Raw genomic sequence first — 139,434 nt, forward strand, 5'->3', positions numbered from 1 at the left:
ACCTGTATCCTATTTTTCTGTAACTCAGCAGTTTTTCTTTCTTCCTCCATGTCCCCTTCATGAAGAAAAGCAGGATATTGAGAAGTTAGAATTAAAAAAGGTGACATGAGAATCCAGACCTCCCCAAAATTCCCACACTCATGAGCCTGGATGTTGCAGCCCATCAATAATAAGTAACAACTCCCCTCAAAACACACACACACACACCCAAGACATCCAAGCAAATATACCCTGCTCTTGTGGGAAAGTGGAACAACCTTATGTCCCCCTAGAGATACAAAACAGTGCTCTGGTCCTTGTTGATCATAAAAAAGAGGTTGAGAGTGCTATTTTGTAAGTTAACTGAAGACTAGAAAAGTCTGGCTGTCAATCTGCCCATGATAACAAAAAGTATAAAATGTATCAGGGAGTATCTTCCACAACATGAATAAACACTCCCCATCTCAAATTCAAGAAAGCACTGATTTATATGCCAGGCTTCTGGGAGTTCCACTCCCGATATTTCTTACTTCTGCACCCCTTAGCTGGCTAACAGGCTTTGCTGCTCAGCCCTAGACCACTGCCCCTGCCCCCATGAGCTGCAGGGTTCCCCAAAACCTGAGAAAGAGCATCAGCCTATTTTTTTTTTTTTTTTTTTTGAGACGGAGTCTTGCTCTGTCACCCAGGCTGGAGTGCAGTGGTGTGATCTCAGCTCACTGCAACCTCCACCTCCCGGGTTCATGCCATTCTCCTTCCTCAGCCTCCCCAGTAGCTGGGATTACAGGTGCACACCACCATGCCTGGTTAATTTTTTTGTTTTTAGTAGAGACGGGGTTTCACCGTGTTAGCCAGGATGGTATCGATCTCCTGACCTCGTGATCCACCTGCCTCGGCCTCCCAAAATGCTGGGATTACAGGCGTGAGCCACCGTGCCTGGCCAAGCATCAGCCTATTGAATTCCATATGCTGGAGGCAGAGAAGGCCGCTACGCTGTGATACACATGTTAAATTTGCCTGCATAGTACAGTAGTAGCAGAATAAGAATACTTGGCCAAGCACGGTGGCTCACGCCTGTAATCCCAGCGCTTTCGGAGGCCGAGGTGGGTGGATCATGAGGTCAGGAGTTCAAAAGCAGCCTAACCAATATGGTGAAACCCCTCCTTTACTAAAAATACAAAAAGTAGCCAGGCATGGTGGCCCACGCCTGTAATCCCAGCTACTCAGGAGGCTGAGGCAGAAGAATGGCTTGAACCCGGGAGGCGGAGGTTGCAGCAAGCCGAGATCGCGCCACTGTACTCCAGCCTGGGAGACAGAGTGAGACTCCATCTCAAAAAAAAAAAAAAACAAAACTTGACCTGTGTCAGCCCTGATGTGGTATCTGCAGTGCTTCACAAATTTCAAACAAGGACATGTTAACAGTTACTTCCACTGCAATGGAACAAGTAGCATTTTCAAAAGCCAATAAAAAACTGTAACATTCTTCGCTGTATTAGTAACAATATATGCCATCTGGACAACCCTGATGTGAGAATGACTTTGCAAAGAAATGGCCACATTTTAGAATATTTCTCACAGAAGCTCTGCAAATCCAATATTATTACAACCAGTTTAGAATTATCTTAGAATGAGTCAATTAACCACATGTTCAATATTACCCAATTAGCTGCTGAGGCAGGGTCTGAATGCAGGCCTATTTGTCTTCAAAACCCAAACACCCAGTGAGTACATTTTTGAACACATACCTTAAATTTTAATTGTTTTTAAGCCCCTTATTCCCTAGTTTTACCAGGATTTAGCCTAGAACCCTATTGGGCACTACAGAGAGTGGACAAATGAAGCATTCTAATCAAATATGCTGAGCATGGTAGCTCATGCTTGTAATCCCAGCACTTTGGGAGACCAAGGTCGGAGGATCACATGAGGTCAGGAGTTCAAGACCAGCCTGGCCAAAATGGCGAAACCCTGTCTCTACTAAAACTACAAAAATTAGCCACGCATGGTGGCGCACAGCTGTAGTCCCAGCTACTCAGGAGGCTGAGGCAGGAGAATTGTGTGAACTCAGGAGGCGGAGGTTGCAGTAAGCCGAAATCACACCACTGCACTCCAGCCTGGGTGACAGAGCCAGACTCTGTCTCAAAATAAATAAAATAAATAAATAATCAAATATGCTATCTTTGAGCTCCTTCTCCTAAGGCCTATGTCTTGGGCAATGATGCTTCCCTTATAGCCCTTACCTCCTTCATTTCATATTTATTTAGGTGACATTTATCCTGACCCTACTACATGAAGTCACAAGGAATAAGGCATAGAAAAATAAAAAAGAAAAATCCTGAAGCAAATGAATGTTATAATATTTTGGGGTAAGACACTAAGTAAACAAAATACATCAGGTAGAGATACATGCTATATAAAAAATGTAGCACATTATAGGGATAAGGAGACATGTAACATATTTATCTTTAGCAAGTCAGGACAGGTAATGTGGCAGGGTAGAAGCAGAAAATTAAAATAACTTTCAGATCATGTTGGAATTTCAGAGGGTTTAGTATATCTATTATATATTTATAAGCATTATCAACTCCCAGAGGAAAAAAAATCAGTACTGGCCAGGCACGGTGGCTCACACCTGTAATCCCAGCACTTTGGGAGGCCAACGTGGGTGGATCACAAGGTCAGGAGTTCAAGACCAGCCTGGCCAAGATGGTGAAACCCATCTCTACTGAAAATACAAAAAAATTAGCTGGGCATGGTGGCAGGTGCCTGTAATCCCCACTACTTGGGAGGCTGAGGCAGAGAATTGTTTGAACCCAGGAGGCAGAGGTTGCAGTGAGCCGAGATCGTGCCACTGCACTCCAGCCTGGGAGACACAGCGAGACTCTGTCTCAAAAAAAAAAAAAAAAAAAAAAAAAAATCGGTATGAATAGGCTAGACTATTGGTATATAAAGTTGAATAAAGACCAGCATGAAAGTTCAGAAAGAAAATAGAAAATAATATTTTTTAAAACATAGTAAACAGAATCAGAAAAGCTAAAAAAGCATCCTTTGCAAAAAGAAAAACTAATGAAACTGACAAACTCAGCTTTTTAAAAAATTTTTTTATTTAATTTATTGTTTAAGACAGACTCTTCATGTTCCCAGGTTGACCTCATTTCCTAGGCTCAAGCGATCCATCTGCCTTAGCTTCCCACCAGCTGGGACTACAGATGTGCACCACCGCAGCCGGCAACAAACTCAGCAATTTTAAGAGCAACAGGGCATAAACAACAACAACAACAAAAATTATGAACAAGAATGAATCATAATTACAGATATCATAAGGAGAATATAGAAAAAAATTTAAGTAATAAATATGAAGATGCACAGGTAATTAATGAATTTCTAGGAAGTAGTACAACTTTCCAGCAATGATCTAAAACCTGATTACACCCAGTAATCAAAGAAAAAAGAAATCAGCGGTTTAAAACACGGTCAGGCCGGGTGCAGTGGCTCATGCCTGTAATTCCAGCACTTTGGGAGGCAGAGAGCCCATGAGTTCGAGACCTGCCCAGGCAACAAAGCGAGACTCCTATTTTCTAAAAAGAAATAGAAATAAAGAAAGGGAAAAAACCTACAAACACCTACAGCAAACATCCTGTTTAATGGTGAAATGATAGAATAATTCCCTCTGGAATCAGAAACAAGACAAGGATGTAAATTACATGCTATTCTGTCGGACATTGTACTGGAGGTCCTGGCAAGTGCAGTAAAGAAATGAAAAGAAATGGAAACTGCAAGGAATAAAAAGGGAAAAGATTGAAACTGACAGATGACCAAATTTTCTGTGCGAAATTTAACCAATCTATAGATAAATGATTCAAATGCATCATTAATGACAAAATGCATCAGTTCACTTTCACTTGAATATAATGTATCAAACTGATGTCCATAGGCAGAGTATAATATCCAGAGACCAAACACTATCTTTTTGTTTTTTTGAGACAGGGTGTCGCTCTGTTGCCCAGGCTGGAGTGCAGTGATGCGATCTCAGCTCACTGCAACCTCTGCCTCCCGAGTAGCTGGGAACACAGGAGCGCACCTTTTATTTTACTTTTTTTTTTGTAGAGACGGGATCTTGCTATGTTGCCCAGGCTGGCCTCAAACTCCTGGGCTCAAGCGATCCGCCCGCCTCGGCCGCCCAAAGTGCTGGGATTACAGGCGTGAACCACCGCGCTTGGCCCAAACACTACCTAACGCATAAACAGTGCACAGGAGGGGACCGAACCGAGGCAAATGTCACTCCGTGCTCACCCGACACGCAGCGATCCACAGATCAGCTCACAGAGAACGAAGCTGAGGCGCCTGTCCTTGAGACCCGAATGGCAGAGATGCTCTTCCTTTCTGGAAAGAGAGCAAAGGATGCTTTCGGAGGCTGATGAACTACGACATTGGTTCTCCAACTCTCGCCTGCATCAGAATCACCCCGATTTCTGTACCCAGACCAGAGTTCCCGATTCGGTGAGTTTGGGACCAGCCGCGGCCGCAGGGGCAGCTGACCAGGGCTATCTGAGGAAGCGCCCCTGCGGCGGGAGGCCCCGGGCGCGGGGTCCGGGCAGGGAGTGGCGGGGAGGCACCCTTAGACCGCCGATCCCCAAACCGAGGCCTCTGTCTCCCGCGGACCCGACCCGGGGCAGGCGGGGCGGGGCGCGGCAGGGCAGGACAGGCAGCGGATGGAGGCAAAAATGTTCCTCAGATGCGGGCGGAGGCGTACGGTGACATGGCTGTCGACTCGCGCATGCGCAGAAGCACACTTCTGATTCCTTTTTCGGCGCTGCAAACGGCGTATGGGGCGGGGCCTGGGAAGTGGACTTGAGGTGAAGGGGGTGGAGCGGGGAGGAGCGGGATGCGAAGGAGCGCCAAGGCTGGTTCCAGGGCAAGTGGATGAGAAATCCTAATTTCTTCATGATTTGGAGTAAACAGGGAAGAAACAGAACCCTGGACTGGACTTGCATGACTCGGCCTGAGCGGCGGAACTGGGACTAGACCGGACCTAGGGGCGTGGCCTTTTAAATACTCAAAGGGGCGGGGCTAAAGGTGGAACCAGATTGGGAGCGAGGCTTGGTTGAAATTCCTAGGGGGCGGAGACGAGGGCTAGGGGAGGGGCTTAAGTGACTAGGCCTGGGGTGGGGCTAAGGCTAGGGCTTCCCATCCAGGTTCTCAGCCACCACGGATACAGGATGCTCATCGATCGGGTTTATACCCATCCTCCACGTTGCTACAGCCCTGTACACAGGACACATATATTTGCAGCTCTAATAGGAAACAGACTCTCCTTTCCACTCACTCAGTCCTTTTGGGCCTTTCAGTTTTCCCTTTCGTTGTTGTATTGATAACTTCTCCTGTAGAGGGAAGCCATTGATAACTATTTAAATAGAACCTTTTTCCTGGAAACTTGCTGAATTCTGATAGCTGTCAGTTTATTATTTGGAACATCAAATATAAATATTTTCTATGCATATTTTCATTGTTTTAATGTGTATAACTCATTTCTTTTTCTTTTTGTGAGGCAATGTCTCACTCTATCGCCTAGGCTGGAGTGCAGTGGCGCGACCATGGCTCATTGCAGCCTTGACTTCCCCAGCTCAAGTGATTGTCCCATCTCAGCCCCCCAAGTAGCGAGAATACAGACGCGTACCACCCCACCCAGCTATTTTTTTTATTTTTTGTAGAGATGGGATCGCACTATGTTGCTGAAGCTGGTCTCAAACTCCTGAGCTCAAGCTATCCTCTCACCTCAGCCTCCCAGACTGCTAGGAGTACAGGTGTAAGCCACCACACCCAGAGTCATTTCTTTTTCTTATTGTTTGTTTAGAGCTTCCTCAACTGTAAGTCGGAAAGAAATTAAGCATTCTTGTCTTGGTCGGTAATGATTACCAAAGTTCCTCAGTAAGCTGTTTACAACAGGTTGCACCTCTTATCAAGTTAATCTTTTTAAACCAGGTTTATGAAGATATTTTATCAACAATTTTTTATGAACACTATCAAATGTTTATGCAACAATTGGGTTGATAACATAATTTTGCTCCTCTGACCTAGTTTATAATATCATATCCATATAAAATATTTAATTTTAGGCAAGGCGCAGTGGCTCATGCCTGTAATCCCAGCACTTTGGGAGGCCGAGGCCGGTGGATTACCTGAGGTCACGTGTTCAAGACCAGCCTGGCTACCATGGTGAAACCCCATCTCTACTAAAAATACAAAAAATTAGCTGGGCATGGTGGCAGGTGCCTGTAATCCCAGCTACTCAGGAGGCTGAAGCAAGGAGAATCGCTTGAACCCAGGAGGCAGAGGTTGCAGTGAGCTGAGATGGCGCCATTGCACTCCAGCCTGGGCGACAATAGCAAGACTCCATCTCAAAAATATATATATTCAATTTTATATATCCCCCAATGAATCTATACTTTTAGTAAAATGGTTTCTGAGTTTCCTAGTTTGCTTTTCAATGTCTCCCCAAACTCTAAAATATAAAAATACTTTCCTAATTTACTTCCAAATTGTATTGCTTTTTAAAACGTATAATTCTTTATTCCTCAGGGAATGTATTTTGGTATAATATGAGGTGGAGATGTGTTATATAAATGAAGCACAGGTGGCCTTTCTGTATTGGTCCCTAGGTTGTTCATTACTTCTTCACTGCGGTTTGAAGGCACCTTCCCAATGCCTGTCCCTCGTGCCCTAGCCAGCTCCCTTTCATCATATATGTTTTTTAAGTGTAAATCTTTTTCTATTATGAAGCATTATGTTCTCATTGTAGAAGCTTTTTTATCTTAAAGGAAAAGTATAAGGAAAAAACCAACAACATTCAGAATCCCAGCAGTTTTTGCATTTTCTGTATTTCCTTTCTGCCTTCTTTGTATGTGTGGGCGGCAAGCCACCCAGGTGCAAAGGCAAGAGACCGAGGACACAAGCTGTTCCAGTATAATAAAAAAATATATAGAATAAGAATAGTTATACTAGAAAGAGATTATAGATATGATTGTATATGAATATCATTAATCATTTGTAGCATTACTCTTTATTCCAATATTATAATAATCTTTGTTCTACAATTATAAGCTAGGAAAAACCAGGCCATACAGAGATAGGAGCTGAAGGGACATGGTGAGAAGTGACCAGAAGACAAGGGTGAGCCCTCTGTTATGCCCGGACAGAGCCACTAGAGGGCTCCCTGGTCTAGCGGTAATGCCAGCCCCTGGGAAGGAGCCCCTTACCTAGCGGACCTTGGTCTAGCGGTAGCGTCAGTGCCTGGGGAAAACACCCATTACTTAGCAGACAGGGAAACGGAGTCTCCCTTTCCCCTGGGGAGTTAGAGAAGACTCTGTTCACTACCTCTTGTGGCCTGACATCAGTCAGGCCCGCCCACAGCCATCCAGAGGCCTGAACGTCTGCCTGTGATGCTGTGCTTCAGTGGTCACACTCCTGGTCCACTTTCATGTTCCACCCTGTACACCTGGTTCCACCTTCTAATTAGCAGTAGCAGAATTAGTGAAAGTACTAAAGTCTTTGAAATGCATAGAAGAAATAATGGCGTAAGCTGTCCTCTCTCTCTCTCTCTCCACCTAGGCTGGTGGACACGTGACTCACATGACCTTACCTATCATTGGAGATGGCTCACACTCCTTACCCTCCTCCCTTGTCTTGTATCCAATAAATAACAGCACAGCCAGGCATTTGGGGCCACTACCGGTCTCTGTACCTTGGTGGTAGTGGTCCCCTGGGCCCAGCTGTCTTTTTTGTCTATCTCTTTGTCTTGTGTCTTTATTTCTATGATCTCTCGTCTCCGCACACGAAGAGAAAAACCCACAGACCCAGTAGGGCTGGTCCCTACAGTATGCATAGCAGTGGGTTTTTTTATTGTTTGTTTGTTTGTTTTTGACTCAGTCTTGCTCTGTCACCCAGGCCGGAGTGCAGTGGCACAATCAATCCTCCTGCCTCAGCCTCCCGAGTAACTGGGATTACAGGCATTTGCCACAACGCCCGGCTAATTCTGTATTTTTAGTAGAGACGGAGTTTCTGCATGTTGGTCAGGCTGGTCTCGAACTCCCGACCTCAGGTGATCCACCCTTTTCGGCCTCCCAAAGTGCTGGGATTACAGGTGTGAGCCACTGCACCCGGCCCATAGCAGTGTTTTTAACATCACACAACCACTACCATGATGAAAGTAAACAGTTATTCTCATTCCTTCAAAAAACTCTCTAGTGCTGGCTCTTTTTAGTCAAACTTTTCCCTCATCATGAATTCCTGCAATTTTTCCTACAGTTTATTTTTTCCAACAGTTTATTTTTTCCAAAAATGTCTTATGCAGTATGTAGCATTCTGCTTTTCACAGAGCACAATGCATTTCATATTATTCATGTCATATTCTTGATTCACAGTGAAGAATGTCTATTGTTTGTTCCTTTCTGCTGCTGCATAGTATTCCATGGCTTACACTTACTACCAGTTGTAGGACATTTGGGTTGTTTCCACTTTTTGTGAATAAAAATGCTATATGAGGGGGGCTTTGGTGGCAAAATATGTATAACATAAATGACACCATTTTAACTCTTTTTTTTTCTTTTTTTTTGAGGCAGAGTCTCGCTCTGTCACCCAGACTGGAATGCAATGGCATGATCTCGGCTCACTGCAACCTCTGCCACCCGGGCTCAAGTGATTCTTCTGCCTCATCCTCCTGAGTAGCTGGGATTACAGGCGCCCACCACCATGCCCAGCTAATGTTTGTATTTTTAGTAGAGATGGGGTTTCACCAGGTTGGCCAGGCTGGTCTCAAACTCCTGACCTCAGGTGATCCACCCGCCTCAGCCTCCCAAAGTGCTGGGATTACAGGTGCTAGCCACCGCGCCCAGCCTTTTTCTTTTTTTTTTTTTTTGAGATAGAGTCTCACTGTCGCCCAGCCTGGAGTGCAATGGCGCGATCTCAGCTCACTGCAACCTCCGCCTCCTGGGTTCAAGTGATTCTCCAGCCTCAGCCTCCCAAGTAGCTGGGACTACAGGCACATGCCACCACACCCAGCTAATTTTTGTATTTTTAGTAGAGACAAGGTTTCACCATGTTGGCCAGGCTGGTCTCAAACTCCTGACCTCAAGCGATCCACCTGCCTTGATCTCCCAAAGTGCTGGGATTATAGGCGTGAGCCACTGTGCCCGGCCAATCAGAAGTAATTTCAATTTTTCATCTGCCATGCAAAAAAGGTGAAGGATTGCAAAGGCAATAGCCTCTGGTCCTTTTGTTACTTGGGCATGGAAAGTGGGGTTTCCTTTTGATCTAGTTCTAGAAAGTCAGCGTGAATTGGCCTTAGGTTCCCTGCCTCTAGACCCTATTCTACCTCAACACTGAAACTTGGAAAGGAAGCTTCTTCCTCCTTCCTTGTCTTCCAGCACCCTACACAGGTAACAGGTAAAAGAGAAATATTTATAAGGCACATCTCCATTATCACAAAGCAGAAACAAAGGACAAATTTGTAGCAGAAGTAATAAATCTATAACTAGGACAGCGGTCAAAGCATGTTTTGCCTTGGTTTTCCTTTAGTGACAGACCAGGTCCTAGCACACCAAAGATTGTTTCATGGTATCCAGACTGCTTTTCCTCCCAATTTGTGGCAGGTCAATTCTCCCTGACAATCACTCAGACAGGCCTGCATGACAGTCACACAGACAAACCTGCATAGCACTTCAGTTACACAGACAAATTTCCACAAAACTGCCTTAACATTGAGCAAATAGTTAAATCTAGGGAAATCAGTGCCCAGACATCAAAGCTAGAAATGAAACATATGGTCAGTTGAAGTTGCACAGGCTTCTCCCTAACCTGGAGCAATCCAAAATAATAGAGAAAGTCTTACATTCCTAGTACCAGGACATGTCTCAGGTGGACGAAATCTGAGATGAGTCAAGATAACAGAAGCAGCTGTTTGAATAGATTCATTGGACAGTCTAAGGCAGCTCTCTGGACCCAAGCTGTAAAGGAGATAATGTGTCCAGAGTTGGTTCCTGCGAGTGGGTTTGTGGTCTCACTGACTTCAAGAATGAAGCTGCAGACCTTTGCAGTGAGTGTTACAGCTCTTAAAGATGGCACAGACCCAAAGAGTGGGCAACGTTTATTGTGAAGAGCGAAAGGACAAAGCTTCCACAGTGTGGAAGGGGACCCTAGCAGGTTGCCTTGCTGGCTGGGGGGGTGGCCAGCTTTTATTCCCTTATCGGCCCCTCCCTTGTTCCGTTTCTGTCCTATCAGAGTGCCCTCTTTTCAATCCTCCCTGCGATGGGCTACTTTTAGAATCCTGCTGATTGGTGCATTTTACAGAGTGCTGATTGGTGCATTTTACAATCCTCTTGTAAGACAGGAAAGTTCCCCAAGTACCCACTCAACTCAGGAAGTCCAGCTGGCCTCACCTCTCAATTATCCCTCTAAACAGGTCACCCAATAGCTGTTGGGAACTGGGTGATGACCGCTCTGGACTACTTCCTGCTGGATGGGGTGAAGAAGGGGCCCTGCAGATGTAGTGTCCTCCAGAGGGGAACTCTCTAGGACAGTCACAGGGCCAGTGGGTCAGTCCAGGGGTCCTCAGTAGAAGTTTTGAGTTGACCTCATTTGGGGCTCCATTTGTAAGACCCTCTGTAGCTTGATGGCCTCGATCCTGGAGGAAATAAATTTGACAAGGATGTTAAAAATACAGGACCCGAAGGCAAATAATAGCAAGATGGCTGTCATGGGACCGAGAAAGGGGAGAAGCCATGTTGCCCAACTCCAGAGGTTGGTATAAGAGTTTGAAAGGCATTGTCTGATTTCAGAAGCCTTTTCCTGTAAATGCTGGGTGGCATCTCATACTATCCCTTACTGGTTAGTGTAAAAGCAACACTCTTCCCTTAAGAATGTACAGAGTCCTCCTTTCTCAGCAGTGAGGAGGTCTAGGCCTCAGTGATTTTGGACAGTCACTGCCACTAAAGAGTCTATTTGGGATTGTAGAGTAAGGATAGATTTTGTTATTTCTTGCAAACTGTTTGAAAAATCTTTTGAGAGTGTGTGGTAGTAGGATAACAAAGTAGATAAACTGGCTATTCCAGTTCCTGTAGCAGTGGCCATTCCTAACCCTATAAGTAGGAGTACTAGTTGTATGGCCCTGCACTGACAAACTTGAGCTTTGAAGGGCACTGATAGTGTCTGATTTCCTGGGGGAATGTCAATGTTGGGACATACGAAGACTAAGGTGCAGGTGCCTCTCCAGTTGGTGGGAAGGCAGATATAGGTTGAAGTTCCACATGAGAAGAATATGCCTTGGCTGGGTACACAGAAATGGTTGTGTATGTTAAAAAGGTGTGTGAGTTTGTTCTTTTCATTTTCCCATACTCCTGGAGTACTTGTCAAGGTAGCTCCAGTGAGCAGCTGGAAAGGGGTATTGGGAGCAAACTGAGTGGCTCCCTGTGTTCTATTTTCCCATTAGAGAAAAAACTGTTTTGTATCTACTAGGAACCATTCAAGAGAGTGATTGAAAGAGGGGATGAAAAGGCACTCATTAGTGATGGGGACGCTGCTGCAGGGGTTCCAGGGGTGAATGGTCATGCAGGGAGGATGTTTGCCATTACAAACTGTTTAAGCAGGGAGGAGGTGATGATTTTGGGGGGCCCTGAGAAGCAGACAAGCCATCTGAATGGAGCTGTTTGGGTGACCAGAAGTTACTATGATCATTTGGGGCTTGAAGTTGTAGGGTATAATTACACTGATAGGATAGCAGGTGTCTCAGGGGCAGGCCTGATAACAGGTTCCATTGGTTGCATAAAGGGGCTTGGAAAGTTAAGACGGTATTCATGGTTACAGAGCCATGTATGGGTTTTTCATTGCTCGTGTAATAGATGAAGTTGGAAATGTAAGAGCATAAAAGCTGGATTGCTCATCCTGTTAGGGTATTTTTGGTCCTATCGGAGATGGGGAAGTTGGCTAATGATTGCATATTTAGAAGTTGGAAAGGGTATTTTCCTTCATAACGAGGGTGTCCAAAGTTTAACTCGGGTGTGGTGAATCCAAGATTCCACTCCTGCCGCCTTAACTGTAGTGGGAGTAGAGAGGATTACAGAGTATGTTCCTTCCCACAAGCAATCCATAGATGGGGAGGTGGAGGAGAGGGACTTGACCAACACTAGATCTCCTGGTTGGAACAACTCTGTTCCCTTGTCTTTGTAACATCCTTTGGGTAGGTTTTTAAGATTTTATTGATATTTTGCCAAAGAAGTTATATCTTTGACCAAACTGGCTGTTTCCTGATCAAGTAGGAGGTCATTAGTGAGAAAAGGTCATCCATACAGCATCTCATATGGACTGAGCCCCATTTTGTGAGGAGAATTTTGGATTCTCAACAAGGCCATGGGCAAAAGAGTAGGCCATGGGAAATGAGTTTCTTGTGTTAGTTTCCTTAGGTGCCTCTTGAGTGTTTCATTTGCCTTCTAGACCTTCCCTGAGGATTGTGGCCTCCAGGTGCATTGAAGGTGATATTTTATCCCTGGCACCCTGGAAATTCCCTGAGTTACCGTGGCTTTAAAAGCCGGACCATTGTCACTTTGTAAGCTTTGGGGAAGCCCAAATCTAGGAATTATTTCATGAATTAGGACTTTAACCACTTCCTGAACCTTCTCTGTCTTGCAGGGGAAGGCTTCTATCCAATTTGTAAAAGCATCAACATGGACCAACAAGTATTGAAATCCACTTGACTTAGGCATATGGGTGAAGTCTAATTGCCAGTCCTCTCCGGGATAGTGCTTTATTCTTTGTTCCCCAAGAGGGGCCTTACAATGGACCAAGGGATTATTCCTTTGGCACACCTCACAGGCTTTGACTACTTGTTGGATGGTTTGGAGGAGATTTGACCCTGTAAATAGGGATTTAGCTATTTGATGAGTGCTCTCAATACCCATATGAAAAGTTTGGTGGAGGGTCTTAAGTATTTTCCACTGGCTGGCTTTGGGTATGAGTACGTTTCCCTCTTCTGTCGTTAACTACACCAAGGGGAGGAAACTAGGCCCCCATGAAAGTCCTCATTCTGTTTCAGTTGGAGAATACTGGGGCTTAATCTTCTGGAGAGGGTTGTTCCATAACAGGGGTCCTTACATAGGTATTTCTAATGGGAAGTTCTGCCTGGCAGCAATTTTAGCCTCAGCGTCTGCCTGACAGTCTCCTTCTGCCTTTTCTCCTTCACCTTTTTGATGGCTTCAGCAGTGTAAGACTGCCACCTCCTTGGGTTTTTGCACGGCATGCAAGAACTCCATGATTTTCTTGTGGTATTTAATGGGGGTTCCCCCAGAGGTTAGGAACTCCCTTTCTTTCCATATTGCAGCATGGCCATGTAAAATTAGATAAACATACTTGTTATCTGTGTACATGTTTATTCTTTTTTCCTTTCCCAGTTCTAAGGCTCAGGTAAGCGCCACTAGTTCTGCTAACTGGGCACTTGTCCCTGGGGGAAGAGGCTTACTTTCAAGTACTGTCACATCACCAGCTATGGCATAACCTGCCTTTCATATCCCATTCTCCACAAATGAACTTCCATTGGTATATAGGTTAAGGTCAGGATTAACTAAGGGGACTTCTAAGAGATCGTCTTGGACAGCATAAATCTGGGCTACAATTTGTTGGCAGTCATGCTCGATTGTTTCCCCATCCTCTGGGAGAAAAGTAACAGGGTTGAGGGCAGCACATGTGTGTACATGAAGCACCAGACCCTGAAGGAGTAGTGCCTGGTATCTAAGCAGATAGTTGTCTGATAGCTATAAATTTCCTTTGGCAACTAGTATGCCATTTACATCATGAGCAGTCCAGATGGTGAGATCCTTTCCTTGTATTATTTTGATAGCCTCTGATACTAAGATGGCCACTGCCACAACTACCCATAAACAGTGAGGCCAGCCTTTTGCTACTACATCAATTTCCTTACTTAGGTATGCCACTGGTTGTGGGGTTGTTCCATGAGTCTGAGTAAGGAATCCAAGAGCTATTCCCAATGTATAAAGAGAAGTTTTGTCCTGTGAGAAGGCTTAAGACTGGAGCTTGTACTACAGCCTGCTTTAAGGTTTTGAAGGCTGTTTCTGCCTCTGGTTCCCATTCTACTAGATGAATATTTGCCCTCTGGATGTCCTTGATTAGAGTATAGAGTGGTCTGGCCAACTCGCCATATCTGGGGATCCATAGTTGGCAAAAGCCGATGATCCCAAGGAACGCCCACAACTGTTTTAATGTCTTTGGGCAAGGAAAAGCCAGTATAGGCTGTATTTGTTCTTTGCTGAGGGCCCTGGTTCCTCTGGCTAAGATTAGGCCTACATATTTGACATGCTGTAGGCAGAGCTGGGTCTTTGATTTAGATGCCTTGTACCCTTGATTAGCTAGAAAGTTCAAGAGATCTAGAGTAGCCTGCTGGCATGAGGCTTCTGAACTGGTAGCCAAAAGTAAATCATCCACATACTGAAGGACCAGAGTGCCTGGACTTGACAAGTGGCCTAGATCTTGGGCCAATGCCTGACCAAAGAGATGAGGACTATCCCTAAACCCTTGAGGCAAGACCATACCATCCACGTGGGTTGGGAAGTGTGGTCTGTGGGATTCTCAAAGGCAAAGAGAAACTGGGAGTCAGAGTGCAGGAGAATGCAGAAGGTGGCATCTTTGAGGTCCAGAAAAGTGAACAATTCTGCTTCCTCTGGTATTTGAGACAGCAGGGTATATGGGTTGGGTACAGCTGGATATAGAGGAATTACTGCCTCATTGATGAGTCTAAGTCCTTGCACTAGTCTCCACTGACCATTTGGATTTTGTACTCCCAGAATTGGGGTGTTGCAGGGACTGCTGCATTTTCTTACTAAGCCTTGAACTTTTAAATGTCTAACAATATCCTGTAATCCTTTATGAGCTTCAGGTCTTAAGGGATATTGCCTTTGATAAGGAAAAGTAGTGGGGTCTTTTAACCTGATTTGGACTGGGTGGGCATTTTTTGCCCTTCCAAATTGTCCTTCCAGTGCCCAGACTTCAGAGTTGATTCCCTCTTCAAGCAGGGGATAACAAATGGGTAACTTGTTCCCCATATTCATGTAAATAATAGCTCCAGCTTTGGCTAATATATCTCTCCCTAATAAGGGTGTGGGACTTTCAGGCATAACAAGAAAGGCATGTGAAAAGAGCAGTCTCCCAATTACAAATAAGGAGGTGGGAGAAATACCTGGTTACAGTCTGTCCCAAGATTCCTTGGATGGTAACAGACCTTGAGGACAGCCATCCAGGGCAGGAGCTTAACACTGAGAAAGCTGTGCCAGTGTCCAGGAGGAAGTCAATTTCCTGGCCCTCAATGGTTAAACTTACCTGGGGCTCAATAAGGGTGATGACTTGAGCTGGCACTTGCCCCGGGCACCCTCAGTCCTGTTGTTGGATCATCTGGTTGGGGGCTTCTGGCCTAGAGAAACTTTGTCCTCTGGGGCAGTGTGCCTTCCAGTGATTGCCTTGGCATAGTGGACATGGGTGAGGGGGCGGCTTGTTTCTCATTGGACAATCTTTTTCAAAGTGTCCTTGCAGACAAAAAACCAAACACCACATGTTCTCACTCATAGGTGGGAATTGAACAATGAGAACACATGGACACAGGAAGGGGAACATAACACACTGGGACCTGTTGTGGGGTGGGGGGAGGGGGAGGGATAGCATTAGGAGATATACCTAATGTTAAATGATGAGTTAATGGGTGCAGCACACCAACATTGCACATGTATACATATGTAACAAACCTGCACGTTGTGCACATGTACCCTAAAACTTAAAGTATAATTTTAAAAAAAGTGTCCTTGCAAACCACACTGATAACAAGCCCTACCAGGTGATTGGCCTGCTCCATTTTCTGTCCTCTCTGAACCACCAAGGTTTGTTTGTCTGAGGGCCATGACTAAGGCTGCGGCCTTTCTCTGATCTCGCTTTCCCTTTTTGGCCTATTCCTCTTGGTCCCTATTATAGAACACCAAGGTTGCCAGGTTTAATAATGCCTCCAAATTTTGTTCAGGGCCCAGGGCTAGCTTTTGGAGCCTTCTCCTGATATCTGCAGCTGATTTGGTAATAAACTTATCTTTGAGGATCAATTGACCCTCGAGAGAGTCAGGTGACAGGAGAGTATATTTTCTTAAGGTCTCCCATAGTCGCTCAAGGAAGGTGGTAGGATTTTCTTCCTTTCCCTGAGTTATGGTGGACTTCACTGAATAACTCATGGGCTTTTTTTCTAATTCTCCATAGTCCTTCTAGAAGACAGGTCAACAGATGTTTGCAACTCCAATCCCCATGATCTGAGTCGAGGTCCCAGTGGGGATCCATACTGGGGATGGCTTGCTGACCCGTAGGGAATTTGTCCCTTTCTTCAGCTGTCACTCTATCATTTACTTGACTAAGATACCAGGTATCTGCAAACTCTCAGGCTGCAGCTAAAGCCGCATTCTTTTCATTAAAGGCCAGGGTTTGATCTAACAATAGCATGACATCTCTCCAAGTGAGGTTGAAGGTTTGCCCTAGACCCTGTAGGACATCTATATACCTATAAGGATCATCTGAAAACTTCCCCAGGTCTACCTTGATCTGCTTTAAATCAGAGAGGGAGAAGGGGACATGTACCCGGGTTGGGCCAAATTCCCCTCTCCCTACAGCTTGAAGGGGACATAACCTATAGCCAGTGGGGGGGTGGGGGTTGTGGTCCCTTGGAGATTTCTTTGCTTGTTTCTTTCTGGGTGGGGGAGATTAGAGGAGGCTTATCAGTTTCCATTGGCTGGAACAGGACCTCACATTCTGTATTGTCCTGATTGGCTAGCAACTTAGGCTCTTTAAAAGGGGCAAAGGCAGAGGAGAACAAAGGATGGAGGAAGTAACTTGTGGGATGCTGAGAAAGGTGAAAACACCTTCAGATAAGGAAGAGGAACAGACTATGACCTAATGCTTGCTTGGACCAGTATAAGCATGCCAGGGCAAATATTTAGGCTAAATTGTGGGAGCTAAGAACATAAAGTACATTGATTTCTTTATTATGGCTAGCAGATATTTAAGAATGTTAGTAAGAGGTGACAGCGTGCTGGCAGTCCTCACAGCCCTCACTCATTCTCGGCACCTCCTCTTCCTGGGCTCCCACTTTGGTGGCAGTTGAGGAGCCCTTTAGCCCACTATGGGAGCCCCTTTCTGGGCTGGCCAAGGCCAGAGTCGGCTCCCCCAGCTTGCAGGGAGGTGTGGAGGGAGAGGCACGAGCGGGAACCGGGGCTGTGCACAGTGCTTGCGGGCCAGCTGGAGTTCTGGGTGGGCGTGGGCTTGGCAGGCCCGCACTCGGAGCAGCCCGGCCCCAGGCAATGAGGGGCTTAGCATCTGGGCCAGCGGCTGCAGAAGGTGTGCTGGGTCCCCCAGCAGTGCCGGCCCACCAGTGCTGCGCTCAATTTCTCACCAGGCCTTAGCTTCCTTCCTGTGGGGCAGGGCTCAGGACCTGCAGCCCGCCATGCCTGAGCCTCCCCCCACCTCACTGGGCTCCTGTGCAGACCGAGCCTCCCCGACAAGTGCCACCCCCTGCTCCACAGTGCCCAGCCCCATCAACCACCCAAGGGCTGAGGAGTGTGGGCACACTGCGCGGGACTGGCAGGCAGCTCCACCTGCAGTGCCAGTGCAAGATCCACTGGGTGAAGCCAGCTGGGCTCCTGAGTCTAGTGGGAACTTGGAGAAATCTTTATGTCTAGCTAAAGGATTGTAAATACACCAATTGGCATTTTGTATCTAGCTCAAGGTTTGTAAACACACCAATCAGCACCCTGTGTCTAGCTCAGGGTTTCTGAATGCACCAATCCACACTCTGTATCTAGCTACTCTGGTGGGGACTTGGAGAACTTTTGTGTGGACACTTTGTATCTAGCTAATCTAGTGGGGACGTGGAGAACCTTTGTGTCTAGCTCAGGGATTGTAAACGCACCAATCAGCGCCCTGTCAAAACAGACCACTTGGCTCTACCAATCAGCAGGATGTGGGTGGGGCCAGATAAGAGAATAAAAGCAGGCTGTCCGAACCGGCAGTGGCAACCCGCTTGGGTTCCCTTCCGCACTGTGGAAGCTTTGTTCTTTTGCTCTTTGGGTCCACACTGCTTTTATGAGCTGTAACACCACCACAAAGGTCTGCAGTTTCACTCCTGAAAACAGCGAGACCATGAGCCCACCGGGAGGAACGAACAACTCCAGATGCGCCGCCTTAAGAGCTGTAACACTCACTGCGAAGGTCTGCAGCTTCACTCCTTTTTTTTTTTTTGAGATGGAGTCTCGCTCTGTCGCCCAGGCTGGAGTGCAGTGGCACGATCTCGGCTCACCGCAACCGCCGCCTCCTGGGTTCATGCTATTCTCCTGCCTCAGCCTCCCAAGTAGCTGGGACTACAAGTGCCTGCCACCACACAGGGCTAATTTTTTGTATTTTTAGTAGAGACGGGGTTTCACCGTGTTAGCCAGGATGGTCTCAATCTCCTTACCTCGTGATCTGCTCACCTCGGCCTCCCAGAGTGCTGGGATTACAAGCGTGAGCCACCGCGCCCGGCCACAGCTTCACTCCTGAGCCAGTGAGACCACGAACCCAGCAGAAGGAAGAAACTCCGAACACATCCGAACATCAGAAGGAACAAACTCCAGACACGCCACCTTAAGAGCTGTAACACTCACCGCGAGGGTCCGCAGCTTCATTCTTGAAATCAGTGAGACCAAGAACCCACCAATTCCAGACACATTAGCACAGGTCTTTGAATACATTTTGCTTTTAAGAGAAGTTACTATTTATCCCTAATTAGATGGGCAGGAAAGTCTTTGAAGAGGAACCTCTACTTTACTTTTTACAGTAGAGAGAGTAGTCTTTGATCTTGGGGAGATGGGTTTTTTCCTTTCGGTTTAGCTTCAGAAAGTTCGTGTTAATTGGCCTTAGGTTCCCTTCCCCCAGCCCCACGTGTTTTTCCTTTGATTTAACTTTAGGAAATTATCACGAATTGGCCTTAGATTCCCCGACCCCAGATCTTGGTGTTTTCACTTTTAGGAAGTCCGCATGAATCTTATCTATGCTCTTATCTACGTCCTAATTTTTGTGTTTTTTGTCTTTTTTATAGGAATAGGGTTTTGCCATGTTGCCCAGGCTGGTCTCCAACTCCTGATCTCAAGTGGTTTGCCTGCCTCAGCCTCCCAAAGTGCTGGGATCACTGGCGTGAGCCCTCAGGCCCAGCCTCTATGTGCTAATTTTTGAACAAATTCCAATAGGAGCATTCTAGTCTCTGGGTGTGAGATGACCAAAAATCAAGTCCTTGTGAGGCTGAATAGAGTCTGGAGGCAGGGAACTTAAGGCTGTTTCATGCCCACTTCTAGAACTAAATTGAAAACCCTCACTTTCCTCGCCTAAGTAACAAAAGGACCAGAGGCTACTCCCTTTGACCTTTTCTGCAGGCAGATAGGAAATTGGCTGTCTGCAACAAATCAGACTGATGGCCGGTTGAGTCTTCATTTGCATAGAAGTGTAATTTTGTAACTTCACCCTAGCCTTTGATTGGTTGCTTTTTGCAACCAATCAGATGTTTGCACAGGAGTGTGACCTTTGTAACTTCACTTCAGCCTCTGGTTGGCTGCTTTCTGCAACCAATCAGACTGAACGCGGGCTACCGCTTCATTTACAGGAGGTGAGCATGAAGTGGCCAATGAGAAACTTCTAGGAGGTATTTGGACTCATGAAGATTCTGTATCAGAGCCCTTGAGCTGCTGCTTGGCCAGTTCCCACACTGTGGAGTACGCTTTCATTTTCAACAAATCCCAGCTCTTGTTCTTTTGTTGCTTCATTCTTTCTTTGCCTTGCTGGGCATTTTGTCGAATTCTTTGTTCAAAACGCCAGTAACCTGGACAGCTTGCAGTCAAGATCCCCTACCTGTGATCCTTGCGCTCTCCGGGGAGGTAAACAGCATTTCCTCTCAGCTCTGGGTTGGAAAAAGCACCAGCAGCTGATGGGCCGGGAACCCGAGGCCCCGCCGACTATGTAGTCCTAGCCTCTGCGCCTGCGCGGCCTGTCTGCTTGTGCGCATGCGCATAACGGCCGCCATCTTAACCGCGCGTTTCGGAGGCGTTTGAGGTAGGTTTTCGTTTCTGGGCGGCGTCGGGTCCCCTGGTGCGGCCACGCGGGGGTCGAAAGGGGAGGCTACCAGTGAAATGGAGCCTGTCCCGTGCACTGTTGGGCAGTTCCAGCATCTTGTGGGCGCTCCCAAGTCGCGGCCCCTCCTCTGAGAGCCACAGTCAGGTCTGTCCTCAGGGGTCGAGGCGGCTGCACTGGGGCCTCGGCCTGGGAGGAGGCGGGGGGCACGGCCTTTCCATTCTCCCTGCTTCCCTCTGCAGAAGCCTCATAGGGCCGGGCACGGCGGCTCACGCCTGCAATCCCCAGCGCTTTGGCCGGCTGAGGTAGGAGGATTACTTGAGGCCAGGAGTTCAAGACCAGGCAGGGCAACATAGGGAGACCCCCCCCCCATCTCTAATGGAGAAAAAAAAAAGCCTCCACATCCAGTGTTGTGCCTTTTCTCCAGAAGGAACAGCATTTCTGCCTTCCTGTTCACGGTGACTTTCGCTTGGCGTCCTCCTGGCCTCACCAACCTGACAATTCTGTCGTGTCCTGGTGAGCACTTCATGCATTTAGAACAGTTCTGGCTGTGGGTGTCGGGTCTTGAAGTTTAAGTTGTATCGAGGTGGAAAGAAACCTCTTCGGGTTGTTCGGGAGCACATGGATCTGATACCATCGAATGCATTAGTGGATGAATGCACATAAATGTAAAATTTACCACCGAGGAAAAACACAGGACTGCTCAACTGTGGTTCCAGGCCATCCCCTAGATCTCACCCTAGCGCCCTGTAGATTCCCCCAGAGCCTCAAAACAGGAGAGCATCCCTAGGAACACGGTGTAGGCTGATTTACTAGCAGGAGGGATTGAATTGATAATGAATGCGAAGATAACTTTTGACAGGTGGGTTTTCTCCCAGTTGCTCATTTGACAGTCTTACCGAGGGCGGGGCAAGGTGGCTCACACCTGTAATCCCAGCGTTTTGGGAGGCTGAGGCTGGAGGATCGCTTGAGCCCAGGAATTTGATGCCAACCTGGAAAAAATAGGGCAAGCCTCTGTCTCTACTAAAAATAAAAATTTAGCCGGGCATGGTGGTGTCTGTGGTCCCAGCCACTTAGGAGGCTGAGATGCGAGGATCACTTGAGCATGGGAGGTCGAGGCTTCTGTGAGCCGTTATTGTGTCACTGCATTCCAGCTGAGGCGACAGAGTGAGACCCTGTTTCAAAAAGAAAAAAAAAAAATGATCTAGAGAACATCTGTAACTCGAGTAAAACAAATGTCTTTAGTCCGGGCGTGGTGGCTCACGCCTGTAATCCCAGCATGTTTGGAGGCTGAGGCTGGCGGATCACGAGGTCAGGAGTTTGAGACGAGCCTGGCCAACATAGTGAAACCCCGTCTTTACTCAAAATACAAAAAATTAGCCGGGCGTGGGCGCCTGTAATCCCAGCTACTCAGGGGCCTGAGGTATGAGAATCGCTTGAATCCGGGAGGCAGAGGTTGCAGTGAGCCGAGATTGCGCCCTTGCACTCCAGCCTGGGCGACAGTGCGAGACTCCGTCTCAAAAAGAAAAAAAAGTCTTTAACCCTTAACTACATTCACTGGTTGTTAGGATTTGTTTCATTTTTTTGTATATATACTTTTTGATGAGCCATTTAAATTGGAAGTGAATGAACTTTCCCCTTTTATCTTAAGCGTGTATCTCAAATGCCTCCTAAAAGTGAAGACAAGCTTAAAACAAGACCTCGTTGTCCATCCCCACCCCCAAATCAAATCAAATTTCCCCAGCTGTCCAAAAGTCACCATTGTAGTTGCCAGGTTGTTTGCGTGTTTTTAGATCTGTTAAATCTGTTTTTGACTAGACTATTCACCTGATTTTTTTTTTTTTTGAGACGGAGTCTCTGTCTGTCCCAGGCTGGAGTGCAGTGGTGTGATCTCAGCTCACTGCAACCTCAGCCTCCCGCGTTCAAGCGATTCTCTTGCCTCAGCCTCCCAAGTAGCTGGGATTACAGGCATGTGCCACCACGCCCAGCTAATTGTAATTTTAGTAGAGACAGGCTTTCACCATGTTGGCCAGGCTGGTCTCGAACTCCTGACCTCGTGATCTGCCGGCCTCGGCCTCCCAAAGTACTGCGTGAACCACCGTGCCCCGCCATTCACCTGAATTTTTAAAAATAAAATTTTGGCCTTTGAAGATTTCGGGAACATTATCTTGTAAAATGCTGGCGTTCTCATGCAATGATGTTTTCCTGTGATTTTATTTGATTTACCTATGTCTTATATTTCTTGTAAAGTGGATGTTGGGATTAGAGTGGTACTGTCTAATACAAATATAATGCAAGGCACAGGTGTAATTTTTAAAAATTTTAGTAGCCAAATTAGAAAATGTTAAATGTATGTGTGAAATCATTTTTAATATATTAAAAATGCAGCATATCCAGTTATCAATATAAGTTTATGAAATTAGTGACTAATGTAGTCAATATAAAACTGAGACATTTCACGCTTCTTTTGTACTAAGTCTTTGGAATCCTGCACGTATTTTACACTTACAGCTAATTTTCGTTGGAAATTCTTGATCTGTATTTAGAGTTTATAAAATTTACTATTGAAAAAGTAGATTAACAAACCCAGGTTGTTCCAAACATACTTAAAAGATTTTCAGTAACAATTTTATTTTTAAAGTTGAATTAAAAGTAAATAAAATTAAGAATTCATTTCCTCAGTTGCACTGGCTACACGGGGCTAGTGGCTGTTGAGTTAGACTGGCCAGATCCAAGGCTTCCATTTTCTAGGCAATGTACTCGGCTTCATATTATATCCTATCAGTGGTCACATACTACAAATTTGTTAGTGATACTAAGCATTTGGTCAAGGTACTCATCTCTGTATAGTCACGTTTTTCTTATAGTAATCTATAAGTGATACTTTGGCCACAGGGGAATATTCTGTTCCCCAACAGCCTTTCACCCAGTGGTTTTTTTTGTTTTTGTTTTGTTTTTTTTTTGTTGTTGTTGTTTTTGTTTTTTGTTTTGTTTTGTTTTTTTTGGCGGAGTCTCACTCTGCCGCCCAGGCTGGAGTACGGTGGCATAATCTTGGCTCACTGCAACCTCCGCCTCCCCGGTTCAAGTGATTCTCATGTCTCAGCCTTCCAGGTAGCTGGGATTAGAGATGTGCGTCACCACACCTGGCTTATTTTTTTAATTTTAGTAGAGACGGGGTTTCACCATGTTGGTCAGGCTGGTCTCAAACTCTTGACCTCAGGTGATCCTCCCGCCTCGGCCTCCCAAAGTGCTGGAATTACAGGCATGAGCCACCGCACCTGGCCTCACCAGTGGCTTTAACATCACTCGTTTATCTTCTCCTGAACCTGTTTTTACATTGAGAGGTTAACAATTTTTTTTTCCTAGTTCTGTCATTCTTCCTCCATTCTTTAGCTGACAGTCTTAGGTGAAGAGGAGCTTTCTTTCACCACTTTCACTGCCCTCTATACTTTTTTTCTTTTTTGGAATGTCACAACTTATTCTAATTTTTTTTTTCTTTTCATTCACTGTATTATAATCAATTTCTGTCATTCGTATTGATGCTCAAACTGTCCCAAATTTGACCAACGGTAATCTTTTAAATTTGGCTCTGTGTCTTGTGACACAACTCTACTAATCTGAGTGCAAAATCAGACCCCAGTTCACTTTGTATTTTCCTCTTACAGACCTGGAATCAATGATTGCTCCAGAAAGTCATGTTCCTTTTAGACACTAAGGTCTGTGTGATAGGCCCATGGTGGACATCTATGGCCTTAAAATGGACATCTAGAACATGTATTTTCTTACATCATACATTTATACTCATATTCCTATTACAAACTTATGAGGTTTTTTGTTTTTCCTTATGTTTGTATCTCTTATCTCTTATAATAAAGACCTTGACTCCTAATGACACTCATATATTATTTGTTGTAGCAACATTATCGGATGACTAGTATTACTACCAACTGTTACTTTATTTAGTATTGAGTTTCTTTGTATTTCTTTTTGTTCTTACTAAGGATATAAAATTCAAACATTTGCTCAAACTCAGTTTTTTTCTCTGTGTGGTTATGTTATCAATTTGACATACTATTAGGCTTGTTTCTCTTTACACTTTAAGAGTTGCTTTTTTGAATTAACCGTTTTTTTTTGTTTTTTTTGTTTTTTTTTTGAGACGGAGTTTTTGCTCTTGTCCAGGCTGGAGTGCAGTGGTGCAATCTCGGCTCACTGCAACCTCCACCTCCCGGGTTCAAGTGATTCTCCTGCTTCAGCCTCCTGAGTAGGTGGGATTACAGGCTCCCGCCACCATGCCTCGCTAATTCTGTATTTTAGTAGAGACGAACTTTCACCATGTTGGCTAGGCTGGTCTCAACTCCTGACCTCAGGTGATCCACCTGCCTCGGCCTCCCAAAGTGCTGGGATTACAGGCATGAGCCACCACGCCCGGCCTAAATGCATCAGCATTTTGATAGTCTCAGCACAAAGTAGGGCTGTGTAAAGGGGTCAGCATCGTATCTGGGTGCAAACAACACAGGGTCTCATTTCCTTGGAAACAGTAAATTTGAGTAGATATGGAATGTTGTGTCAGAAATCTTTTATTTGAAACTCAGCACCTGGGTTGTAAATTGATACTACTTGGTGTCAAAAAATTACATAAGCCCTCCAGGTGAAAGTGGGATATTTCAGTCTGATATTTCTTACTGATACAATTTCAAACAGCAAATTTCTAATAATAACTGATTTTAGAGAACAAAGTTTCACAGTAAGTAAAAAGCAACAGTAACTCAAAAGTCATTAGAACTGCTTTGTTCCTTTTGTGGTGACTACAGCTGTGTTTTTTTTTTTTTTTTTTGGGCTAGGGGTTTTAAGTTTTAAACTTTTCTTTTTTATTCCTGTGCTTACTCAATACAACTTTTTAAAAATCATAGTTTATTATTCCTGTTTCATAAATGGAATGGCCTTTAGCATATGTGGTGCCATATTTTTAAATTTTTTTATATTTATATACAATATGATTGATTTTTGTATTTAGTTTCAGAGTCTTTGTTTTTCAGGGTCACTATTTTCTTATTAATACTTTGTCTGGATGATCTAGTCATTGTTGAAAGTGGAGTATTGAAGTCCCCTACTGTTATCATATTGCTTTTTCTTCTTTCAGATCCATTAATATTTGCTTTATGTATAATGAGCTCCCTAAATATATTGGTGTATATGTACTTAAAACTTTTATATCCTTTTGATAAATTGGTCCCTTTATTATTATATAATGACCTTTGTCTCTTGTCACAATTTTTGTCTTAAAGTCTATTTTGTGTGATGTAAGAATAGGGGCTCCTGCTGTCTTTTGGTTATCATTTGCATGGAATATCTTTTTCTAACCCTTGACGTTTAGTCTGTGCCCTTTAAAATTAAAATGAGTCTAGTGTAGCCAGGAGATAGTTGGATCTTGTTTAGTTTGTTTTGAGATGGAGTCTCACTCTGTTGCCCAGGCTAGAGTGCAGTGGCGTGATCTCAGCCTACTGCAACCTCCGCCTCCCAGGTTCAAGCAATTCTTCTGTCTCAGCCTCCTGAGTAGCTGGGACTACAGGCACATGCCACCACGCCTGGCTAATTTTTGTATTTTTAGTAGAAACGGGTTTTCACCATATTGGCAAGGCTGATCTCGAACTCCTAACCTCCTCATCTCCCCGCCTCGGCCTCCCAAAGTGCTGAGATTACAGGTGTGAGCCACCGTGCCCCACCTGTTTGTTTGTTTTAACCATATTCAGCCATTCTGTGTCTTTTCATTGGGGAATTTAATCCATTTAAAGTAATTGTTAATAGATGATGACTTGTTATTACCATTTAGCTCATTGTTTTCTGGCTGTTTTGTAGTTTTTATTCCTGTCTTCTCTTGCGGTCTTCCTTTGTGATTGATGACTTTTTGAATATGCCATTCTCCTGGTTTGCAAGGTTTCTGCTGAGAAATCAATGGGTAGTATTATGGAGATTCCTTTGTAGTAGTAAGTCATTTTTCTCTTGCTGCTTTCAAAATTCTCTTTGTCTTTGACTTTTGACAAGTTCACTATAATGTGTCTCAGTTTAGATCTCTTTCAGTTGAACCTTTTTGGGGACTTTGAGATTCATGAATATGGGTGCCTCTGTCTCCCTAGATTTGGAAAGTTTATAGCTATTCTTTATATAGGCTTTGTACTCATTTCTCTCTCTGCTCCCTCTGTAACTTCTTTAATGTTTCTGTTCACTTGGCAGAGTTCCACAGGTTCTTTAGGCTTTCTTCACTCTTTTTCATTGTTTTTTCTTGTTCCTCTGACTGACTATAATCTATTTTTTATTTTGTTGATTCTTCTGTTTGATGATGTCTGCTCTTGGACCCCTCTAGTTAATATTTCAGTTCCGTTATTGTACTCTTCAGCTCCAGTATTTCTCTTTTGTTCTTTATCATTTCAATCTCTGGGTTGAATTTCTCACTTCATTCATGTATTATTTTCCTGACCTCCTATAGTTATGTATCTCTGCTGTCATTTAACTCACTGATCTTTAAGATGATTGTTATGACTTCCTTCTCAGGTTATTCACAGGTCTCCATTTCTTTTGGGTTGGCTACTGAATATTTGTTTTCTTTGTGTCATAGTTTCTTCTTGATTCTTCATGCTATTTGTAGGTTTGCTTTGCTGTCTGTGCATTGAAGTAGTAGGTATTTCTCTCAGTATTTATGGCTTAGTCTTGACTGGGAAAGACCTTCATCCATTAGCAGTGCTCCATATGAGACAAGATCAGGACTGACCCCTACAGAAGTAATAAGGTTGATGACAAGCACACCTTCTCTTCTCTCTCTCTACACAGAAAAGCCTCCGTTTGTGATTTTTCTCAGTCATACAGAGCAGATGTAAGAGGATGTCTGCCTTATTTCTTTCTCAGATGATCAGCACCTCAGTATATGAGGCAAGATGGCTACTGGCCCCTTGGAGAACCCTCTTGAGAGGTCAGGAGGTCAAGTAGCCAATCTCACTTCTTCCCATGAAGAAATAATGTGCCACCATGTCCAGCTAATTCTTTAGTTTTCTGTAGAGATGGGGTCTTGCTATGTTGCTCAGGTGGGACCCAAGTGATTCTCCTGCCTTGGCCTCCCTGAGTGCTGGGATTACAGGTGTGAGCCACTACGCCTAGCTTCCTTTGGAATTATTTTTAACTTCATTTTAATTTTAAGGGGCACAGACTGAATTTCAAGGGTTAGAAAAAGATATTCCATGCAAATGATAACCAAAGGACAGCAGGAGCCCCTATTCTTACATCACACAAAATAGACTTTAAGACAAAAATTGTGACAAGAGACAAAGTCATTATATAATAATAAAGGGACCAATTTATCAAAAGGATATAAAGTCAAGGCAACTGAGCTGAGCTGGTTTTGGGGAAGGGCTGATGAGGGTAAGTTGAAAATTGTTCTTACCCGTATAAATGCAACTGCTCTCAGTTTGTGCTCCTCTGGGGTTGCTTGCAATTATTAGCGTGATTATGGATTTCTCTTCAAGGTATTTTGGTTCCAGTATTGTTACTATGTATTTCCATGAGTGAACAGAGAGGTAGGGCTTCCTACTCTGCCATTTTACTGACATTTTCTATGATATATTACTTATTGAATCTTAAAATACAAATAAAGTAGTTCTGAATTGCTAATTCAGACCCCTGTGGAAAACAAATTTATTAACTGAGTTACTTTTGTGTCATTCTTTTATATTTAGGCTTAGATTATATGTTCAAAATACTGTTTTCCAAATTCACTTAGATGAGTTATTTTTATCTTTCAATATGGTTTTGTTATTCATTTGTAATACAGTTAAAAAGCAATCGTTTTTGTCACCTTAAAGTATAATGTTAGCTTTGGCGTTTTTGTAGATGCCCTTTATTAGGCTGAAAATTTTTCTTGGGCTTATTGAACTTCATTGAAAACAGTCATGGTTAATGAATTTTGTCAAATTCCTTTTCTGCATCTCATGAGATCATCTGATTTTCTGGCCTGCTAATATGTTGCATTAAATTAATTTACATTTGAATATCAATCTGGCATTTTTGGGATATGTTCTAATGATGTATTATCTCTTCATATATAGAGGTATACATATATGTATGTGTTTGTGTATATATATATATATATCACTGTATTCATTTTGCTAAAATTTTATTAAGGTTTTGTATTAACTCTCTGCTCTGCAACCAGCCTGTGATAGCCGAGGGCCCAGAGTGCTTTAAATGGGTTTATCTTCACCCCTTTGCCCTGCCACTTGCCTTGGGGGATGGTTGCCTTGGTCATCAGGGAGGCTACATGCACCTCAGTGATCCTGCCTTATCCCAGCCTTTGATATCCTATGGTCTAATATTAGGTGAAGACTTGTGAAAGTCTGTGGATGGATTCATCACTGTGAATTCTGTAACTGAGATGTCTCAGAATTCTAATGTGGTCAATCAGCCCACACTCTGCTGTCAAATTTTGGTAAGATTTAATGATGATTTCTTTATACCTTCATGTGTGGCAGATTCCTTCTCTCATCACTCATCCAAGATTGAGAAAAATCATGGGTATCTTCTTTCTTAGCAAAGCTTATTATTTAGGTGTATCTGCATTCTTGGCTCTCTGATGTATTTTTAAAAGGTATGATTTTGTAGTTACGTGGCTTGTGTTTTAAGAGAGAAGGATCAAACCTTGGAAGTTCTACATTCTAATATGAATGTATGAGAAAATGTATTTTGGTTTTTGTTTTGTTGCATTTTTGAGACAAGCTCTTACTCTGTTGTCCAGGCAGGAGTACAGTGGTGAGATCATGGTTCACTGCAGCATTGACCTCCCTAGGCTCAGGTGTTCCTCCCACTTCAGTCTCCTGAATAGCTTGGACTATAGGTGAGTGCTACCATACCTGGTGAATATTTGTATTTTTTGTAGAGACAGGGTTTCACCATGTGTTGCCCAGGCTGGGCTCAAGCAATCTACCTACCTCAGCATCCCAAAGTGCTAGGATTACAGTCATGAGCCACCATGCCCAGCCAGAAAATTTTAAAAATAGATATTTGTAGAGTTATACATCCAGGAGGATTTTTAGAAATGGGACTTCTAAGTCAAAGGGTAAATGCATATATAATTTAACTATATCCTGCCAAATTCCCTAGTGTTTTTTCTTTTAATGAAGTTAAAAATAATTCCAAAGGAAGCTAGGCATAGTGGCTCACACCTGTAATCCCAGCACTTGGGGAGGCCAAGGCAGGAGAATCACTTAAATCCCACCTGAGCAACATAGCAAGACCCCATCTCTACAGAAAACTAAAGAATTAGCTGGACATGGTGGCACATGGTTCTTCTCCTAGCTACTTGGGATGCTGAGGCAAGAGGATTGCTTGAGCCCAGGAGGTCAGGGCTGCAGTGAGCCAAGATTGTGCTACTGCACTTCAGCCTGGGCAACAGAACAGGGCCCTGTCCCCCACCCCCACCCAGAAACAAGCCTGAGAATAAGAGGAGATAATTCCTACGTATGTAACTGACATAAAAAAGGCTAATATCCAAAATATATTAAGAACTCTCTTACACGTTAATTCCAGAAATTCAAACAATCCAATAGAAAAATTAGAGGCTTGAGCAGGCTCTTCACGAAACTGACTGTACTATGGATAATAAACATGAAAAATTGAAGTTTTTATCCTCATCAATAATCAGGCAAATGGAAATTAAATCTGCCACTACACATATATCAGAATGGCTAAATCCAAAAAGAGTTACAATACCAAATGTTGAAGAGAATTTAGAGAAACTGGAGTTTGTGTATACTTCTAGTGTGTAAAGTAGAAATAAGTTTTGAAAAAGTTTGGCATTGTGTTCCAAATTTGAATGTAAGGATATACCCTTAAATGCAACCATATAACATCATTATTTGAAATAGCCCAGAATTAAGCAACTCAAATGTCTGTCTACAAGAATACGTGAATAAACCGTGCTATACTGGTTAAGTGTCAGAAATACTTGGGACCAGAAGTCATTTGGATTTCAGATTTCTTCAGATTTTGGAATATTTGCATTATACTTCAGAAATTTAAAATGTTCCAGTGAGCATTTCTTTTGAGTGTCATGTCTGTGTTCAAAAAGGTTTTTTTGGAGCATTTTGCATTTCAGATTTTCAGATTAGAGATATTCAACTTGTATTATGGAGTGCTTTTCAGTAAAAGGAAAAGAACTATAGCTATGTGCAACAGTATGGATGACTCTCATAAACATAATGTTGAATCAAAAAAGCTAGACATAAATGAATAGATTTCATTTATAAAGTTTAAAAACAGACAAAATTAATCTATACCGTTAGAAGTGCGAATAGTTTCCATTTGAGAGGAGGGGCAATGATTTAGATGTGTCATGTGTGCATCAAGGTGTAGAAATTAATGATGCATTATACCTTTGTAATTCTACACTTTTGTGAATATATATTTCAATTAAATGTTTAAAAAATTCAGATGTCATTTCCAAGTGTTTGAGATTAGCAAAATGAATATAAAGAAAACATAATAACACTAAAAGCAGTATTTAATGGGAAAAAAAGTAAAACTGATGAGTAAACCCAAGAGATAGGTTTTTTATAAGTATAAAATTGGCTGGTCATGGCCGGGCAGGGTGGCTCATGCCTGTAATCCTAGCACTTTGGGAGGCCGAGGCCGGCGGATCATGAGGTCAGGAGATCGAGACCATCCTGGCTAACATGGTGAAACCCCTTCTCTACTAAAAATACAAAACGAATTAGCCAGGCATGGTGGTGGGCGCCTGTAGTCCCAGCTACTCGGGAGGCTGAGGCAGGAGAATGGCGTGAACGCAGGAGGCAGGGCTTGCAGTGAGCCGAGATCACGCCACTGCACTCCAGCCTGGGTGACAGAACGAGACTCTGTCTCAAAAAAAAAAAAAAAATTTTGGCTGGTCATGGTGGCTCACACCAGTAATCCAGCAGATTGGGAGGTAAAGGCGGGAGGATCGCTTGAGCCCAGGAGCCCAGGAGTTCAAGATCAGCCATTCCAACATTGTGAGGAACCCCTTCTCCATTCCAGCCCCACCACCAATCTCTACCAAAAAAAATTTTTTTTTAATTGGCCAGGTGTGGTGGCTTTTGTCTGAAGTCCTAGCTACTCAGAAAGCTGGCGTAGGAAGATTGCTTGAGCCCAGGAGTTCAAGGCTGCTGTGAGCTTGATCCTACTGTTGCACTCCAGCCTTGGGAACAGAGTGCAGCCCTGTCTTCCCCATACCCCCAGAAAAGTATAAAATAGAGAAACTTTTGCACAATGTGTGATTCAGCATTTCATCCACCCCATGCATTTTCTTTTTTCTTTTTCAGTGAAACAAGGTCTGGCTCTATCACCCAGACTGGCATGCAGTGGCATGATCTCGGCTCACTGCAACCTTTGCCTCCCAGGCTCAAGCCACCTTCCCACGTAGCTGGTACTATAGACATGCACCACCACACCTGGTTAATTTTTGTGTTTTTTGTAGACGGGGTTTTACCATGTTGCCCAGGCTGGTCTCAAACTTGTAAGCTCAAGTGATCTGCCTGCTTTGGCCTCCCAGAGTGCTGGGATTACAGGCATGAGCCACACCCCAAACATTTTCTACCCTCTGCTAGGACCTATGGATATTAAAAGAAAAACTTTAGATAAATGTAATAGTTAAGCATTAAAGGATTCGTGAATTAGGCAGCAGTCAAAACCAGAAGAGGTTCAGGGGGCTGTGCTGTAGCAGCATGCACAGCTGGCTTTTGTAGACTGAATGTGGAAGCAAAGTAAAGAAATTACTTAATTGGCTACAGCTAGGCATTAGCCTTAGCAGTATTCTGAGTTTCTTTAGTGAACCATTATTATTACTCTATTGCTTTGGATAAAAAGTTGAGTGTCACTTTTTTAGGCAAGCCAGATGTCAGTTTTCAAGTGCCTTATGATCATTTTCTTATATTTTCTTGCCAGAACCAGTTTTGAGTCTGTAAATATACATTTATACGTGTGTGTGGTAGGAGGTGGAGGATGATATTACTTATCCATTCATCTATTTTTTTCCATAGCACTTGTCACCAATTGACATAATACATATTTATGGCCAGACACAGTGGCTCATGCTTATAATCCTAGCACTTTGGGAGGCCGAGGCAGGCGGATCACCTGAGGTCGGGAGTTTGAGACCAGCCTGACCAATTGCGCCACTGCACTCCAGCCTAGGTGACAGAGCAAGTATCCGTCTCAAAAAAAAAAAAAAAAAAAAAAAAATCCTTATTTATGTGTTTATTATTTGTTTAGCCCTTTAGAATGTGAGATACTTAAGGTCTAGGACATTTTTTATATAGTTGACTGCTCTATCCTAAGTGTCTAGTGTATTACCTCACAAAGATAAGGTCCTTCATAAATGTTTGCAGAGTGAATGAAAGCATAAGCCAGAGATAAGGACTTGAAGGGAAGCCACCTGGCCTACATGACTTTGCCAGCTGGAGGAGCTAAAGATGTCTAAATTCAATAAACCGTTTGTGTTGGGGGTCCTCAAGACCACCACCCTCATGCTCAGTCATGGAAGCACTCACAGGACTCAGAAGCTATTAAACCTACAGTTATGGTTTATTACAATAAAAGGGTACAGATTAGAATCTGCAAAAGGAAAACATGAATGGAATGAAGTCTGGAAGAAACCAGGCTTCTCTCCCATGTAGTCACATGGACAGTGCTTAATTCTCCTAGTAAAAGTGTGTAGTATTCGTGCAAACTGTTGCCAACTAGGGAAGCTCACCTGAGCTTTGGTGTCCAGGATTTTTACTGAGGGTTAGTCCTGTAGGCATACAGCACCTGAATGACTTATTTCATACACTTACGCCCAGCCCCTCAACAGTTCAAACTCATGCATTATTGCCAGAAGCCTCAGGCATACAAAAACAGGCCTCCAGCATAAATCATATTGTTAGCATACACAATCTGGCCACACTAGTATCGTTTGGCTCTATAGCTCAACCATAGAAAAATATACACTTACCAGGGAAGATATTCCATAAGCCAAAAGGTCATCTCTCACAAACTGAGCCAAGTGTCAGTCCTGAAGACAGATCTTTCTCAGGAGAGTGCAGGGTTTGGGCAACCCAGGCCTGTTGAGTTAACCTTTCTGCACATCATTTCATGATGATCTCATGGTCACGTTGGAGAATAAGAACCTCAAGAGTTTAGGTTTGTGAGTCAGAGTAACCTGTATTCATATCCTGGCTCACACTTTATAATTGGTGATGTTGGGTAAATTCGTGTCTGAGCTTAGGTTTCCTCAACTAATATGATAGTAACAAAAACTGCTTTGATAATTATATGAACTTATCCTACCACTGTTTCTGGCACATGGGTACTAGGTAAATGGCATTTGTTATTATTTATGTCCACGTGGCATAATACTCTAGTGGCATTCACATGAACAACTTCATCTTCTGCAGAGAGATGGCTAATGAATGGCGCTTGATGACAGATGAGTAATGCCTGTTGCTTAAAGATTGACGGTATGAGGCAAGACTCCCACTACTACTTAATCAAGAGGAATTGAGATTGACTTACCCATAAGTTCAGACAGTGTCTTGAAGAGACTTTGGGAACAAGATATTTAGGCACATTTCACTGTTAGACTCACAGGATGCTGGCCATTGATCTTTCCCTTTGTGGTAAGTCCGTGTTGATGGTCCTTCGAGACCCTGCTTTAACCAGTCTCTGAACAGCTTGTCTTGTGATTAGGGTTTAGGGTCTAAGTGGCCCTGCTTTTGAGATACCTAGAAGAGGCTAAAGTAGATATGAATATTCTGTGGTCTAAATCCTGGGATTTGGGAAGGAGGAGTAAGTATGCAGGCTTTTGTGGAAGAGGTTCTGATTAATCACATGATGAGTTTCATTTTTGGCAAATAAGGAAAATGTTAACTTCTCTGGACTTCATATTCCTTATAAAATGGGATTGTTAAACTCTCTCTCTCCTGGTCATCAAAACCTGAAGCATATTTTCTGGCTTCAGATGAGACAGGCTGCTCAGGCATTTTATTATAACAATGTGTGTGTGTCCACTTAGCATTAGTGTGAGGTGGCTTCTTGCCTTGTGAGTATGGAAGCTATCAGCAGCCTGGATTCTCAGGTTTTATTTCTTCTTCTCAAGATCATCTTTCTCAAGATGTTTTCTGTCTTCATGAGTCAAAATTTGAAGAGGAAAGGATGGTGGCTGGGTGGTTGACAAATTACTCTCAGGTAAGTAGGAAATTGCTTTTTCTGTAGAAGCATATGCTTCTTCCTACCATGTAGATGTGTTTTCTCCTGGTGGAACAGAGCCCATGCAAGCAAAGAGGGTCTGCTTAGGGACCACATCTCTCATCAAACTTCTTCGGACCACAGGGCCTCTCACATGGTTAACAGGTTTCACAGGGAAATGATCATACTACCCAGTGTTTACTAATTCAGTCTGTCATCCATGCTGATATGCTTTCATTTTGCTGTGACAGACAGGGAGAGAATGCACATGTGCTTCTCAGAATTTGTGCTGTCACTGGAGCATTTATTCGAGTGTCTATAATGTATTCAGGGTTGTGCTAAAACCTGTCAATAGAGAACAAGAAGTAGTCACAATCTAGTTGTGCTGAGATATATTCAGTTAGGTGAAAGAGGTGCTCTTCAAGCCATATGACTAGATGAGATCACCAGTGAATATCTACAGACAGGGGAGAAGAAAGTGAGGACCATCAAGTGATAGGAGACCAGAGAGTCTTGTCAAGGCATGCCAAGACAAAGTCCCTCATTCTCCAGTCAACGTAGTGGAGAATGTACTTGCCTGACGCCAGCATGTGTGTGATGGTTTAGGACTCAGTGACCTTTGAGGATGTGGCTGTGGACTTCACCCAGGAGGAGTGGACTTTGCTGGATCAAACTCAGAGAAACTTATACAGAGATGTGATGCTGGAGAACTATAAGAATCTAGTTGCAGTAGGTAAGGCTGGTACCATTCTTTTCATTTAGTTTTTTCCTGGAACAAATATGTCTTAAGTAACTATATTCTAGACTCTGCTTGTTAATGGGCTGCATTGGTAAACAGGTGAAACATTGTTTCCATCTCATAGACCTTACTGCCTTGTGATTTTTCTGATGAAATTGAAGATCTGTTCATTGTTCTGGCTTTGTTTTCTCCATGGATAAAAGACTTAGAGCTTCTTGAATATGTATACGAGCTTAAGCCTGGGTTTCATGGGAAGGATTGCTAGTCCTTTTGGTGCACAGTGAATGAGAAAAGAGTATTTGCGGTTTAGGTTCACTTGAAAGTTTTTGTCATGAACATTGTATTGTTTAAGTTATACCTGAGAGGGTTCAGAATGTCCAGACAGCAAAATCTTAGCCCTTAATTCACGGAAGCATTTGTTATCCCTTGCACATTCTTTACATTTTTTTTTTTTTTTTTTTTTTTAGACAGAGTCTCGCTCTGTCACCCAGGCTGGAGTGCAGTGGCATGATCTTGGCTCACTGCAAGCTCCGCCTCCCGGGTTCACACCATTCTCCTGCCTCAGCCTCCCGAGTAGCTGGGACTACAGGTGCCCACCACCACGCCTGGCTAATTTTTTTTTTTTTTTTTTTTTTTTTTTTTTTTTAGTAGGAACGGGGTTTCACCATGTTAGCCAGGATGGTCTCGATCTCCTGACCTTGTGATCCACCCACCTCGGCCTCCCAAAGTGCTGGGATTACAGGCGTGAGCCATCCCTTGCACATTCTAACATCATTCATCTTTCTCTGAGAGCAGGGTACTAGCTATGCAAACATAGTTTGACTTTTCAGGTGAAACAAGAAGAGTTAAAGACAGTGCAGAAAATTCTCCAAGATGAGAGAAAAGACAGATGTGATTATTCGTGAGAAACAGCCCTGATCTATGAGAGGTGCAGTCTGTTTATAAATATTAAGTAGGAAGGTTTTGAAAGTGTACTCTTTTGGGGAGAATATCAAGGCCACTTGGTTTCTGAGGTTCCTTGGATACCTTAACTTCTCTTTGTCTTTCACTTTATCCATCTTGGAAACTTTCTTTTGCCCTGACCTTAAGATCTGTCTCACTTCTCCTTTAAATTTATGATTTGCATTTAGCTCTGTATCCATTTCCTTTCAACTTTGTTTCCCTGGCTGTACCTCTTTGTTGTTCACTGTAAAGTCTCAGTGTTTAGAGAACCATTTCTTTTTTTTCTCTTCTTTCTTTTTTTTTTTCTTTTTTAGAAACAGAGTCTCGCTGTGTCACCAGGCTGGAGTGCAGTGGCATGATCTCAGCTCACTGCAACCTCTGCCTCCCAGATTCAAGCGATTCCCCTGCCTCAGCCTCCTGAGTAGCTGGGACTACAGGTGCATGCCACCTCACCCAGCTAATTTTTTTTTTTTTTTGTATTTTAGTAAAGATGGGGTTTCACTATGTTGGCCAGGATGGTCTCAATCCTCCTGACCTCGTGATCCACCTGTCTTGGCCTCCCAAAGTGCTGGGATTATAGGCATGAGCCACCATGCCCAGCCTAGAGAACCATTTCTTAGTGAATCACCTACCAACTTGACCTCAGTACCTTACTGTTGCTGCTAGACTCTTATTACATCCAAATTTCTCAATTTCTGTTTCCCGTTCTTTAAAAAAACAAACTAAATTTCAAGCCAGTGTTTGAAACTACAGTACACACTAGTCTTGCATTTTTAACACCCTTTTAAAAATCATTATTTCTCTAAGAACTTAAAATTTTTTTTCATCTTATTTCAGATTGGGAGAGTCATATTAATACCAAATGGTCAGCACCTCAGCAGAATTTTTTGCAGGGGAAAACATCCAGTGTGGTGGAAATGGTAAGATTCAGAAGGTATACTTTATTTGTCTTCCATGTTAGAGGAAGATTGGAAATTCCTTAAAATGGAAAAGCAGCACAATAACCTTGAGACATTTGAGACTAGTGTTTTTGACCCAAAAATAATGTGTCTCTTGGAGAGACTATGGATCATGAGTTTGACAAACACTCTAAACATCCCTCAGAATATATTTGTTTACATATTTCCTTCAACATTCTCATATAGGTATCTCAGATGTTTTTGATAAATAATTCACTCTTGGGCAGTTATCAGCTAAGCTCTATTTAGAAGCCCTGTGAAGGTAAAGAATATAACAGAACTTCCTGCAGTCACTTTGTTCCACTTGAAAACACTCAGGTCTGAACCACGCATTGCAATGAAAATGGCAGGAACAAACAGTTTCAATTATACTAACTTATTTTCCATGCGTAACAGAATTCAGAGTAAAAGGGAGAATCTGAATGAAATAAATTTGGAAAACTTGTATGAATCATCATTAATTTTCACCAACAGGAGAGAAACCATTTTGGAGAGGAACTGTTTGACTTTAACCAATGTGAAAAAGCCTTGAGTGAACACTCATGCCTTAAGATTCACAGGAGAACTTATTTTAGAAAGAAAACCTGTGAGCGCAATCAATGTGAAAAAGCCTTCACAAAACCCTCTACCTTTACTTTACACAAGAAAACTGATATCGGAGAGGAACTTCCTAACTGTAATCAATGTGAAACAGCCTTCAGCCAACATCTACATCTTGTTTGCAAGAAAACTGGCCAAAATCTACATCTTGTTTGCAAGAAAACTCACACTCAAGAGAAACCATATAAATGCAGTGACTGTGAAAAAGGCTTACCTTCCTCCTCACACCTCAGAGAATGTGTAAGAATTTATGGTGGAGAGAGACCATATACTCATAAGGAGTATGTCAAAACCTTTTCTCATTCTACAGGCCTTTTTGTACACATGCAAACTCAAGATGGAGAAAAATTCTATGAATGTAAAGCATGTGGGAAACCCTTCACTCAGTCTTCATATCTTACTCAACATTTAAGAACTCATAGTAGAGTGTTACCTATAGAACATAAGAAATTTGGCAAAGTCTTTGCTTATTCCCCAGATCTTGCTAAACATATAAGACTTAGAACTAGAGGAAAACACTATGTTTGTAATGAATGTGGCAAAGAATTTACTTGTTTCTCAAAACTCAACATTCACATAAGGGTTCACACTGGAGAAAAACCATATGAGTGCAACAAATGTGGGAAAACCTTCACTGATTCATCAGGTCTTATAAAACACAGGCGAACTCACACTGGAGAAAAGCCTTATGAATGTAAGGAATGTGGGAAAGCTTTCGCTAACTCTTCACATCTTACTGTACATATGAGAACTCACACTGGTGAGAAGCCTTATCAATGTAAGGAATGTGGGAAAGCCTTTATTAATTCCTCTTGCTTTAAAAGTCACATGCAGACTCATCCTGGTGTAAAACCCTATGACTGTCAACAGTGTGGGAAAGCCTTCATTCGATCCTCATTTCTTATTCGACATTTAAGAAGTCACAGTGCAGAAAGGCCTTTTGAATGTGAGGAATGTGGGAAAGCCTTTAGATACTCCTCGCACCTTAGTCAACATAAAAGAACACATACAGGGGAGAGGCCATATAAATGTCAAAAGTGTGGGCGAGCCTTCAGTATCTCATCAGGCCTTACAGTACACATGAGAACTCACACTGGTGAACGGCCCTTTGAATGTCAGGAATGTGGGAAAGCCTTTACTCGGTCCACATATCTTATTCGACATCTAAGAAGTCATAGTGTGGAGAAACCATATAAGGAATGTGGGCAAACCTTTAGTAATTCCTCATGCCTTACTGAATGTGTGTGAATTGGGGCTGATACTTGGAAAGAATGTGGTAAAGCCACTACTTCCTCACACTTACTGAACATGTACTCATTCATAGTGGCAAGGTACACAGTCAAGGAATGTGGGAAGCCTTCCTTGGTGTCTCAGATCTTAACAATTCCAATAGAAGAGAAGACATGAATGTAAGGAATGTGGGAAAGTCTTGGCTCCTTCCATAGGCCTTACTTACTATTCATGTGTCTGTGCATCCTAGGAAACAAACTGAACGTAGGAAATCAGTCATTGCTTACATCTTACTGAGTCTGTTTGAACTCATGCTGGAGAGAAATGCTATGAATGTGGGGAAGGTGGAAAAGCTTTCATTATTTTCCTCGGGCCTTACTGAGCTTGTGAGCACATTGGATGTAAATGCACATCCTCTGGATATAAGGAATGTGTTGAAACCTTTTGCTCTGCCTTATACCTTAATATTCAGCTGTGATCTCACAAGTGTGAAAAATCTTATGAACGTAAGATGTGTGGAGATTCTTCTTTGTTTTTAGCTTCCACTTTGAGAACATGTCAAAGCACACATTGAGAAGTCTCATGAGTGAAAGAGATGTCGGAAAGCCCTTGAACTTGGTCATTAGGAAACATCCACACTGAAGAGGAACCTGACTATGGAAGGTCAAAAAGGCTGTATTAATTTACACGCAAAAAGTCACACTAGAGGAATGCCATATCAGAATGCTTTTGGTAAATATACATGTTTTAAAGAGGTTATATATTATTAATAAAAATATCTAGCTGGTCTGAAGATCCTGAGTTATCTCAATTGTTCACAGTTACAGATGGAACTCTTTATTATTTAGGAGTTCCACTCTTTCCCCCATTTGTCACTACTACACTTCACTAGTCTTTAAAACAATTTTAGGCTGGGTGCAGTGGCTCATTCCTATAATCCCAGCACTTTGAAAGGCTGAAGTGAGTGGATCATTTGAGGTCAGGAGTTTGAGACCAGCCTGGCCAACATGGTGAAACCCCATCTCTACTAAAAATACAAAAATTAGCCAGGCATGGTGGTACGTGCCTGTAATCCCAGCTACTCAAGAGGTTGAGGCAGGAGAATTGCTTGAACCTGGGAGGTGGAAGTTGCAGTGAGCTCAGATCATGCCACTACACTCCAGCCTGGGTGATATGGTAAGACGGTCTCAAAAAAAGAAAAAAAAATTAAAATATCCTCAGAGGGTTTTTTAATGAAAAACTTAGTTATAAGAATAAGGAATTGAGGAACATTTAGGGGTACAAGTTTTCACTTATTGCATACAAGAAAATTGGTACTGGCCAGGCATGTTGGCTCACACCCTAATTCCAGCAATTTGGGAGGCCAAGGCAGAAGGATCACTTGAGCCCAGGAGTTCAAGACCAGCCTGGGCAATATAGTGAAACCTCATCTTGACAAAGTATAAATAAGATTAACTGGGTGTAGTGGTTTGTGCCTGTAGTCCCAGCTGTTTAGGAGGCTGGGGTGAGAGGATTGCTTGGGCCTGGTCAGGGAGGCAGAGGTTGCAGTGAGCCTTGATCGTGCCACTACACTCTAGCCTGGGTAACAGGATGAGACCCTGTCTCAAAAAAAAGAAAATTGACGCCAGCAAAGAAAACCAAATAAATTATTTAAGTTTGCCTTTCTATGTGTCTTTAAAGACTAATGATGTTGAACATCACTTTCATATGCTTATGAGTCTTTGGTGAAGTGTACATTTAATGATCTTTTTTCACTGTTGCTGAGAATCTTTGGTTTGAATTATTGAGGCAGGTTCTTTCAGTAAGTTTGAGGTATAATTGCCATGTAATAAACTGCACATGTTTTTAGCATACACTTTATGTTTGGACACATACACATATGTGTACATATACACCATCAAGATAATGAACATACCTATCAAACCAGATGGTTTCCTCGTGCCCTTTTATAATTTCTTCTCACCCTTCCCTGCCTGTCATTCTCCTGATCCACTGATTTGCTTTCTCTTAGAATAGACGACTTTATATTATGTACAGTTTTTATATAAATGGAATCATATAGTCTGGCATCTTTCAGGATAATTTCTAGATCCGTTTATGTTGTAGAGTCCATTTCACTGCTGAATAGTATTCCATTGCAAGGCATACCACAAGCTATTTATCCATGTGTTATTTCTACCTTTTGGCTATTGCAATTAAAACTGCCTTGAACCACCCATATGCAGATTATTTTTTTAACATGTGCTTGTGTTTCTTTAAGTAAATAGTTAAGAGTGGAATGATCAGATCATATGTTAGTGTACGTTTAAGTTTTTAAGAGACTGCTAAACCTTTCTCAAGTAGTTATGCCATTTGACATTTCCATGAGCAGTGTATAAGAGTTGCAATTCCTCCGCATCCTTGCCAATTATTGGTATGGTCAGTCTTTTTTATTTTGACCATTTTAATAGGTGTGCAGTAGTATCTCGTGGTTTTAATTTGCATTTCCCTAGTGACTAATGATGTTTTACATGGTTTCACGTGCTTACTGGCCTTCTTTAAGCCTTTGGAGAAGAGTCTGTTCAAATCTTTTGCCTGTTTATATTGGCTTTATTTTTTATTTATTTATTTATTTATTTATTTTAAATAGAGACAGGTTTTACGGTGTCTCCCAGGCTGAAGTGCAGTGGCACGATCATGTGGTTTTGCAATTTTTATTGAATTTCAAGAGTTTAAAATTTCTAATATATTTAATATTAAACCTATTAGTGTATTTGATATTAATACTTTATATTTGATATAATGTACATTTAAATATATAATAAAACATTTCATTTTAACAGAGGTAACATAAATACACTTCCAAATTTATGGAATTTGACTTAGTATTGTTTTTAATTTACAATGGTGCAAACATATTATGCATTCAATACATTTCTCAATTTATGATGGGGTTACAAATTGTCAACTTATGATAGTTTCAACTTACAATAGGTTTATCAGGACATAGCCCTGTCATAAGTTGAGGAGTATCTGTATTACAGTATATTTAATATGTTGTATTTGTGGTACAAGTACATGATGCACTTTGAGTAAAAATCTTTACATGGCACAAAGATTGGATCAGAATTTTGGGTTTTTTTTTTTTCTTTGTATCTAGTTGTTCCAGCATCATTTGTTGAAAGGACTATCCTTTTTCCACTTAATTGCCTTTGCTTCCTGAAAATTGGTTGGCTTTATACGTGTGTCTGCTTCTCAACTGTTCTGTTCCATATAGCTACTTATCTTTTATTCCAAGACTACCCTCTCTTGACAACTTGATAACTTTTGAAGTCCGATAGAGTTAGTCCTCCAGCTTTTTCTTTTCAGAGTTGTCTTGACTATTTTAGGCCAGAGGTTGGCAAAGTTTTTTGTAAAAGACCAGATTGTAGAGATTTTAAGCTTTACATGCTATATATAGTTTCTGTTGCATATTATTTTTTCTATTACAGACCTTTTAAAATATAAAAATAGTTCTCACGTTCCATTCAACCTGTACAGTTATAGGCTGTGAGCCACATTTGGTCTTGATGTGGCTGTACTTCGTTGACTTACTTCTGTTCTAGGACTTTCGTATTTCCATATAAAGTTTAGAATCAGGTTGTCAATTTCTACCACCACCACCCCACACCCCCAAAGTAATTCACTAAGATTTTGATTATCATTGTGTTGAATCTGCAGATTAATTGATGTCTTCACAATATTGAGCATTTCAACCCATGAACATAATATATCTCTCCACTTATTTAGGATTTATAATTTTTTTCTCAGTAGTGTTTGTGTTTTTTGGTGTTTGGGTCTTCCTAGGCATTTTTTCTCTGACACTATTGCAAATGGTATTTTAAAAATTTCAGTTTCTCTGCTAGTTCATTACTACTATAGAGGAATACAGTTTTTTTACATATATTCATCTTGTATGCTGCACCCTTGTTAAACCTGTTTGTTCTGGAAGATTTTTTATATTAACATTATACTAAGCTACATAATTTTTTTTTTATTTTTTAAATTAAAAAAAAATAGAGATTGGGGTCTTGCTGTGTTGACCAGTCTTGAACTCCTGGCCTCAAGTGATCCTCCCATCTTGGCCTCCCAAAGTGTTGGGATTACAGGCATGAGCCACTGCACCTGGCCACAATTTTATTCTTAAATGAAAATAGATCTTTAATATCATTGCCAGATTCATATTTGTTTTTTGTTTGTTTTCTTGAGATGGAGTTTTGCTCTTGTTGCCCAGGCTGGAGTGCAGTGGTGCGATCTTGGCTCACTACAACTTCCACCTCCCAGGTTCAAGTGATTCTCCTGCCTCAGCCTCCCGAGTAGCTGGGATTACAGGCACCCGCCTCCACACCCAGCTAATTTTTGTATTTTTAGTAGAGATGGGGTTTCGCCATGTTGGCCAGGCTGGTCTTGAATTCCTGACCTCAGGTGATCCACCCACCTCGGCCTCCCAAAGTGCTGGGATTACAGGCATGAGTCATCACGCCCGGCTACCAAATTAATATTCAAATATATGTTGCCATTACAGAGTGATAACTAAGGACACTTTGAGGTTTAGGCATAGCTGTGGTAAAAACAGCTCTCTCCAACTTTGCATCTAAGTTGTAAAATAATTATGTTGATGGTTTTAAACCTGCCATGTATAATTTTTCAATGTATTAGCCATCTAATAACTCAGAGACAGCTAACATTTAAATAAATCCCTGTTTGGGAATGGTATTTGAACAAATAATATTGTGAACATATTTGCCAATTTATACTATATTAAGATTCTAAATAATACAGCTATTTAATATATCTTGATAATTAGTATTTGAAATAAGTATATTTCTCTGAGTAGCCTTTTGGGAAAAATGCACAGAATATAGTTTCCAGTTATATGCTACTTTTCTAACTTGCACTTATCTAAACATCTCATCAGGAGAGAGTTCAATAGTACCCGAACCAAAAGTCCAGTGAATCTGACTTATCCAGTCCCCAATTTGGTTTGCATGTCTGCTTACAACCATCATATCTCTGCAGATTTTCCACTTAGTCTATCAAAAATCAATGCTCTGAAAGTTCTCGAAAAGGTGCAGCAGTTTTTTGGAGTCTCTGACGACAAAATTCTGTAAATCTGCTGCTTCCAGTGTGAGTGTCTCATCTAACAATCTGAGGATAGGAAGAGCTGTTGCCAGGGACAGGGGAGGACTTCTTTTGAGATCCTTGGTATTTTTCAATGAAGACTTTGATATGGCTTACCCTTCCTACTTGGTGACCCTGTCCTGAAAAGGGCTGGAAGACAGGCTTCGTAGACATACATATTTCATTTTTCTTGTCTTCAACTTTAACAGCCACCTCTTCTTTATCAAAAATTCCCTGTAATTCTGAAGGTAATTCCCCCTTTTTGATGGAGTTCAAAAACTGCTGACTTGCACCATTTGAATAACTTCTGAAATAATCATTGACGGTGAATCCATTTTTCTATAATTTTATGTTTACGTCTGCCTGTTTCTTCTGTTAAGTAGGAGACAAGCATTTGGAACCAACCTTCTGAGCTTCCTCAAAAAGGCTATCAACAAACTATTCACAATTTATTGATTATCACCAAGACGTTGATTGTCAGGTCCTGTTTCACAAACCCAGTCTTTCATACTTTCGAGATTATCTACGTCTTTCATTCTCTCTTGCCTTACTCCGAGCACAGCCTGCAAGCCTAGGCCTCACTCAGCTCAGGGGCCACCAGCACTGTTTGGCTACGAGCTCCGTTTGGCTGGAGCCCTTCAGACCCGGAGCGCCTCGCCCGAGACCACCTCCGGTACCCCGGCTGCGCTGCTGATATCCCGCCGGCTCTCTGTCTCCACCAAGCGCCAAGCGTTCACCCACACCGGCTGCTTGCAGACCTGAGGAGCGCGCATGGGCCTTTTTTTTTTTTTTAAGACAAGTTTCGCTCTGTATCCCAGGCTAACAGTGGCATGAGCTTGGCTCACTGCAACCTCCGCCTCTCGGGGTCAAGCGATTCTTGTGCCTCACCTTCCGGAGTAACTGGGACTACATGCGTGCGCCACCACACCTAGCTAATTTTTTCTGTATTTTTAGTAGAGCCAGGGTTTCGCCATGTTGCCCAGGCTGGTCTGGAACTCCTGGGCTCAAGCGATTCACCCGCCTCGGCCTCCCAAAGTGGTGGGATTATAGACGTGAGCCACCGCGCCCAGCTTCTGGCAGCTTTTTAGTAGATTCTATCAGATTTTCTACTAGGACAATTCTGTTTTCTGCACATAAAATTTTTTACTTCTTCCTTTCCAATCTATGCGTTTTTTATTTTTCTTTTCTTGTTACATTAACTAGAACCTGCAGTGTATTGTTAAATAGAAGTTGAGAGACCAGACATTCTTGTCTTGTTTCTGGTCTTGGGAGTAAATCATTGAATCTTTTACCATTTAGTAACTATTTTTTTAATCTTTTTTTTGATAACACCTATTGGGTGGGAAATAGTATTCGTTGTTTTCTATTTTTATTTCCCTAGTGGCTAAAGATTTTTATTTTTTTTTTCTGGGCTTAGCTCACCTGAAAACTAAAGATGTTGATCATCTTTTCATCAGTTTGTTGACTATGTGTCTATCTTCTTTGGGAGAATGTCTATTTAGAGTTCTTTTTATTATTGAGTTTCAAGAGCTCTATAAATTCTAGGTACAAATACCATATCAAATAAATGGTTTACAAGTATTTTCTTTCATTCTTTGTGTTCTTTCAGTTTCTTGATGGCATCCTTTAGAGTGTAAAAGTTTTAAGTTTATTTTTTTCTTATGATTTTGGTGTCAAATCTAAGAAACCATTGCCTAACCCAAGGTCATGAAGTCTTATATTTTCTTCTAGGATTTTTATAATTCTAGCTCTTACAGTTAGTTCTATGATCCATTTTGAACTAATATTTGTGCATGCTGTGAACAGTGTATCCAGCTTCATTCTTTTGCATGTAACACCCAGTTACCCTAGCATATGTGTTGAAAAGACTATTTCTCCCATTGAATTGTCTTGGCACTGTTGTCAAAAATCAGTTGACCATAAATGTAAAGGCTTATGTATTTGTTTTGAGACTGGGTCCTGCTCTGTTAACCCAGGTTGGAGTGCAGTGGTGTGATCTTGGCTCACTGCAGCCTTGACCTCCCAGGCTCAAGTGATCCTCCTCCTGGAGCTTCCCAAGTAGCTGGGACTACAGGTATATGCCACCACACCTGGCTAATTTTTGTATTTCTTGTAGAGACAGGGTTTCTTCTTGTTGCCCAGACTGGTCTTGAACTCCTGGGCTCAAGCAATCCTCCTGCCTCTGCCTCCCAAACTGCTGGGATTACAGATGTGAGCCGCTGTGCCCAGCATTAATTTATTTCTAGACTCTCAGTTCACCTCCGTTGTACATGTCTAACCTGTTTGTAGCCACACTATCCTGATCACTGTAGCTTTAGAGTAATTTTTGAAATTGGGAAGCGCAAGCCCTTCTGTGATCCTTTTTGCAATGCACGGGTTAAGGTTACTTTTGGAGGGGGTAGAAGGGATGTGAATGTTTTAATTTTTTTTTTTTTTTCAGGACAATTGGTTGAAAACAGTGTTTTCTCTATTGGGTTATTTGCACCTTTTTTGAAAATGAAATTGACGACATATGTTTAAATCTATTTCTGGTATCTATTCAGTTCAGCTAATCTTTAATATGTCTGTCCTTTTGCTAATACTACACTTTTTTTTTTTGAGACAGAGTCTCACTCTATCACCTAGACTGGAGTGCAGTGGTACCATCTCAGCTCACTGCAGCTTCCACCTCCCAGGTTCAAGCAATTCTTGTGCCTCAGCCTCCCGAGTAGCTGGGACTTGTGCCTGAGCCTCACAAGTAGCTGAGACTATATGTGCGTGCCACCACACCTGGCTAACTTTTGTGTTTGTAGTAGAGACAGGGTTTCACCATGTTGGCCAGGTTGGTTTCAAACTCTTGGCCTCAAGTGATCCACCCACCTCAGCCTCCCAAACTGCTGGGATTACAGGCATGATCCACTGCATCTGGCCTGCTAATACTACACATTTTGATTATGGTAGCTCTCTAGTAAATCTTGAAAGCAAGTGGTGCGAGAGTTCCAACATTGACCTTAATTTTCAGAATCATTTGGGATGGTCCATGTTCTTTGTTTTTTCACATAAATTTTTTTTTTTTTTTTTTTTTGAGATGGAGTCTCGCTCTGTCACCCAGGCTGGAGTGCAGTGGCACAATCTCGGCTCACTGCAAGCTCCACCTCCCGGGTTCACGCCATTCTCCTGCCTCAGCCTCCTGAGTAGCTGGGACTGCAGGCACCTGCCACCACGCCCGGGTAATTTTTTGTATTTCTTTTTTTTGTATTTTTAATGGAGATGGGGTTTCACCATGTTTAGCCAGGATGGTCTCGATCTCCTGACCTCATGATCCGCCCGCCTCGGCTTCCCAGAGTGCTGGGATTATAGGCATGAACCACCACACCCGGCCTTTTCACATAAATTTTAGAGTAAATTTACTGGTTTCCATAAAAAGTCTGCCAGGATTTTTTTTTTTTAACCTGAGATTCAGTTTAATCTAAAGATGAATTAGAGAATTGGCATCTTAATACTGGCTGTTCTGAACCATAGACACAGTATATCTCTGCCTTGGTCTGAATGTTTTCATACCCCCAAAATTTATATGGTTGAAATCCTAATCCCCAGTCCAATGATATTGGCAGGCGAGGCCTTTTGGAGATGATTAGGCTCATGAGGGCAGAGCACTAATGAATTAGATTGGTGCCTTTATAAAAGAGATTCCAGAGAGCTTGCTCATGTCTTCTGCCGTGTGAGGACACAGCAAGAAGTCACCATCTGTGAACCAAGAAGTGGGACCTCATCAGACACCAAATCTGCCAACACTTCAATCTTGGACTTCCCATTCTCCAGAACTGTGAGCAATACATTTCTGTTGTTTATAAGCCATCTAGTCTATGGTATTTTGTTCTAGCAGCCCAAACGGACTAAGACAATCTCCTCATTAATTTAGGTCTTATTTCTTTCAACAGTATTTTGTGATTTTCTGTATTGCACCATTTCATTGATGCTATTATAAATGCTAGTTTTAAATTTTCAATTTTTCAGTGCTAGTATATAAAATTATTTATATTTGTATATAATTTATATTTGACCTTGAATCCTGCAAACTTTGTATAGTTATCTATTCCTGTAACTTTTTGGAATATTCTACAAAAACAAATCTTATGCTCTGTATTAAGGCAGTTTTGCTTTCTCTTTGATATCTGTCCCTTTTATTTCTTTATATTTTCTTAATGTACTGGCTAGGGCCGCCAGTAGTGTTGAATGAGAGTGGTGAGAACACACATCGTTGTCTTATTCCCAGCTTTAGGCAGAAAGCGTTCAGTCTTCTACCATTAAGTATGATGTTAGCTGTGGGTTCCTTTGAGGACAGCTTTATTAGGTTGACGAAGTTCCCTTCCACTGCTTGTTCACTGAGAGATTTTATTTCATTTTTTATTTTTTTAGCATTTATGCATTTTAATTTTTTCTTTTCTTTTTTTTTTTTTGTTTTTTTTTGAAACAGGGTCTCACTCTGTTGCCCAGGCTGGAGTCCAGTGATGCAATCATAACTCACTGCAGCTTCTAACTTTGGGCTCAAGTGATCTTCCCACCTCAGCCTCCCAAGTAGCTGGGACTATAGTAGTTCACTGAGAGATTTTATTATGAAAACCTTTTATCATAGAACCATTTCTTAAGACCTCAGAGACCTTTAGTTTGGTGTTTGATAGAGTCTTATGAATAGATATCATATGTAGAAATTTAAATAAGGTGCCTTTTCATTAACCAAAAGAGCATCTCAGCATCCCTTCTGGGCAGTGTTCCCCTGCATTCTCACAGACAGTGGTCCAAGATAGAGAAGGGCCTAAGAGATTTTAGCCATGGCTTTTGTCTAATGGCACAAATCCAATAAAATTAATGGAGATAAATGGGAAAAGGTTTTTTATTGCAAAAAAAAAAAAAAAAAGTTGGTAAAAGCAAGGTCAACTTTGTCCAAACAAAATGGAAAGAAGTAGTACAAAATGTAAAGAGACCTTTGAACTCCCAAACTGCAGATAGAAAACAGATGAAATAGGCCTATAAAACTACTCAGTTGAAAATGTTTACTTTTTATGGGAAAGCAAGTATGATTCAGAGTACAGAACTTCAGAAGACTAACTCCTGTGGAGCTGCACTGGTGCTTGAGAAACAGATAACATGTTCCTGCCTGAATTTAAGAATTGCTGTGGGTCAGGGGCTGCTGTGGAATCCCATTTCTCCCCACCCATGCCTTTTTAATAGGAGTGTCTATTTTAACTATCCCATTCCTGTCCCAAACTCTGTATTGGTTTTGTGGGGAACAGATAACTTGTCTCTTTAGCTTACAAATGTTCAAATCTAGAGGAGCAGGAGTATATTAAACCAAACCCAAGGACTTTTTTATGATTTTTATTTATGTTTTATTGTTATTTTAAAATTTTTATTTTTATTTATTTATTTTTTGAGACAGAGTCTCACTCTGGCATCCAGGCTAGAGTGCAGTGGCACAATGATCTTGGCTCACTGCAATCTCTGCCTCCCAGGCTCAAGTGATCCTCTACCTCAGCCTTCTGAGTAGCTAGGACTATAGGCACATGCCACCATGCCCAGCTATTTGTTTGTTTGTTTGTTTGTTTTTTGGTAGAGACAGGGTTTCACCATTTTTCCCAGGCTGGTCTCAAACTCCTGGGCTGAAGCTGTCTTCCTGTCTTGGCCTCCCAAAGTGCTGGGATTACAGGCATGAGCCACTGTGCCCAGCCACTTTTCAAAACATTTTTTGAGACAAGGTCTCATTCCATCACCCAGGCTGAAGTTCAGTGATGCAATCATAGCTCACTGCATCCTTGAATTCCTGGGCTCAAGTGATCCTCCTGCCTCAGCCTACTGAGTAGCTGAGACTACAGGCACATGCCACCACACACGGCATGTGTTTGTGGGGGGTAAGGGGGGTCATTTTTGCTGTTCTTGCTAAGGTTGGAGTGCAGTGGCACAATCATAGCTCACTGCAGCCTTGACCTCCTGGGCCCAGGTGATCCTCCTGCCTCAGCCTCTTGAGTAGCTGGGACCAGAGGCATGTGCCACCACGCCTGACTAATTTTTGTATTTTTTTGTAGAGACAAGGTCTCTCTACGTTGCCCAGGCTGGTCTTGAACTGCTGGACTCAAGGGATCCTCCCACCTCAGCCTCCCAGAGTGCTGGGATTACAGATGTGAGCCACTGCTCTTGGCCATCTTTTCTGGATTGCACCTTATTTGGATGACCAGATCCTGGACATAAAACCAGAGTCTACTACCATGGGCATGAGACTTTGGTGTGGCCTTAGGAAGTGGTGAGAGTTTCTTGTATGTGGGAAGTATAAATGTTAATAATTTGTAGCCACATGCAGACTCCGACGGTTTTAAAACACGGCCCTAAAATTCTTTGATACTTTTACCTCCCCCTTGTATCTGCACTGACCTTTGACTGCATTTCCCAAAGGAGTACAACATAAATGATTCCATGAGATTTCCAAAGTGAGGCCACGAAGGGCCATGCGGTTCCCTTCTGGCTGGAACATTCCCTCTTGAGATGCTTCCTTCTCTCAGAGTGCTTCCTCTTGGGAACTAGCAGCTACGCTGTAAAAGGGAGGGGTTACATGTAGATGCTGTCATCAACAGCCACCAGCTGCTGTCTGTTTTTAGCCATTTCAAGGAAAACATCAGATACAAGAGTGATGATAGAATCCAGATGATTCCAGCCCCCAGCCTTTGGATTCAGCATCAGCTGTGTAAGACTTCCCAGCTGAGGCCCTGGACATTGTGAGGCAGAGATAAGCCATTCATTCCTACTGTATCCTGTCCAAATTCCTGCCCCATGATCTGTTAACATAATAGAGTAGTAGTGGTTCTGTACCAGCAGTTCTCAACCTTTTTTATCTTGAGACTCTTTTATACTCCAAAAATTGAGCACCCCAAAAAGCTTTTGCCAGTGGGCATTCTATCTGTGAATATTTAACATTTTAGAAATTAAGGCAGGCCGAGCGTGGTGGCTCTTGCCTGTAATCCCAGCACTTTGGGAGGCTGAGGCTGGCGGCTCGACTGAAGTTAGGAGTTCGAGACCAGCCTGGCCAATATGGCAAAACCCCATCTCTACTAAAAATACAAAAAAACTAGCCAGCATGGTGGTGTGTGCCTGTAATCCCAGCTACTCAGGAGTCTGAGGCAAGAGAACTGATTGAACCCAGGGGGCAGAGGTTGAAGTGAGCTGAGATCATGCCACTGTGCTCCAGCCTGGGTGACAGAGCTGGACTCCATCTCAAAAAAAAAAAAAAAAAAAGAATTGAGGCAAATTTTAAAAATGTTTTAGTAATATACATAACATGCTTTTTAAAAATAACTTCTTGACAATAGCAACAAAATAATGTGGAAAGAGCAGCATATTGCATGCTTTTGCAAATCTCTTTAATGTCTTAAGAGCTTAATAGATGACAGCTGAATTCTCATACTTGTTTCTACATTTTTTGCCATTAGTTGCTTTGATTAGAAAGTTTGGCTTTGCTGAGATTATAGTTGGAAAAGACAGAAGCATTTTCAGGTAATTTTGGATTTTCTTTGATATTACACCAAAACTCAAGAAATGGTAGTTTCTGAAAGATTAGTTGCAATATGGAATATGAAATCCTGTCAAGGAATTGTTTCTTTTCTGTTACATTAAAATCCATTTGTTTGTCTTGCACTATTTTTTTCTTTTCTTTCTTTCTTTTTTCTTTTTTTTTTTTTTTTGAGAGAGTCTCACTCTGTCGCCCAGGCTGGAGTGCAGTGGCGCGATCTCGGCTCACTGCAAGCTCCGCCTCCTGGGTTCACACCATTCTCCTGCCTCAGCCTCCTGAGTATCTGGGACCACAGGCGCCCGCCACCGCACCCGGCTAATTTTTTGTAGTTTTAGTAGAGGCGGGGTTTCACTGTGTTAGCCAAGATGGTCTCAATCTGCTGACCTTGTGATCCACCTGCCTCAGCCTCCGAAAGTGCTGGGATTACAGGCATTAGCCACTGCGCCTGGCCTTTTTTTTTTTTTTTTTTGAAATGGAATTTTGCTCTTGTTGCCCAGGCTGGGGTGCAGTGGTGCGATCTCCACTCACTGCAACCTCTGCCTCCTGGGTTCAAGCGATTCTCCAGCCTCAGCCTCCTGAGTAGCTGGGATTACAGGCACCCACCACCACGCCTGGCCAATTTTTGTATTTTTAGTAAAAACGGTTTCACCATGTTGGCCAGGCTGCTCTCAAACTCCTGACCTCAATCTACCCACCTTGGCTTCCCAAAGTGCTGGGATTACAGGCATGAGCCACTGCGTCCAGCCCATATCTTGCACTTTGATTGGCTATTTTATCAATACATGGTTTTATACCTTACTACATGACTTAGAAAATAGGGCTGGCACAGTGGCTCATGCTTGTAATCTCAGCACTTTGGGAGGCCAAAGTAGGAGAATCCTTGAGTCCAAGAGTTCAAAAGCAGCGTGGGCAACATAGTGAGACCCTCATTTCTAAAATGAAAGGAAATAGTCATTTACTTCATTATGCAGATGTTCCAAATGTTGACCCATTTTAAAGTAGAGTGTCTAAAATAAATCTTCACGAACATGACCATTGATCCTATCAGAAAAGTTTTTATGCGTTGAGACGCTTCTAAGGTGACAGATGTAAGCTTTCCAACTTTTGCTGTTCCCTCAAGGACATTTTTATTTATCCTGAGTGTGGGGCAGTGAGGCATTCAGTGACCACGCAGTTCAGTGCCACTGCCTTAATTTCTTTTTTTTTTCTTTTTTTTTTTTTTTTTGCGATGGTGTTTTGCTCTTTTTAGCCACAGGCTGGAGTGCAATGGCGTGATCTCGGCTCACTGCAACCTCCGCCTCCCGGGTTCAAGCGATTCTCCTGCCTCAGCCTCCTGAGTAGCTGAGATTACAGGCGCACACCACAACGCCCGGCTAATTTTGTATTTTTAGTAGAGAGGGGTTTCACCATGTTTATTACCAGGCTGGTCTCTAACTCCTTACCTCAGGTGATCCACCCACCTTGGCCTTCCAAAGTGCTGGGATTACAGGCATGAGCCACCGTGCCCAGCCCACTGCCTTAATTTCTGCTGAGGCACCAGCGCTTTTGCCCACTGTTACATTGTGTCATCAGTATAAATGTGGATATGGTGAAGACGTCAAGAATGTATTTGTGCTATTATAACAATAGTTTTTGTTTTGTTTTGTTTTGTTTTGTTTTTTTTGAGACAGAGTCTCGCTCTGTCGCCCAGGGCGTGATCTCGGCTCACTGCAAGCTCCGCCTCCTGGGTTCACGCTGTTCTCCTGCCTCAGCCTCCTGAGTAGCTGGGACTACAGGCACCCACCACCACACCCAGCTAATTTTTTGTATTTTTAGTAGAGACGGGGTTTCACTGTGTTAGCCAGGATGGTCTCCATCTCCTGACCTCATGATCCGCCCGTCTCAGCCTCTCAAAGTGCTGGGATTACAGGCTTGAGCCACCGTGCCTGGCCATAACAATAGCTTTAATCTCACAGACCCCCTGAAAGTGTTTTGGTTCCCTCAGCAGTTTACCAACCCTGAGAAGTGCTATTCTGTATCACTAAGTTTGAGGTGGTTTTTTTACACAACAATAATAATCAGAACCAAACTCATATCCCTTTTTTCTTCTTCTTTTTGATTATTAGTTTCTTCAGTGTACTAGATGGCTGACTGGGAAGATTCCAGGATCCCAACAGGCTTCAGAGTTGCAAAGGCTCTAGAGGTACTGTTTGCGCACATAGAGCCTAGGTGTTGAGGGCTTAGACTCTGGAGCCCAGCTGCTGGAATGTGGGCCCTGCAGCTGTTACTGTTGAGCTGTGTGTCTGGGGCCCTTCCCTTAGCCTTTCCTGAGTCTCATTCTCCATTTGTTAAATGACGTCATTAATAAGGCAAATGATTTTGTCGCTAAATGCCAGTGGAAACTTTCTAATAGTCATAACTGTCACAAGGTCTGATGACCTCACAGTTATTTTGCCCTTAATGGATGCCATAAAATGCCCGAAAAGCTTTCCCTGGGTCGACTGACTTCATTACAACTCCCTGAGGGAGTACCATTGTTACTGTCTTATGTGGTCTGTGTACTGTGAAATAATCCACCACCATCTCTGATGGATTCCAGCGTACCTTGTTTCACTTGAGTCTGTCCAGTCTTTAGAGTTAACAAAGGAACCCTAGTTACTGATGCCAGACTTTGACCTCATCCAAAATTAACAGCAGCCAATTTGCATTCTTCTGGGTTATATATTGTTGGCCAGATATTCAGAATTATTGTGTGCCTCTGGGCAGAGAACTCACAGTTCAAAATATCTTTTTTTTTTTTTTTTTCCTTTGATACAGGGTCTTGCTCTGTCACCCAGGCTGAAGTGCAGTGGTATGATCATAGCTTACTGCAGCCTCCACCTCCTGGGTTCAAGTGATCCTCCCACCTCAGCCCCCTAGAAGCTGGGACTACAGGCACAAATCACCATGGCCAAATATATATATTTTTTCAATCTCCTATTTCTTTCCTCTCTCTTGTTTTGGAAGTTACTCAGCAAGCTACATCTGTCTAATTGGATATGTCATATCCTGTTAGAATCAAGTATTTCAGAGTATAAGCATGATAGTAATAAAGCTCGCAATATTATCATTAAGCCACTTATTTTAGAGATCCCGTGATGAACCCAAAATCTCCCCTATTGCTGACCCTGGAGACCTATTAAGTCTAGGTGAAATAATATAAAGATTTAGACTGATCTTTTTTTACCCAATCTCTTTGCCTCTGAGTAACCATTCTTCAAATTCAGAACCACACTCAGGGTAAAATATAAGTAAGGGCTATTTATTTTTTGCCACTGTTTTGGCATCTGTAGACAATACAGTTTATTTAATTTCAGGTTTTCACAGTTATATACAGTCATACCTCGGAGATATGTGGGTTTGCTTCCACAGACCATCATAGTAAAGTGAGTCATACAAATTTTTTGGTTTCCTAGTGCATATAAAAGTTATGTTGGCTGGATGAGGTGGCTGTCACCTATAATCCCAGTGCTTTGAGAAGCTGAGGTAGGAGGATCACTTGAGTCCAGGAGTTTGAGACCAGCCTGGGCAACTATAGCAAGACACCATCTCTACAAAAAAAATGTTTTACATTAGTCAGGTGTGGTGGAGTAGCTGTAGTTCTAGCTATTCAGGAGGCTGAGGCAGGTGGATTGCTTGAGCCCAGGAGTTCAAGGCTGCAGTGAGCTATGATTGTGCCACCGCATTCCAGCCTGGGTGACAGAGTAATACCCTGTCTCAAAAAAAAAAAAAAAATGCTGAGCATGGTGGTTCATGCCTATAATCCCAGCACTTTGGGAGGCCGAGGTGGGTGGTGGATCACCTGAGGTCGAGTTCAAGACCAGCCTGTCCAACATGGTGAAACCCCATTCTCTACTAAAAATATAAAAATTAGCCAGGTGTGGTGGAGCACATCTACAATCCCAGCTACTCGGGAGGCTGAGGCAGGAGAATCACTTGAACGCAGGAGGTGGAAGCTGCAGTGAGTTGAGATTGTGCCACAGCACTCCAGCCTAGGCAACAGAGCAAGACTCCATCTTAAAAAAAAAAAAAAAGTTTATAGTCTATTAAGTGTGCAGTAGCATTATGTCTAAAAATCAAAGGACGCACCTTAATTGTAAAATACTTTGCTTAAAAATGCTGACAGAGAAACAAAGTGAGTATGTGTTATTGGAAAAATGGTGCTAGTAGACTTCATCAGTGGAGGATTGCCACAAACCTTCAATTTGTAATAAAAATAAAACCCCACACATTATCTGCAAAGCACAATAAAATGAAGTATGTTATATGTTGATTTTCAGGAATTAGAAGAAAATGAGAGTATTGTCGTCATCAGAAATAAGAGGATTGTTTTGCCAAGCTACTGGAAAAAAAAAAAACTTCCATTCCTTTGTCAACTGCAAGAATGGTAATATTTGACAAGAAAAACCCAACTTGTCAAATACTACGATTCTTGCAGTTGACAAAGGAATGAAAAGTTAAAAGCATATGTGAGGCTGGGCATGGTGGCTCACACCTGTAATCCCAGGAGGCCAAGGCGGGTGGATCACCTGAGGTCAGGAGTTCGAGGCCAGCCTGACCAATGTGGCAAAACCCCATCTCTACTAAAAATACAAAAATTAGCCAGGCATGGTGGCAGGCACCTATAATCCCAGCTACTGGGGAGGCTGAGACATGAGAATAGCTTGAACCTGGGAGGCAGATGTTGCAGTGAGCTGAGATTGCGCCATTGCATTCCAGCTGGGCAACAGAGGGTGACTCCATCTCAGAAAAAAAAAAAAAAAAGTATATATGAGCATTTAACAAGGCTATATAGGTTTTGATTTTGAGCCCTGAAAACCCCCCAGGTTGTTTCATTGGGAATTTGTATTCAAACATGTCTCTGCTCTGGATCCATAGGTGGCACAATTTTGCCAGTTTTTGATGCATAAATGGTGACAGTATCCTTTAACAAAATTCCTAAAGTAGTCTTTTAAAAAAATAATTCTGAAAATCTGGCCAATAATAATACAGGACTCAGAAGAAAATACTACCCATTGAAATTGGAAAGCCTGTTTTCAATTTGGGGGTCTGCTTTTTTTTTTTTTTTTTTTTAATTGCTTTAAGATTTTAGACACAAACACATCATAAAGTGTTTTTAGATTTGCATGAACCTACTGTGGTTTAGTATAAATATACCCCTAACATGACTTTTACAGATGCCTGTGAGGGTATCTTGGGGGTTTCTACACTGCCTACCCCAAACCTGACTGCAGTCAGAGCCAACAGGGCCCCAAGTAGGCAAAGGCTATGTCATTAATTCTCAAATGAGATTCGTCCAAGCGGGAAATGCACATCTAGTGCAATAGTTTTAGGCCAGCCTTTTTCAGAGCCTCAGGCTCTGCCTGTCACGTTGAAGACATCCATGTGGGTCCCCTCAGGGCTTCTCTTTGCCATAAAAATAAAATGATTGCTCCCACCAATGTTTGCGTCCATGGGAGAGGAGGTAGGAGCAGCAGCACTTGTCCTGTGTGTGGGAGACACTTGAAGGGCTCAGTGGGAATTGTCAGCAGCAGGGAACAGAACAGGTGGTGAGAAGAGACGTTCCACTGAGTTTCTGGGCCTTTGACTCCCTGGAACTTCCTTCTCTATCCACCCTCCCTCTCCAGAAAAAAAAAAAAATAATTTAAAAATGGGATCAGTGTAATCAGTAAAGTAGCTGTATTCCAGTGAACAAGCAGCCTGCCCTTGCATCTGCATGCATGCAGCCTTGGCGTTTTCTCTAGGAAAAAAAAGAGGTTCTACCTCGTGCGTGAATACAGGTGGAGGCCAAGACCGACATTAACAAAGGCTGTGTGTTTGCCATGGAGCTCAGGAGGGCTAACAGTCATTTTACTTCTGCCTCAGACCATCACACTTTCTTCCCAGAACAAAGCCCAGAGTCCTTGGTCAATGAAAGTGTGTAAATATCCTCACACTTCCCCTAGTAGTTCCTTTTTAGGCTGTAATTGTGATAAAGAAAAGAACCTAACTTCTTAAAATCTTTCCCTTTTTTGGATGTAGATTGAAATTTTTGTTTTAAACACAATGGTTCTAATGTCTAAATCTAATGTTAGTAATTAATCTCTAGTGCTTTAAGGATCTTCTGTTTATAGGCAGTTATTTTATGGCTGGTCTCTGTGAGAGGCACAGACTGCCAGGAGGGGTTGAGATTTCCTTTAACCAGGATTCTTAGTTCTGAGTGGCTCTAGTGAATAACATTAACAATGATTCTGTGGCCGGGCGCTCACGCCGGTAATCCCAGCACTTTGGGAGGCCGAGACGGGTGGATCACTTGAGGTCAGGAGTTCGAGACCAGCCTGGCCAACATGGTGAAACCCCATCTCTACTAAAAATACAAAAATTAGCCAGGCATGGTGGCAGGCATCTGTAATCCCAGCTACTTGGTAGGCTGAGGCAGGAGGATTGCTTGAACCTGGGAGGCGGAGGTTGCACTGAGCCCACGGTGTGCCATTGCACTACAGCCTGGATGACAAGCAAAGCTCAGTCTCAAAATAATAATTTTTAAAGTAATGTTTATCTTAACCATTCTTAAATCCTTCTGTCTAGTAGGAATCTTATTCATGGGAGTGTCTGGAAAAGGGACAAAGAGAGGCTATTGAGATGTTTTTAAAGCCTGGATTTGGGATGTCTGAACACAGTAATAACAACTCCAAAGCCATTTAAAATCCATCTTTTTTTCTACCACCGGACTGAGATTTTCAGTTTTAATTCCAAGGTTCCAGTCATACAGATGTGAATCAAACCCTGTTGAGCCAAACAGGATCTCCTTTGTTGGCGGATAATTTCAAGTGCTCACAGAGACCTCCGTTTTTTTTAAATACCTGGACTTTAAACTGGAGTCCGGACCAAAACATCTCTGACCTCAGGGGTCTTCCTTTGGTCAGGAAGAGGGGAGGGGGCGATTGGACCCCTTTCCCTCTGCGGCTGCAGAGTGCCATTTTCCTCTGGGGACATTCGCTTTTTCCTTTGGGGAAGACAGTACGGATGCTAGTTCTGCGGACCCTTTTACTTAGCTTTGAGACCCAAGCAAGTTACTTGGCTTGTGCCTCTTATTTTCTCTAATGCAATGAATTTTAAAAAGAGTCCCAGCCTTCGCCCTAAGGGAGCAGGAGCGCCTGCGACACCCTGTTCCCAAGTCCTCAGGGTGAATCCGCCAAATGCGCGAGCTGGGCAGCGCGTCCCTCACAGCTGCTGGCCGGAAGCGGAAGTGCGCGTCCGTCGCCTTGCCGTCTCCCATAGCTGTCGCCTGCAGCTGAGAAAGGGTTGCTGTCCCAGCGGGCCAGGCCCAGGTGCGCCCCGCTAGTCAGGCCGGCGGAGTCGAGAGGGAAGGGGTCAAGGGCACAGTGCGTAGCCCAGGCTGCTCCAGACCTTGCCTCCCATTTCCCGCCCCAGCCTCTGGCTATCGCCGCGTTTCTTCTCAGAGCCCCCGGCTGCAGTTCCTCCCGGCACTGCTGGGCTTGGGGCTGCCATTCCGGGCATTGGTCCCCGGGAGGAGGCGAGTAGATTCATGTGGTCAGAGCGCGTCGGCGGGGCCTTTTCTCCACCTTCTGTACCCTTCTCTTTAAACGTCCTCCCCAGTATGAGACTTTTTTCTCAAGAAAATGCTCTCTTGTGCCTCACTTTCCACTGTTAGAAGGCATATCTTGGGATGTGCGTTATTGGTTTGCGGAGATCGTCCCTTTTTTTCTCTCTGTTATGTGGATGCACTCTAGTGCCTGATAGGCATTTGAGTTCCCATCTGAGTGGGCTTGTGCATGTTTATTCGTATTTGTGGACTTAGGTCTTCAAGGTTTATTTTTGAAAGCCAAGTTGTTGGGTCAAAGCATAAATGAATGTGTTATTCCTAGGTATGACCAGATCCCCCTCTATGGGACTTGTGCTTTTTTGAGCCCTCAGGGTGTGTTTTGTATGCAGCAAGCAGCAGACCTTAGTTTTCAGTTTACCTGTAAGTTTCTTTTGGATGTTTACATATTGACATATCATTTATAAATAAGAACTTTATTCTCCCTTTATAATCCTATTATGACCCACTCCTGCCCCACAAATTTACTGCCCTGCCTATGACCTCTGAAACATTAGAAGGAGCAATCCTTGCTGCCTTCCAGGTCTCAGAATGAAAGCTTTCAGCTTGTTACTACTTACATGTTTGCTATATGTTTTTGATAGATTAAAGACATTCCCTTCTGTAATAGCTTTATTGACATAAAATCATATATTTCATCTCATTTAAAGTGTATAAATCAGTGGTTTTTAGTATATTGAGTTGTGCAACCGTGACTACAATCTAACTCTAGAACATTTTCATTGCCCCAAAAGAGAATCCCATACTCGTTAGCAGTTACTCCCCCATTCCACTGGCAACCACTAAGAGACTTTGTATTGCTGTGGATCTGCCTATTCTAGACATTTCATATAAGTGGAATCATGAAATGGAAATCATGAACTATGTAGTCCTTTGCTACTAGCTTTCAGTTAGCATAATGATTTCAAAGTTATTTTGTAGCATGCATCACTACTTCATTCCTGTCTTATATTAATAACAAAAATAAAACGAAATAGTGGTAAAGTGTTGGGGTGGCGAAAATTTTTTGGGGTGGTATGGAGAGATAATGGGCGATGTTTCTCAGGGCTACTTTGAGTGGGATTGGGGCAGCGTGGGAATCTAGAGTGGGAGAGATTAAGCTGAAGAAAGATTTTGTGGTAAGGGGTGATATTATGAGGTTGTTAGAAGAAACATTTGTTGTGCAGAATTATTGGTGATGGCCTGTATATGGTTTTGTACGAGTTGAAAAACTAAACGGAGTAAGAGGAGGAGAAAAACAGGTATTAAAGGACTAAGAATTGGGAGGACCTAGGACATCTAATTGGGGAGTGCCTAAGGGGGTTCAGCGTAATTCCTTGCTTGGTTGGCAAGTTTTTGGGCTCTATCCTTGAGTTTTTTTATGTTGTCATACACCAGGTCAGATTGATTTAGGTAAAAACAACACTTTTCATTTAAGAATATACAGAGTCCTCCTATTTCATCAGTAAATCAAGGCCTCGGGGTTTTGGAGGACCACTGCAGCTAGAGTCAACTTGGGCCTGGAGGACTGATAAAGTTTGTGATATGTCTGTGATGCTAGCAGAGAAGTCATTAGAGACGCTATAGAAGGTCGTGACAGAGGTTGAAATGCCTGCTATTCCAATACCAAGAGCAATAGTGGAGGCAGAAAGTCTTAAACTGACAAGCAAGGGAATTAGTGGAATAACTGTTTTTGTCGTGTCGGTGTCATGAGGGGAACAGGGAGCTCTTCAGTCCTATTTGCAAATTGAATTTTGAGAGTAAGGAAAACTAGTGTGCATGTGCCTGTCCAATTAGCAGGTAGACACATGTAGGTAGAGGATCCACAGAGGAAAAAGAGACCTTGTGCGAGGCAAAACTAGAGATGCAAAGTAAAAAGATAAGGAGTGCTGAAAGGGGTGTCGTGTACTTACTCCTAGGGATCCAGCTAGGGCGGCAGCGGTGAGAGGTTGTAATGGGGACTGATGAGGTAATTGCGTAGAGGGGGAGCTCTGATTTTCATGGTGTATGAGAAAAACATCGAGTATCTACAAGCAACCTTTCACTGTTATTTTCAGGGCTGGGTATAAGTAAACAAGAAGAGGGCCTGGGAGGAGAGTCTGACGAGCAAGGGGAAGGTAGTCAAGGATGGAGTGAAATACAGGGTAAGTGTCTTCCTAAGCAATAATTACTGCTAATGTTTTTAAGTTTGCCACTATTGATAGAGGGCTTGTCTGTAATACGGAGCTGGAAGGCTCCAATTGTTTCAGTGATGTGTGTAGTTGGGCTTTGGAGATGAAGAGTAAAGGAACATCAAGAAGGTGAAAGGTTACCTAGGGGAATTCCAGTGGGTCTTTGCTGAGAGATACATAAAGGAGCAGCCACAGGGAATAGTAGTTTGTGTTGTGAGAGATCTAAATATGGGGGGAGTAGAGTTGATATAAGGAGAAAGGTTTTAGGTCTTTAAGAACACAGGCTAAGGGAGAAGAAGGGGGAATAGAGGGCAGAAGCTTGCCCATAGTGAAGGAGGCAAGCCCAGAGAAAAGAGAGAGTAGAGACTCAGAGAGAAGAGGTGGGGGGTTCTTGCCCCCCAGAAAAGCAGAGAAGGGGTAGAGACACGGAGAGAAGGGGCTGGGGGGTTCTTGCACCCCAGAAAAGAGGAGAAGGGGTAAAGACATGAAGAGAAGGATTCAGGGGTTCTTGCCCCCCAGAAAAGCAGAGAAGGGTAGAGATATGGAGAGAAGGGGTCAGGGGGTTCTTGCCCCAGAAAAGCAGTACTTGCCGCTAAGGGTGAAGGACCAAGGCAGGCATCCCCACGTGGTCAGACACCTCTGAAATGTGGGTGAATAATCAGGCAGGCATCCCTGCATGATTAAACACCAAGGGAAGACTGTCTTCCCGAGTCCGTGACTGGCACCGGAGTTTTGGGTCCACGGATAAAACGTGTCTCCTGTCTCTACTAGAAAAGGAAAGGAAGTGAAATTAAGAGAAGGGAGAGATTGAAGTGTGGCACCAAGATTGAAAGGAGAAAGTGGTTGAGGGATAGTAAGAGAGGTTGGAGAAGAGAGTAAAAAGAGGCCACTTACTTGATTTAAAATTGGATTGATGTTCCTTGGCTGGTCGGTCTGAGGACCTGAGGTCATAGGTGGATCTTTCTCACAGAGCAAAGAGCAGGAGGACAGGGGATTGATCTCCCAAGGGAGGTCCCCAGATCTGAGTCACCGCACCACATCTAGCTCTGTCGCCAGGCTAGAGTGCAGTGGTGCGATCTTGGCTCACTGCAACCTCTGCCTCCCGGGTTCAAGTGATTCTCCTGCCTCAGCCTCCCAAGTAGCTGGGATTACAGGCATGCTCCACCACACCTGGCTAATTTTTGTATTTTTAGTAGAGACGTGGTTTCACCATGTTGACCAGAGTGGTCTGGATCTCCTGACCTCGTGATGCACCCACCTTGGCTTCCCAAAGTGCTGGGACTACAGGCGTAGTCCTAGCCTCATTCCTTTTTTTATGAGACAAGGTGTTGCTCTGTCACCCAGGCTGGAGTGCTGTGGTGCCCTCGACCTCCCTAGCTCAGCCTTCCACCTCAGCCTCCCGAGTAGGTAGGTCCACAGGTGTGGGCCACCAAGCCTGGCTATTTTTTTAAATTTTTGGTAGAGATGAGATCTCATTGTGTTACCAGGCTGGTCTGAACTCCTGGGTTCATGTGATCCACCCACTACAGCCTCCCTAAGTGCTGAGGATTACAGGCATGAGCCACCATGCCTGGCCTTCATTTTCTGTTGTCAAATGATAGTCCATTATATGGATATACCACATTTTCATTTATCCGTTCATCAGTAGATAGACATTTGGGTTGTTTCTCCTTTTTGGCTAATATGAATAATGCTGCTGTGAATATTTCTCTTGGGTATATACCTAGGAGTGGAATGCCTTGTTCATGAGATGAACTTTTATGTTTAATCTTCTGGTGAAATGCTAGGCTATTTGCCAATGTGGCAGCACCACTTCACTCTCCTCCACAAAATACAAGAGAATTTCTCCACATCCTCATCAACACTTGTCTTTTTAATTACACTCACCTTAATGTGTGAAGTGGTATCTTAATGTGGTTTTGATTTGCATTTCCCTGGTGTCTAATGATGTTCAGCATCTTTTCATGTGCAGTTGACCTTTTTATCGTTAGAAAAATGTACATTCGGATCATTTGCCCATCTTTGAATTGTGTTTTTAAAATTCAGCTGAGGCTGGGCATGGTGGCTCATGCCTGTAATCCCAGCACTTTGGGAAGCCCAGGTGGGCGGATCATGAGGTCAGCAGATCAAGACCATCCTGGCTAACACGGTGAAACCCCATCTCTACTAAAAATACAAAAACATAGCTGGGCGTGGTGGCACGCGTCTGTAGTCCCAGCTACTTGGGAGGCTGAGGCAGGAGAATCGCCTGAACCCGGCGAGGTTGGAGTGAGCAGAGATCGCACCACTGCACTCCAGCCTGGGAAACAGACCGAGACTGTCTCAAAAAAAATAAAAATAAAAAAAAAATAAGCTGGCTGAATTAAATTCAGCCTGGAAGTTTTCAGGCTGAAAAAATTTATTTTTGAAATCATTATGTGATACTGGTTTTTATCACTTTGAGTTGATCATACAATTTTTCTTTTGCTCTATTAATGAAGCAAATTATATTAATTGATTTTCTAATAGCAAGCATCTCTTGCATTCCTCTTGTAAACCTAACTTAATTCTGTTGTACTGTATTTCCTATTTATTGACATTTTTTGTTTGGACTTATTTTCCTTAGAATATCTGAATCTCTGTTGAAATTTGCCTATAATTTTGTTTACTTAAAGTGGCCTTGTCATGTTTGATATCAATATGCCAATCTCAAAGAATATTCTTCCTTTTATACTCTTAATCACTGTAATCCCTTTGATAAGTTAAACTGTTTTGTGAAATTAGTTTAAAAGTGACCATATTTTTTTCCCTTGTAATATTGTAAACTGCTGTTAATAGAATAATCAAAGGCAAATATGACATTTTGAACCATACACAATTCTGGGGTTTGCATAAAGGCTATATTAAATAAAATCTTCCAAACACCCAACTCTTGCCTATAGAGTGGATAAGTTATCTATACCTGATATAATGCAAACATTCGTGACGAATTACATTGAAGTGTAGTTTAAGTAACCAGAGTCTTCATAAATATGCCTAATCTCTGGAAGATTTTCATCCAGACTGGAATTCTTTCTTCTTTGAATGGCATAACTGACTGGTAAAGCCTTTGAGCATGGTGTTTTTTGGTGAAAATCTAAATAATCTAGTTTTGTTTTCTGTTTTAAAAGAATATCTGGGCAGTGAGTTAAGCTGGGAAGACCTAGCACCTTGCTGACGGGATCAGTCTAGATTCTTCTTTCATATTTTTAAAATTGTGGTAAAATACCTAAAGCCAAATTTGCCATTTTAATCATTTTTAAATGTACAAGTCAGTGGCATTCATTGCATTCACAATGTTACTCAACCATCACCAGCTAGTTCTTTTTATTGTAATTTCTACACAGTCAGTTTTGGTAAGTTGTATTTCTGTAGGAATCAATTTATTTCCTGAAAGTTTTGAATTTGATTAAAGTTATTCATGTCTTGTTTAATCTCTGCAACATCTGTAGTTGTGTTTTTCTCCTTTTTTCTTTGAAGAATTTTGCCCGATTTTTTTCCTAGTAGTTTTCAAAGAACCAGTTTGTAGCTTGAGTGATACTGTTGTTTCCTAGTTCATCGTATTTTCTGCTGTTCCTGTTCCAACTGCTTAAGTTAATTTTTAACTTCACTTCTTTTCTAATATAAACATATAAAGCTTTTTTTTTTTTTTCCTAAGGACCAGTTTAGCTACATTCTACAAGTTGTGGTACTTAGAACTAATCAATAACCATAGTATTATGTATTTTCTAATTCAATTCTTTTATAAAAGCGTAAGTTATTTGGAAGGGTGATGTTTTCTGAATTCCAAATGTGTTACTTTTTTCTATTTGCTTGAAAAATATGAAACCACTAATATTCAACCATATTTTAAAACTACCAAAACACCCATTTCATATAGTTCAATGTAATCTCTTATTATTAACTTACAACTTAATTACATTGTAATTAAGACATGTCAGAGAACATGTCTGTATACCAAATCTTTTTCTAATTTTTTTAATTTTTAATTTTTGTGGGCACGTAGTAGGTATATATATTTAAGGGGCATATGAGATGTTTTATATACCAAATTTTGAAAGGTTTAAGACTAGCTTTACAGTATATTCACCATACAGTATGGTCAGTTTTTATAAACACTTCATGTGTGCTTCAAGAATGTATGTACACTCCATACATTCAGTAGTGTCCCTCAGTGTGCTAGATTAAGCATACTCATTGTGTTGTTCAAATCTTCATATCCTTTTTTTGTATCATCTATCTATTGCTGAGCAGTGTTTGAAAGTCTTATAGTGATGATGATTTGTGTTATTTATCCTTTAATTGTGCTAGCTTCTGCTTTATAAGTTTTATGAGACTAGAATTTTATATCTTCCTAATTGGTACTTTACATCCTCATGTCATTACCTCTAATAGTGCCTTTTGTCTCAAAATCTATGAAATTAATTTAGCAAACAAACTTTATTTTGGTTAATATTCACCTGGTATATCTTTCTTATTTTTGAGACTCAATTTTTATGTGTTGTTGTGGATTTTAGTGCATCTAATGAAATAACACAGAGCTGGTTTATCTTAATCTACCAGGACAGTCTGTTTTTAAACTGCAGAATTTAGCCCATTTGTAAACTTACTGTTATTGATAACAGTCAGACATTTTCTACCATCTTACATTTTACATTGTGCTTTTCATTTGACCTATTTTTTTTTTGTTTCATTTCATTTTTCTTACCTTTGGAATTGAGGTTTTTTTGTTTTTTTGTTTTTTTTACCTAATTCCATTTTCTCTTCTAGACTGTGAGTTAAAGTCACTATGTCCATCCTTTGAATTGTTACCCTAGCTATTTTATCATGCATACTTACAGTCTAAAGCTAATCCATACTGTGAGTCCTCAGTGGAAGAATACAAGGAACATACAACTCAATCACCTCCTTCCCAATTTATATATTATTTAGTATTAGGATTGAGCTTATTTTTCCATCTCACAAATTGGGTATTATTACCATTTTATATAATAAAGGTTTGCTTAATTTTATCCATTTTACCTTTGTTCATTCTACTTAACATTTTGGGTCTTCCAATTCCTATTTCCTGAAGTACTTTTAATTTACTTCTGTGATGGTCTTTTTTGATGGGTAAGTTGTCTCAGGTCTTTATTTTAAAATGCCTTTATTTAACTCTCCATGTGTTTTTTAAAGTTTTTAATCATGAAAATTTTTAATTCTCCACAAAAGTAGAATAGTACAGTTGTCTCTCGTATCCATGGGGGACTGGTTCCAGGACCCCCACATGGCTTCCAAATTCCACAGTCAAATTCCACAGTCACAAATTCCTTATATAAAATAGCATTGTATTTGCATAGAACCTACACACATCCTCCCATAGATGCTATTTTTTCCCTCCCATTTACTTTAAGTCATCCCTAGATTACTTACAGTACCTAGTACAATAAGTGTTATGTAAGTGGTTGGTTGGTTTTTTGTTTTTTTTTTAAGAGATGGGGTCTCATTCTGTTGCTCAGGCTGGAGTACAGTGGTGTGATCATAGCTCACTGCAGCCTGAAACTCCTGGACTCAAGTAATCCTCCCACCTCAGCCTCCCAAGTAGCTGGGACCACAGGCATGCGCCACCATGCCTGGATAATTTAAAATATATATATATTTTTGTAGAAACAGGGTGCTGCTTTATTGCCCAGGCTAGTCTCAAACTCCTGGCTTCAAGGCATCCTCCTGCCTCAGCTTTCCAAAGTGCTGGGATTACTGGTGTGAGCCACTGTGCCGGGCCATAAATAGTTATGCTGTATTGTTTAAGGAATAATGACAAGGGGGAAAGTCTACATGTTCAGTACAGACACAAGCATTCATCTTTTTTTCCACATATTTTTGATCTGTGGTTGAGTAGCCCACAGATACAGAGGGCTGACTGTATAATGAATTCTCATGTCCTTAACACCCAGCTTTGACAGTTACCAGTATTTTGCACATCTTGCATCATCTAGCCCTGAGCTGTCCAATACAATAGCCACTAGCCTCGTGTGGCTATTGAAGTTTAAATGCTCATTTCAAGTATTCAGTAGCTATCCGTACATGATTAGTGGTTACTGTATTAGATACTGCAAATAAATATTATTGAATAATGCTGGTTTTTCCCCCCAGATTTGTTTTTAAAGCAAATTCCAGACATCCTGTCATTTCATCAGTATATTACTAACTGTGCATCTCTAGTTGGTTCATCACCACTACTCCATTATCCCACCTAACAAAGTCTGACGTTCCCTGATTGGCTACAGAATATCTTTTTACATTTGATTTGTTCAAATGAGAACCTTAACAGGGTCCCAACATTTTTTTTTTTTATTTTAGACCCCTTAAGTTTCTGTCGTGTCTGTTCTCTTCCTCCTCGCTTTTCATTTTTTTAATGCACTGATTTATTGAAGAAATAAAGTTATTTGTTGTTAAAATGTCCCACATCATATATGGATTTTGCTGACTGGTTTGTTTTCATTGCTTAACTTGGTTATCTTTGTATTTCTTATAAAGAGTAGCTAGATAGTTTGACTGTCTAGCATTTTAGGTTGATAAGTTACTTTTTTCTCAGCATACTGAAGACATTGTCCTGCTTCTGACATCCATTGTTGCTGTTGAGATGTCAGCTATCGGTCTGTTTTTCCTTTTATAGGTGACCTGTGTTTTTCCCCTAGCTGCTTTGGAAATTGTGGGAAAAAATCAAATACCAAGGAAGAAAAATCTATAATGAAATTAGATGTGGATTTCTTTTTATGTATTCAGCTTGGGGCTTACGATACTTCTAGTACCCAAAGGTTAGTGTCTCACTAATTCAAGAAAATTGCTAGGTTTTCATCTAATAGTGCTATCAAAGTTCTGATCTGGTAGTTAATACTGGCACTGAATTTCTCATTTCAGTGAGTTTATTTTTCATTTCTAAAAATTGTTTTTTAAACTAACCACTTTATAGTATCTTAATCCATATCCATTCAAATTTTTATTAATTTCTTTAAGCTTTTATATATTTTAAAATATATCTAAAAGGGTAATATCTGAAGTGTTATGCTTTTTACCACCTGACACCTGTGTGTTAGCTATGTCTTACCCATGGTACAATTGTGTATTTGTGTTTCACAATTTCTTAAACTGTGCCTTCCTCAATTTACTTAGAACTTTGTATATAAGATTTTTTCTCAAGACCTGACTTAAAGTTGATTTTCCAGAGATAGGTCAATTTGCTTGCACTAGTTGCTTGGGGACAATGCCACTTAGGACCCTCTTTAAGTGAAATTATTCTCTTGAGGTTGTTTGAACTACAGAAATGAATTTGGACTGAAACCTAAAAGAGAGCACTTATGTATATAAATCCTCAAGAGAGATTTGCTTTTTATTATACCTGACAGGTACAGTTCCTTGCTTCACACTTTCATATGGAAATTTTACTTTCTTTTTAAAAAACTGTTCACTATGGATTTTCAGTCATACCCAGGAATAGAGTGCTATGAAGCCACTATGTACCTACCACCCAGCTTCAATGATTGTCACCATTTTGCCATTCTTATTACATCTGTTCTCTCCCTTGCTTCCTTTCATCATTGAGTTTTCTTTTCCTTTTTTTTTTTTTTTTTTTTTTGAGATGGAGTCTTGCTCTGTCTCCCAGGCTGAGGTGCAGTGGCATGATCTCAGCTCACTGCAACTTCTGCCTCCCAGGTTCAAGCAATTCTCCTGCCTCACCCTCCTGAGTAGCTGGGATTACAGGCACCCGCCACCACACCTGGCTAATTTTTGTATTTTTAGTAGAGAAAGGGTTTCACCATGTTGTTCAAGCTGATCTTGAACCTCCTGACCTCAAGCAATCCACATGCCTTGGCCTCCCAAAGTGCTGAGATTACAGGCGTGAGCCACCACACCTGGCCAGTTTTGTTTTTCTGAAGCATGGTTTTCCAGCTTTATTGAGGTATAATTGACAAATAATAAAAATTATATATGTTTAAGATGTACAACATAATGTTTTGATCTACCTGTCCGTTGTGAAATGATCATCACAGTCAAGCTAATTAACATATCCAACCCCTCGCTTACCTTTGTGTGTAAGATGCACTCTCTTGGAAAATTTCAAATATACAGTACATCATTAACTACAGTCACCAAGCCATACATCAGGTCTCCAAAACTCAGCCATCTTATAACAGCAAATACATACCCGTTGACCAACATCTCCCCATTTCCCTTGCCCCTTGGTAATCACCTTTCTAATGCTTCTAGGAGTTTGACTTTTTTAAATTCCATGTAAGTGAGGTCATGCAGTATTTGTCTATGTCTGCCTTATTTTACTTAGCATGATGTTCTCCAGGTTTCCTTCTTTTTTAAGACTGAATAATAACCCACTGTGTGTATATATATGACATTTTCTTTATGCATTCAGCAATCGACAAACATGTTGTTTCCATATAGCAGCTATTATAAATAATGCTGCAATGAATATGAGGTCACAGATACCTCTTTAAGATAGTGATTTCACTTCCTTTGGTTATATACCCAGTAGCAGGATTGCTGGATCATATGGTAGTTCTATTTTTAATATTTTGAGGCACCTCCACTACTGCTTTCCATAATGGCTGTACCAATTTTCACTCCTACCAACGATGTGTAAGGGTTCCCTTTCTCCACATCCAACACTTGTTATCCTTTGACTTTTTGATAATATCTATTATAACAAGTGTGAGGTAGCAGCCAGCTATGGTTTTGATTGGTACTTCCCTAATAATGTGATGTTGGGCACTTTTTCATATACCTACTGGCCATTTTTATCTCTTCTTTCGAAAATGTCTATTTAGATCATTTACCCATTTTTTATTCTGTTTTTTTCTATCGAACTGTATGAATTTCTTAAATATTTTAAATATTGTGCAGATTCTTTCTCCCATTCCATAAGGTTGCTTTTTTCATTTTGTTCATTATTTCCTTTGCTGTGCAGAAACTTTTTAGTTTGATGTAGTTTCACTTGATTATTTTTGTCTTGCTTGCTTGTGCTTTCGGTGTCAACTCTTTAAAAAAAAAAAATTGTCAAAATTAATATCAAAGAGCTTTTCCCCTGTTCTAGAAGTTTTATGATCTCAGGTCTTACATTTAAGTCTTTAATCCATTTTGAGTTGATTTTTGTTTGTAGTTTAAGGATCTAATTTCACTTTTTCACATGTGGATATCTAGTTATCCTTACACCATTTACTGAAGAGACTGTCCTCTCCCCATTGCTTATTCTTGGCATCTTTGTCCAAGATTAGTTGACCATACATGCCTGGGTTTATTTCTGGGCTTCCTATTCTGTTACATTTGTCTCTGTTTTTATGCCAGTACCATACTATTTTCATTATGGTACCTTTGTAATATATTTGAAATCAGGAAGTGTGGTGCCTCCAGTATTGTTCAAGATTGCTTTAGCTATTTGGAGTTTTTGTGTTTCCATATGAATTTTAGGATTGTTTTTTCTATCCATATGAATTTTAGGATTGTTTTTCTGCTCTCAAGTGATCCTCCTGCCTCAGCCTCCTGAGTACATTTATATTTAAAGTAATTATTGATAGGTAAGTACTTACTGTTGCCATTTTGTTCATTCTTCTGTGAATGTTGTACAGATTTTTTTTCCTTTCTTCCTCCCTTCCTGTCTTCGTGATTTGATGACTTTCTGTAGTGATATGCTTTGATTCCTTTCTCTTTTCTCCATAATATAGGTTCTTGCTTTGTGGCTACTATGAAGCTTAAAACATCCTGTAGTTTTAAGTCTGTTTTAAGCTGTTAACAGCTTAGCTTTGATTGCATACAAACAATTTATACTCTTACTTCCATTTCCCACATTTTATGTTTTTGATGTCACAATTTACATCTTTCTATATTGTGTATTAACAAATTATTATAACTATTTTTAATATTTTTATCTTTTAATCTTTTATACTAGAGTTATAAGTTATTTAGATACCACTGTTACAGTATTAGGGTAATCTGGATTGAGTATATAATTACCTTTACCCCAGTGGGTTTTATAATTTCATATGTTTTCATGTTACTAAGTGTCCTTTCTTTTAAGCTGAAGAATTTACTATTTCCTATAAATCAGCTCCATTACTGATAAAGCCCCTCATCTTTTGTTTGTCCAAGGAAGTTTTTATCTCTCCTTCATTTCTGAAGGCCATTTTTGGCAGGTGAAACATTCTTGGTTGGTAGTATAGTCATGCACTGTGTAAAGACATTTTGGTCAGTGATGGACCACATATGTGACAGTGGTCTCATAACATTATAATGGTGCTAAAAAATTCCAATCACCTAATGACATAGCCATGTAACATTGTAAAGCACATTACTCACATGTCTGTGGTTTAAACCTGCTGCACTGCCAGTCATGTAACAGTAGTAAATATGATTATGTACAGTAGATTACATAATAATGGATAGTAATACGTGACCACATTACTGGTTTATATATTTTTATACTATTTATTGTTATTTTAGAGTGTATTCCTTCTACTTACTAAAAAAGAAAAGTTAACTCAAAAACAAGCCTCAAGCAGATGCTTCAGAAGAGATTCTAGAAGACATTGTCACCATAGGAGTTGTCAGCTCCATGCATGTTATTGCCCCTGAATACTTTAAGTGAGACATGATAGAATGTGTAAGACAGTGATACTCAAGATCCTAACCCTATGTAGGCCTAGATTAATGCGTATGTGTCTTCGTTTACAACAAAAAAGTTTAAAAAGTAAAATCAGGGGCAGGCAAACAGGGCCTTGAAGGTAGGCTACTGAGTTAAGAAGACAGAGTCCTAGCTCTTCTATAAGATTTGCAGCACTAGATTTTGATGACTTCACATATACAGCTAAGTGTACTAAATGTTGTTCTGGAATGTCACCCTTTTATTATGAAATGCAAATATGCTCACCTTTATGGTCCTTATGAGTTACTTTCTTATTGTTCTAAGTAATTTCGGGATATTAACTCAGCCCAACCCTATGAAGTCGGTGCCATTCTAACAATGAGGAACATGAGGGTGTGATATAAGATATTCCACACTCATCTTGAAGATTTCTTAGTCTATACTAGACTCAGCTATTTCTCCAGTGAGTCCTGGTTTCTGTCACGGGTAAATGATATTCAGAGACAGTTTTGCACTTTAGAGGCTCATTCCTCCTGAGCAGGCATAAGCCTTTTTAGTGGTTCAGGCTAGAAAAAAGTCCAACAAGAAAAAATGAAAAATGCATACTATATTTCTAATTTGAGGATATACTGTGTTCTTGGATAAGGAGACAAATTGTAACTACACTCTGTGTGTATGTTGTTACCCTTTAGTATGAAGAAGCTTCTCAGCCTGCTAGTGTTGAATATCTAGCAGGCCTAGACTCTAATGGCTTCTGTCTTCTCCTCTAGCTCTGCCTGCTTAGGACTCTGCCCAGCCAGGAAGGAAACCTACAGGAGGAAGAATGGCTGCAGGGTGGCTGACAGCCTGGTCACAGGTACACAAGAAATTTCTCTATTTCCAAAAGCACACTGCTATTCCTGAAAAGAACATATCTCTTGCCCCTGACCTGAAGCTTCACAGTCCAATCTGAGCTGGCTTCATCTTCCGCAGCTCCCAGGCTGCTTCACGTGGAAGAGGGAATCCCTGGGAAAGGCTTCTGTTCCCACATTTGTTAACTTTCTCCAGATATTCTTCCATATTTTTGAGTATGAATTCCATACTTCAGTGAGTGCTGTGAAGAAAGACTTTTACTAGGAAAATTGTTTATCATTTCTCAAGTATTTCTTGCATTCCTACAGTATGCCCTATCTATACTGGATCTGAATAAGATGAAAAGAGTTCTCACAACCTAATTGTGCAATGATCAAGCCAACCATATTTTAGAAAAGCTGTTTTGACCATGACCCTGAATGAGATGGCCCAGGGAGTAGGATTTAAAGAGAGTTCTGAGAACTCAGCTTTAAGGCAAATTAATAGAAGGCCTCTGATGCATGTCTGAGCTTCCAGTGCCCTAGTCTCCTCTCTAGTCCTGTCAGCCTCACCCACCATTCTCCTGGTACATTGTCAAAAGTGGTCATTGGCTGAGCCAGAATATGTATGTGATGTTTTAGAACTCAGTGACCTTCCAGGAAGTGGCAGTGGACTTTTCCCAGGAGGAGTGGGCATTGCTGGACCCTGCTCAAAAAAATCTATACAAAGATGTGATGCTGGAGAACTTTAGGAACCTGGCCTCAGTGGGTAAGGCTGGCCTCATTCCTTCATTTGTTAATGTAGCAAATAGTTCTTAAGCGCATATTATGTTCCAGAATCTGTGAAAAGAATGGCAATACAGTGGTTAACCACAAAATGAATGGTCCCTGCCCTTGAGGGGGCAGTCCAGTGGCTTCCCATGAAAATGCACTGATTTCATTTTCTCTGTCACTAATAGCTTAAGGTAATTTGCAATCTGTGTCTGATCTTGTGTATAGGTTTCAAGGGTCACTTCCATATAGGGCATGGACTATGCTTTTTGGTTTTTGTGAAAGAAAGAGCTCGGCTCTGATTCTTTCATTGTTCCTAAAGCTGCACTTGACTATTTTAATAATCCTTTAGTTAAAGCCAAAGTATGGCAATCAGTTTTTTGGAATATTTAATTCTCACTCATTTCTCCCACATTCTCTCTTTCTGCGTGAGCAGGGTATCAGCTCTGCAGACACAGTCTGATCTCCAAGGTGGATCAAGAACAGCTGAAGACAGATGAAAGAGGAATTCTACAAGGTGACTGTGCAGGTGAGCCTTGGGCAGAACAGAGTGCAGCCTTGGCCAGTGAGGGTTGTTGGTACATTTGGGAATGTTGCTCAGTGAAGGAAAAGAAATCTGAGGCCATTACATGAGCTTCCTTCCTGTTTCACCATCTAGCCAATCATTCATACATTCATTTGGTCTCTGAGAAAGAAGTTTTAATTCCTCTTTAAATGTAATGTTTCCATGAATGCTTTTTGTTTAGTTCTCCCTATTTTTCAGATAATACTGTCTTATTTCGCAACCTCCACAATCCTTTCTAACTAAAATACCTCCCATTTCTACTGCTTGTTCCTATCACTGGTGAATCACTGGTTGTGTCTTCTCTCTTACATTTCTCTACTTAGAAGATATTATTCGAAAACAAATCCATAGGGTCTCCCTCCCATTTTCTTTCATCCCAACCTTTTCTCCCAATAATTATAAAAATTTTCCTGTGCTATTTCAGACTGGGAAACTCAACTTAAATCAAAAGATATAATTGCTATGCAGAACATTCCTGGGGGAAAAACATCCAATGGCATAAACATGGTAAGACTTAATAGTAATTATTCCTGGTCTTTGTAGTAGAAGTCTGGGAATCTGAATGAGTTAAAACATCAGCACCTAAAGCAGGGGTAAGAGTTCAGGCACTAAGCTTTCACCAGAAAGCTATCTCAGGAGAGTTTGATTTTCATGAAATTGGAGAAATCTGTAAACCTAGGTTAACACTTGCTGGCTCACAGAGAATAACCACAAGTAAACATCTATGTAAATACGATTTTAGAGTTAAGTATTTAGTACATAATTCATTCATTCTTCACTCAGTATTAGAAAAACTATATTAAAGAAGCCGTTTGCTGGGAAGGAATAGAGCCTTGGATAGAGGAGTGAGCTTATTCAACTCGAAAAAGCTAATAGGGCAAAAGTCATACGCACGTACTGAAAATGGTACACATGTCAGTCATGATCATGTGCTTCCTATATATGGCAGAATCCTCATGGAAGAGAATTCCTGTGAATAAGGTGAAAGTGAAAAAGCCTTTAGTCACCACTTACTCCCTTTTCAACAGGCAGAAAATCAACCTGGTGAGCACTCCCTGGAGTGTAACCATTGTGGGAAATTCAGAAAGAACACTCGCTTTGTTTGTACAAGATATTGCAAGGGAGAGAAATGCTATAAATATACAGAGTATAGCAAAGTCTTCAACCATCCCTCAACTCTTAGGAGTCATGTGAGCATTCACATTGGAGAGAAAACTCTTGAATTTACTGATTGTGGAAAAGCTTTCAATCAAGAGTCATCCCTCAGGAAACAGTTAAGAACTCCCACAGGACAGAAGTTTCAGGAGTATGAGCAATGTGATGTGACCTTCAGCCTACCCTCTTCCTGCTCAGTGTGTGAGCAAATACCTACTGGAGAGAAAGGTGATGAATGCAGTGACTATGGCAAAATATCTCCCCTTAGTGTCCACACAAAAACTGGTAGTGTGGAGGAGGGTTTGGAATGTAATGAACATGAGAAAACTTTCACTGACCCTTTCTCCCTTCAGAACTGTGTCAGAACTCACTCTGGAGAGATGCCCTACGAATGCAGTGACTGTGGGAAAGCCTTCATTTTTCAGTCTTCCCTTAAGAAACACATGAGATCTCATACTGGAGAGAAGCCTTATGAGTGTGATCACTGTGGAAAATCCTTTAGCCAGAGCTCTCATCTGAATGTGCACAAAAGAACTCACACTGGAGAGAAACCCTATGACTGTAAGGAATGTGGGAAGGCTTTCACTGTTCCTTCATCCCTTCAGAAACATGTGAGAACCCACACTGGAGAGAAACCCTATGAATGCAGTGACTGTGGAAAAGCCTTCATTGATCAGTCATCCCTTAAGAAACACACACGCTCCCACACTGGAGAGAAGCCTTATGAGTGTAACCAGTGTGGAAAGTCCTTCAGCACAGGCTCTTACCTTATTGTGCACAAGAGAACTCACACTGGTGAGAAAACCTATGAGTGTAAAGAATGTGGGAAGGCCTTTAGGAATTCCTCTTGCCTGAGGGTACACGTGAGAACTCACACTGGAGAGAAGCCTTATAAATGTATTCAGTGTGAAAAAGCCTTTAGCACAAGCACTAACCTTATAATGCACAAGCGAATCCACAATGGCCAGAAACTCCATGAATGAAATGACTACAGGAAAGTGTTTGTTGCCCCTCATGCCTCCTTTCTCACTTTAGAACATACATTGGAGAGAAGCCCTGTAATGGTCACCTGGAAACAGCCTTCTGGCCCAACTCTGGATGTCTGTTATACTGGGACAAACCTTATAAATGTTATAGCTCTGATTGTTTTTATCAGTGAGTATTTCATTCTTATATGTGTCACAACTGTAGATCCTATAAATATTTTAGTTATCTTTTCAGTTTAATTGCATTGTGAACAGAATACATGGTCTTCAATATATAGATTCTGTGTGACATAGATTTGAACATAATTACTGGACACTGATGTACTGTGACAGAACTAGTTGCTGTCTCAATATCCATTCCTCCCTTCTTTCTTAAAGTAATAAAATTTACCATTTAGTTCAAGCTGGCAATGTGGACAGTTTTCACCCAGCTTCCCTTACAGCTGTGAGCGGCCAAATGTGTTCACATCCCTAGCCCATGCAAAGTAGGCAGAAGTCACTGGATACAGCTTCTAAGGAAGCTCGTGGAAATGGGAATATCTCATCTGGTGTTTTTTTCTTAACTATTTGCCCTTTGTCTTATCCCTTATTTCCTAGAAAATACATACACCAAGAGGAGGACAGAGAAAGGATACTAAATGAAACAACAGGGGAGATATAATATTATCTGGTTGCATGAATCCTGTGCTGCTTATCTCTGGCTTTCATGTTACATGAGAAAAATTAACTGCCACGTGGTTTAAACCACTCTTGTGGGAAGTTCCTCTTTCAGCTGATTTCAGTCCCAACTGTTACATCTAATATATGGTCAAGTTTTAGGAATCGTTCAAGTATGGTTGAAAAATTGTGTTTTCTGAGGCAGAAGGATCGCTTAAGCCTAGGAGCTTGAAATCAGCCGAGGCAACATAGTGAGACCCCATCTCTATCAAAAAAAAGAATAATTAGGTCTCACTGTGTTGCCCAGGCTGGAGTGCAGTAGTGTGATCTCAGCTCAATGCAACCTCTGCCTTCCGAGTTCAAGTGATTCTCGTGTCTCATCCTCCCAAGTAGCTGGGATTACAGGCACATGCCACCACACCTAGCTACTTTTTTGTATTTTTAGTAGAGGTGGGGTTTGGCCATGTTGGCCAGGCTGGTTTCAAACTCCTGATCTCAAGTGATCCACCTGCCTTGGCCTCCCAGAGTGCTAGGATTACAAATGTGAGTCACCGCTCCCAGCCAAATTGTTTTCTTTAAAAATCTATTTCTCTAGGCCAGGTGCAGTGGTGCATTTCTGGGAGCCCAAGGCGGGCAGATCATTTGAGCTTACCAGTTCAAGACCAAGCCCAGCCAATGAGCCAAAACTCCATCGCTACAAAAAACAAAAACAAACAAAAAAAGCCAGGTATGGTATTGTGCACCTGTAGTCCCAGCTACTCAGTAGGCTGAGGTGAGAGGATCACCTGAGCCCAGGAGGCAGAGGTAGCAGTGAGCCGAGGTCATGCCACTGCATTCCCGCCCGGGCCACAGCGAGACCATGTCTCAGGAAAACAAACAAAAAAACATTTTTCGGGGGGCACTGTAATTGGGTAAATATAAGTTTAACTCATTTTATGTTTCTGGCAAATTTTGCTATTAGTGCCCATACTTTTCCCCTAATAACTAATGCTCATTAATTTACTTGATATAAATATGAGCTACTGACCTAGAAATACCATTTTCTCAACCTGTAAGGACAACCAGGAGCAACTTACTTTTTCTCAACGTTACATCAGTTATAATGTTGCTTGCAATAACATCCACCAGGTATGGTCATCTTTACATCCCACAACTTGTCCTCTCTGTTGATGCCTTTATGAGTTCTTTCATAAGACATGCATGAATGTTTGTTGGGGAATAGACCCAAACATTCAGGCTAACCACCTGAAGTTTCTAGGGGTTCAATTGTCTGGAGCTTGTCAAGATATTCCCTCTAAGGTGAAAGGAGAATTGCTGCAATTTGTACTACTAACCACAAACAGCACAATGCTTGGTCGGTTTTTTTGGTTTCTGGAAGCACTATATTGACACATATGACCCATCTGCAGATGACTATTAGTGAAGTTTCTACCCTACAGAAAAGAAGCAATATGACAACACTTGGAGAATTTAGAAAAATAACACATTGTCGGCAGGGCACGGTGGCTCACACCTGTAATCCTAGCACTTTGGGAGGCCAAGGTGGGCGGATCATCTGAGGTTGGGAGTTCGAGACCAGCCTGGCCAACATGGAGAAAACCCCATCTCTACCAAAAATACAAAATTAGCTGGGTGTGGTGGTGCATGCCTGTAACCCCAGCTACTTGGGAGGCTGAGGCAGGAGAATCACTTGAACCCGGGAGGCAGAGGTTGCAGTGAGCCAAGATCGCACTGTTGCACTCCAGCCTGGGCGACAAGAGTGAAACTCCATTTCAAGAAAAAAAAAAAAACATTCTGGCAATATATGAGGGCAGGATAACAAACTCAGACAAGGACAGAACGAAGCCTGAAATCCTTCAAAAATAATTTATGAAATAGAAGGAAACTGGTTTTTTTTTGAGTTGGAGTCTCGCTCTGTTGCCAGGCTGGAGTGCAGTGGCGTGATCTCAGCTCATTGCAAACCTTCACCTCCTGGGTTCAAGTGATTCTCCTGCCTCAGCCTCCGGAGTAGCTGGGACTATAGGCAAGGGCCACCACACCCAGCTAGTTAGAGATGGGGTTTCACCATGTTGGCCAGGATGGTCTCGATCTCTTGACCTCATGATCTGCCCACCTCAGCCTCCCAAAGTGCTGGGATTACAGGTGTGAGCCACATGCCTGGCCAGAACTGGGTATTTTTTAAAAAGAAACCATCATGTCGCATTTAAATTTATCCAGAAATGCAAAGTTGGTTTTACATTAGAAAAATCAATAAACACAATTCACTTTTAAAATAGGCTTATTACTCATTCACTCATACTAATAATTACTAGGCACCTAGAATGAATGAGGCAGTGTTCAAAGCATTTAATGCATTATTGAAAAAATAGGATAATGTCAGTAGATATAGAAAAAGCCATAGAGGTATTACTGAGAAAAATCTTTCAAAATATGATTAACATTGTATAAAAAAATGCAAAAGTAAACAATAAATGAATGGTGGAAAATAGAAAATAAGTTTAAAATCAGGAAGATGACAGTGGTATCCACTACCTAGTATTTTACTGGAATCTTAAGTGAGGCAGGCTAGGAAAAGATATTTAAAAACCTAAGGACCAGAAAGGTAGAAGTAAATCTGTCATTATTTATAATATGATTACCTAAATGGAAAATTTCAAAGGATCTATATTTAAATTATTAGAATTAATGAAAATGTTTAATATCTTAATAAAGATAAACTTGCAACTTATACTCAGGAATAGAAATAATAAAATTTAAAAGTCAATACCATTTATAAGAGCAACAATGGTATAATATATGGAAGAATAAATTTTAAACTTACCAAAATTGTTTTGAAGACAGTATTGAAAACATTAAAGATGACGTAAACAAATTTGAGACATTCATTGAAAGGTCAAATTCTGAAAAGACTCACTTCTCCCAAACTGATGTAGATTCAAAAAGTTCCAAATACAGCTCCACTTCCAGATTGGCTGTAGACATTTACAGGAACCCACATGAATAAACAGTGAACTAACATCTTCAAAGACCCTGGACATCTGTGGACCAAAAAAAGGAGTGAAAGAATTAAATGCCAGAGGATGAGCTCCTCCTAGAAGAGCAGAAATCAGTGGCTGGTTTCTTCCCTGAAGGCATTTTCCTGGTCTAGGAGCAGATTGGTGGAGAGCCAGGCCCGCCACAGGCAGAGGAACTTTACTGGAATATGGAGAGACCTGGGGGGCATTAATGGTCACAAGGCTAGTGTGATACTATAATATAAAATGGACTGTCTTTACCAGTGCTGCATATCCCTATGATGATTTGCTGAATGTGTAGCAACAGCTAGCACTGGGCACTAACCAGGAAAAAATTGATATCCCTATTGTAGTGCTTAGATTCCACAGTCCTGCTAGAGGGAGTGGTCTGAAATAGTCATAGGAAAGATCTTACTCAAGATGTTTGAAACCAGAAGTGAACCAAAACTAATTTTTACATCCCAACCTCTGATTGGATAAAAGTTGAGGAGATTCTCACCTAAACTGCTTGACAGAAGAATGGGAGTGACTTCCAGGTGAAAATAATATTTTTCAATTTCTGCTGTTCTTTTAAGCATAATATCCACATACAACTTAAAACATCACATGATGTGCAGAGCAGCAGGGCAATGTTACCAATCATCAGGAGAAAAAGGTCCAACAGAGATAGACCCATAGATGGTATGAGGAGTTGGAATTAGCAGACAAGGACTTTAGAATTGTTATAGAACCAACAGGTTCGTATGTCTGCTGTGTAGTAGCAGACCAATTACACAGACAGGGATTAAGCAGAGAGTTTAATTACCACAGGGCGCCAAGTAAGCAGATAGGAGGAGACATCTATATCCCCAAGAAGTTCCAGGCTGGAGTTTTAAAGGGGATCAGGGAGGGTGAAGGACTGGAGAATTAGGGTTGTTGATGGTCAGAGCAAGCAGGATGAAGTCATCAGGATGTGGAAACTAGATTCTTTGGTAAGTCAGCTCGTGGTGCCCCTCAGACCAGCTGAGTCAATGGGGTCCTTCAGACCACCTGAAATGGTAGGTATATCAGCATGTAAAAAGTGTGAAAGAGTATCTCAAAGGAAAAACTTAATGTTTTATAATGGTCAAGTTATCAATAGAGCAGTTAAGGGGAAGTATATAATCTTGTAACAGAGTGATATGGTTTGCCTCTGTGTCCCTACCCAAATCTCACCTTGAATCGTAATAATCCCCACCTGTCATAGGAAGGACCCAGTGGGAGGTAATTGAATCATGGGGGTGGGTTTTTCCTGTGCTGTTCTCATGGTAGTGAATACGTCTCACGAACGTATGATTTTATAAAAGGGCAGTTCCCCTGCACACGCTGTCTTGTTTGTCACCATGTAAGATATCCCTTTGCTCTTCGCCTTGGGCCATGATTGTGAGGCCTCTCCAGTCATGAGGGTCTGTGAGTTCATTAAACCTCTTTCCTTTATTAGTTACCTAGTCTCAGGTATGTCCTTATTAGCAGCATAAGAACAGACTAATACACAGGGTCTACATGATTCTAGGACAATAGTCACCAGTGAACTATGAAGAAGTAGGTCAGAGATTAAACTTGAATGTGCTATAAGCTTGGTTTTTCATTTATCCCCCTCTCTTCTTTCCTGGTTAATTTTATAAAGTTTATAGGGGCAGTTTCAGAATTGCAATTAATTCATAAGTTATGACAGATACGTTAAAACAAAAAATTTCAAATGGATGAAAATATATAGAATTGCAGGCCAGACGTGGTGGCTCATACCTGTAATCCCAGCACTTTGGGAGGCCAAGGTGGGTGGATCACGAAGTCAGGAGTTCGAGACTAGCCTGGACAACATGGTGAAACCCCATCTCTACTGAAAATAGAAAAATCAGCCAGGTGTGGTGGCACATGCCTGTAATCCCAGCTACTCAGGAGGCTGAGGTAGGAGAATCACTTCAACTTGGGAAGCAGAGGTTGCAGTGAGCCAAGATTGCACCATTGCACTCCAGGGTTGGGTGGCAGAGCAAGACTGTTTGAAAAAAGAAAGTACATAAAATTGCAATATCTAAGTGGAATCTCTAAAGTAGAAACAGACAATCTAGAGGTAAAAATTACAATTTCTGAAATTTAAAAAAAATTCTGTAAGTGGGCCTAAAAGCAAACTAAACACAGCAAATAAAGGTGGGGGAGAGGGCAATCAGTGAACTCAAAGATAGGTTAACAGAAATGTGCCAAACTTATGGACACGGGAAAACAATGAGTGTTTTCTGAAACTGATTAAAAACATCAAACCAGCAGATTCAAGCTCAGCAAACCTAAGCAGGATAAATGCAAAGAAAACCACAATCAGTTCACCATCAATCTGTTAAAAAAAAAAAATCTTAAAAAAGCAAGAAAAAGATAGTACGTTCAGGATTAAAAAAAATGTGGCTGACTTCTCAGTGACATAACAGGGAGAAGAAAAATGTAATTGTATCTTTAAAGTGCTGAAAGAGAAAAACCTAATTATAAGCTTTGCAAAAAAAATTCTTCAAAAATACAAAATTCCATTTTGAGACAAAAGCTGACAAAATAAATTGTCAAACTTGTGCTACAGGAAATACTCCAGGAAGTGTTTCATACTGAAGAGAAATAATCCCAGGCTGAGGTGCATGCAGATTGATGGGATGAAATTAAAGAGTATGGAAGGGCAAACAGGTGGACAAATATAAAATGCTGTTTTTTTTAATTTAAAGACTATTGATTGATTAAAGCAACAATAACTTAGTGTGAACTCAGTAATAAGTTCCAGGGTCTGTATGTCTGCTTTTACACCACTACCATGCTGTTTTGCTTAATGCAGCCTTGTATAGTTTGAAGTCAGATAGAGTGATGCCTCCAGCTTTGTTCTTTTTTATTACCCCCAGACAGGGTCTCATTCTGTCACCCAGGCTGGAGTGCAGTGGCACGATTGTGGCTCCCTGCAGCCTCAACCTCCCAGGTTCAAGCAATCCTCCCGCCTCAGCCTGCCGAATAGCTGGGACTACAGACACATGCCACCACACATGGCAAATTTTTGTATATTTGTAAAGATGGGGTCTTACTGAGTTGCACAGGCTGGTCTCAAACTCCTGGACTGAAGTGATCTCACCTAGGGCTCCAGTGATCCTGTCTTGGGCTTCCAAAGCACTGAGATTATTAAGTGTGAGGCACTGCACCTGGCTCTCCTCATCTTTTTCTAAAGCCGGAAGTCCTGCAGGGTACCGGAGCTCATGCCTGTAATACCAGCATTTTGGGAGGCCAAAGTAGGAATACTCCTTGAGGCCTCAAAGGTTTGAGAGCAGTTTGGGAAACAAAGCAAGACTGTCTCTACAAAAAAATGTTTTTAAAAATAAGCTGGGCATGGTGGTGTGCACTTGTAGTCCTAGCTACTTGGGAGGCTGAGGTGAGAGGACTGCTTGAGGCCAGGAGGTTGAGGCTACAGTGAGCCATGACTGTGCCACTGCACTCCAGCCTGGGTGACCAAGCACAAGACCCTGACTCTTTTATAACAAAACAACAACAACAAAAGCCACCAGTCCCACTCACATAACCTATTAATCTATTAACCCATTAATCCATCAATCCGTTAATGAATTAATCCATTCAAGAGGGCAGAGCCCTCAAGACCAGTCATCTCTTAAAGGCCCTACTTCTGAATACTGCCACATGGGAGATTAAATTTCAACATGAGTTTTTGTAGGGGCCAAATATTCAAACTATAGCATTCCACCCCGGCCCTCAAAAACTCTTGCTCTTCTCACATACGAGTACATTCATTCCTTCCCTATAGCCTCAATGTCTCAAGTCATTCCATCACCAACTCAAAAGTTCAAAGTCCAGAGTATCATCTGTGAGCCTGTGAAATCAAAACAAGTTACCTACTCTCAAGAGACAGTAGTGGTACAGGCATAAGACAGACATTCACATTCCAAAAGGGGAGAATGAGCAAAAAGAAGTAACAGGCCCCAATCAAGTCTGAAGCCCAGCAGGGCAGACCATAAATCTGCAAGCTGGAAAATCATCTGTTTTGACTCCACGTGCTGCCTCCTGGAAAAACTGAGGTCACAGTTTGGCCCCCCAAGGCCTCAGGCAGCTCGGCCCCTCTGGCTTTGCTGGGTGCATCCCAAATGGTGGCTTATACAGTTTGAGGTCTTGTGCCTGAAGACTTCCTAGGTGGGCGCTGCATGCTGCTGGTTACTCTGCAGTTTTGGGGTCCTGAAGGCACTCTTACTCCCATAGCTCCACTAGGTATTGCCCTGGTGGGAATTCTGTAGCAGCCCCAACGTCACATTTGTGCATGTGACCATGGCTCTGGTCGGGACTCTGCAGTTGCTCTATCCTTACAACATGTCTATGCTTGGGCCTCCAGCCTTTCGATGACATCCTTTGGAATCTGGGTGGAAGCTGCCAAACCTCCATTCTGCAAGTCTGCAGAATTAGCTGCACATGGATGCCACCAGTTTATGACTTGTACCTTCTGAAGGGCATGAGCTGCACCTGCATCAGTTAAGCCATAGCTGGGCAGCCACAGAGCACTGTGCTGAGGTGCAGGGAGCAGAGTTCCAAGGCAACGCAGCAGCAAACTATGGAGAGTGACTGATCTGTCCCCTGAAGCCACTGTGCCCTCATAGGCCTCTAGGCCTGTAATGTGAAGGGCAACCTTGAAAATCTCCAAAATGCCTTCAGGGTCTTCCATTGTTTTGAGTAAAAGCACCCGGCTCCCTTCTATCTGTGCTAATCTCTTCAGCAAAGGATCACTAGGGTACAATCTTAGTGTCCCCACCTGAACACACTTTTTCACTCTGTGGCCAGGCTGAGAGTTTTCCAGATTTTTCCATGGTGCTTCCCTTTTAACATAAATTCTGTCTTTTAAATTGTTCTTTTGCTTCTGAATCTCAGCACAAACAGCCAAAAGTAACCATGCAACTCCTATGTTTTGCTTAGAAATTTCTACTGCCACGTACCCTAGTTCATCACTCTCAAATTAGGCCTTCCACAAAGCCCTCAGGCATGGATCGAGTTCAGCCAAGTTTTTTGCCAGTTTATAACTAGGACAGCCTTTACTGCAGTTTCCAATGCCTTCTTTCTCAATTCCACCTGAAACCACATCAGAATGGCCTTTACTGTCCATATTTCTATGAAAATTCTAGTCACAGCCACTTAACAAATCTCTAAGGCGTTCCAAATCTTTTCCTAGCTTGCTTGTTTTCTAAGCCTTCATCAGAATCTAGGCATTTTCTAGTCTGCTCCTCCAAATTATTCTACCCTCTGCCCCATTATACCCAGCTTCAAAGCTGCTTCCACATGTTCAGGTATTTCTCGTTGTCAGTAACACCCTACTTCTTGGTAACAATTTTCCAGAATTCCATGAACTCTACCACCAGTTAACCCAATGGTAACTGGAATATATTCCAGCTAACAAATTCAGCAGTTTATTAAAAATTAATGGATCTAGGCCAGGCATGGTGGCTCACACCTGTGATCCCAACATATTGGGAGGCTGAGATGAGGGGATCACTTCAACCCAGGAGTTTGAGACCAGCCTGGGCAACAAAGCAAATCCTTATCTCTACAAAAAATGAAAAGATTTGCTGGGCATGGTGGCACATGCCCTGTGGCCCCAGCTACTCAGGAGGCTGAGGTGAAAGTATTGCTTGAACCCAGAAGTCAAGGCTGCAGTGAGGTATGATGGTGTCCCTCCACTACAGCCTGGGTAACAGAATGAAACCATGTCTCAAAAAAAAAACTCAGCCAGGCGCAGTGGCTTATGCCTGTAATCCCAGCACTTTGGGAGGCCAAGGCGGGTGGATCAACTGAGGCCAGGAATTCAAGACCAGCCTAGCCAACATGGCAAAACACCATCTCTACTAAAAAATATATATATATATACAAAAATTAGCCGGGCACAGTGGCATACACCTGTAACCCCAGCTACTCAGGAGGCTGAGGCAGGAGAATCACTTGAACCCAGGAGGCAGAGGTTACGGTGAGCCAAGATCGTGCCACTGCACTCCAGCCTGGGTGACAGATCAAGACTCTGCCTCAAAAAAAAGAAAAAAAAATTGGGTCTAGACACTGAACACCAATGACTACTAACACTCATAAAAGAGACACCATTGGACATTATGTACCTTCTGATCAAAGATCATATGTGCCACCACCTCCCCAAAAATGAAACAATGTTAGCTCTAGATCCAACTATGATATAAAAAGAAATACGCTGACAACCCTATGAGAATGCAATTAGCAAAAGCCACACTACACATAACTCTAGATCTTAATCCAGGTGCTTTAAAAAATAAGAGAAAAGGGGAAAGACTAAAAAATGACATCCAAAAATGAGCAAAAATTAATGTTTGGGGTTCCACATTTGGGTGAAAGGTAATAAATGATTACTATAAAAGTCATGAGAGTGGTTACTTTGAGGGAAGAAAGAGGCAGTTGTGACTGGGACACGGTATTTGAGGCACAGTTCTACATCTTGAACTGGGTTGTGGTTATAAGAGTATTTGTTATTTAATTCATGAACCACACATTTAGGTCATATGAAAAAATAAACCTAAATCTGATCTCCCCTTACCAAAAAATACTAGGAAATACAAGAGGAAATCTTCCCCCGACTACCCTTATGAGGCTGGCATAACCATGCTATGCACCAGATAATATGGCAGAAAAAGAAAACCACAGAGCTATCTCACAAACAGATTGGCCAGGTACAGTGCCTCACACCCATAATCCTGGCACTTTGGGAGGCCAAGGCAGGAGGATGACTGGAGCCCAGGGGTTCAAGACTGGCCTAGGCAACATAGGGAGACCCTGTCTCTACAAAAATTTAAACATTGGCTGGCATGGTGGTGTGTGCCTGTAGTCCCAGTTATTCGGGAGGCTGAGGTGGGAGGATGGCTTGAGCCCAGGAGTTCAAGGCTATACTGAGCCGTGATCATGCCACTGCACTCCAGCCTGGATGAGAGTGAGACTGTCTCTTAAAAAAAAAAGTGTATGAAAAGTCAGGAACTATAGTTTCTATAAATATACGTTAATTACTTTTTCTGGCAGGGCACGGTGGCTCACACCTGTAATCCCAACATTTTGGGAGGCTGAGGCAGGCAGATCACTTGAGGTCAAGAGTTTGAGGCCTGCCTGGCCAACATGATGAAATCCCGTCTCTACTAAAAATACAAAAATTAGCTGGACATGGTGGCATGCACCTGTAGTCCCAGCTACTCAGGATGCTGAGGCATGAGGATGCTGAGGCATGAGAATCGCTTGAACCTAGGAGGCGGAGGTTGAAGTGAGCCAAGTTGCACTACTGCACTCCAGTATTGGAAACAGAGAGACTCTTTCTAAAAAGTAAATATATATATACATATACACACACATATATTTTCAAAGTATATGTTCAATTTGGTTTTTTTTCAACCATGACCTATCTTTATAGGTGAAGCACCTCCAAATTAGCATCAGGGGGTCCAATTGTTAATCTAAAAAAAGTATAATGAATTACACTACTACCCTGAAGTTTCAGACTTTTTGGCCATTATACATTATGTTAACAATTAGATCCATTGCTTTAAATTTACAGTTATTTCATCTGAAAAGTTTTCCGGAGGCCAGGCATGCTGGCTCACACCCGCAGTCCCAGCACTTTAAAAGGCCAAGGCAAGAGGATTGCTTGAGCCCAGGAGTTCGAGACCAGCCTCAGTAACATAGTAATACTCCATTTGTATATAAAAAAAACTTTTTTAAAAGAAAAGTTTTCTGGAGATTGAAATGTATCCAATTTAATATCCTCTTTGCTCTCAGGTATTTTAGCAATGTTTCTACAATGAATATGGAAAGGTTTTACAACAAAACCAATCTTTGGCCTTTCCTCCATCCCCCTTTCTCTTCCCTTTCAGCAGAGTCCTTTTGGAAGGTACCCCTGAGGTGTGGGGGACTGCAGGGGCCAGCATGTCCACAGTCAAGCTTTTGGGTAACACAGTTGCAAGTGAGGGTTTAAAAGCCAATGAGGAAATGCTCTGAAGATAATGGAAGCTAGCCTTCTCACTGAGAAGAGTTACAAACAGGAAAGGGGAAGGTGAGAATAATACCTGTCCTGATTAATTGGAAATATTAGTGTAAAGCCCTGTTAACATATAATATAGAACTCAAACATGTATACTTATATCCATGAATGTGTGTAGGTAGAAAAACACTTACTCTCTACTCCTGCTTGCTGAGAGGCCCTGAAAGCAATGAATCCAAGGTAGCAATGATAATACTTAGTGCCCAGAATTGGTTTCTAAATACCATTATCCTCTTAAAGGAACTAGAGCTCTTTGGAGAAAAGGCTGACTCCAGGGCTGGAGTAAGAAAAATATGAGATGAGCCTAGAATATCTTAAGGTTGGAAAGTTCTCATGGAATGATGGGTCATGTCAAGGGGATACAGGAGGCAGCCAAGGGGGCTTCCACTGGCCAAAGCTGGAACAACTAGAGCAAAATAAGTAATGAGTAGATGGGAACCCATAAATTCACGCTGATATAAATAAATGAAGAAAGAAATAGGGAGGAGAAGAATCTCTAACCTAGAGCAGTATGACAAATGGGAAATCTAGAAGGCACAGACAGTTGGAAAGAAAAAAAAAATTGCCGGGTGTGGTGGCTCACATCTGTAATCCTAACACTTCAGGAGGCTGAGGTGGGCAGGTCACCTGAGGTCGGAAGTTGGAGACCAGCCTGACCAACATGAAGAAACCCCATCTCTACTAAAAAATAAAAAATTAGCCAGGCATAATGGCTCATGCCTGCAATCTCAGCTGAGGCAGAAGAATCGCTTGAACCCAGGAGTCGGGGAGGCTGCAGTGAGCCAAGATCATGCCATTGCATTCCAGCCTGGGCAACAAGAGTGAAATTCTGTCTAAAAAAAAACCAAAAAACTATTTGGCAACTATTATTATAATAATTAATCTAGACAAGAATCATTACTGGTGGATGAGTTTCTAAGAGGAAAAAGATATTTACTTAGTCTTAACACATTGCCCCCTCAAAGCATTTAAGTATAACCTACTTTTAATTAATGCAGTTTTGCAACTTTTCAGTCTAAAGAAAAACAAAAAATTCAACTAAAAAAATTAATGCACAGTGCAGAAACTTCCAGACACCATCTTAACCAAGAGATAACAGCTTACACCACTATTAGAAATAATGGGGAGTGGCCAGGTGCTGTGGCTCACGCCTGTACTCCTAGCACTTTGGGAGGCCGAGGAGGGAGGATTACTTGAGGTCAGGAGTTCGAGAACAGCCTGGCCAACAGGGTGAAACCCTGTCTCTACAAAAATACAAAAATTAGCCGAGTGTGGTGGTGTGTGCCTGTAATCCCAGCTGCTCAGGAGGCTGAGGCAAGAGAATCGCTTGAACCCAGGAAGCAGAGGTTGCAGTGAGCCGAGATCACACGCCACTGCATTCCAGCCTGGGTGACAGAGCAAAACTCTGTCTAAAAACAAAAAGAAAAGAAAGAAATAATGGGGAGTCTTTGGTGGTTTGTGTTGTGGTCTTTATGATCAGTGATGAGGTCTATTCATCTCTACTGTGAGATCACAGGGTTCAGTGGGGTTAGTGAGTGATATGGTTTGGCTGTGTCCCCACCCAAATCTCACCTTGAATGGTAATAATCCCCACATGTCAAGGGTGGGGCCAGGTGGAGATATTGAATCATGAGCGGTTTCCCCCATACTGTTCTTGCGGTAGTGAATAAGCCTCTCAAGATAGTGAATAAGCCTCTCAAGATATGATGGACTTATAAAGGGGAGTCCCCCTCCACAAGATCTCTTGCCTGCCACCAGGACTTTGCTCCTCAGTCGCCTTCTGCCATGATTGTAAGGCCTCCTCAGCCATGTGGAACTGTGAGTCAATTAAACCTCTTTCCTTTGTATATTACCCAGTCTCAGGTATGTCTTTATTAGCAGCATGAAAACAGATCAATACAGTGAGGATTTGTGAAGTTAGTGACGAAGGTCTGTAGGGACAGTGATTAGGAGTCTCTGGGGTCAGTAACTTGTACACCGTGGGGTTAGTGATAGAGATTCCTTAGGAGCAGTAATAGGGATTATACAGAGATCAATGGAGGAATCTTTGGTGCTATGTTGCAGCTCTGTGGGGTCAGTGATATATATGAAGCGGGGTCAGGGATGTGCAGTCTGAAATCAATGGTGTGGCTATGTGGGGGTCAGTGATGTGATCCTAAGGGGGCTTGGTGGAGATTCAGATGGTCAGTGATACTGGGGAACTGTGGAGTCATTGATGGAAGGTCTGTTGGATTGCTCATTGGGAATTTAGAGGTAAGTACTGTGGCGCCCATGGAATATTTACCAGAGATGGAAAGTGCATTAGTTAAGGTCAGTGATGGGGGTTGAGGATTGGTGATGGGGTGTGGGTGTATAATATGCCAGTGGTCAATAGGTTAGATGGCGAGGGCTATGAGGAATGCTATTCATTGTCTACAAGAAACCCACTTTAGTTAAACAGGCACATATAGATTAAAGGATGAATGAAGAAAGATATACCATGCTAATGACAATCAAAAGAAAGCAGGAGTAGCTATATTAATTTCAGACAGAGCAGACTTCAGCTTTTTTAAATTACAGAGATGGGGTCTTGCTACATTGCCCAGGCTTGTGTCAAACTCCTAGCCTGAAGCGATCCTCCACCTCAGCCTCCCAAAGTTCTGCGTTATAGATGTGAGACCCTGTGCCTGGACCAGAGCACACGTCATATCAAGGAAAGTTATCTGGGATAAAGGGGCATAACTTAAAGAGATCAATATTCCAAGAAGTCATAACAATCCTTAATGTGTGTACACGTGACACAGCATCAAAATGAGGTAAAAGCTAATAGAACTGCATGGAGAAATAGATAAAACCACTATTATAGCTGGAGATTTAAATACCCCTTTATCACCAGGCACAGTGGCACACTTTGGGAGGCCAAGGTGGTTAGATCACGTGGTCATGAGTTTGACACCAGCCTGGTCAATATGATGAAACCCTGTGTCTACTAAATATATAAAAATTAGCCAGGCGTGGTGGTGCATACCTATAGTCCCAGCTACTCGGGAGGCCAAGGCAGGAGAATCGCTTGAACCCAGGAGGCAGAGGGTGCAATGAGCTGAGATCACGCCATGGCACTCCAGCCCGGGTGACAGTGCGAGACTCCATCTCGAAAAATAAAAATAAATGAAAAAATAAATTAATTAAAAATAAATACCCTTCTATCAGTAATGGACAGATCCAGCAGGGAGAAAATCAGTAAGAATGTGGTAAAACTCAACAGCACTATCAATCAACTGGATATAATTAACATATATAGATTACTTCATCCAAAACCAGCAGATTATACATTCTCAAGCTCAGATAGAATATTCATCAAGACAGACCACACTGTGGGCCATGAAACACCTCTTAACAAATATGAAAGAACTGAAATCATACAATGTATGCTCTCAGATCACAATAGAATTAAACTGGGAACTAATCAAAGACAGCTAAAAAAAAAATCTCAAAATACTTGAAGATCAAACAGCACACTTCTAAATAACAAATAGGTCAAACAAGAAATCTCAAAAAAAGTTTAAAAAATTTGCACTGACAACAGATACAACTTAAGATTTGTGGGGTGCAACAAAAGCAGTTCTTAGGGGGAAATTTATAGCACTGAATGGTTAGTTAGAAAAGAAAAAAGATCTGTGCCAGTCATCTAAGCTTCCACCTTAGGAAACTAAAAAAAAAAAAAAAGCAAATTAAATCCAAAGTAAGCAGAAGAAAAGAAATAATAAAAACTCAAGGCCAGACATGGTGGCTTATGCCTGTAATCTCAGCACTTTTGGAGGCCAATGTGGGAGGATCACTTGAGGTCCAGGAGTTTTGAGACCAGCCTGGGCAACATAGCTAGACTCCATCTCTACAAAAATTTTAAAAGCCAGGCATGGTGGCACATTCCTGTACTCCCCTCTACTTGGGTGACTGAGGTGGAAGCATCCCTTGAGTCCAGGAGTTTGAGGCTGCAGTGAGCCATGATCATGCCACTGCACTCCTGCCTGGACAACAAAGCAAGACGCTGTCTCAAACAGAAAACCTCAAGCAAAAGTCAATGAAATTGAAAACAGAAAATAGAGTAAAATCAACAATACCAAAAGCTGGTTCTTTGAAAGGATGAATAAAATAAACCTCTCAGGCTAACAAAGAAAAAACAGAGAAGACACAAATTACTAATAGCAGAAATTAAGAAGGGACATCACTACAGATCTCAAAAATATGAAATGAGGGGTGGAGCTAAGATGGCCAAATAGGAATAGCTCCAGTCTACAGCTCCCAGCATGAGTGATGCAGAAGACGGGTGTTTTCTGCATTTCCAACTGAGGTACCAGGTTCATCTCACTGGGGAGTGTCAGAAAGTGGGTGCAGCACACCAAGTGTGAGCAGAAGCAGGACGAGGCATCGCCTCACCTGGGAAGCGCAAGGGGTCAGGGAATTTCCTTTCCTAGTCAGAGAAAGGGGTGACAGATGGCACCTGGAAAATCGGGTCACTCCCACCCTAATACTGCACTTTTCCAATGGTCTTAGCAAACAGCACACCAGGAGATTATATCCCACGCCTGGCTTGGCGGGTCCTACGCCCACAAAGCCTCGCTCATTGCTAGCACAACAGTCTGAGATCAAACTGCAAAGTGGCAGTGAGGCTGGGGGAGGGGCGCCCGCCATTGCCGAGGCTTGAGTAGGTAAAGTGGCTGGGAAGCTCGAACTGGGTGGAGCCAACTGCAGCTCAAGGATGCCTGCCTGCCTCTGTAGACTCCACCTCTGGGGGCAGGGCACAGCCAAACAAAAGGCAGCAGAATCCTCTGCAAACTTAAATGTCCCTGACAGCTTTGAAGAGAGCAGTGGTTCTCTCAGCATGCAGCTGGAGATCTGAGAATGGACAGACTGCCTCAAGTGGGTCCCTGATCCCCAATTAGCCTAAGTGGGAGACAACCCCCAGTAGGGGGAGACTGACACCTCATATGGCTGGGTACTCCTCTGAGACAAAACTTCCAGAGGAACGATCAGGAAGCAACATTTGCTGTTCACTAATATCCGCTGTTCTGCAGCCTCCGCTGCTGATACCCACGCAAACAGGGTCTGGAGTGGACCTAGAGCAAACTCCAACAGACCTGCAGCTAAGGGTCCTGACTGTTAGAAGGAAAACTAACAAACAGGACATCCACACCAAAACCCCATCTGTACGTCACCATCATCAAAGACCAAAGGTAGATAAAACCACAAAGATGGGGAAAAAACAGAGCAGAAAAACTGGAAACTCTAAAAATCAGAGCGCCTCTCCTCCTCCAAAGGAATGCAGCTCCTCATCAGCAATGGAACAAAGCTGGACGGAGAATGACTTTGACAAGTTCAGAGAAGAAGGCTTCAGATGATCAAACTACTCCAAGCTAAAGGAGGAAGTTTGAACCCATGGCAAAGAAGTTAAAAACCTTAAAAAAAATTAGAATGGCTAACTAGAATAGCCAATGCAGAGAAGTCCTTAAAAGACCTGATGGAGCTGAAAACCAAGGCACGAGAACTACATGACAAATGCACAAGCCTTAGTAGCCGATTCCATCAACTAGAAGAAAGGGTACAGTGTTGGAAGATCAAATTAATGAAATGAAGCAAGAAGATAAGTTTAGAGAAAAAAGAATGAAAAGAAATGAACAAAGTCTCCAAGAAATATAGGACTATGTGAAAAGAACAAATCTATGTCTGATTGGTGTACCTGAAAGTGATGGGGCGAATGGAACCAAGTTGGAAAACACTCTGCAGGATATTACCAAGGAGAACGTCCCCAGTCTAGCAAGGCAGGCCAACATTCAAATTCAGGAAATACAGAGAATGCCACAAAGATACTCCTCGAGAAGAGCAACTCCAAGACACATAATTGTCACATTCACCAAAGTTGAAATGAAGGAAAAAATGTTAAGGACAGCCAGAGAGAAAGGTCAGGTTACCCACAAAGGGAAGCCCATCAGACTAACAGCTGATCTCTCAGCAGAAACTCTACAAGCCAGAAGAGAGTGGGGGCCAATATTCAACATTCTTAAAGAAAAGAATTTTCAACCCAGAATTTCATATCCAGCCAAACTAAGCTTCATAAGTGAAGGAGAAATAAAATCCTTTACAGACAAGCAAATGCTGAGAGATTTTGTCACCACCTGGCCTGCCCTACAAGAGCTCCTGAAGGAAGCACTAAACATGGAAAGGAACAACCGGTATCAGCCACTGCAAAAACATGCCAAATTGTAAAGACCATCGAGGCTAGGAAGAAACTGCATCAACTAACGAGCAAAATAACCAACTAACATCATAATGACAGGATCATATTCACACATAACAATATTAACCTTAAATATAAATGGGCTAAATGCTCCAATTAAAAGACACAGACTGGCTAATTGGATAAAGAGTCAGGACCCACCAGTGTGCTGTATTCAGGAAACCCACCTCACGTGCAGAGACACACATAGGCTCAAAATAAAGAGATGGAGGAAGATCTACCAAGCAAATGGAAAACAAAAAAAGGCAGGGGTTGCAATACTAGTCTCTGATAAAACAGACTTTAAACCAACAAAGATCAAAAGAGACAAAGAAGGCCATTACATAATGGTAAAGGGATCAATTCAACAAGAAGAGCTAACTATCCTAAATATATATGCACCCAATACAGGAGCACCCACATTCATAAAGCAAGTCCTTGGAGACCTAGAAAGAGACTTAGACTCCCACACAATAATAATGGGAGACTTTAACACCCCACTGTCAACATTAGACAGATCAACGAGACAGAAAGTTAACAAGGATATCCAGGAGTTGAACTCAGCTCTGCATCAAGTGGACCTAATAGACATCTACAGAACTCTTCACCCCAAATCAACAGAATATACATTCTTCTCAGCACCACACCGCACTTATTCCAAAATTGACCACATAGTTGGAAGTAAAGCTCTCCTCAGCAAATGTAAAAGAACAGAAATTATAACAAACTGTCTCTCAGACCACAGTGCAATCAAACTAGAACTCAGGATTAAGAAACTCACTCAAAACCACTCAACTACATGGAAACTGAACAACCGGCCTCTGAATGACTACTGGGTACATAACAAAATGAAGGCAGAAATAAAAATGTTTTTTGAAACCAATGAGAACAAAGACACAACATACCAGAATCTCTGGGACACATTCAAAGCAGTGTGTAGAGGGAAATTTATAGCACTAAATGCTCACAAGAGAAAGCAGGAAAGATCCAAAATTGACACCCTAACATCACGATTAAAAGAACTAGAGAAGCAAGAGCAAACACATTCAAAAGCCGTCAGAAGGCAAGAAATAACTAAGATCAGAGCAGAACTGAAGGAAATAGAGACACAAAAAACCCTTCAAAAAATCAATGAATCCAGAAGCTGGTTTTTTGAAAAGATCAACAAAATTGATAGACCACCAGCAAGAATAAAGAAGAAAAGAGAGAAGAATTAAATAGATGCAATAAAAAATGATAAAGGGTATATCACCACCAATCCCACAGAAATACAAACTACCATCAGAGAATACTATAAACACCTCTACGCAAATAAACTAGAAAATCTAGAAGAAATGGATAAATTCCTTGACACATACACCCTCCCAAGACTAAACCAGGAAGAAGTTGAATCCCTGAATAGACCAATAACAGGCTCTGAAATTGAGGCAATAACTAATAGCTTACCAACCAAAAAAAGTCCAGGACCAGATGGATTCACAGCTGAATTCTACCAGAAGTACAAGGAGGAGCTGGTACCATTCCTTCTGAAACTATTCCAATCAATAGAAAAACAGGGAATCCTACCTAACTCATTTTATGAGGCCAGCATCATCCTGATACCAAAGCCTGGCAGAGACACAACAAAAAAAAGAGAATTTTAGACCAATATCCCTGATGAACATCGATGGAAAAATCCTCAATAAAATACTGGCAAACCAAATCCAGCAGCACATCAAAAAGCTTATCCACCATGATCAAGTGGGCTTCATCCCTGGGATGCAAGGCTGGTTCAACATACGCAAATCAATAAATGTAATCCAGCATATAAACAGAACCAAAGACAAAAACCACATGATTATCTCAATAGATGCAGAAAAGGCCTTTGACAAAATTCAACAACACTTCATGCTAAAAACTCTCAATGAATTAGGTATCGATGGGAGTATCTCAAAATAATAAGAGCTATCTATGACAAACCCACAGCCAATATCATACTGAATGGGCAAAAACTGGAAGCATTCCCTTTGAAAACTGGCACAAAACAGGGATGCCCTCTCTCACCACTCCTTTTCAACATAGTGTTGGAAGTTCTGGCCAGGGCAATCAGGCAGGAGAAGGAAATAAAGGGTATTCAATTAGTAAAAGAGGAAGTCAAATTGTCCCTGTTTGCAGATGACATGATTGTTTATCTAGAAAACCCCATTGTCTCAGCCCAAAATCTCCTTAAGCTGATAGACAACTTCAGCAAAGTCTCAGGATACAAAATCATGTGCAAAAATCACAAGCATTCTTATATACCAGTAACAGAGAGCCAAATCATGAGTGAACTCCCATTCACAATTGCTTCAAAGACAATAAAATACCTAGGAATCCAACTTACAACGGACGTGAAGGACCTCTTCAAGGAGAACTACAAACCACTGCTCAATGAAATAAAAGAGGATACAAACAAATGGAAGAACATTCCATGCTCATGGGTAGGAAGAATCAATATCGTGAAAATGGCCATACTGCCCAAGGTAATTTATAGACTCAATGCCATCCCTATCAAGCTACCAATGACTTTCTTCACAGAATTGGAAAAAACTACTTTAAAGTTCATATGGAACCAAAAAAGAGCCCACATTGCCAAGTCAATCCTAAGCCAAAAGAACAAAGATGGAGGCATCATGCTACCTGACTTCAAACTATACTACAAGGCTACAGTAACCAAAACAGCATGGTACTGGTACCAAAACAGAGATATAGACCAATGGAACAGAACAGAGCCCTCAGAAATTATGCCATTTATCTACAACCATCTGATCTTCGACAAACCTGACAGAAACAAGAAATGGGGAAAGGATTCCCTATTTAATAAATATTGCTGGGAAAACTGGCTAGCCATATGTAGAAAGCTGAAACTGGATCTTTTAAAGACTTAAATGTTAGACCTAAAACCATAAAAACCCAAAAAGAAAACCTAGGCAATACCATTCAGGACATAGGCATGGGCAAGGACTTCATGTCTGAAACACCAAAAGCAATGGCAACAAAAGCCAAAATTGACTAATGGGATCTAATTAAACTAAAGAGCTTCTGCACAGCAAAAGAAACTACCATCAGAGTGAACAGGCAACCTACAGAATGGGAGAAAATTTTTGCAATCTACTCATCTGACAAAGGGCTAATATCCAGAATCTACAATGAACTCAAACAAATTTACAAGAAAAAAACAACCCCATCAAAAAGTGGGTGAAGGACATGAACAGACACTTCTCAAAAGAAGACATTTTTGCAGCCAAAAGACACATGAAAAAATGCTCACATCACTGGCCATCAGAGAAATGCAAATCAAAACCACAATGAGATACCATCTCACACCAGTTAGAATGGCGATCATTAAAAAGTCAGGAAACAACAGGTGCTGGAGAGGATGTGGAGAAATAGGAACACTTTTACACTGTTGGTGGAACTGTAAACTAGTTCAACCATTGTGGAAGTCAGTGTGGTGATTCCTCAGGGATCTAGAACAAGAAATACTATTTGACCCAGCAATCCCATTACTGGGTATATACCCAGAGGATTATAAATCATGCTGCTATAAAGACACATGCACACGTACGTTTATTGCAGCACTATTCACAATAGCAAAGACTTGGAACCAACCCAAATGTCCATCAATGATAGACTGGATTAAGAAAATGTGGCACATATATACCATGGAATCCTATGCAGCCATAAAAAATGATGAGTTCGTGTCCTTTGTAGGGACATGAATGAAGCTGGAAACCATCATTCTCAGCAAACTATCGCAAGGACAAAACCAAACACTGCATGTTCTCACTTATAGGTGGGAATTGAACAATGAGAACACATGGACACAGGAAGGGGAACATCACACACCGGAGCCTGTTGTGGGGTGGGGGGAGGGGGGAGGGATAGCATTAGGATATATATCTAATGTTAAATGATGAGTTAATGGGTGCAGCACACCTACATGGCACATGTATACATATGTAACTAACCTGCATGTTGTGCACATGTAACCTAAAACTTAAAGAATAATAAAAAATAAAAATAACAAATATGAAATGGATAATAAAGCAATTTCATGAACAACTCTACATCCACAAATTTGAAAGTCTAGATGAAATACATCAGTGATGTGAAAGAAACAATATGCCTGTATTAGTCCGTTTTCATGCTGCTTATAAAGACATACCCGAAAGTGGGCAATTTACAAAAGAAAAAGGTTTAATTGGACTCACAGTTCCACGTGGCTGGGGCAGCCCCACAATCATGGTGGAAGGCAAGGAGGAGCAAGTCACATCTTACGTGGATGGTGGCAGGCAAAGAGAGAGCTTGTGCAGAAAAACTCCCGTTTTTAAGACAGTCAAAACTAGTGACACTTATTCACTATCACAATAACAGGATGGGAAAGACTTGCCCCATGATTCAATTACCTCCCACCGGGTGCCTCCCACAACATGTGGTAATTCAAGATGAGATTTGGGTGGGGACACAGCCAAACCATATCACTGCCAAAACTCACACAAGAAGAAACAGACAATCTACATAGGTCTGTATCTATAAAGAAGAAGAATAATAACATTCCAAAACAGAAAGCACCAAGTCCAGACGTGTTCACTAGTGAATTCTACCAAACATTTAAGGAAGAAAGAAAGAATGCCAGTTTCCTACAATCTCTTCCAGAAAAAGCAGAGGGAATAATTTCTAACATTCTGTGAGGCCAGCATCACCCTAATACCAAAACGAAAGACATTAAAAGAACAGAGAACTACGGGCCAACACCATGGCTCACAAATACAGATGCAAAAAGTCTCAACAAGGTCAAGCATGGTGGTTCATGCCTGTACTCCCAGCACTTTGAGAAGCCAAGGTGGGCAGATCACTTGAGTCCAGGAGTTTGAGACCGGCCTGAGCAACATGGCAAAACCCCATCTCTTAAAAAAAAATAAAACAAACAACAACAACAACAAAAAATCCTGTATTAGGGTTTTCCAGAGAAATAGGATCAATAGGATATATATAGGTATATACCACACCTTTTTTTCTCTACTTTTTTTCCCACAACACAATATTTGTGAGTCATAACAAGTTAAATGAAACAACATGGTTAACTTAACAAACTTCTCTATAAACTTTTCTTGATTCTCTAAAAACTGTCCAATTTTTTCCTTGCATAAAGCCAAATTAGACACAAAAAATGGCACATGTTCCCTTACTTCCATTAGCTACCACCCACAATGCACACAGGTTTCACTTTAGGGGCTGATATGGGGCCCCACTCCTGGTGATATTGGTTGGGCTTACTCTCTTGGGGAGTGGGAGGGATAGGGGCTAGTTTGCATAAGGGGGAGGCGTGAGTGATGACCTTGGGGTGGGATCCTTCATTGAAGAACTGGTAGGAAGCCCCTCAGAACTGGGGGACTGAAGAGACCCTGGGGAAAACATAAGCCTTCTAAAGGGAGCAGCTAGGAGGGGATCCCTTAGGCATGGCATTCTGGTCCCTGGAATTAACATGAGCCTGTAAAGGGCCATAAAAGCCTGTACATAAGGGACGTCTTCCCATTTTCCTTTTTACAAAATAAGTCTAATTGTAAAATATCACTATATTGTATAGAACCATATGTAGGCCAAATCTGTTAGTTTTCTAATCTGTATTGAACCCAAACAGTGCTGCAACAGAAAATGAGTCTCTTCTTAAGACGAATTTGAACTTGTTCCAATAGCGTAAAAGACGCTACAGTGCCAAGTCCTCTGGGATGCTTGCTGTTGTCCCCAGGTCAACTAAGGATCTCTACAGGGGGTTTCAGCCTAAGTTTAGCAAATGTCTAGTTAATCTTCCCTTTTAAATTCCCACCTTCCAGAAAGGTGTAAATATAAATAGCAGGGTGTTATAAAAGTGGATTAGGAGCTAAAAATGGACAGTTGAATGTTGAACCTAAATTCCAGAGAGCTGGGCAGAGGAGCTAAACAAATGGCAACTGTGGAAGGAAGAAAAGGAAGGGGGTAAGCAGCGTTGCCCAAAGGGAGACCTCAGAGGCCCTGACCACCTGAGAACCTACTCAATAGTGGAGACACCAAAAAAAAAATATTCATGTGGCGCAGACCTGTTATAGCTAGTCTTCAATTTGGTGGGGTGTCCAAGCCCTGACTCCAGAGTCTAGTCCCACCTCCTACCTCACTGTCAACTTACTTTTAGCTTATAAACCCTCGTATGTGCCAGGCGCAGTGGCTCCTGCCTGTAATCCCAGCACTTTGGGAGGCCGAGGTGGGCAGATCACGAGGTCAGGAGTTCAGCCTGGCCAACATGGTGAAATCCCGTCTCTACTAAAAATACAAAAATTAGCTGGGTGTGGTGGTGTGTGCCTGTCATCCCAGCTACTCGGGAGGCTGTGGCAAGAGAATCACTTGAACCTGGGAGGCAGAGGTTGCAGTGAGCGGAGATGGCGCTGTTGCACTCCAGCCTGGGCGATAGAGTGAGACTGTCTCAAAAAAAAAAAAAAAAAAAGAAAGAAAGAAAAAGAAATGACAAGAGATTAATACTTAGTGAATCTAGGGCAATGGTGGTTTGTTGTACTAGACTTTGACATTTTCTTCAGTTTGAAAATTTCCAAATTAACAAGGTAAGGAAAATCCACTTGGAAAAGGCTCTTGCTGTTTATGGTCAACTCAATTCCAATTTGTGATACAAAAACAAGCCTGCATGTTCTCTTTTTTCCTCTGGAGATGCTTGTATTTTGAAGCTCAGAGATTTACAGGGTTCTGAGCTGAATACCCAGCTGATTTTCCGTGACAGTAAAATTTGCATTTACATGCATTCATTCACCCATGCATTTAATTGTGTCAGATGCCCGTACTCCCTCAATGAGTTTCTAATTTCTCCACCTGTACATAATTTACCAAATATAAAGAACATCCCCCAAAAGAACAAATTCACCCAGTGTTCACCCAAACTGGCTGGAATAAAGCTGCTGGGGACGAAATAACCACGACTCCAGCAAGAGATTTTCTTCCTTCTGCAGAAAGTCTGCAAAGGCTGATGAAGAGGCTTGGGAAAGGGGAGCCCGCGGAAGAAAAGGCCCCCCTGAAACTCACTGCCCGCGCTCACGACCCGCCTTTTACCTGGACCCAAGCCCCCAGCGCGTAGGTGGGAGTCTGGGAAGAAGTGCGGTGTCGGCAGGAGGTCCCAGGCGCGAAGTCCGGGAAAGCCACAGGAGGAGGCGACCTGCAGGAGGCTACCCTTTGACCCCAACCCTACTCCAGTCCTCCTAGTCTCGTGGGAGCAACCTTAGACTGGTTGATGTGGAAGGAGGCGGGCCTGCACGCGGATGCACGCGGAGTACCGCATTCACTTCCGTTTCCGGGAGCGCACTTCCGTTTCCAGGCATGGGGGGGCCCCAGAATGGGCTGAGAAACAGGAGCCAGGAGAGCCGCCTGGTGACGTTAGGAGGGCGCTACAGCCGCGACTTTCCAAAGCTAGTAGAGAGATCCCAGCGTCACCCGGGAAAGGCAGAGGGGGCGGGGCGATACCAAGGCGGAGACAATGGGGCGGGACGATGCCCTGGAGGCGGGGTTGCTAGTGGGCGAGCCACCCTTCAGGCCATGCAGACCCCAGATGAAATCTGCACAGGGGTCTCCTGGAGCCGTGGGAGGGGTTCCCCATCTTCTCGCTCAAGAGAGTTTTTATGTTGCCCTCTTTATGGATGGAAAACAGAGGCATGGATGGGCGGTGTAACTTGGCCACATTCACTAACCTAATGAAGAAGTCTCCGAAACTGGATCCTGGGTCGCTGGAGGCCTTACACCCTCCTCCAGGGACTGTGATAAATATCAGTCTACAAGCAAAGAAAAACTTTGGAATTTAAAGCCCTGTGTACTGTAGTTCTTCCTATATTTTTGACAACCAAACCAGAAACTTTATATCACACACATACACACACAAACCCTTTTTGGCATTTTCTAAATATCCGTGTGAATAAAACACCTGCCAAGACATGGTAGGATTTAAAAGTGATTTGGGGTGGGTGTTTTAGTCACGTCTGCAATCCCAGCACTTTGGGAGACCCAGATGGGAGGATTGCTTGAGCCCAGGAGTTAGAGACCAGCCTGGGAAGACCGCTGTCTCTTAAAAACATAAAAAAGTGATAGGGTATAAATGTAGAATTGCCATAGGTCATAATTTGTTTAATATAAAGCTGCTGCGCTTTTAGGTCTGACAAACTTCCTCTCTCTGTGTGGTTGTTTCCTGATATAACCCAGGTGTTCCTCATCTCACAGCTGCTGACTCCTATAAAACCTAATGACCAACACCACAGTCATGTAAATAAATTCCCCCCTTCATTTTTTTCCCTAGCCAATCGACAATCACGTGAAGAAAGACTGAAGGACAAACCCATGGTCCTTAAAAGGCACAGTCCCACAGGCCCTCTCTGTCTCTTCATCTCTCCAGTAACCTACCCACAGGTTGAGCACCATACTGTCTCTGGACTTCCTGTGGGCCATTATTCAGCACCCCTAACTTCTCTGGAATCTATAATAAACTTTTTTCTTTCATTGATTTTGGTTTCACTTTCTCATTGTGTCTCACTTGACACACTTGAAATTAACATCCTCCACCAGCTCTCCTAGAGAGTGGCTATCTTGGGCCGGACATGTTGGCTTAGGCCTGTAATCCCAGCACTTTGGGAGGCCAAGGTGAGCGGATCACCTGAGGTCAGGAGTTCGAGACCAGCGTGGCCAACATGGTGAAACCCCGTCTCTACAAAAAATATAAAAATTAGCTGGGCATGGTGGGAGATGCCTGTAACCAGCTGCTCGGGAGGCTGAGGCATGAGAATCACTTGAACCCAGGAGGCAGAGGTTGCAGTGAGCTGAGATTGTGCCACTGCACTCCAGCCTGGATGACAGAGCAAGACTCTTAAAAAAAAAAAAAAAAAAAAAAAAAAAGAGTGTGGCTATATTGGCTTTTGGCCTTTCTCAAGAGAGAAACCTCAAGACCAAGTTGGAAAATAAACATTAATACTAAAAAATGATACCAACATATGATCCAGCAATTCCACTTCTGGGTGTATTAATCAAAAAGTTGAAAGCAGGTATTGGAAGAGCTATTTGTACACCCATGTTCATGGCAGCTTTATTCACAATATTGAAAAGGTGAAAGCAAATCAAAACGTGGTATAGCCATACAATAGAATATTATCCAGCCTTAAAAAAGGAAATTCTGAGATGTGCTACAACATGAACCTTGAACATGTTATGCTAAAAGAAATAAACTAGTCACAAAAAGTCAAATACTGTGACTTCACTTTTATGAGGTACCTACAGTAGTGGGGTTAACACAGACACATGTTGGAACAACTAAGTTCCTCTTCAAAGACTCAACTTTCTGATCATAAGTTGTAAAAGTTGTACATCAATCCTACCCCCCTTCTTCTCTTCTGTTTCCACAAATCGCACATTTACCCTGTTTAGAAAAGTTTAAGTCTTAGCCAATCGGGATCAGCTTAGATTGTGCAGTCCAATCCCAGCCAATTGGGGAAGGACACAGAAACAGGAACTGCATTAGATTAAAAACTCCTTTCCTCCTTTGTTCACTGTGCTGTTGTGATTGTAACGGGCACAAGCAGCACCCTTCTGCAGAAGTAAAGGTGCCCGGCTGAGAAATTTTCTAGGGGGTTTCTTTTGGCTATGTCGAGCACTTGTTTCCAACACAGAGAATTGAATGGTGTTTGCCAGAGATTGGGAAGGGAGTAATAGGGAGTTAGTGTTTATTGGGTTCAGTTTGGGAAGATAAACATTTTTTAGTGGGATGATGGTGACAGTTGCCCAACAATGAGTATAATTAATGCCAGCGAAGTGGACACTTAAAATGGTTAAAATGTAAACTTTATGTAATATACTTTACCACAATTTTTAAAAAGTGAATAGAGGATTATCAGTTTTATTTAATGAAGCCTCCAAAAACCAGAGATCTGGGGCAAAAGAAATTCAAAAGCAGTTTGGCTAGCAGTGCATTTTATACAGTCTCTGCTAAATAAAATACCCACTGATAAGTAAAGGGTTTGGAATTTTATTGCTAACATTAGATTTATACATTAGAAACGTGTTTAAAACAGACATTCTCTATCAACTGGCAAATAAAAGATTTTTAAAGGATTAGGTTTTAAAATAAGTATTAAATTAGATGCTGCACCAAAGAATATACTGGTTTAAAAAATTGCTCAGTGCCGGGCGCAGTGGCTCATGCTTGTAATCCCAGCACTTTGGGAGGCCAAGAGGGGCAGGTCATCTGAGGTCAGGAGTTCAAGAGCAGTCTGGCCAACATGGCAAAACCCCATCTCTACTAAAAATACAAAAATTAGCCGAGGGTGGTGGCACGTGCCTGTAATCCCAGCTACTCAGGAGGCTGAGGCAGGAGAATCACTTGAACACGGGAGGCGGAGGTTGCAGTGAGCCAAGATCTCTCCACTGCACTCCAGCCCGGGCAACAAGAGCAAAATTCCATCTCAAGAAAAAAAAAAAAAGCTCAGTTGCTGTTTCAGAGAATTAAACAATTAGTTAAAAACCTAACACTAAACAGTATTTTTAAATGTCCTCATCCAGATCCCAAGCATCAAGGAGTCACTGGACTCAAAGCATCAGCTGCCACAGCCAATCGGAAACCAAAATGGCCAGTTACCAGGGAGACACTAGTGGGTAGGCCAAACAGGGAGACCTGTAGACAGATCTCACTGTGCACCAATGGCTCTTGAGGAAAGGTGTGCCTTGGCCAGAAGCTCCAGAAACCACCTGTGCAGAAATTTCACCAATGTCTCCAAGTCCTGCAGAGCAGTCACATGGCACTCCAGACCCACCCTGCAATCCACTGCCCCAAAAGTCACCATGGGGTGAACACAGCTCAACATTGGTGGAAGGTGTGGGTGCCTTAACGCATTCATTAACCAATAACTGTGGGCTTTGCTCTAGAGACAGAACTAAAGCCCCCACCCTCTTCTACTCTGCTAGTGGAGCCTGCGGTTTTTATGGGCACAGGATGAGGGTGGGGCAGGCCATGAGTGGTTTTGAAAAAGGCAACATTTGAACTGGAAAAGAAGGATGTGAAGTTATCACTTTGGACCAATCTGGAAAGTTACGTACTGTACAATTCCAACTCTATGGCATTCTGAAAAACGCAAAACTATGGAGACAGTAAAAAGATGAGCAGTTGTCGCCCTGGGGAGAGGGAGGGAGGAATAGTGGGAGGACCGATGATCTGTGGACTTTGGGTGATAATGAAGTGGCAATGTAGGTTCATGAGTTCTAACAAATGTATTACTCTGGTGGAGTATGTTGATGATGGTGGAAGCTATGCATGTGTAGTGGCAGCAGGAACATAGGATGTCTTTGAACCTTCCACACTATTTTGCTGTGAACCTAAAACTGCTCTGAAGCATGGATTTTTTGTTTTGAGACAGCGTCTGACTCTGTCACCCAGGCTAGAGTGCAGTGGCACAATCTCAGCTCACTGCAACCTCCTTCTCCTGGGCTAAAATGATTCTCCTGCCTCAGCCTCCTGGGTAGCTGGGGCTATAGGCGTAAGCCACCATGCCCAGCTAAGTTTTGTCTTTTTTGTAGAGGCGGGGCTTCACCAGATTACCCAGGCTGGTCTTGAACTCCCGAGCTTAAGCAATCCACTCACCTCAGCCTCTCAAAGTGCTGAGATTACAGCTCTGAGCCACTGCACCAGGTGAACACAGATTTTTTAAAAGAGCTAATAAAACATTTTCAATTGGTCAGAGCTTTCCAATCTGAGAAGTCAACATTATTTAGCTGAACTACCACTCTCCAACACCTCTTACACTAATAGGACTTCTCTCTACTGCAAAACCTTACTTAAGCAATCCCTGAGATAACAGCAAAGGGCTTTCCATGTTTCATAGACTGTGTGGTCTCATTGCAAGTTATTTCATGCTGGGTTGTGAAGAGATTCTGACAGCTTTCCCATATTTCTTACATTCACATGGCTATGAACTGTGATACAGTAATATATGAGAAGCAAATGAAGTACTTCCTGCATCCTTTTTATAATCACAGGGTTTTACCCCAGTGTGAATTCTCACAAAGATATTAAGGCTTGAGCAATGAATAAGGTGACACCATATCCCTGGGATACCATAGGTTCTTCCTCCAATGTGAGATTTCATGTTAATATTATGGCATGTGAGATAAAGGTTGCCATACATTCCCCTACATTCCCAGGACATTTGCAGTCTAATTTTATGTATTTTTTTTGAGACAGAGTCTTGCTTTGTCACCCAGGCTGGAGTGTAGGGGTCTTGGCTCACTTGCAGTCTAATTTTAGATGTGTAAAATAAGCCTCGTGGAATTAGTAAAAGCTTTCCCAGGTGCCTTACAGCAGAAGTGTTCTCTACACTGTGAATTTTTATTCCTCATGTAAGGTATAAACATTTAATGAAATCTCTCCACATTCCTAATAATGGAGCCTCAGTCCACTCTAAGTCACTAAATGTTGGGTGAGGTCATATTTATGACTTTCATAGTAAAAGAAACTTTCTTTTCTTGACGGTCTTTGATTTTCACAGGGCCTATCGCCACAAGAGTTGGAAGTGAGTATTAAGATCTGATGAGCACTTACAGACGTCTTCACATGTCCTACATTCATAGAACGTCTCTTTTGTGATTGCTTTTGTGTTTACACTAACACTAATGATAGCTAATGAATGGAAAAAAATAATCACAAAAAACTTTCATTATGTTTGAAGAAAGCTTAAAAATTTGTGTTGGTCTGCATTCAAAGCCATCCTGGCCTGTGGGTTGGACAAGCTTAATCTAAAGCTTTTCCCAAGTTCCTCACAGTATTAGTTTCCTAGGGTTGCTGTACAAAATAACAGACTGAATGATTTAACCAAGAGAAATTTATTGCCTCACAGTTCTGGAGCCTGGAAGTGCAATATCAAGGTGGAGACAGGGTTGGTTTCCTCTGGAGGCCATAATGAAACCATCTGTTCCAGGTCTCTGTCCTTGGCTTGTAGATGGCCATCTTCTGGTGGATCCACACAGTCTTCTCCATGTGTATCCTTCCTTCAGTTTCCCTTATAGGGACACCAGTGATGTCAGATTAGGGATCGAACCTAACAGCCTCATTTGAAGTTACTCACCTGTTTGAAAACCTTATGTCCAAATACAGTTATAGTGTAAGGAACTAGGACTTAGGGCTTACAAATATGGAGTGGGGCATCATCCAGACCATACCACTTAAATTGCAGGGTTTCTCTCCAATGTGAGTTCACATATGCACATTAAGGTTTGTGGGATTCAGAAAGGTATTCCCAGATTCTCTACATTCATATGGTTTCTCTCCAGTGGGATTTCTGATGTGTTTGGTAAGGCTTGAGAATTCAGCGAAGTCATTTCCACATTCCCTGACGCAGGGTCTTCTCCACTGTGAATTCACATGCGTTCATTAAGACCTGAGATACAAAGTTGCCTCCACATTTTTACATTCATAGGGTTTCTCCCTAGTGAGTTTTCATGTCTTCAGAGAGAACAGGAACACCTTTAGGTTTTCCCACATTCCTTATGCTGACAGTCTCTCATCCGCATGCCTTCTTTCATGATTTCGAAAGGAACTGGAAGAACTGAAGGCTTTCCCACACTCCTTACATTCATAGGGTTTCTCTCCAGTGTGAGTTCGTTCATGTAACTGAAATGAATTGGAGTAACTGAAGGATTTCCCACACTGTTTACATTTGTAGGGTTTTTCTCCAGTGTGGATCCGCATGTGAAGGTTAACACATGTGGGAAACTTAAAGGCTTTGCCACATTCCATACATGTGAATGGTTTTTTGGCGCTGTGGGTCCGCATGTGATTATTAAGACTGGAGGAATGCGTAAATGCTTTACCACATTCCAGGCACTCAAACGGCTTCTCTCCAGTGTGAATTCTCAAATGTCCACTAAGATTTGAAGAAATAGCAAAGGCTTTCCCACATTTGACACATTCAAAAGGCTTCTCTCCAGTGTGAGTTCTTGTATGTTCACTAAGGCGAGAGGATCTGGCAAAGGCCTTTCCACATTCCTTGCATTCATAGGGCCTCTCTCCACTGTGAGTTCGTGCATGCTTAGTAAGGTCTGAGTTCTGAGTGAAGGCTTTCCCACAATCCTTACATTTATAGGGTTTTATTCCAGTGTGAATTCGAAAGTGATCACTGAGGCATGAGGAATTTCTAAAGGATTTTCCACATATCTTACATTCAAAGGGATCCTTTGCAGTGTGAGTTTTTATATGTTCAGTAAGTTGAGAAGATCTAGTGAAGGCTATCCCACATTCCTTGCATTCATAAGGCTTCTCACCCACATGAATTTTCGTATGTTGACTTAAGCAAGAGGAAACAGTGAAGGCTTTCCCACAATCCTTACATTTATAAGGTTTCTCTCCAGTGTGAGTTTTTCTGTGCTGAGTAAGTTGACAAGACCTGGTGAAGGCTTTCCCACACTCCTTACACTCATAGGGATTGTCTCCAGTGTGGGTTCCCATGTGAATATTAAGGTATGCAGAATATCTAAAGCCTTTTCCACATTCCTTACATTTGTAGGGTTTTTCTGAACTGTGAGTTTGTATATGCACAGCAAGGTCTGTGGAGTGAATAAAGCCTCTCCCACATTCCTTCCATTTATGGAGACTTTCTCCATCGTGAGTTCTTAAATGTCTCTGAAAGTGTGAATGATTAATGAAGGATTTCCCAGAGTCAATGCAATCAAAAGCTTTCTCTCCTGTGCACGTTTTCTGGCAAACAACATCTGGGATCAGGCTGAAGGCTTTTCCACACTGACTAAATACAGAACGTTGCTCTCCAGTAGAGGTCTTCTTGTGCAGAGTAAAGAAGTCTACTCCATACAGATGACACTCAAATATGTTCTCACTATTTTGAGTTCTCACACGTGTCTTAAGGCATGAGTGTTCACTGGAGACATCTCCACATTGCTTAACATCACTGACTTCCCCTCCGTTGTGGCTTCCTATCTATTGATAAAGAAATGAATGATGATTAAAGGACTGTTCAGATTCATTAACAGATTCCACTCATCTGAAGAGAGGAACACTGTGATGATTATTTTCATGCTTACCATTTTCATTACACACATATAAGTAATGCCCTTTTGATTTCTTTCCAGTGGAATGATGAAAAGCTCTTGTCAGGCCGTGCCATCTACTCTAATCTCAAATGTCTATAGAGTTTTATGAAATTGTTTTAAAAACTCACTATCTAGTTACAAATGTGTACTTGAGGGGAACTCTAAAACACTTTAAGTGTTGGCTGGGTGCGGTGGCTCACGCCTGTAATCCCAGTGCTTTGGGAGGCCAACGCGGGCGGATCACCTCAGGTCAAGAGTTCAAGACCAGTCTGGCCAACATGGTGAAACCCTGTCTCTACTAAAAATACAAAAACTAGCCAGGCATAGTGGCATGTGCCTGTACTCCCAGCTACTCAGGAGAGTGAGGCACAAGAATCGCTTGAACCCAGGAGATGGAGGTTGCAGTGAGCCAAGATCATGCCACTGCACTCCAGCCTAGGTGACACAGCGAGACTCCATCTAAGAAAAAAACAACAGAAAGTGTCAAGCTAGGTTTCAAGCATCCCCAAGTCATCGTATTCTGAGTCTCTCTCCAGAGTCATTATCCCTCTTGGGAATGCTACTTATCTCAAAGAGCTCTCATTCTGCTAATTTTCTTTTTTCTTTTAACGTAATTAAATTTAGTTTTTAGCACCAAGATCTTGCTACGTTGAGCAGGCTGGTCTAGAACTCCTGGCCTCAAGTGATCCTCCCACTTCAGCCTCCCAAAGTGCTAGGATTACAGGTGTGAGCCACCATTCCCAGCTTTATTCTGATTTTCTATAATGGAATCCCCAATCATCTCTAAATGTGAAAACTAAGACGTATCCTTGTTAATCTTACCATTTGAATCCCACTGGAGGTTGGCTCCCCCAAAACATCCTGCCGAAGGGCTAACTCTTTGGTTTTAAGTTGCACTTTCCATTCTGAAGCTAAAGAGAAAAAGAAATGTAAGGGTTTGGAAACATACAGGGTAGACAGATGGAGCTGAAAATGAGAAGGATCATTTGTATTTGTTTTCTTTTTTTCTTGAGACGATGTCTCACTCTGTTGCCCAGGCTGGAGTGCAATGGCGTGGTCTCAGCTCACTGCAACCTCTGCCTCTCAGGTTCAAGTGATTCTCCTGCCTCAGCCTCCTGAGTAGCTGGGACTACAGGCATGTGCCACAACACCCAGCATGGGATTTCACCATGTTGGCCAAGCTGGTCTCAAACTCCTGACCTCGTGATCCACTCGCCTCAGCCCCTCAAAGTGCTGGATTACAGGCGTGAGCCACCACACCTGGCCCCTGTATTTGTTTTCAAATTAAACACGGTAGCAAAAAACAAACACAAAGACAGATTTGAAGATTGTACATCGAAAATTTGGCAATAATAAGGATATAGCGTCAAAATTTTACATAGTTTACTACAAACTGATTCTATGAAAATTATAAACTGATGGTGAACACAAAGAATATTACCATGGAAGGAAAGTCAAGGAACAGAACCATAAGCACACATCAAAACAAGGAGCTTGTTTTTTTTTTTGTTTTTTTTTTGTTTTTTTTTTTTTTGAGAAAGAGTTTCACTCTTGTTGCTCAGGCTAGAGTGCAATAGAATGATCTCAGCTCACTGCAACTTCTGCCTCCTGAGTCCAAGCGATTCTCCTGCCTCAGCCTCCCTAGTAGCTGGGATTACAGGCACCTGCCACCAAGCCCAGCTACTTTTTGCATTTTTAGTAGAGACGGGGTTTCAGCATGTTGGCCAGGCTGGTCTCGAACTCCTGACATCAGGTGATCCTCCCACCTTGGCCTCCCAAAGTTCTGGGATTACAGACGTGAGCCACCGTGCCAGGCCTTTTTTTCTTTTTTTTTTTTTTTTTTGAGACAGAGTCTCGCTCTCTCACCCCAGCTGGAGTTCAGTGGCACGATCTTGGCTCATTGCAACCTTCGGACCCTGGCTTCAAGCGATTCTCCTGCCTCAGCCTCCCTAGTAGCTGGGACTACAGGAGTGCGCCACCACACCCATCTAATAGTTGTATTTTTGTAGCGATGGGGTTTCACCATGTTGGCCAGGCTGGTCTCAAACTCATGACCTCATGTGATCTGCCCGCCTCAGCCTCCCAAAGTGCTGAGATTACAAGCATGAGCCACCACACCTGGCCCAAAACAGAAACTTTTAAAGAAGAAACCAACGGGTCCTATCACAGAAAAGAATGAGTAGACAAAGCGTAAAAGTATGAGAAGTTGAAGATTTCTTAACTTCTGAGAAAGAAATGGCCTACCTGGGCATGGTGGCTCACGCCTGTAATCCCAGCACTTTGGGAGGCCAAGGCAGGTGGAACACTTGAAGTCAGGAGTTTGGACCAGCCTGGCCAATGTGGTGAAACCCTCTCTCCACTAATAATACAAAAAATTAACCAGGCGTGGCACACACCTGTAGTCCCGGCTACTCGGGAGGATGAGTACTCAGGAGAATTACCTGAACCTGGGAGGCTGAAGTTGCAGTAAGCCGAGATCGCACCACTGCACTACAGCCTGGGTGACAGTGAAACTGTGTCTCAGAAAAAAATAAAAATGAAAAAAAAATGGCCTCAACATTGTGAGATGAAGCACATCTTAAAAAGTTTCCTCATTATGGCTAAGCGTGGTGGCTCACGCCTGTAATCCCAGCACTTTGGGAGGCCAAGGTGGGTGGATCATGAGATCAGGAGTTTGAGACCACCCTGACCAACACAGTGAAACCCCGTCTCTACTAAAAATACAAAAATTAGTCAGGCATGGTGGCACGAGCCTATAATCTCAGCTACTCAGGGGGCTGAGGCAGGAGATCAGGAGGCTGAGGCAGGAGAATCGCTTGCACCTGCGAGGCAGAGGCTGCAGCGAGCTGAGACTGTGCCACGGCACTCCAGCCTGTGACAGAGTGAGACTCCATCTCAACAACAACAAAAAAGTTTCCTCATTATACTTATAAACATACTGAACTTATTGACCAGGGCGGTCCTTTGTGAACACTCACCTTGGAAATCACCTCTCTGCACTGTCCTAGACTCTTCTTGTTCCAGCCAAGAGATCAGACTGGGTTTGAAGAGCTGATATCCTGGCACAGAGAAAGATACATTACCAGAAGAGGCTCATGCAAGAGATGATAAATCTTTCCACAACTCAGGAGCTATAGTTCCAATGGAAGCAGTGAAATTATTTTAAAAGGGCTAAAAATGCAAATATCGTCTGTCTGTGCCCCCAAAAGATTCGTGATCTCTGATCCCTGAAGCCCAAATCCAGGCTGATGTACATACTTACAAAGCACTAAGACTTTTATCCAAATAGGAAGTTAAGTGAAACAAAGAGATCTTCATTCTCATGGGAAACAACTATACATCTCATTCTTCAACATTATAGCACATCAGATTCATGAGAGCTTGTTAAAACACAGATGACAGGGGCCCTGTTGCAGAGTTTCTGACTGAGTATGTCAAAGGGGGAGACTGAGAACGTACATCTCCAACAGTGCTGGTGATGCTCTTCATCTGACACCACATTTTGAGAATCACCAAGTAGATGAAACCCTATTAGGGCAGGGACTATGTCTGTTATTTCCCACTGTGTTCAGAGTTGCTATCTCTGATGTGCAATACAGTAAGTACATAACATAATCTGTTCCACAGCAGGCTACAAGGGATGAGGCCAGTCTTACCTACTGTGGCCAAATTCTTGTAGTTCTCCAGCATCACATCTCTGTAGAGGTTTCTCTGAGTTGGGTCCAGTAAAGTCCATTCTTCTGGGGTGAAGTCCACAGCCAGATCATCAAAAGTCACTGAATCCTAAACCATCACACACATGCTGGCTTGAGCCACAAAACATGTCTACCGGTGTTCACTGCAAAATGCAATACCTACAGAGTCTGAGGGCTCACATTGCCCACCCCAGGAGGTCCCAGGAGGTTCCAGGAGGTCCTCTCTATCCACACTCACTCACTGTCAGTCCCCTCCAGTGACACGGCTTGAATGGCACTTCTTACACATGATCGTATCTAACACAACCAGACTGGGAGGTCATCTGATTTCCCTCCACTGCAGCACACTCTTGAGCAGATGCTAGATAAACACTGATGAATGGATAAATTATCTCAAAGGATACTTTCATGTCCCTTACCATGTGTCAGAACACTCAACAAAATAAAAACTGTGCAGTTGGGACCATGAGGGAAGACTAATTAATCAATATTGAAATACTGGGATGACATTCAAGGCAAACCCTCACCAATATGACAGGCTCCACTCCTTCAGGGAATTCGACTAGGGACTCAGTCCTTGAAGGAGGCTTTATTTGCTTTAAGAAGCTCTGAAGATAATTCTGTGTAGAAGGAAATGTGTCTACCTGGTGATGCAAGTATGATATTTTGGAGAAGGATATACTTCCTGCATACCTGATAACAATTTGTCAGACAGTCAGCCACCACCCTTTCTACTTCTGTCTTTTCTTGAAGGCAGACTGGGTCCCTGTAAAGACCTCATGGAAAAGAAAGAAGGCATGAGAACCCAGGGCTGACCATAATTCCCACATTCACATACCCCAAAGTCATTCCATCCTACTGTGAGATTCCCATATACTCCTGCACGCTCAAGAAAACACACATATACACACTACCGCTATCAATTCCAGGGCAGTCCTGCCTCACCTAAAGGCAAAAAAAAGGATGGTCAGCCATGCTGCCCATTGGGAAAAGGATAACAGTCTTATTTTACAGATAAGGAAACTTAACCCTGGAAATACACAGCACCTCTTCCCAAAGCACACAGAGCAGGGGGCTGATGAAGCATTCTGGCCAGGCGTGATGGCTCACACCTGTAATCCTAGCACTTTGGGAGGTCAAGACAGGCAGATCATTTCAGGTTAGGAGTTCGAGACCAGCCTGGCCAACATGGTGAAACCCCATCTCTACTAAAATTACAAAAAGCTAGCCAGGTGTGGTGGTACACGCCTGTAATCCCAGCTACTCAGGAGGCTGAGGCAGGAAAATCGCTTGAACCTGGGAGGCAGAGGTTGCAATGAGCTGAGATCATGCCACTGCACTCCAACCTGAGCAACAGAGCAAGACTCTGTCTCAAAAAAAAAAAAAAAGAAAAAGAACAAAGCATTCCCTAGCCCACATCAGCACCTCAGAAATGAAGCTGCAGCGTGAATGATCAAGCAAGGCCACTGGACTCCATACTGTGTGGGGGGACACCTAAAGCAGGGTATCTGAAAATGAACAGAAACAGGACTTACCACAGGACAAATCAGTGGCTGCCATCCCACAGGGCTGATAGCTAAATGTGCTTCAAAGCACCTTTCCTTTACTCCAAGGATCACTCCAGGACAGCTTAGGAATCTACATGGACAGAGGTAACCTCCATTCTCTTTATCCAGGGTTAATGGTGTCCTGTTTGTATAAATCATTAATCAACAAGCATTACTTCTCAGTCATCAGACATTAGCACTCTCTCTGCAGAGCATATAGATGAAAGACACTGAAAACGGTGTACACTACAAATAGTAGGAAGACCAACTTCCACTACTGAGGAAGAGTGTGTGTCAGAAGTCACACTAGCAGCTTTATATACTCGCTTAACTATCATAACCACCCTTTACAGAAGATATCAATGACCCCTATTTGATAAAGAAAAAATCAGGCCAGGCGCAGTGGCTCACGGCTGTAATCCTAGCACTTTGGGAAACCGAGGCGGGTGTGTCAGTTCAGGTCAGGAGTTCAAGACCAGCCTGGGCAACGTGGTAAAACCCCATCTCTACTAAAAATACAAAAATTAGTTGGGCATGGTAGTGCACGCCTATAATCCCAGCTACTGAGGAGGCTGAGGCAGGAGAATCGCTTGAACCTGAGAGACAGAGGTTGCAGTGAGCCGAGATCACACCACTGCACTCCAGCCTGGCAACAGAGTGAGACTCTGTCTCAAAAGGAAAAAAAAAAAAAGAAAAAGAAAAAGAAAAAGAAGAAAACCTACATTCAGACAACACTTGGATTTGGTCCAGAATCATCCAGTTTGGAAGCTGTGAACCAGGACTTGAACATAGGCAATTTTGTCCCTGACACCCAATCTGTGGCTGCTCTTACTTTCCCACACGACCGGCGTTAGTGTAAACCTGCACAGCACAACACCATGGTCACTACCCACATGTGTTATTGAACACCCACTCCATATAAACCAAGTATGACCGAACAATAGAATGTATTTTAATTTAATAAAATTTATACAATTAAAATAAAATTTAATAAAAATTAATCACAATCTTTAATAAATCAAACACAGAACAACAGTGCAAATGCTGATTGACAGAATGGAATCTGAATGATGCAAATCACTGAAAACTGAACAGTTCATTATCCATGAACCGGATACACCCCCACAAGGACGCTACAGCCTTTATTCTACGAATGAGAAGGCTAAAACTCTGAAGTCACACTGGGTTACAGAAACCCCATGTCTAGACTCCTGGTGTAGATTGTACCCACTACCATGAGTTTCAAACTGGGGATCCTTAGGCTGAAGAGGGCCACAAATGTGTTTAATTTGGTGAAATCTAAACCAATTATGTTATTTTAAACTTGAAATATAATTACTGTACAATTAAAAGTACAGATCTTAGGTATTCAGTGGATGAATTTTGACAATCGCATACACTTGCGTAATCAAAAGCCTAAACAAGATGTAAAACATGTTTGTCTCCCCCTGAAAACCTTCTTGCCCCTTCCAGTCTATCCTTTCACTCTCAACTCCAGATAAGCACTCTGTGATTTCCTTCATTTAGCAGACATGACACTGGACAGGTAAATTAGGCAGTGTGCTCATCTCTCGCAAATGTACATCCTATCTTCATTTTTCTCTATTATTTAAATAACATGAGATAAAAATTCTAAAATCTCCCACTGCAACTGTGGACTTGTCTATTTCTTCTTGTGTGTCTGTAATGTATACTCCTTTATACATCTTGTAACAACATTACTGGGTAGATAGATACACACATTGAACTTTCATATTTCTGGAGCAACAAAATCTTTTTTTTTTTTTTTTTTTTTTGAGATGGAGTCTTGCTCTGTCGCCCAGGCTGGAGTGCAGTGGCGCAATCTTGGCTCACTGCAAGCTCCGCCTCCAGGTTCACGCCATTCTCCTGCCTCAGCCTCCCGAGTAGCTGGGACTACAGGTGCCTGCCACCACACCTGGCTAATTTTTTTGTATTTTTAGTAGAGACGGGGTTTCACCCTGTTAGCCAGGACGGTCTCGATCTCCTGACTTTGTGATCCGCCCGCCTCGGCCTCCCAAAGTGCTGGGATTACGGGCCGGAGCCACTGCGCCTGGCCACAACAAAACCTTTTATCATAAAGAACTCAGTGTGTCTCTAGGAATGTTCTTGGATGATGCTGGGTGACACTGCAACCTGCTTTTCTTTGTGGAGTCTCTGTATCTCATGGGCAGCCTTAGGTATCTTTGGGTGCCAATGTTCCCCTTGACCTGGCATGGAGCCTAAAGGCACCCAGTGATGGCTGGCAGACAACTGAGATCCTTCTCAACACTGTTAAAGTACACCCAGACTACAGCCCCATCACAATTCATAACACAATACGCATCTGAGTTCTGAGGAAATGTATTGAACTACTCAAAGAATGCAAGGGTGACAGGAATACTGTCTCTTTCTATGCACTTAGCCACCACCCATGGCCTGTCTGCATACCAAAGACTGGTTTCTCCTGGCCACCTGATGTGGATATTTAGTGCTCTCAGTCTTGTATCCTTACTGGCACCCCAACTTCCTCTGCTCATGAGCACAATAGCCAGGGTTGTCTGCATTCCAGAGGGCTGCTTCCTGCTTTCCCCGAGTTCGATGACTACCTCTAGTACCTGCTAAAAGTGCAGAGCAGAAACACTACAGCCCCGCTAAAGGCTGACCCTGAAGGGGGCAGTACTAAAGGAAAATCTTCCCAGTGGCAGAACTTTAGGCAGTGTATTGGCCTGCTTCTGGGTCTGGAATAAGAGTTGACAAGACGCATGCACACACATACACAGATTCATCAAAAGTTGCCGATGGCTTGGGTGGATGGTCAAAAATGTGGGAGGAACCAGAGTGGTAACAAGGAAACCTGGGAAAAGGTATATGGATGGACCTCTCTGAAAGGCAAGATTGTGTCCCACATGAATGCCTGCCGTGATCCACTAGAAATAGGGCAGACAAAATCACATGCTCTAAAGATACCTGTTACTTTTCTAGCTACATCTCAGTGCTTGCTCAGTGGGCCCATTAAAAAATGTTCGTGACAGCAGGGATAAAGGCTATGCATGGGCTCAGCAATAAGGACTTCCCCTTACCAAGTCTGACCCAGCTAACATTACTGCTGGGCCTAATCTCCTGAAAGCAGAAATCAACACTGAGCATCCAATACAGCACCATTCCTTAGAGGAGACCAGCCAGCCATGCTGTAATGGGCCCTCTTCTATCAGGAAATTGTCAAAGACTCATCCTCACCAGAACAGACTCATGTTCTGGTGTGGATCTGCCTTTCGACTAGTTAGGCTTCTGCTGGCACCACCACCCACGGACTCACAACATGCTTTATCAGTAATCATGGCCTCCACACAACAGAGTTTCTAAACAAGCAAAGCATTTCACTGCAGAGGAAGTGCAACAATGGAAGCATGTCCTTGCAATCAACTGGTCCCATTACACACCCCATCACTCAGAAGCAGTGGATCTACATGAAAAGTGGAATCGCATACTGAAAACTCAGTTATAGGGCCAAATGGGGGACAACCCTTAGAAAGGAATTCTGACTCATAGATCAAGGTGTACACTTTGAGTCATACAGCCTTCCATGGTACTGTCTCCCCAGAGCCAGAATACATAGGTCCAAGAATTGATGAGTAGGCCGGGCGCGGTGGCTCATGCCTGGAATCCCAGCACTTTGGGAGGCCGAGGCAGGTGGATCATTTGAGATCAGGAGTTCGTGACCAGCCCGGCCAACATGGTGAAACCCCGTCTCTACTAAAAACACAAAAAATTAGCTGGGCATAGTGACACATGCCTGTAATCCTAGCTACTTGGAAAGCTGAGGCAGGAGAATGGTTTGAACCTGGGAGGCGGAGGTTGCAGTGAGCTGAGATTGTGCCACTGCACTCCAGCCTGGGTGACAGAGCAAGATTCCATCTCAAAACAAAACAAAAAAATAGAATTGATGGGTGAAGGTGGAATTAACTCCACTGACCGAAGTTTGCTTTTATTCCCAGCAACTCAGAGCACTGCTGGTCCAGAGATCTTAGACCCTAGTGGAAAATGCCTCCCCCAGGGGGCACCGTTATGGTTCTAATGCATTGGAACAGGAGATTGCCACTTGACCCTTTTGGGCTTCATATACCACTAAACCAAGAGGCAAAAAAAAAAAAAAAAAAAAAAAGAAAAAGAAAAGTTAATCTACTGGCTGGAGTGGTTAATCCCAATTATCAAAGGAAAACTGTGGCCCTGCTAGACAATTGAGGCAAGGAGGATGAAGTGATGAAGTGTAGAACCTCCGAGTACTTCTATACTCCATAGAAAAGGTTAATGGAAAACCACAACTGAACGAAAGCAGAACAGAGGACTCGGACTCCAGGCGAACGAAGATTTGGATCGCTCCTCCCTGGTACAAAACCTGGAGCAGCTGAGGTTCAAGTGGAGGGCAGGGAAAATATGGAATTAGTCACTGAAGAAGTAAACCGTGGACATCAACTACAACCTCAAGACCAGTAACAGAAACAAGAAATGTAGTTTTGCACGTTTTCTCTCTGCTTGTTATACGTATGTGTGTTTATATCCATGTGTTTATTTATTTAAATGAAACATTTACTTCTATCTTTTTCCCACTTTTATTTTATATACACATTATTAGAGGTTACATTTATAATTTTGTTTTTAAGAAACAGAATAGTTAGAACGGGACTAAATTTGAGGAGTAACTGACATGGCGTGCCATGGGAATACAAAGGACTGTTTGGACTGCGCATCTTCTCCTTTGGGGGTGGTTGAGGACTTCTTCCCTCATATCTTCTTAGGTAGGAATATAGACTTCTTTAATTATTCCAAAGAAATTCCCGTGTGTGTGGGAGAGTGCATATGGATGGTAAAGAACCAAAGAGTGAAATATGCCAGTTAGCTGTTTATTTATCTCAGCTCCAATACCCCCATCGCCTTTGTCTTAGTTAAAACTTCCCCTGCCTGTGTAGCTGTTTGTTATATGGCCTGCTTGTTCCTCACTTCACTGGCCCCAAACCCAACACATCTCACAGCTGCTGACTACAATGAAACTTAGTGGCCAACACCAGAGTCATATAAATAAGACCTTTCCTTTGCGCAATCAACCCACAACCCCCAAAGGAAGGCCTGAGGGATAACGTCCATGCACCTTAATAAAGCAAGGCCCGACAGGTCTTCTCTCTCATTCCTATCCCACAAGTTGAGCACCCGGCTGTCTCCGGACTTCCATCAGCCCCTGAGAGCAGCCTCCCATCCCGGGTATCTGTGAGTAGGAGGATGCTTCTGACATTTCATGTGTTTTGTTGTGCTGCCTCCTCTACATCTTGCCCGTCCAATGCACTAGAATGTAACTCTCCTCCCCATCTGGGTAGGGCTAGAATTTGCAGCCACTCTTCAGAGAGAGAGAGAGACCCCCTAGACCAAACAGAGGAAAATATATTCAGTGTGGTGAACAGGGTGTGTGGTCACAATCCGAGGGACACAAGACCAGGCCTTCAGATTGCTCTTGGCCTGCTTACTACCTGGCCCACTCACATGGCTGATGCCATATAGGAGGGCTCCACAGCCTGCTGGGGTGCCCCTCTGCTGCTGTGCGTTGCTGCCTGTTGTCTCTGTGAAGCACGGCCAAAACTCCCCTCACTGAATTGGGTGGGTCCTCCATAGTCCAAGCGCTCCCTAGGACTCACCAACTGCTAGCCTTAAGAGGGCAAGAGGGGCATGACAGTCACTATCCAAGGCTGCTGTCACTTCCCCAAATAGGAACTGCTGGGCTGGAGGAAGCCAACTGTATTCCCAAGGCCTCACTCTGGCATGACGGGCTTGCTACTGAGAGGCAGAAGGGGTAAGGCAGGCGCTGGGCCAATCAAAGGGTTAGCGGAGTGCAAGAGGAAGACCGGCATTCTGACTGCCCACTGAATGGAGAAGCAGTACGGACGAGGCCACCAGACTTCCCACCCTGACAACAGTAGCAACCCCTTCACTGGGGAGATGACGGCACCTCGCTGGCAAGGCTGCTGCCGGGGTCTGCTATCCCCAGGACACTGCCTTCCCTTGCATCTGTTGCTCTACGCCCCCACCCTGGTGAGGTCAACTGGGCACCCTAGAGAGAAAGGCGGCTGCCTACAAAGGGGTCAGATGGGAAGCACAAATGGAGGCCAGAGGACCAGGGGCCACTCGGGACCACCGGGAGCTTGTCAGGTAAACAAAGGAAAAAATATTTTAGCCACCTGGAGATACAAGCCATTCTGAAGATTTTACTTAGAAGGAAAAAAAAGAGAGGGAAAGAGACTGATTGTGTTGAGGTCTGGAGTTCCCAGTCCTCTATTGCCCAGAAGCACTGGGCGCCTTACCCCTCCTTCTTTTCCTCTTATCAACCAGAGACAGAAATTAAGAACCCTTCAGGCAGTTAAAAGCCTAAGACCAAAAAAAAGAAAAAAAAAAAAAAAAAAGGAAAAAAAGGCTCAAGATTTAGGAGGTTACAAGTTCAAGGAAAAAAAAAAAAAAAAAAAGGAACTTTTTGAACTTTAAGTACTAAGCAAATGCCAGGTCTAACAAACATAATACTGCTGGCCCTAGATTACTTAATGATTTAAACACAGACCATGAGACATGGGGAAAAAAATAAAAAGTAATTAGACTTTAACTAACATTTGGTAAAATGTACCAATTAACAAAACTGCATAGGCCTACTCAATCTGGGGCTCAAATTACACTTATACCTGGGGATCCCACTAAATTTAAACATTGTGCTCCCTAAAATCTTAAAAGGGTAACTAAATACAGGAGAAAAAAATAGGTACGCCTTGCTTTAACTGTAGCCTTGCTTAAATTTCCCATAGTCATAGTACCCATTGCCCTAAAATATTCCATATTAGGTATAAATATGCTAACATAATAAATAACAAATTAAAATTAAAGTGAGACTTTGACACTTACAAATTGGCTTGATAAAATGGGACCCCATGGATAATCAGTTAAAATATTTCACATGGCCCAATGTAAGTTACAACAGGGCCTCAAGGATTAAAACTTCTATAAAACCTAATTAATGAAGGGGTGATTATCCCTACTGCTTCTCCATTTGACAGCCCAATTGTGCCTGCTCTTGAATCTGAAAAAGAAAATAAAGGGCACCTCATGCTGGATTACTACAGCCTTCATACTGTGGTCCCCTCCATCAAGGTGCCCACACCCAATATTATTAAAACTCCTGATTCTATTCAATAAACAACCAATCACTATTGTGCTTTTAACTATAAATTTGGCCAACATGTTTTTTTGTTTTTTTTTTTTTCTGAGATTGAGTCTTGCTCTGTCGCCCAGGCTAGAGTGCAGTGGCACAATCTCGGTTCACTGCAACCTCCGCCTCCCAGGGTTCAAGTGATTCTATTGCCTCAGCCTCCCAAGTAGCTGGGATTACAGGTGCCGCCACCATGCCCAGCTAATTTTTTTTTTTTTAAGTAGAGACAGGGTTTCAGCATGTTGGCCAGGCTGGTCTTGAACTCCTGACCTCAAGTGATCTGCCCATCTCAGCCTCCCAAAGTGCTGGGATTACAGGCGTGAGCCACCACGTCCGGCCTGGACAACATGCCCTGTTCAGTGCCTATTTCAACAGTCTCTCAGCTGCAGCTTGACTCTCCCTCTGATGGGACACAACACACCTTTTCCAGGCTACCCAACAGATCTGTCATCACGTAGGATCTTTGCAAACGAGATCTTAACAACATCCACCTTCTCCAGGAACACAGGTATGCACCGCACCGATAATAGCCTTCCCCAAGGAAACTCTTGACATGTCATTAAGGGGAAGTAATTCCAGTATCTTTTAGTAATTTTTGGGTTCTGGTGGCAACATATTCCTGATTTACAAATTATACTTATAATTTAAATTAAAATCAACAAGCACTCCTATTAATGCCTCGAAGAAAAAAAAAAGAAAACGGGGGAAAAAAAATCAACTTCCTAAAAGGACCCCCTTCATGCTAGAGAATGTGGCAACTTTTTAAATGCCTGCTGGAGTCTCTGGACCACTTATGATGGTCATTAGCTGCCCCAGGCCCTCTAGGAGAGACACTGCCCCTCCTAACTTCCTGTTATTCACCAGTAAAACAAGTGACTGGCCATCTACTGGGCTCTCCTGGAAACAGAGGATCTCACAGACCTGAGCCTGTGATCCTCCTATGCAGCTGCCCACTGTGCTCTGGGTCAGGGAAACAACTCCCCACAAGCTCTGCCTGGCCACTGAGGCCTCCTTAGGCCACGATGAAGCCAATCTCAGGCCCTCGGGTCTAATCCACCCGCAGAAGGCAGTGGCTTCCCCTGTCCTCAGTCCCTTTCCTGATGCCAGGGTGCTGAAGGAGGTCACTCCTCCCTCCCCCAGGTCCCCTGACTACCTGGAAAGCCCCTGGGATTAACTAAGTGAACAGTAATGGGAGTTCATAGACTGTGCAAAGGCCACTGCTGATCATCATAAGTGATGGGGCTCAGCAGAATGCTGCTGCCTTCCATCCCTTAGTCAGGATGTCCCTAATAAAGGACAGGACCCAAGAAACAACTTGCCTGGCCAAACTTCAGGCAGCTGTCTTAGCACTGGATGCCCGGGTCAACAAACTGTCCCACCTTCTTCATGATTACGACAAACTATTGGGTCATTACCTAAAAATTATCCCTTTCAAGGTGGGGAAAAAAAAAAAACCCTGGGAATCTCTTGTCTGACAGATACCCAAAATATTAAACAAAATCCCACACCTCTCCATACACTAAAGGCCACAATACGAGGCCTTGCCAGGACACTATTTATTCCCTTCGGAGTTACAGACATTAATAGTAACCTAGATATATGTTTCACTTCTTTTTTGTCAATTTAATTTTTTTTTTAAGAGGCAGGGTCTCTCGCTATGTTGCCCAGGCTGGTCTCAAACTCCTGGGCTCAAGCAATCCTCCCACTTCAGCCTCCCAAACTGCTGAGATTACAGGGGTGAGTCACTGTGCCCAGCCCATGTTTCATTTCTTAAAATACATAATGCTAGCACCTCGAAAAATATATTCAGTAGAACTTTCATTTCCCTAATAGGTCTCAGATAACTGGTTTCACTGAAAGACAGAAAAATGTCCTCAGATAACTACTTTTCAAATTCCAGCCCAAAAAACAAACTCTTGAAATTCTCTATCATGCTCCAGGGCTTAACTTATTTTCAATCTTGCCCCCATCCCACAAACACTGAAGGCCAAACCGAGGGTGCATAGTTGCCTGGGACTTACTAATATTAGATTGTCGCGGAGGCCCAGCAGCTGCTCATCTGATAGGGGACCCACCTGAACCTAAACTTCCACCGAAAGACAGAAACAAAAACACGTTGTCAGGTACAGCTACATATCATTCTGTTAACAGTTCATCTTACTAGGTGCTTTGTTGGTTTACAACCTGAAGGGCCACATCTACTTCAGTGGGTATCCACTTTAAAAGGATACCCCCGTGACATCCTAGATGACTTTGTCCTAGCCCAAAATATCACCGCTGGAAACAACATTGCCTCCAGCAACACAGCCCTGACTCAAGACTCTCATGGTGGAGATGACTCCACCATTACACTAAAACCTCCACACAGTGATGCCCATGGACTGCCTCTCCTAAAACACAAATGGACATAGAACATTTTTTTCTTCCTGAAGTGTCTGCTTAGCCCATCATCCTGGTAGAGTACTTGCTTTCTGCTCATATGTGCACACCCACATACCCATGCCTGAAGGAAAATCTGGTAGGAGTTACTAAAATTAATGGAGATTACTGTTTTCCCCAAGAGGCACCTGCCTCATGGCGGTAAACTCCTTAACCCCAGGGAGAGGACCACCTACTCCCTGATACCTTCTACTGAAGAAGGAATTCATGAATTTTACAAGTATAATCAAAGACAACCAAAAATTTTTACTTTTTCCTTCAAAAGCTAAGCATAGCATAGCCGCTCCTCCTACCCACACCCCCAACCCCGTAATCTAAGACAGAAGAATACTAACTGCCTGTTTTTCCTTCTGCGCTCAGCCAGCCTTATCTGTACTTGCTAGTTTCACATTCCTTGAGACTCAGTGAGTTCCTGCTTCACCTCCCTAGTGCAGCTGCAAAGTTACAAGGTTAATACAGAAACATGGTTTCCCAGGGATGTGGAACATGTAGTATAGATAAATGTAAAAGACTGATCAACTGCCTTTGTTCTCGCTTCTGTAAGTACGCTTCCTGCATCAGTAGCTCCCGGCCACTGACTGCTTAAAAGGTGGCTGCTTTCTTTGTCCAGGGCTCAGACTTTCCTGGACGCTAGTCCTACTGAGCCAGGTGATCACCTTTTAATAAAGACCTTTCCTGAACGCACTCTGTTAGGTCTCTCCCATCTTTGACTGTCCCGCAACACTACTACCCTTCCCACTATCTCCACCTCCAACCTTGCCTATCCAACCACAACCACTCCTGCCCCTTGGTTACACACAATACCACTAACCTTTATATATGCTTTACTAAATCATCAGCTCATACCCTCCAACATAACTGCCCTACATCCATTTTTAGGCCTGACGTAAGTTATTTGGAACCCAGTCGGACCCCATCACCTTTGGCTTACTTAAAACTTCCCCTCCCTGTGTGCTGTTTGTGACATAGCCTACTTGTTCCTCACCTCACTGACCCCAAACCCAACACACCCCACAGCTGCTGACCATAATGAAACCTACTGGCCAACATCAGTCATGTAAATCAGTTCTCCCCACCGTTCAGGTCTACCCAATCCACAACCAAGCTGGGAAAGCCTGAGGGATAAGGCCCATGGACCATAACAAAGGCACAGTCCCACAGGTCCTCTCTGTCTCATTCCCCACCCACTGGTTAGCACCCGGCTGTCTCCTGACTTGCCGTCAGGACCTCAACGGCAACCCTCTTCTCACGGATCTATGAGGAATAAAATGCTTCTGCTACTTGATGTGTTTTGTTGTGTTGCCTTTTCTGTATCTAACCCACCCAACACACCAGAACGTCTCTCCTGTTGGTCGGGACAGAGTTAGAATTTACAGCCACTCTCCAGAGACAGAGGCCTCAGGACCTAATCAGAGGAACATACTAAAAGGGGACATGGGATGGACACTGCACAAGGGAGTGTCGCCTGCTGGATACAATTGCGACACGGTGGTCAGCAGTGTGGGTGTGAAGGCATTGGAGGGTGCTCTGTCCACACCATGTGCCCAGAACACAGTCCTTAGGATACCACAAAACCCTGGCCCAGTCACCACCACCCTGTGGCCCTCCTAACATGGACGCCACATGCTCAAAGGACTCCCACTAGCAGAGGCACCCTCTGCACACGTGCTGACTGGCTTGATGGCTTGTGTCCCTCTTGACACAGACAATGCACATGCCAGGATGCATGCTGCTGCGTGACCGGTGCCCCAGAGGTTTGTTCCCAAAGGCCTCCAAACGTGAATACTGAAGTCCCAGGCCTTGCAAACAAAGTGGCATCCAAATTTCCTGTGCATAGCTGCCCATCACCATCAGTGTGAGTGTGCCCCAGAGGTGTGTTTGTCACAGCACTTCCAGGGCAGACATGAACCAGTCCAAGCCTCATAGGTACAGTGGTGTCCTGTCTCCCCCTACAGGCTGACCCATCCATTGCAGCTGGCCTTTGCCTTGAAACACTGCTTCAATCTTCCCTAAGGACTATGACTAACTCCAGCCTGAGTAACCCAGCAAACTTTACCATCCAGTGGGCTACAGCCACACTGTGGCCAAATACTCTAATATGACCCCAGAGATCCCCACCTGCTGGCATTCATACCCCTGGATAACCCCAACCCCCTCCTGTTGAGTGCACGCATAACCTCTGACCTGTTTCTAACAGAAGAATAAGCAAAAATGAAGAGACTGCAGATGTAATTGAGATCTCAAGTCAGTTGGGTTTTGTTTTGTTTTGTTTTGTTTTTAAACAGGGTCTCACTCTGGTTGCCCAGGCTGGAGTGCAGTAGCGCAATCTCGGCTCACTGTAGCCTTCACCTCCCTGGTTCAAGTGATTCTCCTGCCTCAGTCTCTCAAGTGGCTGGGATTACAGGCACCCACCACCATGCCCAGCTAATTTTTGTATTTTTTTAATAGAGTCGGGGTTTCACCATGTTGGCCAGGCTGTCTGCAACTCCTGACCTGAAGTGATCCACCCACCTTGGCCTCCCAAAGTGTTGGGATTACAGGCATGAGCCACTGCACCTGGCTTACTTTTATCTTGATACACATATTGTACACATTACTGTTGCTGTAGGGCATGTATGTGTATACACCTAGTATGTACTACCTAGTATGTACTACAAAATTGGTTTGCCAATACACTCTCCAAAAAGCAGTATATGCACATCCTCAGCAACTTTACATCAGAACCCTTATCAATGATTTCACTACATGCAGCTAGCTCACTGGAACCCCTAAGTGCCAAACAGAGAAAATGTATAGAATTTAAGTCTTCACTTAAAGTCATCAACAGGTTCTTGGAAACTGAGACTTTAAGCGAAATGACATACAACAAAGCGAATTTTTTCACATGCTAATTGATATAAGCGAGTTAAGCTCCTACAGCATATTTCTGGTCACAAAAACGTCACTAAACTTCTAAATAAAGACCCCAAACACTTCTAATATTAAATATTGAAATAAATGTGAGCTATATATACATTTAAGAAAGACTAATAAAAATAGGCTATTTATCCAATTTTTGATGAATTGGTATGTGATGGCAGTTAACAGTGGTGGGTTAAATCAACAAATAAATGTTTCCAAAGCAAAAACTCTAAGGACCACCTCCTACCACCAAGAAGCTCAAGAACAATAACAAATGGGGCCAGCTTGCTAAGTGGTACCATTTACTGTTGTACATTTGTATCATTATCAAATGTTTTAGGAATTTTTATTTTACAAAAGTTTGTATTCATTCATTCATTCCCCAATCCACCTATTCCAGTTCCAGGATGAAAATGGCCAGAGCCCATCCTAACAGCTCAGGGCACACACACACATAGTGGGACAATTTAGACACACCAATTAAGCTAACATGTGCATCTTTGGGATGTGGGAAGAAACCAGAGTACCCAGAGAAAACCTATGCAGACATGGGAAGAACGCGCAGAATCTACAGAGTGGCCCTACTGGAATTTGATTTTTTTTCCCTCATCGATGTTATAATTAACAGACATTATTCTAAGATCTGTTGTATTTCCAGGCCATGTGGCCCCTTCATAGCTTTTTGGTAGCCCACATTGGCAGGTGAGTTTTCTGGTCATTTACTTACATGGAGTGTATCAAGCCAACCCCCTAGGTGTATGAGTGTCTATAAGGAGTCACACAGAGTGCTTACTCTGGACATTCCTTCAGGGAAACGAAGGACTAATTTAGGTAGGAGAAGGAACCCAAAAGTGAACTGAAAAAAACAACATTGAAAGAGGTTTTGTCTGTTTATGAATATACATATTTCCTAAGACTAATAATTAACATCAGTGAATTTTCATGGAGAGCTTATTTTTCAGTGCTCATGCACTGATTCTCATTAATCCCTTGAATTAATTTCTTATTCATGTAATTAAAACACATTCATGCTTCTCCTATTTTCCCTTGATTTACATCATTTGTCAGTTATCACTTACTTTGGCCAGGCACAGTGGCTTACACCTGTAATCCCAGCATTTTGGGAGGCCGAGGTGGGTGGATCACTTGAGGTCAGGAGTCTGAGACCAGACTGGCCAACATGGGGAAACCATCTCTACCAAAAAAAACAAAAAAACAAAACAAAAAAAATTAGCCAGGCATGGTGGCGCACACTTGTAATCCCAGCTACTAGGGTGGCTGAGGCAGGAGGATGGCTTGAAAACCCAAGAGGTGGAGGTTACAGTGTTTCAGTGAGCCGAGATCCTGCCACTGCACTGGAGCCTGGGCAACAGTGAAACTCTGTCTCCAAAAAGATATCACTTACTTTTTTCTGTCATACATTTAAGATTAAATTATCCCATCACATTGTTTCCCCAACCAAAGAAAGAATACTGACTCTTTCAAACCTGGGAGTAATCTTTGATGCACTCCTCTCTCTCACCATAGAAATGGAGTCAGCCAATTCACAGAATGCTTTGCCCAGCTCTTATTTCCTTCCCCTTCAATATGGCCACATCATACCATATTTTTGGTCTCAGCTTGCATATCACTCTTTCCTTAGCATTGCCTATTCCAAAGAAAAACAGAAAATAATTCTGTCCTCTACTTTACTTACAAATCCTCATCAATTTGTAATATACTTATTTGCTTGGTTACATGACAGCCTCCTCCACTAGTTTACAACCTCCCTAAGAACAGCCCTAGACTGAATTTTTTTTTACTACGCCTTAATTAACCATTCAGACACTCATATATTTACAGGATACACCAATAAATGAAGGATACATTTAAACACGGCACAGAATACAATCAGAACTACCAAAATGTATAACTTTCTGAAAGAACGAGTGACTCCGCAAAAAGACAAAATAACGGATAAACAGTGTCTGCTAGTTTTAAAGAGACTAAAAGACATGAAACTTGGATACATAATACATCCCAAAACAATCAAAAGCATATATTGGAACAAAGTGGAGAACTGTACCTTTTTACACAGGGTACATATTAACAACATTTTAAATTTTCTGGGTTAATAGTATTATGGTTTTAAAAGGACATGTCTTTATCTACAGGACACGTATTACCAAGCATTTAAACCTTAAGTGTCACGCCTGCAATGTTCAACTTACTTCAAAGCCTCCATTCCTTCTTCCTAAAAGCCCCTGTTTTGAAGCTCTGTGGGGAAGTACAGGCCTAGGAAGTTCAGATAAAAAGAATAGCTGAGTATTCTTGCTTTTCTTCAGTAGAAAGACTTGTGGTCTACAAACGTTTATATTCACATAGAGAAATAAGCACACCCCAGATACCTAAAAAATAGCTTTATGTTTCTACCTGAATGTAGTGTGTCAAAAGTAAATATAGGATGCGCAAAGAGAAAAACAAATTCTCAGATAAAACAGGAGGAAGAAGCCTCCGAAACCAACTTTCACCCCAGTACTCACCGCGACAAGCTGGACTCGCCAGGTCCAGGAGATGGGGGGGATGAAGGACCACAGTTAACCTGATTCGAACGACGAAAAGTCGTTGTTTCTGGAAAAAAAAAAAAGTCACAAAGAATTGCTTTGGAGGAGTTTGAAGCGGCAATCACCGTGTTTGCAAAAATCGTGAGGAAGCGCCCTTACGACAGATCCCGAAACGGCTCCTGGCCCAGGGCCGTCGCAGTGACAGCTCGAGTGGCTTTTTGGACCTGGCGGCGCCAAGAGGACCCGCGCGGCCCCGGCGGACGCGAGCGGAGCAGGCAACGCCTCTCTAAGGAGGCCCCTCGGCGGCCTGGGGCAAACCGGTACTTTCGCCACCCCTTCCACCGCTGGCTCCCACCCGTTATCCGACCTCGCCAAAGCTGTATTAAGCCCGAACACCACTAGGAAGAACACCGGTTTGGCTGCGCGGAGAAAGCGCCGGAAAACACAGCAGCGCTCTGCTGACGTCACTTCCGCCTCCAGCCTCAAACCCAGAGGAGCGCTCGGGGACTGCAACCTCAGCCGAGCTGAACAACCTCAGGCAGAGAGATTCTGGTTTACTCCCCAGTGGCTACGGAGACGCCTTGGAGGCCTTGGAGTCGGCTCACCTTGAGGGATGGAGGCCAAAAGGGGCTCAGAGCACAAGGTTGAGGTTAGAACCAGCCCTGCGGACGGGGCTAACCTAGGGTGGGGTCGGTGGTGTTGGCAAAGTTAGAGGTGGGGGCTCCCCAACAGGATGCGCACAATGCTCACAAAAAGCTTTTATTCTCACCTCCTCCCATGTTCCTAGCACCCTCAAAATGATGCTTCCGTTGATAAACCTGCCAGTCCATGATATGGCCTATCTCCTCCATTCATTCAATCTAGTTTTCGTTTTTTAGTTTTTGTTTTTGTTTTTGTTTTTGTTTTTTGAGACAGGGTCTCACTGTGTAGTCCAGGCTGGCGTGCTGTGGGGCGAAAACTCATGGGCTCACGCCATCATCCCGCCTCAGCCTCCCGAGTAGCTGGGTCTACAGGCGCAGGCCACCACACCCGGCTAATTTTTTTTTCCCCAGAGTTGAGGTATGTTACCCAGGCCGATCTCAAACTCCTGGGCTCCAGCAATCATCCCGCCTCGGCCTCCCAAAAGGCTGGGATTGCAGGCGTGCACCACGGCGCCGGGCCCAATTCAACTTGAGGCCAATATTTCCCCTTATTTCATTTATCTAGACGCCATGCTAAATTCTAATAGTTGATTCCTTTGTGTTTTCAATATGCTGATACTTTTTGTAAATGTTGATTTTTTTTTTCTTTGAATAATATATTGTTTTCTGAGATCTTACCGTGAGTTCCAGGGCCTCCCATACCGTGTTGTAAAATAGCACTGATATCAGGCATTCACTTCTGCAGGAGTGATTCTAGTTTCTCCAGAAATCGTTTCTGCTGTGGTTTGTAGTGGGTGGCCTTTATGGAGTTAATAAAGTTATTTTGAACACTGTTTTACTAACATGAAGAACTGTTCATGTACATTATCAAATATTTTATGAATCTACTGAATTGGTAACTATTTTGCAGTTAATTTTTCATCTAAAAAAGGATTTTCTTTAAGTTTCCTCTCTTGCATTAAGAAGTCTCCATAAACTCTAGATTACATATAGATTTCCTAATTTTCTTCTGCAGCATATTACTTTAAAAACATTGAAATCTTTCATGCTCATGGAATGTGTTTCAGCATGTGGTGTGGGATAGTGGATACAATATCTCTTTCCTCCAGAAACATGGCCAATTATTTTAGTACCACATATTGATAAACTGTCCTTGATTTACTGATTTCAAATTCCATGTTTATTAAACTATAAATTCCTCTGTATACCTGTATTTGATTCTAGACTCTATGCCAGTAATACATTTACTTATGCCAATATCAAGATCATAATCTTTTCATTCCAGTGGTTTTATATCAACTAATAATATTCCGTGGTAATAATAATAATAACGGTAGCTTTTTTGTTTGTTTGTTTTTGAGACAGTCTTGCTCTGTCGCCCAGGCTGGAATACAGTGGTACGATCTCGGCTCACTGCAACCTCCACCTCCTGAGTTCTAGGGATTCTCCTTTCTCAGTCTCCCGAGTAGCTGGAATTATAGGCACGCACCACCACGCTCAGCTAATTTTTGTATTTTTTTTTTTTTTTTTAGTAGAGATGGGGTTTCGCCATATTGGCCAGAGTGGTCTCAAACTCCTAACCTCAGGTGATCTGCCCATCTCGGCCTCCGAAAGTGCTGGTGTGAGCCACCGCACCTGGCAGTAGCTGTTTTTTATATCTTACTACCCTAAATGCTTAATAGACATTAAATTTTTATGCTCCCAATGATATAGCTATTATTGTGATTTTTCCCTTTTGGTTTTTAGACCAGCTGTATTGAGATACAATTCACATATAACCAACACAGTTCACCCACTTAAAGCTATGTAATTCAATATTTTTTAGTACATTCACAGTGTTGTTCAAACATAATTTTGGAACATTTTCATCACACTAAAAGAAATCTTTGAATGGGAAAACCCATTTACCTCCTCTTTAAGCTCCAGGGAACCACAAACCTACTTTATCACTACAGATTTTTCTTTTGTAGATATTTCATATGGATATAATCATACAATTTGTTTATTTTTATTTTTGTATAGACAGGGTCTCACTATGTTGCAAGGCTGATCTCGAACTCCTGGGCTCAAGTAGTCCTGCCTCGGCCTCCAAAAGTGCTGGGATTATAGGCGTGAGCCACCATGCCCGGCCTAAAAATCATACAATCTTTTGTGAATAACTTTTTTCACTTAGCCCGTTTTTCAAGATTCATCTGTATTATAGCCTGGATCATTCTATTTTATTGCTGAATGATATTCCATTCTATGTATATACCATATATGATTTGTCTTCAGTTGATGGACATTTGGTTTGTTTCCACTTTGTGGGTGTTGTGATTAATGCTGCTATGAAAATTCACATATATCTTTTTGTGCATATTGGCTTTTATTTTTTGTTTTAAGAAATCACAGCTCACTGCAACCTCTACCTCCTAGGCTCAAGCGATCCTCCCACCTCAGCCTCCTGAGTAGCTAGGACCACAGGCATAAGCCATCACACCCAGCTAATTTTTGTATTTTTTGTAGAGACAGGGTTTTGCCCAGGCTGGTCTCAAACTCCTAAGCTCAAGCAACCTGCCCGCCTCGGCCTCCACCAAGGCATAAGCCACCATGCTCAGCTGGTTTTTATTTCTCTAGAGTATATATCTGGGAATGGAATTGCTGAGCCATACAGTAACTATGTATTTAAGAATTCGAAGAACTGCCACACTGTTTTTGAAAGGGGCTGTACTGTTTTACATTCCCACCAGAAATGTATGAGGGCTCCAACTTCTCTACATCCCTGCTAACACTTTAGTCTTTTTCATGTTAACCGTGTTAGTGGTATGAGGTGATATCTCATGATTTTGACTTGTATTTCCCTAATACTAGTGATGTTGAGCATCATTTAATGTGCTTTGTTAGCCATTTGTATGCTTCTTTGGAGAAATTTCTTTTCAATTCCTTTGCCCCTTTTAAAATTTGGTTTCTGGCCAGGCACGGTGGCTTGTAGTCCCAGCAATTTGGGAGGCTGAGGCAGACAGATCACTTGAGGCCAGGAGTTCAAGACCAGCCTGGCCAACATTGTAAAAGACAAAAAATAAGCCAGGTGTGATGGCACACACCTGTAATCCAAGCTACTCGGGAGGCTGAGGCAGGAGAATCGCTTGAACCCAGGAGGAAGAGGTTGCAGTCAGCCAAGATTATGCCACTGCACTCCAGCCTGGGTGATAGAGTGAGACTCTGTTTCAAAAAAAAAAAAAGGTCCGGGTGCAGTGGCTCACGCCTGTAATCCCAGCACTTTGGGAGGCCAAGGCAGGCAGATCACCTCAGGTTGGGAGTTCAAGACCACCCTGACCAACATGGAGAAACCCTGTCTCTACTAAAAATACAAAAAGTAGCCGGGCATGGTGGCACATGCCTGTAATTTCAGCTATTCGGGAGGCCAAGGCAGGAGAATCGCTTGAACCCAGGAGGCGGAGGTTGCGGTGAGCTGAGATGGCGCCATTGCAATCCAGCCTGGGCAACAAGAGCGAAACTCTCTATCTTAAAAAACAAAAGATTTCATTGAGTTGCAAGAGTTCTTTATATATTCTGAAGAGAGGTCCTTATCATATATATGATTTACAAATATTTTCTCTCAATGGGTTTTCCTTCTCTTTCTTGATGGAATATTTCAGAATACTAAAGTATATAATATTGATGAGTGTCCTCTGAAGTACAAGTTTAATGTTGATAATTTTTTGTTTGCAATGTTTTTGATACTGCACCTAAGAAAACAGTACTAAATCCAGTATCGTGAAACTTTCTCCCTATACTTCTGGGAATTATTGTAGGTCTTACATGTTTAGGTCTTTGATCCATTGTCAGCTAACTTTTGTGGGGTTTTTTAATATTTTAATTTTTTTAGCTTAATCCCCAATATTGTATCCATTAACTTTTGTATGTGGTATAAGTAAAAGCCCAAATGCATTCTTTTGCAGTATGGTGTCAATTTCTCCCAGAACCATTTGTTGAAAACATTCTTTTCATTCTTCATTGAATTACCCTGGCAGCCTTGTAGATCTGTTGACCATATATGTGAGGGCTTACTTCTGGACTCTCAATTCTATTCCATTAATTTGTATGTTTATCCTTAAGCCAGTGCCGCATTGTTTTGATTACTACAATTTTGTAGCACTTATGAAATCCAAAAGCGTGACTCCTTCAACTGTGTTCCTCTTTTTCAAGACTGTTTGGCTATTTGGTGTTCTTTCCATTTCTATATAAAGTTTATGATGAGCCTGTCAATTTCTGCTATGAAGCCAGTGCTAAATTAAAAAAAAAAAAATCAATGGAACTTGTTAAAGCATAGTAAGGCAGACTTTATTCAGTACCATCATGTTAGGTATAGGGACCACTGCAGTAGGATTTTGCAGTGGAGGTGACAGAGTAGGCTAACTCTGAATATTATAGCATGAGCAAATGGGAATTTATAGTCAAGTTAAAGAGTAAAGGTCAGTGAGTGGAAAATTGCTAAGAGGAATATCAGGGGTATGGAGGATGGTGGATAAACTGACCTAACATGGTGTCTGATCACTTTGGCCTGTAATTGGTAGATAGTAGAGAATCAGGAACCTCATCAGCTATCAAGGGTGATCTGATACTGAGGGTGGTAGGTTCTTGTTGTACTGACTTAGCAGGGTTCTTGCTAAAACTCAGTATACAAAAGTGTACACATGGGCCTAAGAAAAGTTTAAGGAGCTTGACTATAGTTGAATAAAGCAAAGACTCTGTCACCATCTGGAATTTTCATAAGGATTATGTTTAATCTATAGACGAACGTGGAGAGTACTGCCATCTTAAAAATAATGTTAAGTATTCTTGGTCAGGTGTGGTGGCTCACGCCTACAATCCCAGCACTTTGAGAGGCCGAGATGGGCAGATCACTTGAGGTCAGGAGTTTGAGACCAGCCTGGCCAACATTGTGAAACCCCATATCTACTAAAAATACAAAAATTAGTCGGGCATGGTGGCACATGCCTGTAATCCCAGCTACTCGGGAGACTGAGGCAGGAGAATTGCTTGAACCCAGAGGCAGAGGTTACAGTGAGCTGAGATTGCACCAGTGCATTCCAGCTTGGGCAACAGAGCAAGACTCCATCTCAAAAATAATAATAAGTATTCTAATCCATCAACATGGGGTGACTTTCCATTACTTTTGGTCTTTATCAACATTTTGTAGTATTCAGTATGCAAGTCTCGCACATCTTTTATCAAATTTATTCCCAAGTATTTTATTACTTTAATACTATAATAAATGGAATTGTTTTCTTTTCTTTTCTTTTTTTTGGAGATGAAGTTTCGCTCTTATTGCCCAGGCTGGAGTGCAGTGGTGCCATCTTAGCTCACTGCAACCTCCACCTCCTGGGTTCAAGCGATTCTTCTGCCTCAGCCTCCTGAGTAGCTGGGACTACAGGTACGCGCCACCACACCCAGCTAATTTTTTTTTATTATTTTTAGTAGAGACGGGGTTTCACCATGTTCGCCAGGCTGGTCTCAAGCTCCTGACCTCAGGCAATCCGCCCACCTCAGCCTCCCAAAGTGCTGGGATTACAGGCATGAGCCACCACGCCCAGCCAGAATTGTTTTCTTAATTTCATTTTTGTCTTGTGCCGTGATAGTATACATAAATACAACTGAGTTTTCTATGTTGATCTTGTTACCTGTAACCTTGTTGAACTTGTTTATTAGTTTTAATAGTTTAGTGAATTCCTTAGGATTTCCTACATAAAAAATCACATCAGTAGATAAACTTCTCCATTCCATTTTGGATTCATTTTCCTTTCCTTGCTCACTTTTTAAATTCCAAATGGATATGGAATTTTTCATCTTCCCTCACAATACTTTCCTCTCTCTCAAATGTAGTAATTAGTTGTGTTGAAAACATTCCTGATAATAAGCCATTCTTGCAATCCTAAAGTAAAACTGGTCATAGGGCACCATTTTTTCTCATAACTGGATTAGTTTTGCTAGAAATTTTATTTAGATTTCCATACAAATGAGTTTTCTTTAAAATATCATTACCTAGGACTAATTTAATCTTACTAAGTACCACTAAATCTTGTCTTATCATATTTGAGTGGATGCATTCACTTATTTGATTCTTACAATACCAAATGAGGCAGCTTATTATAAAATTCATCCACAGTTTACAGAAGATCAGACTGAGGTGGCTGGGCATGGTGGCTCACGCCTGTAATCCCAGCACTTTGGGAGGCCAAGGCGGGCGGTTCATGAGGTCAGGAGATCGAGACCATCCTGGCTAACACGGTGAAACCCCGTCTCTACTAAAAATACAAAAAATTAGCCAGGCGCGGTGGCGGGTGCCTGTAGTCCCAGCTACTCAGGAGGCTGTGGCAGGAGAATGGCGTGAACCCAGGAGGCGGAGCTTGCAGTGAGCCGAGATCAGCCACTGCACTCCAGCCTGGGCGAAAGAGCCAGACTCTGTCTCAAAAAAAAAAAAAGAAGATCAGACTGAGGCAAGAGAGGCCATTTAACTTCTACAAAATTACATAGCCAGCAAGAGGCAGAGCCAAGACGTGTACTCTAGCAGTCTGACTCTATTTTGTACTTCACTTTGCTCTATGACCAGTACAGCTTTAAAAGTTTCCTCACCTTTTCAAATGTGTTGACCTCTGTGAAATGCTCTGAGATATTTCTTTTCTTTCTTTTTTTTTTTTTGAGACAGAATCTACTCCATCACCAAAGCTGGAGTGGCACAATTTCAGCTCAATGCAACCTCCGCCTCCTGGGTTCAAGTGATTACTGTGCCTCAGCCTCCCAAGTAACTGGAATTACAGGCGTGCATCACCATGCAGGGCTAATTTTTGTATTTTTAGTGGAGACAGGGTTTCACCATGTTGCCCAGGCTGGTCTCGAACTCCTGAACTCAGAGTGATCTGCTTGCCTCAGCCTCCCAATGTGCTGGGATTATAGACATGAGCCACCATACCCGGCCTGAGATATTTATTTTCATGCCCACCTGGCTGAAATTAGTATATATTTGGAGGACCAACTCCCCTTACCTAAAATTAATGTTTCAGTACTTCAACCCCTATCCTTTTCTCTTGTTTTCTCTTCATTAAGATAAAAGTCCCAGCCACGTGTGTGGCTCATGCCTGTAATCCCATCACTTTGGGAGGCCGAGGCGGGTGGATCACGAGGTCAGGAGATCGAGACCATCCTGGCTAACACAGTGAAACTCCGTCTCTACTAAACATACAAAAAATTAGCCGGGCATGGTGGCACACGCCTGTAATCCCAGCTACTTGGGAAGCTGAGGCAGGAGAATCACGTGAACCCAGGAGGTGGAGGCTGCAGTGATCCGAGACTGTGCCACTGCACTCCAGCCTGGGCAACAGGGCAAGACTCTCTCTCTCCAAAAAAAAAGGAGATATAAGTCCCTTAAGGAGACCAGGCCAAGGCGCAGTGGCTCACGCCTGTAATCCTAGCACTTTGGGAGGCTGAGGCAGGCAGATCACAAGGTCAGGAGATCGAGACCATCCTGGCTAAGATGGTGAAACCCCGTCTCTACTAAAAATACAAAAAAATTAGTCGTGCCTGTAGTCCCAGCTACTCAGGGGGCTGAGGCAGGAGGATGGTGTGAACCCGGGAGGCAGAGCTTGCAGTGAGCCGAGATTGCGCCACTGAACTCCAGCCTGGGAGACAGAGCGAGACTCCGTCTCAAAAAAAAAAAAAAAAAAAAAATCCCTTAAGGAGACCACAAGGATATGAAAGAGGCATGTGAATCCAGGCCTACACACAGTTCCACTACATGAATACATGGAAGCCTTTCCACATTTTGAATCACCATGCACACACACAGAGAAACACACACAGTTCCTGTGCATGCAGATGATGTGACCTGGAAGCTTGAGCAGCTGGCTGCACGCAGGTAACAAACAAACAAAGAGGGCAGAAGTCTAAGAAAGTATTTCACATAGCCATCCAAAGAAACTTTAAGGTTGTTCCTTTTCTCTCAGCCCTTAAAAAATGTCATTTAATTTGCTCTTTACCTTTATGGTGGTGTGTTTTTTTGGTTTTTGGTTTTTGTTTTTTGTTTTTTGTTTGAGACAGAGGCTCACTCTGTCACCCAGGCTGGAGTGCAGTGGCACGATCTCAGCTCACTGTAACTTCCACCTCCCAGGTTCAAGTGATTCTCGTGCCCAGCCTCCCCAGTAGCTAGGATTATAAATGTGTGCCACCACCCCCAGCTAATTTTTGTATTTTTAGTAGAGACAGATTTTGCCATATTGGCCAGGCTGGTCTTGAATTCCTGACCTCAAGTGATCTGCCCACCTCAGCCTCCAAAAGTACTGGGATTACAGATGTGAGCCACTGGTGGGTTTTTTTGCTTGTTGTTTTGAGACAGGGTCTTGCTGTCACCCAGGCTGGATCACAGTGATGTAATCATAGCTCACTGCAGCCTTGAACTCCAGGGCTCAAGTGATCCACCTTGGCCTCCCAAAGTGCTGGCATTACAGGGCATGAGTAACCATGCCCAGGCCTGTATAGTTTCTGATAAGAAATCCACAGTCAGCCGGGCGTGGTGGCTCGCGCCTATAATCCCAGGCCAAGGCGGAGTGATCATGAGGCCAGGAGTTCGAGACCAGCCTGGTGAACACAGTGAAACTCTGTCTTTACTAAAAATACAAAAAATTATACAGGTGCGGTGGCGGGCACCTGAATCCCAGCTACTCGGGGGGCTGAGGCAGGAGAATCTCTTGAATCCGGGAGGTGGAGGTTGCAGTGAACCGAGATTGTGCCATCGCACTCCAGCCTGGAGTGTGAGACTCTGTCTCAGAAAGAAAGAGAGAGAGAAGGGGGGGAGAGGAAAGAAAGAAACAAAGAGAAAAGAAAGAGGAAAGAAAAAGAAAGAGAAAACGGAAGGGAAGAAAGGAAAGAGAAAGAAAAGAAAAAAAAAGGAGAAGAAGGAAGGGAGAAAGGAAGGAAGGAAAAAAGAAAGAAGAGAAGAGAGAGAGAAAGGAGGAAAGGAGGGGAAGGAAGGGAGGGAAGGAAAAAGAAATCCACAGTCAACTGAACTGTTCTT

At 42.5% G+C, this 139,434-nt stretch overlaps 4 protein-coding genes, 1 long non-coding RNA gene and 1 pseudogene across 32 annotated transcripts in view; 2 read left to right on the top strand and 4 right to left on the bottom strand.

Moving 5' to 3' along the window:
• Nucleotides 1-4,388, bottom strand: part of ZNF699 (zinc finger protein 699) — a 20,262-nt gene extending 15,874 nt beyond the window's left edge. The window contains exons 1-2 of the mRNA XM_024237316.3: nucleotides 4,267-4,388; nucleotides 3-55 (exon numbers count right to left, since the gene is read on the bottom strand). Coding sequence (XP_024093084.2) covers nucleotides 3-50 — 48 coding nt within the window. The 5' untranslated portion in view covers nucleotides 51-55; nucleotides 4,267-4,388. The remainder of the gene's footprint in view (nucleotides 1-2; nucleotides 56-4,266) is intronic.
• A 15,692-nt stretch (nucleotides 4,389-20,080) lies between these two features.
• Nucleotides 20,081-72,806, top strand: ZNF559 (zinc finger protein 559). 18 transcript variants are annotated; one of them, XM_063719911.1, is made up of 7 exons: nucleotides 20,092-20,130; nucleotides 28,928-29,026; nucleotides 33,600-33,821; nucleotides 34,301-34,389; nucleotides 34,996-35,122; nucleotides 36,908-36,990; nucleotides 37,504-39,652. In XM_063719911.1, the coding sequence occupies exons 3-7, from the start codon at nucleotides 33,794-33,796 to the stop codon at nucleotides 38,875-38,877; spliced, it is 1,701 nt and encodes a 566-aa protein (XP_063575981.1). In that variant the 5' UTR covers nucleotides 20,092-20,130; nucleotides 28,928-29,026; nucleotides 33,600-33,793; the 3' UTR covers nucleotides 38,878-39,652. The 18 variants fall into 18 exon arrangements, 16 of the variants coding, with proteins under 16 accessions (XP_063575982.1, XP_063575984.1, XP_063575981.1 ...); XM_063719908.1 differs by lacking the exon at nucleotides 20,092-20,130 and adding an exon at nucleotides 20,141-20,295; XR_010138555.1 differs by lacking the exon at nucleotides 20,092-20,130 and adding an exon at nucleotides 47,592-51,264 and having other exon boundaries at nucleotides 27,901-29,026; nucleotides 37,504-39,591.
• LOC100450675 (UBX domain-containing protein 2A-like) lies at nucleotides 43,921-44,534 on the bottom strand (annotated as a pseudogene).
• On the bottom strand, nucleotides 69,225-102,988 carry LOC129051865 (uncharacterized). The gene is made up of 4 exons (XR_010138557.1): nucleotides 101,370-102,988; nucleotides 81,697-81,946; nucleotides 79,740-79,956; nucleotides 69,225-73,047 (listed from the first exon to the last, which is right to left on the bottom strand). It is a non-coding gene; the product is annotated as an uncharacterized LOC129051865 (long non-coding RNA).
• On the top strand, nucleotides 72,725-78,727 carry ZNF177 (zinc finger protein 177). Of its 2 annotated transcripts, none has more exons than XM_002828613.6 (5): nucleotides 72,725-72,810; nucleotides 73,427-73,553; nucleotides 73,992-74,084; nucleotides 74,545-74,627; nucleotides 75,149-78,727. In XM_002828613.6, the coding sequence occupies exons 1-5, from the start codon at nucleotides 72,778-72,780 to the stop codon at nucleotides 76,256-76,258; spliced, it is 1,446 nt and encodes a 481-aa protein (XP_002828659.1). In that variant the 5' UTR covers nucleotides 72,725-72,777; the 3' UTR covers nucleotides 76,259-78,727. The 2 variants fall into 2 exon arrangements, with proteins under 2 accessions (XP_002828659.1, XP_009251011.1); XM_009252736.3 differs by having other exon boundaries at nucleotides 75,629-78,727.
• Nucleotides 102,989-107,143: 4,155 nt separating the features above from the next.
• On the bottom strand, nucleotides 107,144-130,204 carry ZNF266 (zinc finger protein 266). Of its 10 annotated transcripts, none has more exons than XM_054539581.2 (11): nucleotides 129,904-130,204; nucleotides 129,724-129,811; nucleotides 129,412-129,475; nucleotides 128,689-128,849; nucleotides 128,281-128,396; nucleotides 114,613-114,766; nucleotides 113,771-113,853; nucleotides 113,039-113,165; nucleotides 112,361-112,441; nucleotides 110,205-110,293; nucleotides 107,144-109,269 (listed from the first exon to the last, which is right to left on the bottom strand). In XM_054539581.2, the coding sequence occupies exons 6-11, from the start codon at nucleotides 114,635-114,637 to the stop codon at nucleotides 107,824-107,826; spliced, it is 1,851 nt and encodes a 616-aa protein (XP_054395556.2). In that variant the 5' UTR covers nucleotides 114,638-114,766; nucleotides 128,281-128,396; nucleotides 128,689-128,849; nucleotides 129,412-129,475; nucleotides 129,724-129,811; nucleotides 129,904-130,204; the 3' UTR covers nucleotides 107,144-107,823. The 10 variants fall into 10 exon arrangements, with proteins under 10 accessions (XP_054395556.2, XP_054395557.2, XP_054395563.2 ...); XM_054539582.2 differs by having other exon boundaries at nucleotides 128,724-128,849; nucleotides 129,904-130,182; XM_054539588.2 differs by having other exon boundaries at nucleotides 113,771-113,843; nucleotides 129,904-130,182.
• Between the last annotated feature and the right edge of the window lie 9,230 nt (nucleotides 130,205-139,434).

This window comes from Pongo abelii, chromosome 20, assembly GCF_028885655.2.
Source record: "Pongo abelii isolate AG06213 chromosome 20, NHGRI_mPonAbe1-v2.0_pri, whole genome shotgun sequence".
NCBI classification, from domain to species: Eukaryota; Metazoa; Chordata; class Mammalia; order Primates; family Hominidae; genus Pongo; species Pongo abelii.

Excerpts from the sequence above, each read along its gene's own strand:
- ZNF559 (XM_063719911.1), top strand. The coding sequence starts at position 33,794 with ATGCTGGCCATTGATCTTTCCCTTTGTG. Across the intron at positions 34,390-34,995 it reads GGTTGACAAATTACTCTCAG|GACTCAGTGACCTTTGAGGA; the intron begins GTAAGTAGGAAA and ends GTGATGGTTTAG. Across the intron at positions 36,991-37,503 it reads CATCCAGTGTGGTGGAAATG|GAGAGAAACCATTTTGGAGA; the intron begins GTAAGATTCAGA and ends TTTCACCAACAG.
- ZNF177 (XM_002828613.6), top strand. The coding sequence starts at position 72,778 with ATGGCTGCAGGGTGGCTGACAGCCTGGTCACAG. Across the intron at positions 73,554-73,991 it reads TAGGAACCTGGCCTCAGTGG|GGTATCAGCTCTGCAGACAC; the intron begins GTAAGGCTGGCC and ends CTGCGTGAGCAG. Across the intron at positions 74,085-74,544 it reads TCTACAAGGTGACTGTGCAG|ACTGGGAAACTCAACTTAAA; the intron begins GTGAGCCTTGGG and ends GTGCTATTTCAG.
- ZNF266 (XM_054539584.2), bottom strand. The coding sequence starts at position 114,637 with ATGGCAGCCACTGATTTGTCCTGTG. Across the intron at positions 112,442-113,038 it reads CAAGAATTTGGCCACAGTAG|GATATCAGCTCTTCAAACCC; the intron begins GTAAGACTGGCC and ends TCTCTGTGCCAG. Across the intron at positions 109,270-110,204 it reads CCTCCAGTGGGATTCAAATG|ATAGGAAGCCACAACGGAGG; the intron begins GTAAGATTAACA and ends CTTTATCAATAG.